Here is a 110908-nt window from a genome sequence, read left to right as displayed (position 1 = left end):
CTTTGACCACTGCTCACTGTCAATACCCTATTGTTGTCGTTGGTCCTTAAATTACCTCCTTCCAGCCCAAACCCCCAACATGTACGTAAGCCCCTCTGCCCGTCAAGAAGAAGAAAAGAAGAGAAGGCCCTCCGTAGGTAATACTAACCTGCTTAGTCGCAACTACTAATCTAATCGCAAGTACTTTAGGCACAGTAAGGAACAAAAACTTACGGGTATCGAAGAGGGTCACATAGCTCGATGATTAGCTGCCTGCATCCATGAACCGTCTTTCAGGCCATGGGGAGAACTTACGAACAACCTACTCACTACGATCACCTCTTCTCTACCTTCCGTTTGTGGGTCGATCTTTAACGTGTAGTGAACGGTACTACAGATCGATGTGAAACGTCTGTATATGTGTCGTGTAAGTGTATGTGTGTGTTTTTTAAGTGTGGTGCCATTTAGCCCCTTTATAGTAGGCATGGCTCTTCTTTCTTCTCTCTTCTTTCTTGAATGCTTTTCTAGCGTTGTCATTTGTGTGTAGATGATGTCCGAAGCGATGAAGATGTAGAATCTTGCGTAATCCGATGAGGTGAAGAATCTTGCGAATCCGTTGAGATGAATCTTGAATGATGAGGTGGAGGGTGGGAGGGAGGGTGGTGGGAGGCGGGCATGGAGGGAAGGGAGGGCTTGGAAGTTGTCGGTTGCGGGACTTGAACCCGGGACTACAGAATACAAAGCGTGGGTGATAACCACTGTGCCAGGACCGCACATCTCAACCGAATTTTGTTGCCGGTGTCATTCAGACTATGTAATGACAGTATGACGCAGTAGTAAGTGTAATGACAGCATGACGCTGTGGCATAGTTCGCGTCTATCACGTATATTTCACGGGTTCGAATCTATGGTGTTGGATATATTTAAATATTTATTTAAATGTACATTATTATTTTATTAATTCTTATTTATTATTTTTTTATTATTATGGTATTTTATTTGACTTATTATTATATATATATTATTTTTTGCGTTTAGCAACCTAATAGTAAATTTGCGCTCGTCCGGGGCCGGAGGAATAAATGGCGCTAGCTTATTTTATTGCTTTAATTTAGCAAGTCGAACCGCAAAATATGCAAAATAGGCTTTCTTCGTTAAGTTAAATTTATTTCAAAACTGGTGCGAGGCAACATTTACAATGCGGATGTTATTAGCACTTAGCTGTTTATTGGTATACGAATTCAGTATTACAAATCACTTATTGCAATGGTTCGCCCGCGCAGAAGGAACTTGAAAAAATTGAAAACAGCTGAAAAACCCAGGATAGAAGCTGCAAAAAAGACCATATGTACGCAGTTCCGTAGTAAATACAACCTAAAAGTATATTCAGAATTAAGATTCACATCAAACGCTTAAAAAATTGAACTCGTAAATATACTTTGTCACATTTTTCTTTGCTTCTGGTAGAGTACTGATGTCATCTTTGAGAATAAATCGACGAGTTCCCAAAATGTAGGTTTCGAAGTACGCAAGCCAGTTAATTTCACGAACATTAAAATAAAATATTTTGCGATCTTTCGCCGACAATGTTGACCAAATTCCATCCGAGTTCTTACTTATGAATTTCCACTGTTTACTAAAGAAAAAATCGAAGGCGGATAGTGCGCGAAAAGCTTTTTTGTACAAGCGAACCTATTTAAAGAAAGTAAAGCTCATTTTAAGAAACATGTCTAAGGAATTGTGCGTTGCTTACCCTGTTTGCACGCTGGCCCATAAATCTGGCATAACAGTCAACTAAAACGGCAGGCATAATATGATAGAGCAGAACATTGAGCTGATAATACCAGTTCTTATTTGTGATCTCCGATGTCTAGATGTCAAAGATTTAGAAGAATTCACGTAGTACAAGTACACGAAACATAATTAGACGTACCGGATACCAGAGCATATCTTTAGTTGGATATTTTCTCCAGGCGAACGTAGTAAAGGTCTCAAACTGGCCAAAAGTAATAGGATTGTCGTAACTGGTTGAACTAAAGTAGACTGATGAATTCGCTGGTCTTTTAGATACAAGGTAAAGAGTTCAGTCAAATTGTGTCGAACCTTCTTAACACTAAACTCTCGGATTCTTACCGATGCGTGGCTGTATGCCATGCTACTGCAATCATAAGGTTGATTGACAAATCGACGGGAATGAGGTCAGTTATAAGGTCAGGGCTCTCAGCTTTAAATACTCGAATAAATCCCTTTCCTCCACCAGCAATCAATCCTGTTGGACCATTTAAGTTATCTATCCAACCAGGAAACGGCTCTCTAAGAGCTGCAGTGACGATGGACGGTCGAACTATTGCCAGTGGAACGGTACCACATTCTTTTTCCAAAATTTGTTCGGCTAACTTTTTGGTGTAGGTATAGGTGTTTGGATATGGGCCAACAAGTCTGTTTGATAAATTTTATCGTAATCTCTTGCATGTGAGAAAAATTTTAACCTGAGGTGTCATACGTACTCTTTGGTAATGCCATTAAGAAGTGAAGCATCGGCCTCGTCGATGAATTCGGCTAATTTGACGGGATCCATCGTAGATGGATAAATTACTTCGTCAATTTCTGGTCGGTCGACGACGCTGAAGGCCGTCGAGACGTGGACAAAAGCCTAGGGGGCAATCATCAAGTATGACGGTTTTAGAAAATTGTGAATCAAGCCACAGAATGACCATTTGATATGGAAATAATAAGGCAGTCAGGTGTTGTAGATTATGTACCTCTAGGTGTTTCATCTTGCGGCAAATATTGAGAAGGTACCTGGGGCCTTTGACGTTCATTTGAAGGGCATCCTTGAGCTCTTCGTCAAACCTTACTGTTGCGGCCAAATTAAAGACTATGGAAACATTTTCAATGAGCAAATTCAAATCAGATGGCGATAATCCAAAGCCTTCTCGAGTCACGTCTCCTGTTACGGCCACGATTTTTTCGAGCATATTGGATTGCTCTCTTCGAAGTGAATCAAACACCTACAAATTAAAATGTGTTATTACTGTGTTTAAAACTTCTGTTTGTTAGCTTCATCAAGACTACGAATGCAAGTAAGCTTGCGTAACTTATTTACGGAAATCGTAATGAAATTAACGTTTTCATTTAACCGCCTACGGGACTACATCACAATGAAAGCAAAAATGTAGAATCCTTCTTTATAAACGACAATTCGTTAACAGATAAAGAAAAGTTAGATAGATCGTTTTCGTTACCTGGTTGCTTATGAGCTCCTTTAGGCGAACGGTAACTTCTTTGCCCTTGGATGGCCTCATCAAAATATAGAGTCGGTTGATACCTGGACATGATCGAAGTAGTTTTTCCACAAGAACTTTTCCCATAAACCCTGTTGCACCCGTGATAAAAATTGAGCGATCTTCGTAAAACTTGACGATGTTAGATTCGGCCATTCCAATGTTTTTGTTTTGGCTGGAACACTTGGATATTCGCGCACGTACGTTGCGTACCTCCAAAGGGCAAAAAGGTACTGCAACTAGAATCTGGTAAAACCTAGAGAATAAAAACAATATAAACCATCTACGAAAACGGCCAGCTGTGCACGTATCAACGATAAGCACACACTTCACCGCTCAATTACGTATTCGGACGTAAAACGTGCGTCAAAGGGCGCACGTTAAATTCACGAGGTTCTGGACGTGCGTGGAATCGTTAGTATGCATCTGAAAGACTACGTGTAAAATTCGTTTACAAAATGGTAGTGGTAAAGTCAGAGACGGGATGAAAGCAGTTTACTTTCAATTGAATTCGGTATGCATACATATGTGTTTGATGTTCCACCTTTTTTTGGTACTTCTTGCCAAACTTTATTGGAGATAACTGTGAACTAAAGCCGGAAAATCCCTGTCTTCTAAATGTAACGCACCAGTTGTATCCTGGTTTTCTAAGAGGCAGGTATGGTATTTGTATTTCCAACATTTCATAAGCTGGTAACATACACTAAAATGATTGGAGTGGGAAAAAACGCCCTTTCATAAATTTTTTTTAGGTAATATTGTGAAAGAATAGGGGACTTTTTTCCCCCAGGTACAACATGCCTGGAATATACGGATGTGGTCTTGCCGGTAAGGCGCTTTACGGGGTTTTAAAGGGAGTTACCCTTCCTTACACGAACGTAATCATGCAAGATGACGCCAGAACTGCGACGTTACACTCAATGCTTTTCAACGTTTTAGTGATTCAAAATGATTACAAAAACATCGCCGTGACTTGCACTGAACACAATGGCTCTTTTCCGTAAATGCTACGCCCATTGAAATTTCCACAAATTTTTGCTTTCTCCGTACTTGATCCCGAAGTACCTGTTCTACGCAAAACTGTTCGGGCCCGTGTTTACGCCTTCTCACAGTTGAATGATCGCTTTCTTCTCAACGTTATGACCTTAACTATATTTAGTTTCGCCTAACCAACTGGCTTTCCATGGCTTTTCTAAAAATAAATACTAGAAAACTATTGATTTGTAAGCCATCCATTTTTTCGGCTACTAACCAAAATTTTTCCTCAAAAAGAAGTTATCAATAAAACGCCTGCAATTTCCACAATAAGGTACGAAACCATTAAATCTCAACAGAAATTTAGTGCAAAAAACGTGTAAAAGAAAAGGCAAAGGGAAATATTCCTTTATCGAACGACTACATGGCGGAAACAAACCGTTGGTTGTCCTGTCAAGCGGCAAATACAAAACTTTGATACCACGCACGCGATGAAGCACAGAAAAGTTTAGAAATCTACCTGCGTATAAAAATAATCCTTTCCTTTTTCCAGCACCGAATGTATTGTAGACACAACGGTAGATCACGAACACATTGTAGTCGTGTAGGAACAGAGAGATAACAGCCGTACCGCTGAATGAATTGCACTGAATTGAAAAAGTCGAGCACAGCGAAGGAATCGGTGGAGACGACGAGGGGGGCGGTGTCAGGTAGCCGTCGGCATTCAACCAATTCTATCCTAGCCAATTAAGTTCCAAGACGTTTTCTAGACGAAGTTTGAAGGGCACGTAACACCCTACTAGGATTACACGCCTTCTGTTATATATATACTGTATAGTACACATGTGTATTTTTATTAGTTGTTAGTAGAAGTTTCCGTTACCGCATCAGAGCAACTAGATATAACCAGAAAAAGGGCATTATGGACGAACCACAATGGTAAAATTTCACTTCTAATGTAACTTGGAAAAATGCTGGAATAAGCAATACGAACCCTGCGGTGTCATATGCGAGGGAAGAGTGACCATTTTCTTATGCACCACCGTCAAAACAGAAGAAAAGGGAAAGAAAGGAAAAAAAGATATACAACTACACAGGTAAAAGATATTGGAGGTTGGGGACGAACGACAGCCCTTTTCTATGGCTTGTATTTGGCATTTGCATAGAAATAAAATGCGCAAGCTAAAACGTGCAATTTCCATCCCAGTTTAAGGATCTGATTTCTTAACGCTTGATGCACAAGCTCTTTAACTGTGTTTCGCTAGAGCTATGAGCTCATAGAACCCACAGAAGTACTAAATCATGAGAACGACGTTAAACAATTGGACGGTTGCAACTTTGGTGCGGATTCCACGGCGACACTTTGTGGCCTTCAAGCCTTCCGATTCCTAGACTCACGTGATGTCTATGTATGTTCCTGTGAAAACGATATGATGTTGGGCCGTCTTTCTAGATGAGGTGAAAATTTTAACTGAAAATCTGGTCAGCCTAAGGCTCATGGTTAATCTAAGGGTTGATCTACCGTTTATTGACCTTCGTGGAACTTCTTTTTTTGTGAAAAAAAAAGTCTCAAGGACCCACGATGGTCAGGTTATGTTAAACCACCAGGTATTCCTTCTTAGGATACAAAATCTCTAGAGAAAACATAAAAGCTGAAGTTTTTCTCCAAGTCTTTAGTCGCATCGTTTGTCGCACTAGCGCACTAGCGCTTGTAACGGCAGTTCGATTGACATTTGGCGTATGTCTGGAGAATGGAATATGCCACGGCGGAAGCGAATCCAGAACCATACGCTCACGGTTTCGGCTCTATGGTTCATTTCCCAATATAGTGTTTCGATAGGAATTCTATGAAAACTCTATACCTTTGTGCCAATGGCCAACCGGATTTCGACTAACTTTTTTTCGAAACTTTTCCCCATAGAAAGCGCCACATTCACGGGAATATCGACACAATTTTCTTTTCTTTTAGAGGAATTATTGACCGCTAGATGGCTTAGACCCAAAACATTACCCAATTAAATGACGACATGACTGACAACACGTAGAAGCACATTAATAGTTAAGTTGTCGCTCTCTGTTACTGTAGCGTGTAGCCATTTTGCGCAAGTTTATTGGTCCTGGCAATCAAGATTGGTAAACAGATTCGTGATCGGGTGTAGTGATCCATGTCCGAATACACAACAAAGATATGGCTCGTTGGAAATTGTTTTGGTTCGTTTCGTTCATTGTTTACCACCATTACCAAGTGGGTTGTGAGAACCAAAGTGCACGGCTCTTAGATGAAGATCCCATAGATACATCACGAGAAGTTTTAGGATCAAAGTTTATACGAGACGATCTTTTGGTGTTAGTGTCAACATTGGAAGGGAACCTAATAGCCATTAACAAACGAACTGGAATTGTGAAGTGGATGTTGGAAGATGAACCTGTCATCAAGCTCTCTAAAGAACTCTCGAAAACATTTAATCTGTTACCTGATCCAAAAGATGGCTCCCTTTATATGTTGGGAAATAGTGGCACTGAAGCCTTAACAAAGTTACCATTTACCATTCCAGAACTTGTTTCAGCTAGTCCATCTCAAAGTAGTGATGGAATGTTGTATATGGGGAAAAAGTTAGACACATGGTTTGTGATTGATCCACTTACTGGAGAAAAACAGGAAGTTTTAAGTTTTCAGGGCTTAGAAGCTGCTTGTCCTCGCAATAAACCCTTGGGGCCTTCCATTTTTATAGGAAGAACAGAGTATTCTTTGATTTTATTAGACAGTAGGACTAGGGAAAGACACTGGAATGTAACATACTTTGATTACACATCATCAACTCTTGGACAACAAGATCCCCAGGAATATGATTTGGCTCATTTTACCACCAGCTCAACAGGAAAAATTCTTACTCTAGACAGACACTCTGGGGACTTGCTTTGGCAAAACGACTTTAATAGCCCAATAGTAGGAATGTATAGCTTAATTCATGACATTTCAAACCCGTATGATAGTATTGGGCTCATGCCGATACCTTTTACCAGTCTCTCGACCGACACCTTAAAAAACCTTGCATCGAAGCTCAGAGAAACGTCAGAACAGGATCGAAGAATTACCGGGGACACCAAACTTTTGTAAGATTTAAAAAAAAATGAAGGTTTCTTGAAGGATTATATTGCATTTAGCATAATTTTTTTTTTAATTTTTAACAGCCAGGCCTTATATATTGGGCAATATAAACATGGCTTGTATGCCTTTCCATCACTAGTAGACGACCGCACCACGTTTGTCGCTTCACAAACTGGACGACTTCTCCTAGAGGGACCAGATCGGTCCACCGACGCGACCGAAACATCAACCTCATCTACAGTCAAGAGTCCTATAAGTGTCAATCTCCGATTGCCATCTGAAATGAAAATCGGTTGGGCAGATCACGACAACACATTCAACAACGCCAAACCACCCTTAACGCTTTTCGGTACAATGCCTTCTGACACACACGCAAAGAGCCTGAAATTTAGGCTTACATGTTGCCATTTTTTTAAAAATAGGACATTACAAAGTTCCAGAATCTGGACGTTTGAATGCTGCACTGCAGATAGCGGAAGAAGACCACGCGAAAGGTGATCCAGATCCTACTGATGAGAAGCGCCTTGACGGAGAAACAGTTGACAATATGGCGTTCTCCAGTCTATTTGGATTTAGTGTTCTATACGGACTTGCAGCATTTGCTCCTATCCTTGTCGTATTTGCATTTTCTCTTGGCGTGTTTAAAGGAAGCGTCTGGAAATCCTTTGAAAAAGAAAATCAACGAGACGCCTCATTCAGCCCAAAACAGGAGAACATTCAATTTTCTACAGCAGTGGAACTGAAAAATGGCTTTGTTCAGGTGTGGTGAAATCGATTGTATTTTCTCAAATAGTTGAATTGGATATTAACCCTTTTATTTCTGCAGGTTGGAAAGATGTTATTCAACCCGGTCGAGATCTTAGGAAAGGGCTGCGATGGAACTTTCGTGTACAAAGGGCTCTACGACAGTCGTGATGTAGCAGTCAAGCGATTGTTACCTGAATGTTTCATGGTAGCGGATCGTGAGGTTGCTCTTCTTCGTGAGTCAGACGCCCATCCCAACGTTATCCGTTATTTTTGTACTGAACAAGATAGGCAATTCAAGTAAGAGTGTCTTTGTGGAAAGTATTTATTTGTAGACTTTCATTTCACACTGTACTGCGAACGCGTTATAGGTACATAGCGCTGGAATTGTGCGAAGCCACGTTGCAAGACTACGTAGAAGGACGCTATGCTTCTATACCAATTGATGGGGTTACTATCCTCCGACATGCGACGGCCGGATTGGCACACTTGCATTCTCTTGATATCGTTCATAGAGACATCAAGGTTGTAATCTTCACATGTGCCACCTTAGTGTTATGATTAGCCAACTTCCTCCGTTTTCTAGCCCCCAAACGTTCTGATATCTACCCCCAACGCCAAAGGAGAAATCAGGGCCATGATTTCCGATTTTGGTTTGTGCAAAAAACTGAAAATCGGCAGAATGTCTTTCTCAAGACGTTCTGGTGTGGCCGGCACGGAAGGATGGATCGCGCCAGAAATGATGCTAGATGAAAATGCTAAACGAACTACCTGTGCTGTCGACATTTTCTCCTTGGGTTTAGTCTATTTCTACGTTTTGTCCAAAGGTTTGTGCCCTGCCGCTGTAGTTCAACTCGATTTACCTAACGATATAGTCTTTAATTCTTTTGACAGGTCAACATCCTTTTGGCGACGTACTTCGAAGGCAAGCAAACATCCTTGCTGGCGAGTATGATCTTAGTGTTCTGCTATATAACGTCTCCGCACATACCCTTATTGAAAAAATGCTGAGCATTGACCCGTTAGAGCGCCCTCCGGCTCGCGCAATTTTAAAGCACCCGATCTTCTGGGCAAAAGAGAAAGTTTTGGCATTTTTCCAAGATGTTTCAGATAGGGTAGAGAAAGACTCAACCGAGAGTGCCGTTCTGCAAAGTTTAGAACGAGCAGCCCATGACGTAGTACGCGGTAGCTGGAGAACCCATTTAGAAGATGTTGTCATGGAAGATCTGCGGAGGCATCGTACCTATCAAGGGAGGTCAGTCAGAGACCTGTTGCGAGCTTTGCGAAATAAGGTAGTTAAAATACTTTGTAAGAGAGTAGAATTACATAGTTATGCCATGACTTTCGAAATTCTTATAGAAAAACCATTACCGCGAAGTATCCGAAGAAGTCCGAAGAGTTATGGGTCGAAATCCAGAAGAATATTGTGACTATTGGACCAGTCGTTTTCCAAAACTCCTGATGCATTCTTGGTACGCAATGCACTGCGTGAAAAACGAACATATTTTCTCCCGCTATTACGACAAACAGTATGATTTCATTCAGGTAATTTGTCTTTCGTGTAAAACTTAAAAAAAAAAACAGCAGATCAGCGAGACGCGGGATTCACATTTTTACATAGAAATACATCGTCTGGCCAACTCCAAAACCGAAAACCGACTTCCACCGGGCATTGGAGACCGCTTTCCCCGTATACGATCCATTGTTTCCTAAAGCGAAATTGCTATCTGAGCCAGCCGTCGCTACAAAAGTGGATGACGATGACAATGTCCCTGAAAGCTGGGATATGGAGATAGAGGAGCCAGGAAACGCAGGCACTCCATGCAAAGAAACAGAAAGTGCTGACAAGGCTGATACCGAGGAAGTTAAAGAAGCTCAATTAGCGCATGCTAACCAAGAGACGCACATGTCTACGAATTTGATAGCAACCGACGAGGTTCCTTTACATGAAAAGGATACCGATGATAATATTGTGTTAAGTCCTGGTGGACAATGGGGCTTGTTAAACGATCGCACAAGTAACGTTTTGCGGGCTCAAGGTAGAGAGGCCGCAGACTTTGCCCCTCGAGTCGCTGCATGGAGCTTACCTACACGTAGCCAGCAATGGGAGTTTAGTGAAATTACTCATCACGGCAGGAAAAAGCAAAAGTCACTACAACGGAAGAAGAAAAAGAAAGTAGGTGAATAAACCATTTGACCAATAAAATTTATTACTTCGCGAAGTTATGATGGACGTTTCAACGTTCTATTGTGCAGCCTTATCTTTTATTTGATTTTCATTTGGGAGATTATTTTGTTATGGAGCTATGGGGTAAAATGTTGGGGAATGTCGCTTTCATCACTGTCTCTCTTACAATCGTTATGGTTAATTCTCAAAAAGTGCTGAATAGAGCGATGCCAAACCTTTTTTAAATAATAAATGATTACGTTCTTATCAATCAAGTTTTGCCTGGCGTACTGTTTGTTTATTTTTCTATTGATATTGTGTTGGTATTAATAACCAGAGTAGACAAACATACTGGATGCAATAATAAGCATAGAAAATATTTAGTCAACCCTTGATTGATTGAATTAAGGTGTGGGAAGTTTTGGCTAGCAATGCACCAGAGCTGTTGGCGCACGCGCACTTCCATAGCGCTTTAGAACTGTAGAAAACTTCAGTTCAGTTTGTCTAGTTTGTCTCTAGAATGTTGACGACGACTTCGAGCTTTTCAAATATTAGACCTACTATCCAATCTTGCCTACGGTTCACTTTGTTGGTCAAACACGGGTTCACTTCAAGACTTGCAGCTGTTTGTTAATGGATTTCGGAAAGTAGGACCTATTCACGGAGTACTTGTCAAAGTAAGAAAGAAAGCTTGTTATCGTCAAACGAGGATTCGGGTCAATAATAGGCTTGTGTGACTTTCTTATCGAGACCGATAGCTGTTCAGGTAGAGTCGTTGAACTTTTTGAAGGAGGGGTCGCTAACACTCAAATATTTGGAAACCCTCCTAGCAACTTCAACCGAAATAAAGCAGGATTATATAACGTATAACAGGCCTCTTTTGTGACAGGCATCGACCTTTTTTTTGGGGGGGGGGGGAGGGGGTAATAACAGGGAAATCCCGAATAAGCCATAAGCAGCTGAATTTAGTAGAACATCCTGTATGTATTACCTTTCACTGCTATCAAAGAAAATCTTAACGTTGACTTTCACCGTACCTATCGTGAAGTGTTTTCCTATGATGTCATCTCAGGGCTTTAGTGCGTCATTTTTGGGTATGCGGGAGAATGTTTTACACCTAGACGTTTACTACGGAAACTTGCTGACGAAGAGTTACATTAGAATTCGTTTAGAAATCCTCTTCCCGAGGTGCAAACTTTCTCTCCCCTTATTCCCCGACGACGTAATAAATCACATTGAAAGTTTTGTTGCGAATAATATGAGGCCGCGAAGACAAATCAGAGACATGACTAGTTGCTGCAACGTTCGTAACCGGACGACACTTACAGAATTTAATAACACAGCAACAAGTCTCCACCACAGATTGCTTTGTCGTCGTCGTAAAGGAAAACTTTGAAAGAGAGATTCTTGCCCGTGGGCCACGTTTTTAGAAGCCTCATCCGCCCATTTTGGCCACAGTATAGGCTATTACATGTGCCATGCATTATTTATTTACCGTTTTTTCCCACACATTTAGGGAATTGGGGCTGTTGGGTCATTTAAAAAAAAAAAAACAGAAACAGAAGCCTTTTTTGCTGTTGGTTCGTTGTCCTGTCATAGAATCAAAAAGATCGATTGGCATTACGTAATTCTTCTACAGCTTGATGTTCGTGCAACGCACTGACCGGCACTGACGTGACTGAACTTTTACTGAGTGAATGATTGTTTTCTGCGTCGACCGCGGCTGTTTTGATTCACGCCTCGTAGCTTAATAACGGCTGAGGAAAAATGATTTTCATATATAACCAGTTTGTATATATTACAAAAAAAATTTGTTGATGATTCGGCGGTTTAGCGAGTAGGTGGCCAAAGAAAGAAAAACTTACCTTGAGCCTTGACACCAACACCTTGGCCGTGTCTACAAACAACGAGAGAGAAAAAAAAGATACTTTCACTTCGGCTGCGTACTCCGCCCCGATTTCCAGCCGTACCCCTCGAGGTTTTTATTTGATTTTTCTAGAAAGAAAAAAAAAAGGGGAAACACCAATAGATATCACCGTCATAAAACCAACATGCGCCAGACATGCGTGCCCCCTAAAATACTGTACAGAGATTTAGTCGGACTAGGACTGCCTCTATTCGGGGCATGCATGGACATTGAGCAACAGGTTAGAAAACATGAAGAAATATATAAGGCGAAAGGCGAAAGCTGTAGTCTTCAATTCACGGCAGCTTACTTAGGGAAGCGGTCCTGTTTCTCGCCCTCTGTCCTTACCCATCCATACATCGGCCTCATTTCTGTGGATAAGTCAGTTGCTTTGTCGCTCCGTGCAGTTACATTTTTACGTTAAACATTGCAGAGTCAGTTTTAAAAGACCAAAAACTCAAATGTCTTATTGACAGGGGGAAAAAATCGTGTCGTTTAAGTTCGAATTCATCAAGAAAAGAACACAACATTAAGTTAAAAAAATGGAGCATTCCAGTATCGTAGAATTCTACAAAGGTCGCTCTGTTTTCATTACTGGTGCAACTGGTTTCATGGGGAAAGTGCTAGTGGAGAAGCTTTTAAGATCGTGTCCTGGTATTGAGCGTATTTACCTGTTGATGAGACCATCGAAAGGCCAAAGTGTTGAGTACCGCCTACAAGAACTGATTAATAACCAGGTATCACTGATTTTTTACAACCAAATAGCAAATTCACAATTAAACGAACGATCCATTTTTTAATTGTAGATATTTGATGAAGTCAGGAGGCAGCAGCCAAATGTTATGACCAAAGTTACTGCCGTGAAAGGTGACGTTACCTTTACTGGGTACGGACTCTCGCCATCAGATTTGCGACTATTGACGGAAAACGTGTCTGTTGTTTTCAATTCGGCCGCCACCATCAAATTCGACGAAGAACTCAAAGCAGCACTTGAAATGAACGTTAAAGGACCGATGCAGTTACTTGAAATCTGCCGACAAATGAAACGCCTTGAGGTTGGCTTATTTTGTAGCTTGCCAATTCATCCTTTATATGCCACTAACTAGTAAAACTTGATTACATTACAGGCTTTCGTGCATGTATCGACTGCTTTCAACAATCTTGATCGAGAAGAAATGAGGGAAGAGGTTTATCATTCCAAAATTAATCCAGTAAAACTGATTGAACTATTAGACTGTCTCGAAGAGAGTGTGGTGAAAAACATTGCGAAAGAGTAAGAGCTTGTTGCAGCTGGGATTTGTTTAGAGAAGAAATTAGTTAACATAACAACAATTTACTTCAGATTGCTCGGAAAATGTCCAAACACATATACATACACAAAAGCGTTAGCCGAGCAACTGCTCGAACAGCAATGCGGAAGCGTTCCTTTGACAATAGTGCGGCCATCAATCGTGACAGCAGCGTTGAAAGAACCCATTCCCGGTTGGGTTGACAATATGAATGGAGCTACAGGTAAAAAAAAGATTTACTGACACGTGCTTTGTAAATAATCTATTAGACTGACAAACGAGTTGTATGTAGGAACGATCGCTGCCGTTGGAAAAGGATTCTTTCGCGTCATGAAAATTAACGCGGACTTGGTCAGCGACATAATTCCAGTTGACTACCCAATCAATCTTATGATTGCCGCCGCTTGGCACACAGCCACACGAAGGTAAACATCATTCCCACGTCTAGATCAAACATTAATTGACATGTTCATCGCAAAACAGGCCAAACAACGTCACCGTCTACAGCTGTACCACTGGGCATCAAAACCCACTCACTTGGGGTCTTCTTCAGCGTTGGTCTTTGGATTCGTGGTTGAAGTTTCCTACGAAGGATATGATGTGGTATCCTAGCGCTTATTTCACAATAAACGACCTGTGGCTCAAAGTAAACGAAGCTGTGTTCCACACGATACCCGCCCACCTATTCGATTTATACAGCTCCATGACTGGCAAACGCGCTCGATGGGTATACAATCAACAACTGTGTCTTTTCAGAAATAGAAATTTCACCTTTTTCTTTCGTTTTCTGTTTGATTTGCCGCCGTGCAGGTACGGCTTTATGCCAAAGCAAACAAGGCTTTCTCGTGTTTGGAATTCTTTACAACACATCAATGGCGATTCATCAGCAACAACCCCATTCGCTTGCTTAACGAGATGTCGGCGGAGGACAGAAAAACTTTCTACATCGATGTCCGCGAGATAGAATGGCAAAGCTATTTTGAAACTTTCATTCTTGGAGCCCGTCGTTTTGTTCTTAAAGACGATCCTAGCACCTTACCCCTTGCCAGAAGCAATCTGCAGAGGTATTTGACGAGTTGTGATAATGAACAATTGAAACAATAATCGCTCACACTTTTTTATTAAATTCATTTTTAGATTGTACACCATCCGACTGCTATTGCGTCTGATTTTCTTTTCGTGTTCCTTACTCGCCGTTAGGAGCTTGAGAAATTTCGGTCGCTCTGCATTTTTGAAGTCCTAAAAACGTTTGACTTTAAAGCGATAGAGACGCATATGATAACCGCAGTTTGACAAAGTAAAAAAAAAAACGAATCAAATATCTGTGACCTTATTCATATTTGTGTTGGAGCCTTTGTTATTTTCTAATTAGAAAAAACTATATGGAGGAGATCTATATAGAGCTATATTTAGAAGAAACCTGCTGGCTGCGCCGTTCGTCGAATACTCAGCACTGTTCCCTACCAGTTTCGGAAGGCTCGTAGATTTGCTCTACTGTTACGCTTACACTTTCGTTTGTGTCTTTGCATGTTGTTTGCCGGGAAATAGAAAAAGGGAAAGGTTTAAACTTTGGCTCAATTAATAAATTCGTTAAGAATCCCTATATTCCGTAGGCCATTAAAAACAAAAGTTTTCTTATGAATTAGAGTTTTTTTAAGGTTTTATTTCCATAAAAAGTCGTGTGTTCATGCGTGCTTGTGGAAAAATAGAACAACGTTAGAAAACCTGCGCATTAAACTTTCTACACCGGTCTTGTAAGAGAAAGCGCTGAGACAGTTATTCTCAACATGCTTTCTGCGTTTGTCTGGATCGATAACCAGGGCCGTATATATATTCTAGCACAGTGTTTCGAATCACATTTCAGACACAAAAATTTACATGAATGCGCCTAAGTTTTGTAGCGTCCACCAACGTCAATAAAAAAAAAATTATCATCCAATACGAAGCCCACCACCTTCTGGAAATGTTTCTACTAGGGACTCGTATGAAGCTGTTCAAACCCGACCGTGTGTTCTCTCCAGTCGCTAGACGTATGTTTACATAAATCCCGTGTTTTATCAGGTCAAGGTAATTCTCGCAAAGAAGAAGGGAAATGCTTATTCTTCTTATCAATGGTCATCTTGTTTTCGTGATCCGCCATTCCATAAAAGGTTTGGCCACAACAAATTTTTACTATTTAGAATATGACTATACCTTTTTTTAAAATCTGTGTCTATTTGTTTTTCTGAAGAAAGGAAATGTTCTTAGAAGACGCAATACGTAATTCATTTGTGCTTAAACTGCAGTAAAGAAGTTGTGGGGCCTATAAAAGATGTGTTGAGAGAAACGAGATTATTAAAAGTTAATTAGCGGAGACAATAAACATTTTGAATAGCCTTCCATTTTTGCTTGAGCGTCATGAGTTGCAGACATATGTAGTTATTTTATACAGTGGTACGTAGAGATAGTCAGCAAAATGCCTTCCAGCCTAATCAAAACGAAGGTCTTCTTCAATCCTGGAGCCAACCGTAGAAGAATTCCATCTGAAAACCGGTTTTCTTCGTTTCTTTGTTTATTCTCTATAGTATTTTATGATAGGGCACCTTTTCCTAGTAAAGTGCTTGGAGTGAAAGCAGTGAAAAGCGTGTCAAGGGCGGGGATTTCCCTAAACTTATACAAATTTACATTTTACCATTGAGATGCTCAAAAGCTTACAGAAATAAGGATACGCGTCAGATTTCCGTTTGCCTTGGAATGGATTGTTGTATTCTTTCCTAATCGGAAAAACCACGGTTTGGTCATACCGAATTCCAACGTAGCGTTCGGATATTTTGGTAAGCAATTTGATCCACTCCGTCGAATTCCAAGGAGAGAAAATGAAAATCAATTCGATTACAAACGAAAAGGGAAACTAATTTGGGTAGTTCTCAAAAAAAAATGGGGAGAAGATTTTCCTCTCAATAGAATTATTTTAACATTGCACATGAATATGTGCATCAAAGAACAAAGGCTTTTGTGCGTACACGTCCTTTAGACACCATGTACGCATGCATTTTATTTGAATAGCTGAGACCACTCGGTGAAAGTGGTTGCCGATGAGTCTTTTAAACGTTTAAATTTAGTTATGACGATAACATGACACTCATTTTCACATCGACATAAAGGCTAATGACAGTACTCTTCGTTTTATCTTATTATCGTTTTACCTTCGATGACGACCGCAAGCATTGAATTGCATGATGCACTTTATTTCGTCTCTTTCTTTCGAAGAAAATGGGACATTGGAATTACAAAAGGACAAGAACATTCAATTCTGATGACGCGACAGAAAAACTAAAGATATCGTGCCCATTTAAAGGAAGATAAGGCCTTTGTATACTCTTCAACTATTCAAGGATGAAGATGTATTCAGAAAAAAAAGCTAAGCCGACAAAATTAACGCATTAAAAAACAAACTAGGTTACTAGGACAAATGTGTTAGGGATGGATGCTTGATGTAAGCTATTTCACCCCGTAGTTTTTTTTTTCACGTAACCGCCGGGGTTGGCTGGGGAGGAATTGGGTTTCGTGTGGGCCACCAGAAGTTGTAGCCAACACACGAAAACCATTTTAAAATGATGCGCGCTCTCCAAATAAGCTAAAGTGGTGGAAGTAAGTTATTTATGAGAAGAATATGTTAAAATTGACTGCTGGCATTGTCTTCTCCATGTCTGTCCAAACTCAAGGAGTACTGGCTATTTAAATGAGGTAGGACTGTTTGTTCTGATTCTACTGACCAGGAGCTTCATATCCCACCAAAAAAATGTAATTATTTATTTTTTTGGGGTCGATTATGGGAGAGTTCTTGCGCGTCTTGGGCTACATTTTAACATCTACACCACAGCAACAGAACACAGCTGAACGAAATGGAAAAAAAAATGGGGCGATAGGAGAGAACTAAATTTCTAACGTAACATGAAGAGGAAACAGCTGTAGCTTTCCCACAGAAAACGGGAACTGAAAACACTAATCGATTTCTGTCTAACCACTACATGTTCCACACTGCTGCCCAGTACTGTTACTCGGCTGTTACCGCATCGAGAGCTTGTATTTTTATTCTGAAACTCGTAGCAGGCTTTTTTTTCCCCGTTCTTGCCTCCACTTCCACTGGCGTCTTCATCACGCAAAAGTCAATACTAGCATTTGAATAAATACTTCAATAGTTGTCAAAATAAGTACAAATCCAATTTCACATTTCACTAAGAGTATGCCAACAATACACGCGTATGTTTGAAAAAGAAAAATATATTCATTAAATTTCTCCCGTTGGACTACAGCAAATTAAAGCTTTCATTGATACAGTTAAAAATACAAGCAATTGTCAGTGGTTGGCAGAACAGGAACGTTGCGGGAGAAAGTGTGGATAGTGACGTCGGCTTTTATGTTGCGACAAAAGTTTCTGAGTTTAAAAAAAATGTATATATCTTACAGGCCGAGCCAAGGATAAAAGCCCAACACGTGTTCTCATCACGCATTTGAAGATGTTGGATCCAGCCTTTCTCCGACCTACATTTTCCATGGTTCTCTGAACTGCCTAAAAGATGATGATGCTTTGTATCCGAACGAAGAAAGTCGTACCCAACGTATTGGGTAGAGGCGTTGTACATAACAAACTTAAAAGAAGCGAATATCGAAACCAAAAACTGTGAAGAAAGAGAAATGATGAAATAGGTTACAAATATGAAAAAAGAAAGAAAAATACGCAATGTATTGAGAAAGAAAATGACAAGTATTTACTTGCACAACTAACGTTTTTACCCCACTGGCCTACTTGGTGCTAGGTTTTCCTCTAAAAGCAGAAGGGATAAAAGCTAGATCGCCATTCTATGAGCAGATGCCAACCCGCAATTGTAACGCGAAAAGTATCTGTCTCTAAAGCTTGTCTTACCCTGTTATTCCATTTCTTAAATTTTTTAGTAGTTCCATAACGCGAGAAGAACAAAACAAAAAAATGAAAGAATCGAAAATTGCTGAATTTTACCAAGACAAAAGCATTTTCATTACTGGTGCAACAGGATTTATGGGAAAAGTGCTTGTGGAAAAACTATTGAGATCCTGTCCCGGAATAGAACGCGTTTATCTCTTGTTGAGACCTTCAAAGGGAAAGGATGTCACTTGTCGTCTTGAAGAGCTCATCAACAATGAAGTACAAATTTAATCAGCTTCCTGGATTTGATTAACTTAAGCGCGGAAGTGACTGAAGATGAAACATTTTTTTGTAGGTGTTTCACGCCTTGCGACAAAATCAACCGGAGATTGTTAAGAAACTGATTCCCGTGGCTGGTGACATTTCTTTAACATCTCTTGGCCTCTCGGCTGCTGATCAAGAGCTTCTAAATTCATCCGTTTCCGTCGTTTTTCACACTGCGGCACGCATTAATTTTGACGACAATCTTCGTGAGGCGATTGACGCGAACATTAAAGGCCCACAAAAAGTCATCGCATTTTGCAGTCAATTAAAAAATTTGCAGGTATGCCAGTTTTGCATATTAATGGTGGACGAATACATTGTTTGATTGTTTTACAGGCTTTCGTCCACGTATCTACCGTATTCAATAATTTGGATAAAGGGGAGATAGACGAAATCGTTTATCCGTCACACCTGGATCCTCTGAAGTTAACGGAATTTGTAGACAGCATGGATGACCAACTTCTTGCCAGCATAACTAAACAGTATTGCTAGTTCCGTTAACATCCAAATCCTTCTATGCAATTCTTAATTGGTCCAATATTCAAATGCAGGCTAGTGGGAAATTGCCCAAACGTTTACGCGTTCACGAAGGCATTGTTTCCGTTTATCAATTAACTTTTTTTTTCGTTGCTGGAATAGCTTTATTTTTTTTTTAACAATTCGTTAAATTTAGGCATTGGGAGAACAAGTGCTTCAAAAATATTGCAGTGAAAACAAAATCCCCTTGGCTATTGTGAGACCTTCGATTGTTACGTGTTCGTTACAAGAGCCCATTCCGGGATGGATTGACAACCTTAATGGACCTAGTGGTAAATAAAAATCGTATTAAATAACAAGGTTATCAAACTTTACAATGGGAAAAATTATGACTTCAATTTTCAGGCTTCATCGTTGGCGTTGGAAAGGGATTGTTACGAACTGCTATAACAGACTGTAATCTAGTTGGAGACATGATTCCCGTTGATACTGCCATCAATTTGATGATCGCCGCGGGTTGGAAGAGCGCAATTGGCGGAATGCAGTAAGCCTCATCTTGTTAGAGATTATCACTTAGTAATGTGTTGAACTAACAATACCATTTTATTGAAATCATTAAGACAAGACAACGAAGCGAAAGTGTACAATTGCGTAACAGGATCGCATAATCCTGTCACTTGGCGTATGTTTAATCAATACGGCATGGCTGGCTGGATGGAATATCCAACAAAAGACATGGCATGGTATCCCAGCATCAATTACCACACTCGCCAAATACCTTATAAAATTGAGCAAGCAATTTACCATTATCTGCCGGCTTATTTCTTTGATTTTGTTGCTCGAGTTATCGGGAAGAAACCTATTATGGTAAGTATGTCATTTCAATTTTGTTGACGTTATGTAAGCGAATATTTTAAGGTCACCCTGTACAATAAAATCCATCGAGCATTAACATGCCTGGATTTTTACGTGGTACGTGAATGGAAATTTGTCAGCAACAATCCCATTCAGCTGTTGGAAGAAATGACTCCCGACGATCGGCGCATGTTTAATTTTGATGTCCGTGACATCAATTGGGAAAGCTACATTACCAACTACATCCTAGGATGCAGGAGGTTCCTGCTTAAAGACAACATACAGACGTTACCAATCGCCAAGAGAAATTTGAACAGGTACCCCATTGCCATCTCACCTATAGCGTTGCATTCCAGCTGTACTTGTATTGGTTAATTATCCACATATTTCGTTTACCATAGGTTATACTGGTTGAGGATTCTACTGCGCTTCATTCTACTCCTTGTGTTGGGATTTATTTTCTACAAATTTTTCTTTTAACATTCTTCAATCAAATGCGATTTATCAAGTTACCAAGAAAAGTATTATACGGCATGGTAGAACCATTCTGCGTTATTCCTATATCACAAACAGAAAGAAAATCACACAATGTTCATCAGCCTTTGCGGGTTTGCAGGTTTGTTCAACTTTTCGCAATACACATGAAATGCAAAACATTCACGTAAAAACTTAAACGTTTGTTTTGGCAATACAATTGTATAAAGTTTCAAGTTCCATATTGACGTCCAATTAACTGAATCGGTTGGATACCAGCCATACTTTCTAGTAGCCTAATCCTCGAATAGAATTGCTTCCGCACGCGAGAGTAAGTGAAGAACAGGAAACCGTCACTTAAAGCAAGTGAAGGCTTTCCACACACACACACACACACACACACACACACACACTAAAACATTACGTTATTCGAAACCGGTGCTGAGCATCCCGACTGCGTAGGAATGGAGTCTAGGAACGAGCGCGAAAATTCCTACAGCGAGTTACACGTTCAGTATTTACGACTGACAGACACAAAATTTATTAATGGATATTGTAAATCAACCCTAAAAGGCCCTGGTTACTGTGTTGTCGAAGGTCGTGATGTTAACAGTGACCCATTGACCCGCTTTTCTAGAAAACAAAAATCTCTAAAAAACGCGAAACAAGACTTGCTTTCACGCTGACGTCACGATTGCGTGCTAGCCATTGATACTCCCCTCACTTGGCGACAAGACTGACATTGTATTCTTGCCAAAGACTTTCCGTTAAATTTTCACAGATGCTTCTTTACATAATAATCAATTGTTAAAAGAAAAAAAAATGGGACAATCAAATGTTCAGTAAAGTAAGGCAGAACAGAAACTGGATATCAGGAAAGCTACACGCAGAGGAATGCTAAGCGAATAACGTAAGCTGACGTTAATCAATGTGTACCAGCCGGCCACTGGGGCGCGATTGACAAGGAACTCTTTTTCTTGATATGGCTATTTGCTATGAAGTAGGACGGTTTTGCCAAAATGGGAGCCGCAACTTGTTTACGTTCTTGAGGAAATTGCAGACATTCTCTGCTGGTGCCCTTATTTCTTGCATGAACGACATCGAAACGGCAAGTTAGCTGTAATAGGGAATTCTTAACGTCCTCCATTCGAAAGTTGAGGTTTTCGAGCTGTAAATTCAAATCTTCAAGGAATTCGTCGACATGCTTTTCGTTTTTCTTATTCCTTGTCTCCGCAAAGATCCAGATGGTAAATAAAGCGCTCACAATACTAAGCGTCCTCATCATCAACTGACCGGATTTCTCGCCTAAGAAGCGTAGGTCGCGATGGCTGATGGTCTTTGGAATCAAACTATTGCCATCCTCTTGTCTGGTCTTCCCTGAAAAACATAAACAATCAAAGTAGTAAAATGTGTGTTGTTAAATTCATACGTTGCATAAATTCGTACCTCGTTCGTTAGCTATAAGGACGAATGGAAGGATTGGTTCCAGGTAGATCAAAATGATAATGAGCCAAAGCAAGTTTCTTATGCTTAAATGTAGCGTCATGCCGAAGACGTTTCACAATCACGCACACAAATCAAGTTGTGCGAAAGATGATCGCTACTGACACGCATATATAGCTCGGGATTCGTTTCTTTGCACAACGGGAGTGTCACGCATAACGGAAAAAGCTAACATGAAGGAGTGGACTATTGACGTTGACCAAGGCGTGAGCGGTCAATGATCAGTAGTCAGTAAAGACATTGTATACGATCGGCAACTTTTGTTTTTACAGCACTCGAACTAACCTGGTAGGACATGACATGGAAATAAAAAGTAAATGAACTTCTCGTTCGAAACAAAGCTCATCTTCCGGCTTTCTTACCTGATGGTTTCTTCACCATGCCTGTGGGTTGTGATACAAATTAGAAGCATCAAAATTTTGGGACGGTGAAGTATTGAACTAAATTTGAGAATAAAAATAGTAGTAATGCTAATGGTTTAACTTACTGCTGTAAAATACGAAGGGTGCGTTTCATTCTGAGAACACGTAGAGTGAGGTCAGGGATGTTTGAGCCTCTCCAGTGAAGTAGTACTCGGCAAAAGAAGCCCCCACCCGAAGTCAGTTCTTTTCATAGTAATAACGAGTGGGTAGCCTCTTTTTTTTCTTTTCAAGATGCTTTCCTCAGAAATTCTTCTCTGATTGTTCACGCAAGCATGGTTAGAAAAGTATTGAATGTCAACTTTAGTTTTAGATCCGTCCTGATCTTATATCTACTCAGATTGTCATTGTTTGCATGTCAACACGACATGAATAAGAACTATAGCCAATCGTGTAATTCGAGCTGCGAAACAGTACAAGAATGGTAGAAAACGATAAGGAATTTTCAGAGTTTCTACCTGTAATGTTGCTAACCAATTACCAGGGCCGGTCCTTTTGATTTAGGGGGATGGCAGAGTTCTTGCTTCATTACAGTCTTTATACAAGTCGAGTCCATAAAATTTGCTTATAGTTGTGGTAAAAACCGGTAATCGCGACGTTTATGATTACCTTATATCAGGCATTAATTCTTAAAGGTAAAGTCTTGTTCTTGGTAGATTCCACTTTCTTCTTGGGTATGACCTTTCAGCGTTCTCATTTGAATTTGATAGCCAGCTTGGCCATGGATTACGGGCATCCTGTTATGTGGAACACTTTTACTCGCTATTGCGCAACAGCCAGTATTCAACTATTTTCTTTTCTTAATTCATTTTTCTGCGCCAGTGGGACTGACGTAATGTCCCACCGCAGGAAGAGGATTTTAGGCATTTTTCGTTAGTTTGGCAGTATAGAAACGACTGGAGAAAAAAAATAGACAATGTGAGGAAGAGGCAGAAAAGATCGTTTTAAGCGCCAGACTTTTCTTTTTGTGTGAAAAACTTAGACCCATCCTCACACCTTTTGAAAGACAGGTGATTTTCTGACCATTCCTCTTGGTTACGAAAATACAAAAAAAAAATTTAAATTTTGCTTGCAGTCGTATTCGCAGACAAACATAAAACAAAAATATCTTTTTTCCCCTACTGTGCTGTAAAAACTTGTTTACAAGTGTTTAATTGCAACTCAAAGTAGGGGAATAAGTTACCCGAGGCATAGTAAAAAGCACGAAACACTAAAACCACGCCTAGGTGGCTTCCATCTAAAAGTGTATTTCAACGGTAACAAATATTCAATGAATAAAATTCACCAAAATTCCGCTTCATTGTATATCATTGTCGATTGACAACATATTAGATTCGTCAAGAGAATTAGTTTTGTGGCGGGAATGTTTCACGGATAGCTTTGCGGAAACTTGATTGGACGACCGAATGAATTGCAAGCAATCTTGATGGATGCCTTTACTTTCGGCGTGAACGGCGTCAAATCTGCAGGTTAATTGTTTAAGAGAATGTCGGACACTGGCCAATTCTTGTGCAAATCCGGAGTGGAGGCCATCCAGTTTCTGAACAATTTCCTCGAGCAATTCAATTTTCTCAGATTCATTTGTTTGTGTGAAATCTTCCATCTTTTTCGCCTGTTTTACGACTTCTCTTGTTTCTATAAAACCCCAGATTGTAAAAATACTGGAGACAACCGATAATCCATTAATGAATTTTGCGCCGGGGGTGTCGCCTAAGAAACTAAGTTTGCGACGAACGCTGATGTGTTCTTTCGTTGCCGAATCCGACTCGTTTTCCATAGAAAGGTGATGGACTTTATCTGAGAAACCTGAAAAAATGAATTCAAAACGTACTCCATTTTCATTTTTCTAAGGACACGTATATGGAAAGTGTGGATCCTACCTTCGTCCATAAATCTATGGGTGTTTGAATGCTGAACACAAAAGACCATCAAGATCAACACGTTAACATATCGAAAAATGACATTGGTCATTATGAAATCCTTGTATTAATTCGTACTGTTTAATCCAGCTACGTATAGTTAGGTAAAGTGATTGTTACCAGTAAGCGGAGGTTACTTATTAGACCAAAGGTAGTTATTAAGCTTCACTGGTTGCTTAGTCAAATGATTACTGAACTCTGTACTCAACTTTTTCGCATATATATAGTAAACGCCCTATGAACTTCCGTTTCGTGCGCTTGTTAAAGAAGAGTACGACATCCCCAAGTTCAAGAATGAAGAAGAGGTGGGCTGAACACCCTGTTAACGGCTCGACACGTCGAATTATTCAGGAGAAGAAATAAAACACAATAATCATGAAATGACAAGTTTTTTGGGTTCATGAGCCAAAAGCTTCGAACTTGAGATAGTAACAAAAGAAAACAACCGGAGGTGACATCACAAAAATTATTTTCTGCTCTGCGAAGAGGGCCAGGCTGAACTTATTCGGGAAGGTGTTCATTCAAAATTAGCCATGTCAAAACAAACAAACAAGCGCTGGGTGCATGTTTGCATAATATAAACTGCTCAATTCATCTGGACCTGGTTTCTGTACAAAATATAGTGTGACACACGTTGTGGAGTAGGTGAAGTATGACACAATGCTGTTTACAACGGCCCAGTAATACAAACGGCTAGGGTTCACGGCACTTGTAACACAGAAGGAAATAAGGGACTCCTCAAATCCTACAGGCACCTGATTGGTAGCTGGTTGTTTGTGATGCAAATCATCAGTCGTGCTTCGTAATGTACATCCGTGAATTGCTTTTTTTACATAATTCAGGTGCAGTACATTAGGAAATATGTGGCTTCTTTAACAGCATATCGCATTTGGTGAATGAGTAGCCAGTTACGTAGTCGGCACACCTTCCAATTACTTAGATTTTCAGTTACGTTTTATTGCTTTTGTTTTTTTTTCTACTTATGCCGCTATCACGCGGTACAAAACGGAACGTGCGCTCATGCCTCACCACTTCAGTCATACCTTGTAGCGCTAGATGTCTATTATTCTGCGCCGTTGGGACTTTACACCGCAAAATAAGAAATTTCAGAGGCAGAACACGAAACCTGAAGCCTTCAGAAACGGTAGAAACTACTGCAAAATCATGTTCCGCTGATCGCGACGCTTTTTCTAACCTGTGACATGCTCACTGCAAATCCTACGTAACTTAAAAGGGGGAGTATGATGAATTATAATGATACCAGACGGACCTTGGCAGGTACGTCCAGGGGAAAATATGCCTCATTATGAAATTTGGGAAAGCCGAAGCCATTATCGGATTAAGAAAAAACGAAGATTGCCCCAAGAGAACGATATCGCTCGTGCTTTTACTATCGATGTTGAATACTAAATCAACGATATCACCGACGAAGAAACTGTTCCAATGCAGAAAAAAATTCGAAGTAGGTTTACACGATAATTTCTTTAAGCCGTATTATTCAGTTATATACAATGGCAAAAGAAATAAATGTCACCAAGTTTATTGAAATTTACTTATTTTGGCCGAGCTTCTGCATTTAGGTTGGCGAGAGAACTCTTTTTTTTTATTTGTCTGTCCGTCACACTGTGTGACGGTTGCACTAAAAGAGAGGCATAAATAGCATCTCTGCGATATCGTTGAATAAACTGTAAACAATTTCTAATCACGGCTTTACTCTCCGATTGCACTTGGACGCCATCGTATAGGCAAGACAGATGTAGTAAAGACTTTTTAATTTCTTCTACACGAAAATTTAAGTTTTCCAGCTGCAAGTTGAATTCTTCCAGCAACTCATCTGTGTTTTGTTTCTCGTATTGCCTGTCCCTCGTCTCCATAAAAATCCAGATTGTAAAAATGGCACTGATGACACCAAGCGTCCTGCGAACGATGTCAAAGTGTTTTCCAAAATTTAATTCTTTTGGTTTGTTCACGATCCATTTCCATTCGGGAACCAAATCCTTGCCACTCTCCTTATGGATCTTCCCAGAAAAATCTGCGTGATGAAATACAAGCTTTAGTTTGATTTCGTGCGTTTATCTATTAACGTTCTCCCCAATCGAATGAGAACAGTTTTACTGATTAATTTCATAAAAAATTCTTTAGATCCTACCTTCTTCGGTGGCTGCGTGGGCGACCTCGCGCTCTAGGTAAGTCAAAATTGTTATTAACAATAATAGTTGAGGAAGATTTGCACATGCGGCTCTGTTGGCCATTTTTCGGGTCTCGCTGTCAAACGCCTTTGTTCACAGTTGCGGCGTGCGAAAAACTAAGATCGGGATTCTGGAATTCGTGTGAGCTTAGTGTTTTGTGTAAAAAGCTTATAAAAAGCTTGCAAAGGGAAAGGTAATGTAAAGAAAAGCCCTATTTACAGTGAAAAGCGCGGATCGTAAACAATTAGTGTTTGGTTGCATACGAAATATACGCAATTTATGGCATGGTAGTTTCCTCAGCAGTAGTCAGCATGGCACGAGAATACGAGGCCTGAAAGAACATTAAACACAAAGGAACCAGTTCACTTAAATTATCCGGTTTTTACGGTGAATCACGTTTCACTTATTTGGCGCGATGACAACTTTTTACAGCTTATGATTTACTCGTAATTTTGTGTTACACACCTCCGTATTTGACAGCGTACTCAACTCGAGATGACACTCAGCACCGCCAGATGTATGATTTTGTATTGGCTATCTCCACGTGACCAAAAGCTAGTTCAACTATTGGCTCTTTTGATGTGAGTATCGATATTCAATCGATTTCTTTTGCTTAATAGTATAGTCAGTACACATAGTTTTCAAGTGTGGGCTGCTTTGAGGAACCCCTTCTCTCAAAATAGATCGATTGACTGTAGTGCTTCTTTAAAGTATGAATTGTCATCTGAAATGTCACAAAATTGTTTTTGTTGCAGTATTTCGGGTGTCTTGGACGTTCTACGTATTCTATGCAAAGTAAGCAGTATGTTACGGTAAGCAAAGCAGGTAGCTAGTTGAAAGAAGCTGTATTGAAGGAAGAACTGTCAGTTATTATCATTTCATTATTACATCGCATTTCTATTCAAAACTTCTTTGTTTTCCTGTTGATAGATTGAAGCAGTTTCCATTCAGCCTACATAACCTTGTACCCTATGATAAAACTTAGTAAGGTTCTCTCTTCTTCAGCTAGTCTCATACTTCAAAACGGCTGATGTCAAAAAGGCAAGTTATGAAAGCATGATCTACTTTTATTTTATTTATGATTCCAGAACTATAGGGAAGCATGTTGATAAAAAGAGTGCTCCCTGTTAGGTAAGACACATCTTCAACATCTTAACTTCCATACAGAAAACCAACAGCTAATAAGATGCTGCTAGAAATCCATTTTCGAGTTTTGATTGCAATTGACTACTTGTGCCATTCACGCTTATGGTGTTACATTTACTTTCTTTAATATATTTTGTACTAAAAAGCTGACATTGATGTGATTACCCATAGCTTATACACTTCCAAATTTTTGCTGGAGTGAAAATTTATTACATCACATATTATAGAAAGTGTATCTTGTGTTAGTCAATCCCGAAACGTGCGGTTATAAGAGAACGAAAACAACAGTTTTAGCTGGCAATCAAATGCTGTAGCGCTAGATGTCTCTTAATTCTACGACAGTAAAAATATGCCGCTACCAATGTTATTATTTAGTTTACCCCATATACTGTACATATTATGTCGGTTTAAGAGATGATAAAATATCTCTTTTCACAAAAACATGAAAAAAAAAAAAATAAAACACTTTAAAATCTTCAAACCTCTTTAGTTTGATTCTGGTGGTGTATTTCTTGTCATCTCGCATTTGTTTGACAAACGTAGATACGTGTATACCGTACCTTATTTCACTTTCTTTACCGGCGTATTAACATAGTGCAATCTTTGTTGGCCAAAGCTCGATTTACAGTTCATATTCATTTGTAAGTGATGTCATAACTTACAATTTTTTTCCTTTTTCTTCTCTCTCATCTATACTAAAAAAAAGCTCAAAATTGGATCGCAGTATAGTCACAAGAGAATAGAAGAATGGATTGTATAGGTCATTCGTTATAGACAACCGTAAAGCCGGACATTCAACCGTTTCCATGTAGTCTCGCCATTGTATGCTTTGCTGTCAATCGACTTGTGCCTGCCCACTCATTAGCTCCAGCTTTGGTTAACACACAGCGTCGGTGTCAAATTCAACCTCGTTTGTTTCTAGGACGACGGGCTATATAGTTCATCTGCTTTCCTACAATCACAGTACTCTGGTACGTGGCATGATTGGAGCGGGCCCTTTTGTGTACGGTAATCAGAGTCATCCCCTTTTCTTCACGGATGATAGACGTAACTAGAGGGAAGGAAAAGAGCCAGTTGAACCGCACGCTGGAGGGGTCTCGTAGATGGAAACTGAAAGCCTAATGAGATCGTCATAACATATAGCGTCCTCTGTCGGTTTCAGCGCATGTGTTGTACTAAATAATGAAAACGAGCACGACGTTCGTGCTTCATTTTCAGTGCGTGGCAAATCCGAGCCGAATGCTCTTGACGTTATGGTGCTTTGAATTCCCGTCTCAAAATGACTGTTCTGCAGTTTGTTACAAATAATGGGCCTTGTCTAACTTTTGAAAATTTGCCTTTCGTGAATGTCAAAATAAAATGCATGCGTTAGTTTTATGCTATACAGCTCGTTTCGTATAATACAGGCCAATTGGCATGATGTGGCGGAATGATTGCCATCCCTTTTATTTTTGCAGCGTACGTGACTATAGTGGTCCCGCTTCCGTGCCTGCAACAGCGCGTTCCTGCATACGTTAATTAAATAGTCTATTTATCTCATTCTTATTTTTGCTGCGTTTTTGCGGCGTGCTGTTGTAACGTGAAATTGCAGCGACAAAAAACTTGAAAATGTTGTTTTGCCTTTGTACCTTTGAACTCCAAGTGAGAAAAAAGGTGAGAGAGAGAATAGACGATATCATCCGTTATGAACTGTTATTGCTATCGCTGCACCTGGTGCGAACTCTGCGCTCCCTGGAAACCCCCCGCCGGTCAACCGTGTCGCTTTGTCGTGAACGGGGAAGGTGCTCGCGGTTTACACCGCAAATGAATTGCGTGAAACACATGCCGAGTTGCTGGAAAAACTTGCCGAGACTTAAAAGAATATTAAAAAAGCTGTACGATTCTTATTAATCTAAGGTATGGGAGTCTTCGGGGTATTCTTTGTAAATATAAGCAATAGAATTCGTTTGGAGCCAATTATTCGCTGCGAGTTCATTTACACCGACAGGTAAAAGTGGAACAGGCTGTGATTTTTTAATGTTGAAATTACTAAATGTCGGTTAATGTATCCTCCCCCTTTTTTTTAGTGGCTGGTGCGTTGCGTGCAACGAAACAGAAAGAGGCTCTGCTCGGCGGAGCTCGTATGCCTTGTAGACCATGGGTCCGATGGTGTGGCATTCGATCGGCCGTGTAACGACTGCATTGTTTTCTCAATTTGTAAAGGTCCACGTCATTCCCATGTCGTCATGATCGCTATATTTTAAGTTGTATACAGATGTTACTCCCCAGTTGGCGTTTTCGTAACCACTTAAAAAAAAAAGTGTCTTATACCTATTCATTCTGCATTGTTATGACTACCTCTTGTTCTGCATATGGTGGCCGTATTTGAGCAGGCGCGTTTGTAATAACGGCATTTCATATACTCTCGAGAAACGTCTGCCATCGCCTCCTTTTTTGTTTTCTTTTTTTTTTTTTGCTCCGCCATTTGTTTCAATTTGGTATAGAGAATTCATCTTCGTCAGCGAACCAGAAAGAGAGAGTGATTGCGTTTACTGGGGCTCAGCCTTTCCTTTTTTTGTTTGCCTTCGTTTATTACTGGCCGGTTTATGTTCTTGTATAGACAATAAAATAAGATAGACCGCATCATAGCTCACGTCAGCTTTTGAAAAGCAAGTAGACAGGTAACGAGGGGCGAAAGTCGGCCATACGTGTGCATACCTGCTTTTGTTCAATTGGCTCAACCGAACGACCGTTTCTTGAACTACGAAGAATTGCCCCCCCCCCCCCCCTAACAATGCAACTATGATTTCCGTTACGTCCAGGGTAGAACACGATTTGATTTAGAAATCCTCCAACAATGACAAATGGCAATTCTTCGACAGGAAAAGTGTTGCCAGCATGATAAGTTGGCCAGGTAACATTGAAATTACGAACAGCTGGTTGAACAAAGTCAGGATCGAGAATGTATTTGATTTAATTGCTTTAGAAAACGGCATTTTGCTAAATTTTGCTGCCGAGCCAGTTCTTGTATCGTAATTGATCGTTGAAGGCCAGCTCACGTTCTTGCGGCCCATTCGTTAACCGATAAAACTATAGAAACAAGATCAAGAATCGGCACACAAGAATGCGAAGAGAGTGAGAGTGAGGGCGAGCAATCAAAGAACATGAAGCACGGCATCGTCAAATAGCGTAACCACCACCCTTTGCCCATGCAATCAAGAAGAAGAACTTGATTAGAACAAAGCAGGATTTACCTGAGTAGAGTATAGACGCGCTCGTTGATTATACCTGCTGAGAGCGGCGCTATCAATCACGGACGAACAAGACTTGAGAACTCTCTATTCTCCCTATAATACAGATGGGGCTAGTGAATTAGCATCTTCGTGCTCGGCATATATTAAATTAAAAAATCACAAAACAGAAATTTGTTTTTCTTTCGAACGGAACCGAAAAAACAAAACAAAAGGGAGTAGGAGGCAATACGATTGTGTAGCGTGCGTCCGTTGACGGATGTTGGCGGTGAAACTGGGTGGGGTCGAAGACACGTTTGAAAAAAACGACGAATAATTAGGGCGTGCTGTGGGTAGGACCAAAGCCAGTGAGTTCAAAAAGGTCAGAGACGATATAACGAACTGTTGGAGGTTTTTTGGTTTTCTCTAGTCCCACTCTCTCTCTTTTATTTCTGTGCATTTGTCGGTAATAGCCTACTGGCATATTACGTAAATGCTTACAGCCCTTAAATAGTGCGTCCCGCCAATATTCTAGACTAACTCTGCCTAATTTTCCCTTTTGCTTTCTTTTTCCTTCTTTTTTTTTGCAACCATCTCTACGGTCATCTTCTTTAATTTACGATTATGTCTTTTCAAGATCTTCATATCGTTGCCTATGTATATCTATAGACGTACACGCTGTGCACAGATGACGCAACTAGGCAATACCAATCACGACGGGAGGTTGCCCATCCGGTGCGGTGTAGGCTGTGGCTGCTTTTGCTCTAGTCATTATACATTTTTAATTTGTGTTTTTTTTTAATGCGCATGTGAATATCGAGCTAATGATGCGGTAATATATATTTTTTTTACCTCTTGTATTGGAATGATGAAAGTGAAAGGATATTGTGAGCACGGCCTCTTCGAAACCAAACGTCAACGCCACCGCATTCAGGCACCGGCTATTATTGCCACAAAGTTTCCCGACAATCGTCGAAGAAAAATCCCCCTCTTCAGAAAAAAAAGGAAAAGTTAAGAATGAAAAAGAAATCATAGTAAATAGAGGACACGAGAAGCAGCGAAAAAAAAAATAGGAAAGTGAAATCAATAAACGACGTCGCTTGTTGAATATTATTTTGCTACTCGCTTCTCTGTTTCCATTCAGTTAGCAGGCGAATCAAAGATTTCCATACGCATACCGCTGGGTGAGATGATTGAACACGCGAGGTTTGCATAGCAGAATATCGTATGCACATGCCTTGCGGGCCAAATAAAAAACTAAAATCTACATGGAAAAATTCTCGCACTAGGATTCGCTATCCTTCGCGTACGTACTGTACGTTGACGTGCGTGCCTGTATTTGGGTTACATCATGCATGAGCCATATCAAACCGGTACGTGACTGCTGCTAGGCGGATGAAGAAGATGGACCGCAGCATGATTTTTTAAAGAAGCGAAAACAATTTTTGAATATACAGTTGAAATTGTTAGTTGCATAGATTCTCAAATATTTCGGCTAAATGTCCAGATTGAAGGTGATTCAGCTCGCCACACAGGCATAATAAATGAATAAATACGTTGTTCAAAGATAATAAAGAAAAAAAAAAGCTGCTGTGCTATAGTCATCATCAGTCCTTGAAGAACGGATGGGCCTCCGGCGAGGGAGAGAGTGCAATATTTATCCTGCTACCTCCTCCTCCACTGATGGAAGTGGAGGAGTTTAATTGGTCCTTCTTCTTCTTCTTCTTTTTGTCTTTAAGAAAAGAACCGGCAACTCTTGGGTGGAGGTTCGCTAACTCCATCTAAAGTTTCGCAACGTACATGTTATCCATTCATTTGGCCAGAGAGGTTTTTCAAAAAGAATTTGATTTTTACCTTTTTTTCTCTTTCGAAAAAAAAAAATGATCTTCTCAAGTGTCTCTGCCGGCAAGGTTATCTACATCACGACCGAACACAGCTCGATCGGTCCCCCCCCTCCCCGCGATCGTCATCGCTTGCGTGCGTGTGTCCGTCCGTGCAGAATGGCATCAGCAGCATAGAAAAAGGCAGGATAGTAACAGAGACGGCGGCACTTGAATGTAAAAAAAAAAAAATTAGCGGAAATCCGAAAAATACTTGACATGGGCGACGTGCGCGAATTGTTTCTGCCGCATAATTCGTTACGTAATAAAAACGAGCCAGGTAATAATACAGAAGAACTTTGAAAAATCCTTGAAAAAGGCGATCCAAAACAACGCCAGAAAAGACTGACTTTCATGTTTTCAAGAGACACTTCCCAACGTTTTCAAATTGCAGTTGAATATGAGATTACAATGGGGATTCGAAGGACTTGTTTCTGACATGCGAGTGGGCAAACGGGTCCTTTTATCCGCCAACACTGCCTTTACTTCATCACACAAGGACGATCAAGATAACCCGATGAAGATGAGAATACCCTATTTTCGTAATTAGGTAAAAACAGAACACGTTAGGCTTTGACGGACGAAATGATGGGAACCGAAAGATGCTGCAAGCACAAACTGGGGTAACATTCTCGAAGAGTAATCTATTGCCGACGTGATACGCCTATGACGTGAGAGGCAGGTCGGCTAATGATTCTTCTCTCGACATCACATGTAAAAAAAAATCCCGCGTCCGCTTTCTATTTCTTCAAATGCTTTGGCCGTCGAAAGCGTTTGATCCCGAAAGGTTGAAAGAAGAGTGCCACCACGAAAAACGAATCGACTTTTTTTTTTGCTCTTTGGTGTTTTTACTTTTGTCCGTTCACGCGTGTCTACGTACTCCTACATGACTGTGTTGCAAGAATAAGTGAGGAAGCGAAAAGGGAAAAGCGTTTCTCATTTTGATGGTCGGAGAGACACGACATCGAGTCACACAAGGAGGGCAGATGGGCACAGAAGGAAACAAACAACTGAATATCATTTTTCACAAAAAAAAGCCGCTTTGCCTTTGCTTACCAGCACAAGTGATGACGGATGAGAACGCTCGGAAGAAACAAAGAGTGAGGAGAGAAAGTTCACAGTCTCACGTCTCGTTTGCTGCTGAAAGATGACGGAAACCAACACTGATTTCATCAAACATTATGGTGGAGAAAAAATTGTCGTTTGCTATAAACGGGTATTGAATGATCAACATCATTCTGTGTATCACGCTAACAAAAAGCAGCTTAAAAAACGTTTTTCCTTTTTCCTGGAATATTCTTAAGTATAGGGGCTCTGATGTCTTGGTACAAAAGCGACCGACTTGTAATACATTTTTTTTTATCTCCTTCTATTGCCTTTTTAATATGCTGACGTTTATGCAGGATAATTGAATGATGTACCCTGGGAATTATATCAGAAAAAAAAAAAGAAACCCGAAGCTGGTTGGCTTCGAGATTTGACAGCGGCAGACGGATCGAAATGGATGAGAATTGCAGTTTGCACACGGCAATCCAAAAGTTTTGAAAATCGATTAGTTCACTTTCCCGTTACTCTTGTTCCAGATAGCTAAAGCTAGCAATCATCACTGTGTCGTGCGTGAACTTTTTTTTGACAAATGACTGGTCGCGAAAATGTCGTCGTTCCCTTTCTCCGTTTTATTTTCACTTTTTTTGCGTCTCCTTCCAGCTAATTGTTATCCTTTTTTTTTTAACAAGGGACTACTCTTAGAAGATGTCAGACTCATCGAGAACGACCTGAGTGTAATGCAGAGAGAAAGTCAGTGAAGTTCACTGACGAATGATGATGGAACAGATTTCATCACGAGAAAAGCCACACACACCAAAAACTAATTAGTTCCAGGCTACGTACATATACTAAAGTAATAGCAAATATGCATGCGAAAACATAGCGATTAAAATGTACACGTAAAAATGGGTGGCATATGTGTAAAAAAAAAGTTTGAGAAAAAGAAACATATTTTACCACATTCTCCCACGTCACGAATACATCAGAAACGAAATGAAACAATCGCTGCCATAGGCCTCATTGTTAGCCTACATAGAGAGGGAACGTTACAGAAAACGACGAAGAATACTTCACATGTTCCCACTCTCTTTTCTGTTTGTTTTCTTGCCTTCTATAAATAAAAGTATATAGACGTCAGCACTTACCGTAACACACAATGCATAGGCAATGATATAATAACAACAGATTGAAGCAGTGCTATAGTAGTACTAGTAATAATGTGCTAAATAACGAATTCTGGCTATGTGCGTGATTATAGACGTTGGGCCATCATCAGTTTTTGGCCAGTTGGTAATCACTGGCGGTGATGGTGCGCGGGCGTGCTGTTGAGCTGTGTAACACACAGTGCATATCATCCGAACGAAAGTGGGCCGAGGTAAAGGTGGTGCTATGGTGTACGGTATCCTTCCGTTTTCTTATTCGCATCGAAACGAAAAGGCGCACAGAAAACAACATGAACAACCATCTCCGGTTTCACCTACGGGAATGTGTTTTTTATTTTTTACCTGTGCAGCGGTGAAACCGTGAATGCTAAGAGACCAATCAAAAGTGAAAATGGGCATCTGTTACAAGTCGTTTTTCATCTGTTTTCCTCTGCTCTTGTCCTCATTCCCCGTTTCTTTTTCATCAGATGAGGCCTGCGTTATCGTTGGCTATTAAAGAGGTGGTCATGGCCAACGAGGAAGATGTTATGCATATACGGTGCATAATGCGGATTGTGTTTACGAGTTCGTTGAGTTTTCGAAACTGAAAGAGAATTCATTTTTACAGCTTGAATTCCATCTCCCGGCATGTTGTCCGTTTTCTTTTGATCTGTCTGTTGTGTTTTGTTTTTCCTCTATTCTTTCGACATGCAATAAAACAAGGGAACGTCGTGATCAAACGGACCAGATTTCATGCCTCCCTTTTGTTTTCTGAAGAAAAGAAACATGCAAGAGATTGAGACTTGTCTTATTGCTATCCAATCAAGCATGTTTATTGAACGCATTTGCACGACATTTTCTCTCGGCGACTCTGCGGCTGCCGGCTATCACGCTCCCGCAAACTAGTGTTTTCACTGCCCGGCAAAATCGGCCATTGTGACGAATGATTACTACCTTGAAATTTTGTCGTACAAATGTATCGTACTCCTTCTTTTTTGCCCACATGCTATACAAAACGGGCCAAGTTTCACAGACGCTTATACCACTGTAATGACCACACCGCGGTGGTCATTCCGAAGCCATTGTCACACGATCAAAATCTGAGCGTTGTGAGAAACACTTATTATTTGTCTGTGTTTTTTTTGTTTTTTTTACGACGTGTCGGTTTATAGGCCTCTATACAGGTGCATGTTACAATGTATTGCATCATCACCCGTAATACCGTAGGAATAAAGAAAGTGAAATGTATTCAGATGGGCAGAGATTTATTAGCTGTTAGGCCAATTTTACGGGCTGCTTCAATGCGGATTCGTTCAACACGCACGCCACTGAGATTGCACATGTAGTAAAAAAGTCGAGGATCAACGAGGCTACAGCAGTGCCTTTATAATCGGCAATTTTTTTCAGTGCCATTTTTTTTGTTTTCAAAGAACAAAAATTTTCAGCGAAGGCTCAACGGCAATAAGCACTCGTAAAATACGGCCCATATTTTAGCAACAGTCTCTTGTTTTTCATCGCCACATAGCTTTGAAATTCCGCACAAAAAGTATGCCTGGCAAGAGGAGACGTTATGACATCGGGAAAGGCAAATATACATCGTATAGGGTCGGCAAGGATGAGGAGGGGCGAGGGCTTGCCAGAGAGAGAGAGAGAGCTATCGGGACTTCCTGAAGCCTTGGCTCTGCACTGACACACCAACCAAACTCTACACACTGCGACCGGTTTTTTTTTTCTTTCTTTTCTGCTGGGCGTAAAAAGAGGAGGCGCGACTGACGGCCCCTCTTCAGTTACGAACCAGCCGGCTAGCCGTCACCATCAGTCCGAGACTCGCTCTCTCTCTTTCTCTCTTTTATCCCTATACAACTATTCCCGGCTATTGCTACACCTTCTCCACCTCACGTTTCTATCTTTTGATCCCGTTCCTTGTTTTTGTTTTCTCTCCCTCAACTTTTCGTGATTGGAACTCAATTTCTGGCCTCGCCGCTTGTTAGTTAACTTTTTGGTTCGTATATGTTGCCCAGTGACTTGGGAAGTTGGTCTATCGCTGCGCCATTCTGTATCATCAACCGGCAAAGAAGTCAAAAGGTTTTGACATTGACATTTTTCAGTGATGTGTCTGCTGCTGGCGTTAACACTTCGTTCATTTCACGTTTAACATTTGGATTCACCCGGACACCTGCTTTACATACCACTCGTTTCTGATTATAGACCTCGCTCTTATGCTCTGCGCGCGTGTGTGTGTGTGTGCCTATCTTTAAGAAACGACTGTCACCGTTTCTAGCTCTTTCGTCGCTGCGAGTTTCTACACGCCCCTGCCATCAAATCAGCTGAAAATGGAGCCGGAAGAGATGGCCAAGAACGTCGACGCGTGTTACAAGGTAGGAAAACAACTAACGACAGAGGGTCAATGGTGAAAACGAGAAAAAAAAAAGGGTGCACCAGACAACCACCGTCACGGCAAACGCCTGTCCAATTTCTGTTTTCACGTGATACCCAACGTTGAGAATGGGCCTTCCCTGACGGTAGTCCTCTTATTAAACAATTAGGGAGTGCGACGTTGCGTGAGCGTGCATACAACGCCTCGGTGTGTTCATATACACAGGGGTAGTACTTAGAAACATAAAAACAGCAGGTGTATGCGCCACATCACCTCGTCGCTTAGGAAATCATTTATTTTTATACATTTCCGAGCTAAATTCCAAACGGTCGTCGTGTTTCCCAAGAGTTTGTTCTTAAGGCTACTGCAAGACCCGAATGCACTTATCCTACTTTCTGAGGTGATGGAGTGGATGGTAGACTGGAGTGCTGGCGCCCTTGTCCTTCCTGAGTTTAATTCCAAAAGATTAATTATTGTCGCTTATATTCCCAAATGACGCTGCGATTTATAAATAACGAGAATTCCCAAGAACCTTTGAATAGCAAAATACGAAACTTTAAAAAAGGGGGGAGATAAGATCAACGACAGAACAAATCGGATATTACACCAGAGAGTTAGGAGAGGAAAAAGGTTTTCAAACGGACCGCAAACACCTGGCGAAGGTGACGAAGTTCACAATCTTAAAGAAAACATTACTTATTGCGCGCTAATGATCCACGGGAGATTTTGTGTGCAGGTTCCAAATCTTTCGATCTTTTCGCTTTATGGTTTTTGCAGTTCTATTCTTCTTGTTCTCCCGTGCCACTTTATTAATCGCCAACAGTTTTTACAGTTACATTGTGTGTCTCTTTTTTTTTTTCTCCCTCTCTAAACCCTTCGCTTGTTGTTCTTTGTTTCACGTCCTTTGATTGGTAACAAGCCTCGATGTGCTCGCGACGAAGGAAAAAAAGGAAAGTTTGACCCGCTCTTCACATCTCTCTCAACTTCTCAATGAAAAGAATTGAGCAAGTGGAAGAAGATGGAAAAAGCCATTTTCATTTTTCTTTCACTCTCTCTTTACCTTTTTACCTCTCTCTCTCTCTCTTTTTCACACACCGAAGAGGGTACTCTCTCTGGTTTACCTCTGTACACATACTTTCGCTCTCATCTGTGTGTATAGCGCTTTTTTTTAATGCAAAATGGCAACCGGAGACGACACTTGATGGAAAAAGAAACATCAGAACGACTGGGGAGTGATGAAAGCCACCTCGATTAGAGAACATCAAAATGCAGCATTAATCTGATTACATACCTAGAGATAACCTACTGATCTTTGCATCCCCGATTTCTCTGAGAAAATGGAATCCATCGTATAAAATGCGAACGCCGTCGTATTGAATGTAGGCAGGCTCCTCCCATTGTTCTAACGTGCACAAATATCGTTTTCACCGTCTCGGCAGAAGAAGACGGGCAAGTGTCGTTCACTCGAGTTTAAGATCATCGTCAAAGGTGATATCCGTGAATAATGAGCTTCACGTTGCTGCTGGAAAAAAACGAGGGGAGGGTGATGACGAGGGGGAAGGCAAAGTTAGGGAGAAGCCGGCTGACTTCAATAAACAACTACCGCTAAATAAAAATGTTCTTCCAAACATTTTGAGAAAGAACCAACAAGGTGCGTTCAACTTTTCTCCACTACCAATTTTTTTTTTTAGTAGAGAAAAACACCAGTTAAAGACAACAATATGATTTGCAAGTTTCACGGTTATGATTCTTCATTATTTAGTTAAAAGCTAAAAACGCAGGAGCGCTGTACTCTCGATGGATGACTGAAGGTATTTAATGAAACAGACACAAAGTTTTTCGGATAGAATTGTTAGTATTTCGGCCCACCCCACGAGAAACCAATAAACAACGGGACCAACTAAGACCAACTAAAAAAAAACTCGAATTTTTGGTCAACGGCCACTAATCACCGAATGTTAAAACAGCGAGTAAACAAGAATAATTGCCGCCTTGCACGATGATGACGGTGTGCAAACAAGTTAAGTACATGACAGGGTCTGTACTTGAGTGGAATTTCAAATAAAACCGTGTTTTTGTGTGCACAACGGTGAAAAAGTAAAAAAATAGAAAGAGGTATTCTTCAATTGTCTCGACGATGCAGAAAGAGAAATGAGGAAATGCGCCGCCAATAAATTCTCGGTGCTCGAAGACAAAACATTCATAATGTCCGTTGCTTCACCGCATCACTTTTCTCCTTGTTAACAAGCCCCTCTCACGGTCCTCGATGTATTTCTTCCCATCACAAAACAACAAAGCAAAGCGATAAAAAGAAACAAAAAAAAAAAAAAAAAAAATGAAGAAACGGGGTCTCGTGTCCCGCTTTAAGTTCCTGTCGCTCATTGTCTACAATCAGCTGACTTCGTAAATTCCAACCTCCGAATGAAAGAAGGGGAGAGAACACTTTGCCTTGTTTTCGATTGCAAACATCAGAGAGAGTTGACGGGAATGCAAGCGGTTAGACAAGTGAATTGAGTGAAAGAACAATCGTGCAATCTTTTCTCCGACATTTTTGCTCTTTTTTGATTGTTACGGCGGTGAAACATTAGCACATATCCGTCCCCGTTTTGTGTTCAATAGCGCAATGTGAGAGACGGTTGATGTGTTCCAGGAGAGAAAGCGATTGACATACAGTGCCGCACGATAAAAATAATAGGAAAACAGCGTATGTATATGTATATATAAAGATAGACGATAGACGACAAGATGATGAAGACTCTCCGACCCGAACAAGCCCACGACCTCTCAGCTTTTATTCTACTTGTAACTGTTGTGTACGGGCTACCGCTATAGCGACGCCCTCGCTCCAGTGCTCATCTGCGCACCAACCGAATTTTTTGCTAGCGGGGAACGATCATCAGGCGAACTCGCAGCGTGTGAAAGAGAAAGTCTAATACTTAAAAATAATAACGAAACGTCTTTTTTTTCTGACTTCTTTCACGTCTTCATCCGTTTACCAGCCATCTCTACATTTCTTTTTTAGATTGTGGTGCAAAATGGCTCTCTGTCTTTCGGCAGAACAATTCGTTCTTGTTCCCATTGAAAAAAAAAAAAAAAAAAAAAAAAGGAAACAAGGCGTCGTCATCGGGTTATTGTCGCCGGTTGAGCGCATTATTACGGGCCCAAAAATAAACGCCCGCGCCGTCACCGCTAATTTCTGTTTCACAGATATCCAGGCCAAGCTCTTTGCAACTTGTGACCTGCATTTAATGACAATTAAATTGGAAAAAGATAACGATCGATGGTGCAACTCGAACGAAATAACAACAGAAAAATGAAAGAGAGAGAGGAAGGAAAAAAAAATTAGGAGAACGTCGTCGTTCCAATGATCTTCGGCACTGACAAGACGTCTGGCAGACCTAACGCATTCCACCTGGAACAGTAATAATAAAGAAGGAAAAAAAAACATGGCAGGAAGATTTCAGCGTTACGGATTTTTTTGTCTCGTCGACGTAAAGGAAAGACATAAGGAAAAGGAAAAAAAAAAATTGAAAATAAAATAAAAGTCGACGGATCTTAATGAGCCGAAGTAGAGCATTTGCCTCCAGGGAGGAGGACACGGAACACAACACACAAAAAAAATGTTTGAAATGCGAACTTTTTCTTTGGGCGCTTCCCCTCCATTTGAAATAATAAAAGAGAGAAGAAAAAAAATATATATATTTATTGCTTAGCCTGTTCTAATTTTAGTCAAGTCCCCGCCTTTATTGTGTAACAGTCAAGACTGGAGCAGACGTCCAAAGTGCGAAGCAAATTCGATTTGCTGCTGTCGACGTCAACGTCCATTGGTGAAGTCGGCACTTGTCGAATTGCGACGCACAGAGAAATTGTTTGGTACGGTTTTGTTTTTTTCGGTTGTGAATTTGTAACACTACGTCTTGTTTTCTTTAGAAGAGCATTGTTCTTTAACTTAACGACTAAGTCGAAAACTTTCTCTCCTATCTAAAGCCAAAAACTTGTTCATCAGAAGAAACACGACGTTCTTTTCAATTCGACGTCTATAGCTCACTGTTATTCATTCTTTATTATTTTGTCGTTAATGTTAAAAGAAAAAAAAAAACCTAAAAAGCGACCGTGCTAAACGGGGTTGATCCGAGTTCGTTACCTGCCCATTGTTATGCGCATATATAGGCTATGTCTTATGGTGGCGCCGGTTTTATAGGGCGCGCTTAACAAGCGTAAAAAACAACTTTAAAAATAAATTAAACTTCTCGAGGCGATAGTTATAAGCTAGTTCTACATTCGCACTGATGCTGGAAAGCATAGATACGCATTTTTTCCCTTGAAATCGTAATTTTAAAGAATATAATAGGTAAATAACTGGCTGTTAGAAGGTCGGTGGAGGACGGAATCGATGTCTGTCTTTTCTTACGGATTTACGTAGACAGCCGATCGACCTCTAGGCGAACTCGTAAATTTACTTTTCATTTGTTTGGGTGGTTTTCTTCCAGAAAAGGTTGGAGGATCATTATCATCATGAAGAGTGACTTGCGTATAATGGCCTCTTTCGTTGGTCTGTGTGTGTGTATCATGTGAGCAAAGGTCGTTTTATTTATTTTTATAAATGCTCTCTTATTGTCTTATTCGAAGTCAGTGTTTCTTTATTTTTTTTAAACGATTGTACAGCAAAACGGTCTTGTTATAGTTTCGTTCATTAATATTTTGTTGTTGTTTCTATTTCTCTCTCCCCCGCTCTAATGCGCGCGATGACGACACACAACGCGCGAGCAGAACATTTTGGACAAATTTAACCCAGGAGCCAGGCAACTGATCAACGCTGGGAAATCGTATCTCAAGGCCTTACACGGTAAGTTTATTACATTACACTCTTCTTTTTTTTTTTTAGCCGCAAAGCTATGAAAAAAAAAATGCGGGTTTGTGTTTAAAACTTTAGACCAAAAAAAGAAACGAATCATGTAATTGCATTCCTGATAGTTTATTTTCACGAGTTTTTTCGTTCGTGTTGTTGTTTGTTCCGCAATGTGATATTCTTGCCAGAGGCAGTGTAGTATGACGATTTACTATTTTTTCGTTGCGTGTAATTGCACCGACACCGAATACCTTACGACTGGTGGTATAGCCACCAAGGCTGGAGCTTTATAACTTTATATATTGCAGTCAGTTCGTAATTAAAATCTGGAAAACAAAAAGTAGAAAACAACAAAAAAATTGGAAACGTTTTTTTCTTTTTACGATTGGAGACAAAAAACGATCAGTTTAAATCCCTCCACTCTTTAAAGAAAGACATTGATTACGCAATGTGTGGTAACCTTAGTAAATACTCTTGTTTGCATTCGATATATAGAGCCATTTTTTTGTTCTTCGTCCTTCGCAAGAATGCGCTTAGCCATACAGCCTTGCGTTTGCCATTCCATTTACTTGTTTTACCCAATCAGAGGCGTCCTGTGAACACATCACGCTCCAACACTTAGCAGACGTAGTGAACGCTAGTGTACGGTAAAGGAAGGGACATGTGAAACGAAACAAAATGTTTTTTGTCTTGTCTCAGGTATGGCATAGCACAGGGACACGCGTTGTATAAATACAGCAGACCAAACAATAGCCAAACGAAGCCAAATTGGCTTTAATTTTTGCTGGGTCGTGAGTAGCGTAGCCTTGAAAAAAAAAATGACAATGAAAATGCAGCGAATAATAGAGATCATGTTGTTTTTCTTGCGTTATCTTCCGTGAAGCAGATATCAGCAGAAACACGATTCAGCCTTTATGTAGGCTGAAATACATCCGTATAGCTTTAACCTTCTTTTCAGGTGTGGTCCCCGACGCATGGGAAAATGTATCAATGTCTACTGCAAATGCTAGACACATAAACAAGAAACGAAACAAGGAAAAGCATTAAATAAGCAGCCGAGGTTAAACTTGACTATCGACTCCATTCGTCCCCCACCACCAGTTTCTGTTCGCATTTTTTTTTTTTTTTTTCTCTTCCTGCTCGGATGTTTTATGATGGCAAAAGGGCTGTAAGAACACACACGCGTGGCCTTAAAATTGTTCGCACATTTATAGACGGCAAATAAATACGACTGCGAAAAACATAAACGAAAATAGGAACAATTTTTTGTTTTCAGATGTCGAACGATGACTTTATTTATACACGAATTCTTGCATTTATTATGGCCGACTTTCCTGTTTAGAAAAAAAAAAAAAAAGAAGGGAGGGAAAATAATATTACATATTTCCGCTAGTATAGCAACAGTGGCCCTCTAACACGGTCGGAGCAGTGTCATAAAAATAGACAGTTCCCCTGTGTGTAACAAGCTTTTCGATCTCCCCCACTCCGTACAGGTTCAGGGAGATCAAAAGAAGCACCTGAAGCGTCGTACAGAGAAAAGGGAAAAGACACGTAGATGGGGAATCAGTTTTATTATTATTTTTTTCCCCTCGCCCTCGTTGGAGTGGACGTTAGAGCTGAGCGCTTCATCGGATCGATATCACTTCCAAACTTGAAAAAAAGGAGGAAGGATTTATTTGGATAGAGTTATGGACACTCTTTGTTCTTTCTAGAATTTTTTTTTCTTTTTTTGCTTGACGAAATGTGTAGCGTTTAATATTCAGTATGAGGCCCACACACAGACAAACAAGAAGAAAAAAAAAATGTTTTTATGATTTTTTGGACCTTTTCAATCAATGAAAGATTGAAGTAATTATCCCGTCCGGGTGTTTATTAATTACCTATTGAACAAGCACGTAGAAATAAAAAAGAATGAGGTAACGTACAAAACCCCTTCCATACCTGCGGCCTTCCCTAGTACGTTTTTCTTCTTGTGATTGTGATTGATGTCGATGTAACGCCAAAACAAAACAACAACAACAAAAAAAATGCTGAATAAAAAATGAGTAGCAAATGCAAAAAGAAAAAGGAACTTGATGCTATTACTACGCTCTTCGTTATGTAGAAAGTGTAGTACAGAACGTATTTATAATACGCCTAAACATTCCAGACAGGAGCAGTCAGCTGCTTACCCTGGATTATCCAAAATGCCAAAGCAAAATTTTCAAAAAAGGGAAAATGGATTAACTGACGTTAGCGTTGATGGCCTCGAGGCCATCGTGCGGCTGAAGGCGGTTACCGGTAAAAATGAATCTTAACCCCTCACTGTTCAAAACAAATGGACAGCCTCAACCTATTCTGTTATTGCGGTTATGACGCCTAAAAATAAAAAATAAAAATACTATTATTCGAAAATGATGATGAGGATGCTGTTATATGCATGTAAACGCGCTGGGCTGGGCAGTGGCTGGTTGTTTCACACACACACACAAAAACGGCACACACGTGAATTCATTCCACCGTCTTAATGTGATTCCACACGTTTTGCGCCGGCGCCTGTAAGAAAAAGAAAGCGTGAAGCATCATCTGTCCGACAGCGAAAAACATCAAAAGAGAGAGAGAGAGAGAGAGACGGCCAGCCCAATGCGCTTTCACGAAGTCCAATGTTATACAATACGTGTTTGGAACGTCTATAGAAATTCCTATTTCTTTTTTTTTTCTAAGAGAAGCAATTATTTACGCACACACTAACGCACACATGGGCGATACAGTAAAAAAAATATATTAAAACTCCCACTCTTATTTCTAATTTTTGAACTCATCTCATTCGCAATGTTGATGGAGTTGCGCTGTCCCTTTTTTTTTTTTATTCTGCACACGAAAGTGGCCTTTAACGAAAACTAGCAAGCAGTCGTTCACTTTCGTTTGCCAATGAATTTAGGACCTTTTTTTTTTTATATACAGGCAAAATAAATAAAAAAAACGCATTTGGTTGGTAGTTTTTGATGAATGGTGTCCTACAAATGACGGTCGGAGGGAACATTCTAAGCGTGACTTTCGTGTTTAACTCTCGTGACTTTCGAAATCGGTCGTCTATGGTCTCAGTTCATAGTATAGCCCAGTATATTCATAGGTTTGGCAAACATAACGACCCAACGTCATTGGGGCGAAAAGGATTTTGATGGCACTATTTAGCATGGCCCTGCCATAATAATAAGAAATTTCGTTTTTATAGCACAGTTTCGAATGGTACTATAAACAGACCGATGCCAGGTGGTGGTGGACCACGAACCCGTTCAAAACTATCTCTAAAAAAAAAAAAGAAATGATGACAGGAATAGCTTCTTTTCGTTTGTGGCGTAAACCGAAAAAAAAAATGGGCCATAATAACCCTGGCATTGATTCTTCATTTTTCACTTTCTCTCTTGCATTCCTTTTTGATGTGCATACAATTGTATTTCGTGCCTAGCTCCTTGAATACATAATTTTACTGTTTTTCTTTTTTTTCTTTTCAGGAGCGGCAGCCGCGGCCAAAATCTATTTGGAATCTCTGTCGCGGGTGGCCAAGCAAGCTCAACAGGGAACCTGCGGCGGAACGGCCGACATTGGTAAGGAAAAAAGAATAAAAGTTCATCTTTTGCGCAGGCTGATTGTTGCGTATATGCCACACACCGAGTCCGAATGTTACGGTCGATTTAATGGCTCGGCATTCAATGGAATGATGCAATCAATGGGTGCGCATGATTTTTTTAAATGAGAATCTTTATGTCAACAGGGTGGGATGAAAAACGAAATACATTTGAAAAGAAATTGTAAAGTTGATGACCCACCCATCGCTCTGTTTGGCACCTCATCGTCCGTATTGTGGCTCTCTTTTCGTACCTAATCCAATAAAAGACAACGACCGCCGACGGTGACGAAGCAGTACACAATCAAGAGCGGAAAGGTTCGGCACGGCGGATAGACAGTAGTCAACTAACGAGGGTTCTATTCGAGATTTATGGTAATGCCAACTTGAAAGGAGAAGGCGGAAATAAAAAAGGACGACGCTCGACGCAAAAGGAGATACCCCAAAAACGTCGAAGAAAAGCCAATATATAAAATAAAAATGTCAACTTCACTCGGATTCAACCCCACCCCAAAAAAGGGAGGAGGGGAATAAGAAAACTAAACTTTGAGTTTTTTGCTGATTTCGCATGAAAAGCTACGCAACAAAAACAGAGTACGTTTGTGCAGTCCGCATTTTTTTGTTTCTCTAAGTACCACACCCGAATTGCGGAAACAAGTTTTCGTTCACAGTGAAGTGAAGAGGAGCAAAGCGTCTGCGTCCGTGAATCACTAAGAAAGTCCCTGTCAGTCGTGTATGAGTAACTTTGTTATCATCCAACAAACGGGCCGGCCAACCGCAACTCTATAACAAAGAGGATCGGCTCCGTCGCCTCAACGGAATATATCAACGAAGGGTGAAGAAGAGAATCAACTATACACTTTTTGCCGTGTGTGTGTGTGTGTGTGTCTATACATGGTGCATTTCTAATTCAAGCAAACGGGCATTGGATGGCACATGACAGACACATACGCAACTGCTGTGGTGAGGCGTGAGCTTATATAGACCAAGAGAGGAGTAGAGGGGGAGTTTAGTTTGCTGTGTAATCAATCCAACCCAAAGTGGGGGATTTTGTCTCGTGGGCATTTTGACGTGACGACACGAGTCCAGTCGAGGGGGGAGAAAGCGGAGGCCAATGAAGAAGAATCGTGCCCCAACGTTTAGGTCAACAGCTCTAGATATACGTGTAGTAGACACACTTTGAGTGTAGTATTTTCTCTAGCCCTCTGAAACTGCAATATAACATGTATTTTCTATCCCTCCGTCAACCTACTTCTTTTTTTTTTTATTTTTTTGTTCTTTGATCCTCTTCAAAATCATCGGCTCACTTTCTTTCTACCCTCTCCAGAGTCTTTTTTTTTTCTCTGACTTTTACACGGCTAGTCGTTCAATAAAAGATGAAGCCGACGACGGAATCAGATGTTTTTAGAGAGCTCCCCCTTTTTTTTCGTGTCGTCGATGATGTCGTTGCAACAAGCCTATTTTCTCCTCTCTCGCCGGCCTGTCATTGCGTTCTCTTTTGTCGGTGCGCAATCATCGGTGAATATCGTGTTTTTTTTTTGTTTGCCTTTCATTTTGATCAGAGTATCTGGTGGTGACAACGACCGTACGGCACATCGTAGGACGTTTATTGTCTCGTTGATTGTCCAATATGTTGAGCCTTGTCCTCGTTTCTCCTTTCATCGAAATAATCCAATAGTTTTGTTTTGATGTGTTTGCTTAAAACCGAACTTTAAAGTCCGTCGTGAAAAGAAGAAGAGGAATGGTAATACAGAACGACGTCAAACATGTGGAAGAGAAAAATTTTAAAAACAGAATGTGACATTCCGTGTTCAGTCGCACTTTTGATTTGATTTTCCCGCACTTCGTGAGATCGGCGGAATGCCGACGTGTCGGCTGTTTGGCACAGACGGACTAGTCGGTTGAAAAAACAAAAAAAAACAAAAGGCTTGGCGAGAAAAAAAAAAAAAAATTTGAAATTCAAATACGCAAGCCGCTAGTAGAAAATCTATAAGAGTTTTGGATGAGATCGGAACGCAGCCGTCCGTCGAAGCAAATATATCTGAGGATCAAACTTGTGCACGTAAGCTGCGTACGTTTAGGTAGTAAAAAGCTTCAATAGCAGCCGCTTGTTGCCTCAAATTGAACGGGTCCCCACACCCATTTTTTTCTTTCCCTTATAAAAGGATAAAAGGACTGGCATCAGCCACGGAATATTACAAGAATAAAGATTTTTTTCGTCGTCGTGGAACGAATGGCTGTTGTCTCGGCAACGTGTCACGGTGGAAAGGGTAAGGAACATTATTGCTCCAGAAACATTTTAAGAGCCGCGCATCGAAGAGGAAGAAAAAGAAAGGACTTTTTTTTTTTTACTTTTTTAGAGTAAAATAAAATAACAAAAGAGGGAAGCGAAACATACAAATTCATCCTTTTTTTTTTCTTCCATGAAACAAAATCAATTCAAACGGTATATGAGATGGTTGGGTTTCACGCGCGAAATAGATTTCCACAGATTTCGGTTTTACACAGCATCGCGTAATTTTCATTCTTGTACCCTGAAAACTATACCGCTTTTTGCTTTTTATAGAGACTGTCTTTTTAAAAAACCTACCATTTACATGACCTGTTTTTTTTCCTCCCCTACTATTGCCGGGTCGCAAAGTCATTATGCACGATAACATCAAACTTGACTGCGATCCGATATTCGCATTAAATGCGATGAAGCGGAGAAGAAAGCTCGCTGCAAAACATAAAAACCGTTACGAGAGCCAAACTTTCACCCCTTACAATTCCGTAACGCCGTTACGTACATCGGTGTCTTGTGTTGGCATCAACCCCGATGGATTTCCTGATCTTTCCTACCGTCGGACGGAAGAAGGGGAAGCTTTAAGCCATTGCAAGACATTTTTTTGTGTGTATACATTCAACATCTAAATTGGAACTTGACGATCGAGGCTCTCGCTTTTGTACATCAGAGGAAGTCTGTCCGCTTTTTTTTTCTTTCCCTTTGCTCACTCCCCCCAGTGGAATGCCTTATCCTGGAGTATGTGTACACACTCAGCTTGAGAGGAGGAAAGAAGGAAAGCAAACATAGGCACAAGAGACTTGCTACATTTAATACTGGGAATAGGAATAGTCAAATGAAGCAAGTTGATTATTAAAAGGCACAGCCGTTTTTATAGAGACATAAAAAAAAACGTATCATCCCAAAGCGCAGAAGCCCCGCTATTCTGATTATCTTTTTTTTTAGTAAATGAAACGTTACGTTTCGGGATAGAAATAGGGAGGGGAAAAAAAAATGCAAGACTAGGTACTTCAGGGCAGCAAAGTGTTATTCAGAAAAAGGGCACGCCCTTCGATTATACCCCAACTAATAGGTATTTTCTCAAACATAATATACTCTCCCCTTTACTTTCAGGCTCAAAATGATTGTTATACAGGAGGGGGACATGCAGCCTCAATGTCCTAATAACAGCGACAGGCTATCCCCATCATCTAATCATACATTATAGATGACTCGATATGTTAAGATAGTATTGCCTTACGTACAACGTACACATTCCCGCTGGCTAACGATTTTGGTTTTCCCACTGTTGTCGAGACATTTGTAATAACGCGCCCGTTGGCATCACCCCCCCCCCCCCCCCATTCGTTGTGTCACTCGCAACACATCCCCGTCTAGCGCAATAAAATAAATACCAAAATATTACGCTATCCTCAGAGGGTTCTACTTTTTTTTTTCTAGAACAAGTGATATATTAGATTCCAGGAGATGAGAAAAAAAAATCATGGCAGGAGTGAGCGTATGATTGTAGGCTCAAGCGCCCTTTTGTCAAGCCCTTAAAAGCGAAAAATGTTAAGCTTTCATACGACACCAAAGCCAAAAAAAAAAAAAAGGGAAGTAGATGTATGTGTGGTATATATAGTGAAGCGTTGCGATCTCCGTGATGTCTATGCCAGTTGAAGCAATAATAATAATAGAGCGAGGCATCAGCGCATGATCTGATGGATGACTCTTTAGCTGCAGGGGAGCGCGTGCCGCTCACGACATATCCGTTGCAACGGCAACGAGAAATTGGGAGGAAAAAAAGAAAGACCTATACCGGAAAGAGAAATGTTCAGTGACAAAGTCTGTGTTTTATAGTTAATATCATCAGGCCAAGCCAATTGATGACGAACCTTTTTCTTTTTCTTCATCCTTTATTTTATAACTAATTGATCATCTCGTTCACGAGTGCGTCGTTTCCTTTCATCGTGAAATTTGCTTTTTCTTTTTTACTGATGAAAAAGCTGAATAATAACGAGACGTACGAAAAAGAAGAACCCATTTATTCTTAGAGGCAACGTGTTTTGATTGATGTCATACACGGATAACTAACGCACGGAGCGGCAAAACTGATAGACGGTACCTCATCGAAGCGAAAAAAGGAAATGGAGGGTAGCGTAGGAAATGCAGGCAGAAGTCATAATAAAAGAATAATTCCGTTGACGCAAACTTTTCTCGTATTATTTTAGATGGGCTGGGCCGTCGGTACTGCGGAAGAATGACTATTATATACTTACAACGGTAAGGGAGAGCGAGAGCACAGAAGCCGAAAGAATAACAAGAGAATAGAAATAGGGTGGAAAGAGACTTAGACACTGCGGCTAAAGATAATCAATATTTATTTTTAACCCCTCTTTCCGTCTTCTCGTTTTTCTCCTTCATGCGAAGCTCTTGCAACGTTTTATCTTCAGACAGTTAAGAACAAGTTATACAAAGGGGAGAAGGAAAGAAATGGACTCGAGGTATATAACCCAACAGCTTCGATATAGAGCTGTCCCTCTTTTCCATATCGTTTTTATATTTTTCCTTTATGCCATGGACGAACATCCCCCCCCCCCCCCCTGCTCACTGCGCTTTTAGTTTCCGCGGATAGCATTACTATTTGTTATAAAAAGTGGGGCCATTTCGATTGAGAGGTACAAACACTTTTCGGGGGGATAGTGAGTCAGCAAACGCAATGTGTACCAGCATAAAAATGGCTATTCATCTACATAACATAGCGGTAGATGTGCAGAATAAGTATATGGAGTGGCCAATATATATATATATATATAAAGGGAAAACATAGCGCTGCTATTAAAAAACGTACGCATTAAACACTATTACTGCTTTCTTTTTTTTTAATGCTTTTATTTCTAAACATTTCCTTTTGGAGGGGAGTACACATTTATTCTTCTATCGAATGCAACTTCACTTTGAAGATGAACAGGCAGCCCGGAATCTCCTCCCATAGCGTTATAGTCTATAAATCGTATGCATGGCACTCGGAGCATGTAATAACGATAATAAAGCAGTTGAGAAAAATATTTATCGATTTTTTTGTTTTGTTTTAATATTATCAACGCCCGTGTGAGAGAGTACTAGTGCGATGGTGAGTCAATGGACAGCGAACGTAGGCTTAGACTATATTACATAGGCAAATGTATGGGCAAGCTATTACATACTAGGGCATACTCACGGGAATAAATGATCTCATGAATAAGCCGAGAAATTGACGGACTGGATAATACATTTTCACAGCAAGTAGCAGCAAGTGATCTCAATATTATTCATTTTACGCTCCTATAAACCTGTGCGGAATGCGCAATATCGGCAAGGTCGTGTCCAGCAGTCATGTGGCGTCACATAAGACTTGAACACAACACGTCAGCATATTCAACGTATTTTTTTGTGTGTGAAAATGGAATGTGAAATTTTCTTTCAGCCATGGCAGCTGGAGGGGTAGAACAGGTTCCATGAAAAACTCTATTTACCAAAAACATTTCAGAACGAAATGAGAAAAAAAAAAGTGTCGAGCGTGAAAAATGCAAAGAAGCCAAGCAATTGCAGTCTGGTGAACGCGCTTGCGCCTCTCCCGCTGTGAATACCGGCCTCATAACTTTTTTTTTCTGAACGGCTCAAAGTCAGAAAGGAAAACCCGCGGGATACGAATTGAAAAAAATGAAAATAAAAATGGCTTTTTTACCTCTGCATGGTGAGACGAGGTATCATAGGAACTAGGACAGAATAGAGAGATTATATCCGTTGACTCTTTTCGGAGCATTATCGTTCAACATGTCAGAGTCATTACCAACAGAGGGAAGCCACACAAAAAAGAGATGTAGCTACAGAACCACAGCGAGGAATAGTTAGGGGAGTTGACTCTATGCATCGTCTGGGCGGATGATTGAAACGTGTATCTCGTGAAACCCGCGCTGATCAAAACTTTCCCTCCTACCGATGTCGATATAATTTCGGTTATCATCTTCTTTTTTTTAAAGTAAAAAAACTCCTCCCCATCTATAGGTAATCGGAAAGGTTCCAGCCTCTTTCATGTGCTGCCCATCTGAATTTTAGATCAGAAAGTATGTATAGTTAACAGGAACTCTAAGGGAAGAAGATTGAACGGAGAATGTGACGTGAATGATTTTTGAAATATGTTGAATTATTGGACAAGTTCATTGAGCTCTTAATCACGTTACGCATTTTCTTATTTACGCTGCATCAGCTGTTGTTGTTTTCTCCATTCGCTTCTTTTTTTTTTGTTTTCCTGCACACAGCCACGCCGTCATCTTCTAGATGTGTATAAATATATTGTCCTCCCTCCCCTGCTTCATTTCGTGACAAAATTGTCGTCATCCATCCTCCGTTGTGAAACGAAGGGGATGCCATACACTGGCCCAGTACGAAGCAACGAAATAACTGCGACCTCACTCAGCACAAACACCCCTATGAAAATGAAATTTCTCCGGCAGTGAAGGTATACATCAGGGTAGAAAAAAAAAAGATCTCGAAACGTTCAACTTCACTTCGTGTCACACAGAAACCTAACCTCTTAGTTTTCCTTAGCTTATTTACATCAACGTCTTTTTTCTATCCAATCTCTAACGTCCCCCTCACCATCTTTTTTTTTTTCAATGTTGGTGACGCAGGCGGACGCGGGACTCAGCTGTTGTTCGTGTCGTTGAACGACAGGAAAGAAAAAAAAAAGTGGGAACGGTTTTTTTTTTTCTATTTTGAATGAAAAGTAACTGTCCGAAAAGTATAGCGTGCGTCTTCAAATAGCTAACGCGTACGCCACGGGGGAAAAAAAAGCACACAATGTATCTAAGTTTGTTCTTGCACAAGTTAGGATTGTCCATAAACTATATTAGGGCGCGCTACTACAATCTGTGTAGTGGTGCTCGATGGGAATGTCAAAGTCAATCTTTTTCCCCTAGCTCTTTAGCTCTTTCACTTTTTTTTTTGAAACCTCCCCAGCCATCCCGCCGCACCATTCCTCACTGATGTGTTCCTCTCTTCAGTTGGTCCATTAATCTAACGTCGGGTTTATTTTTCTTTCATTTTTTTTTTTCTTTTTCGTTTCTTGAAGAGGGTCCGTGTGCGTTCCCCACATACCACCCTAGTTTATATTTACACAAAGGATGTGTCTGCGTATCTATCTCTGTCTAAGAGGGAGAGGGTGTAGTAGAGCACAACATCCAAGAACTATAGTTTGGTCGTGAAACTCGGCAGCCAATGGTTTACGAGTCGTTCATGTAGAAAGAAAGAAAGGCGGACCTGATGGTAATCAGTAAAAAAAAAAACGAGTAAATTGAGAACCAGTAAATCAAAAGCGGATGTAATCATGTTTGCCTTGATGTTGAAATTGCCTTTCGGCTACATTGGTCGTTTGTTTTAGCATATCTGTTTAATTATCAGAATAAATCAAGTATTTTTGCATGAAACGAAAAATTATAGAGCCATCTGTTGATTTCTTATTTTCTTTTTTCTTTTTTCATGGACATAACAGGTATTGCCATGCAGCAGATGATCGACGTCCAGCGGGAAATTCAAAGCCAACAGCTCAATACGGTGAGTACAAACAACGTCGTTAAACGAACAGACGTTTATTGATTTCAATTGGCTTTCTTTTTTTAAATGGAAAACTAGTATAATTGAATGATGCATTGCATATATTCGACATTTATTTGGTTCATCAGTATCCAAAAACATTACAAATTGGCCGGAGGAGTTAGGTTAGGGTGCACAGACGTTGGAACAAAAACTAACTGGCCAAATCAGTATTGATTAGACAGCACCTTAGGTCTTCGTCTGATAGAGAAGGGGGATATGTATGTGTGTTAAGTAAGCGCTATAATGGGATTATGAGGGTATAATATCATTTCCTTGTTGTGGCCTTTGCTTTGCCGATGAACGAGGTCGTTCGTCTGGAACATCGAATAACGTTAGCGAAATAGAATTTGAATTTCCTCCTGTCCAAGCAGAAAAAAAGGGATGCACCTGTCATTTGTTTTCTTATTTTGTTTTCGTTTTTCTTTTTTACAGCTAAAGGCCTTTTACGTTGACCTGATTGTGCCCTTAGAATCCAATATTGAAAAGGACACCAAAGTTGTACAGGTAAGTCTCCGTTACGCATTGTCTCTTTTGAAGTTCATTTGTCATACAAAAATGAGTAGCAACTGTAAGGACTCTTCAAACAGCAGCGAACAAAAGCTAAACGGAAATGTTTCTATTACGGTTTTCTTTTTTCACCCTCTGCAAATGTCCTACGTTTACCGAAGCCCACAGTTATTGCAAATTTTTGCAGTTAACTTGAAGAACAAAAGCTTCATGTTCAGTTAATACGGTTTGCTTACTGTTATGAAGGACAAAGCAGAGCATGGCTCAACAGTTATTAACGTTATTAGAGAAGCCCACGTAGATTTTATTGAGCTAATAGAGTCCGCTCGAATTGGCTGTTGTCTTTTTAATAATTGATTTTTCCTTTTGTTTTCTTCAAACGATTGAAAGGCGGATCACAAGAAGTTCAATCAACAGTATCGCAGCCAATATGACGTCTACAGCAAGGCCATGTCCCTGGTGAAGAAACACAGCAAAAAGAGCTCGTCGAAATCGAATCGTTCGTCAGCTTCGTACGACAAAGAGATCAAGGTAAATAGCTGCATAGCAATCAGCTAGTTCGATGGGGAAAAATCAATTAGTCTTAACGGTAAGTAGTCCCAAATCCTCTTCCCGTCCCGCGTTCGCACGATTACACGAGAGCGGCTCGTGCAGATAGCTACAGCCATCTATTATGTGAACGGTGAATTGAACACTGCAGATGAACGACACGAAATTTAAAGCAAACATTTTAAATTGTGGAACGTGTTTCGCTGACGCTCTAAGTCGCTTTCACGGTCGACAAATGATTCAATTAAACTTGCGATTCAAAGAATTCGCTATTTTTTACAATCACATTTATCTCAGCATTTACAGTCAATGGACGAAGAGAAAGCTAAGCTGGACGCATTTTGCGAGCAAAGTCTAAAAGAGGTAGAGATAAACTAAATAACTGAATATTAAAAGCATAAATTACATGTATCCGTTTGGACAGGCCATCGCCCAAGAAAGGAAACGCTACGGTTTCGTGTTGGAACGCCAGACATCGTTGTCGAAACACTTTTTAGCTCACTACGGCAAAGGAGCCGCGTTATTGGAAAAACACCTGGACGGCTGGCAGGAAACGTCCAAAGCACGAGAAGAACTGCCACCTTGCGTAGAGTTCCTTTTGGGTCAACAAAGCGGGGTAATCACTCACTTTGTTTTCAAACTGAAATTAAATCTAATTAGGACAACTTCACAAAAACGAAATCAAAAACAATCTCAGACGAACAACGAAAACCTTTACGCCCTGCCGCGGACGCCCGTTTTAACGCTAGAGGACGAAGTGGATTTTTGTTCGGCTTCGCAGATGCGTAAGTCTCACTCGATAGATACTTCCTACCTGTACGAGGAAGCTCAATCGACGTTTGCTGAGGCCGTCAATCCAAAAATAAGCGCCAACCAAGGCCTGGCTTCTGCAGCCGCAGATAGCCACGGCCGTCTCGCGGGAGGATCTACTAATCTTTGCAAATCGAAATCTGAATTCAATTTGGCTTTCGCTTCACCTTCCCGTTCAGGTAACATTTTTTGCTTTCCCGCGTTCAGGAAAAAGCAAACCATCAATTTTTCCGTAGTCTTTTTTCTTTTAATGATTTGTTTTATGTGTTTGACGAAACGAAATTTGCGTTGCAGTAAGGAGCGGCTTTGGAACGACATCGCGACCCAAATCTCTGGCGCTGCCTGGCAGCACCAAAGGAACCGTCCGGGCCTTGTACGCCTATCTTTCCAGCGGCGAGCATCAAATCAATTTCCTTGAAGGCGATTTGATTCTGTTGCTCGGCGACGAGCCCGTCTCCTTTCACTCAAACGCAAACGGTACTATCAGAATTTACCTTTTTTTTTTATTACATAAATAACCAGACTCTAGGACGTGATTCTGTTTCCACACAAAACTCGGAATGAGGCACATCCGTTATCTGGTTGGCTCGAACAACATCTGACTTGCTATTAGCATTTTTATTACGATTGCGATTCATTTTCAGTCTTCGCGTGTTACGCGCTACATAGTGACGTAGTCTAGGTGCAGAAGGCGCTGTTAGCTATCTCAATTTCTTCGTTTTATTTTTGTGAACACACAGGGGATCGCAATAAAGGTTGGTACTACGGCGAGAATGTCCGAACGGGGAAACGCGGATGGTTCCCGCTGGCCTACACGGAACAGGTGAAAGACGCTGACGTCGATTCCGGGTACGATCATTCGATATCATCGTCTTCTGAAATTAGCTTTTATAAGGCCGTAGAGTTCCTTTTTCCTTTTACCATCAGTCAGCTTATTTAGTAACTCACTGTAGATATGACATTAAGATGACCTCAAATTGTTTTCGCAGAATTATGATTCCAATCTAGTAGCCTTTATGATTTCTTCTCATTTCCTGGCGCATTTTAGCCTTGGCTTGCGCTCGCAGTTTGACACGAGTCTTGCCAGCCCCAGCCCCGTCGTGCTAGCGGCTAATAATGTAGACGCTGAATCGACCACGTCCGGCAATTCTTCCGCCTCCAATTCCAGCGGTGGTGGTATGCCGCACCTTATCACGCCAATAACATCGTCCATCGGCGGACTGCAAAGCTCTTGCGCCCGTAACGCGCAAGCCATCAACAAACAACAGCAGCAGAATAACAATGCGACCACCATCAGGCCCAATAGTCTTTTACTAGGAGGCGATCGTGCGTTGTTCAATAAGGTGCCTGGTTTCAGTAAGGTACAGTAGCGCTTGAACCATCTCTCTCCACCCGATAACCATCCCTAGTACAATTAGCATAGTTTGCTTAATTTTGAATTGGAAATGAACAGTGGACATGTTGATTTTATTACTGTATACATTTTAATTGAATTAATCTCTTTTTGCAATTGATCTTGCGTCCGGTCAGCTTCGTAAGTCGCGTTCAGCGTTCGCCGAGCGGCTTCTGTGCCCAGCAGCAACGCCCTCCGCACCCAGTTGTCCAGCAACGACACCGTCCGCCGCACCAGTTGCCTCCGCCGAGCACGACAGGCGGCCCTCCACCAGCGCCACCCCTGCCTCGCCGTCTACTATGATGACGATGTTACCACTTTCCCATTCCGCTTCAACACCTAAAATGTTTAGCTCCTCCACAATGAATAACATCTCCGCGTCCAGCAGCAATTCACCTTTCATCACCACCACTACTAGCACCGCCGTCTTTTCTCCGACCAAGAAAGCACCCGCCCCTCCGCCACGCATCCAAACGACTCCGGCATCCACTTCAATCCAGCAGCACTCGCTCCTGTTAGGAATGACCAACACAGCTGATCTTAGCCTGCGGAGCAGCAGCGATAGCGGCTTTGCCAATGAGCCATCAGTTTCACTCGTCCATCAACAACCTCCGTCGACTCTGCTGGAACAGCCATCGCCTCCTCCGGCACCCGAAGTCGACTACTCGGACGAGGAGAGCCTCAAGTAAGTTCATTACAGTCAATACTAATAGAAGATAAGGCAAGTTGTAAATCACAGCGTATTGGAAAAAGGGAAAACTCGAAAAACATAAGCCACTATCTTCTACTTTTGGAGTTGATGATTAGATGTAATTATAGATCACCTCATCTTCTAATGTGGCGGTTCTCTAAACTGCTCCAGGATATATGTGGTTATTATATCGAGGATTATTAGGGCTCACCGGCCGTTATTCCACTTTCTTTTGTTAGGTTCTCGTTTATTTGTAGTATTTTCGTTCGCTGAACTGGATCCGTTTCCCCTTTTACATCCCCCCCCCCCGCCCCAATTATTAAACTGTACGTCCTATCTTTATTTTAGTTTTTTTTTTGCCCTGGTTTTACGGTAAGTTTTTCTTTTTTTTTTTTGAAATGATGATCCAATTACGTTAGGACGGTTAAGGTGTAGGCAGGGCCCACTCGGGTGTGGACACACATGTGAAAAGAAAATAGACCTTTGCGATATAATGGGACTTTATCCGGTGCGTGAAAGACCGCGTTCTGATTTCCATGCACGCGTGTTGTCAATATGTAGGTATAGTCAATATGCGAGTTGACGTGAAGCGTGCTGGGGTTCTGCACAGAAAATAGAAGGATGGGGATCGATCGTCGTACGCCATCACCACAATGCCTACCATCTGCCCGTGCTGGCCGCATTTTCTTTTTCTGATTAGATTTATCGGATTTTTATCGGGCTAGCGGCGCTGTCTATAGAACCACCGATACGTGCAGTACGTTAGACGCCAATTCTTCTCCGTGAAAGCATATGGTGCCCTTCTTGGTGTATAGAGTGGTGGTAATATAGGCCACGCCTCCGTATGTATACAGACTAAGTCATATTTATCGATTCGTCTTCATTCTCTTTCCTTTCTTTTTACATCATTCTTTCTAGAAGTTTATAGATAGTGTAGCCTTTGCCTGTACGGGCCGCTTTCCATCTCGTAATTCCATCCAATGTGCATCCATTTTCTCCCTCAACACTCTATTGCCAATAACATTTTCTTTTCTTCTCAAAAATCTCCTTTTTTTTTCCTTCTCGCAAACTATACTTGATAGATTGTCATAGTCTCGACAATCATGTCAATGTTGATAGACCGTTGAGAAGAGACGGCACTTCGTTCCACAACGGGATTTTATTTAATTTTTTTCGATCGAAAAAGAGTATTCCCTGATTTCATTTCTTCCCATTTTCAATAATCGCGTTTTTAATTCGAAAGAGGAAAAGCAAAAATGGTAACCCAATCAGGCTCATTCGCTAAACGCAATTGACGCGTCAATCAGATCTGCGAACGCTCGTAATCTATACTAGCCGTGGCGTTACAATGTAGTCTCGGTTCTTCCGGAATCGGTCAAAGAAGAATGCTGAATCTCTGGTTTCCTTTAAGCGAAAAAGAAGAACAGCAATAGAGTTAGACGCTTGATGAAGTAGAAAGCTCTTGGTGCACTCCGAAATAAGAGAACGAGGTAGTCTAGCAGGTCAGTCCATATTATAGTAAGACAGGAGTAGTAGTAGTAGTAGTGCTATAGTAGCAGCAGTCAATTGGAAAAACGACGAATGATGATGGATGGGGCTGAATAAGCGGGTCTTTCGGAAACGTCACGTTGGTCGGGGGTGCTGCGCGGCTTTATTGATTTCCTCCTACTCTCCGTTTCACTCGTTCTTCTCTTATCGCAACCTCTTGGATCTTTTTTTTCCGGGGGGGGAAGCTCGTTCTCGTCTGAATCCTCCCTCCACTTTTCTTTCACAACATATTCTCTCTTACTTGACGGGCTCCCTTCTACTTCACGTCGCGTTTCCGTCCTTTTTTTTCTTCCGATTTCTCATAACTCTTAAGTCACAAAGAAATTTTGAAAAAGAATCTGTTGGTTTCTGCTTGACTGGTGCTTGACTTGGCTTTTACAAGACTGAAATCAACCTGTTGTTGTCGTTTTTGGCTTTCTTTTCTTTTCTCCATGTGACGACAGTATACCCAGAATGGCAACGCTTCTTCGGTGATGGTGCTTTTGATTCGAAGTGGAAAAGACATTTTTTAAAAAAACCTTTCAAAAAAAAAAAAAAAGAAAAAGACAAAAGAAAATTTCAATTGTGTTGACGTCTTTGCAAAAAAACCTTCCCTTTTTTTCATCCGCTTGGAGTAGTCGACTGTGCGGAAGATCGATTCGACGTGCTCCAATGGCCGGTATGCGGAGGGCAACTGGAAAAAAAAACCTATTTAGACATTATGTTGTTTTCTCCTTTTTTTTCGTATGTCTGTTTTCTTGTTGTGTCACATCTCCATTTGTATATGATTCTTGCTTTAGTGCTGGCTCATGTAGAGAGATGATCTCGTTATCATTTCCCCCCTTCTCACTCCCATCATTTTTTTCCCGTTTCGCCATCGTGTCTTGGACGCCTTTGACCTGTGATTACATACACGATCTTCGGTTGCCTATTACGAGTGGGTTGTTCGGTATATATGTCTGCCCTTTCTACTTCTTTTTCCTGCTTCTACCACGCTCTGATAATAACAACAATGATCATAAAGCTTTACAGACAACGAATGGGTGTATTAACTAAACAAAATGGAGGGAAAAGAAGACGGGCTATATTCCTACAGATTCTTTCATGTGACTCTATTCGAAAACGTATGTCGTAGCGTATCTCTTCATCACGTTTTTCATTTGTTCTTCTTGTCTTCTTCGGTACGTATGTGCGTCAGCTACCTTTCAGCTATATGTAGTGTACACACGTTTTTATTCGTTTTCTTTCTTCCTTATGGGCTCTTCTCCTTTGCTTCTTACTTTCATCCACGATGAAAGCTCAACTATTGGCATCTTCTTTTTCTTTCGTAATACTCGTTTATCCGCTCTTACTATCTTTTTTCACAGCAATATGTTTACTCCTTTTATTATTCGGTGCACGCCATCCACGACGACGCAGAGCTTACATTTTTAGATGACAATGTTTTTCGTGTATATCTAGAGATATTGTTTACATGACTCTTGGAAAATCAACAGATTTCCACCCAACCTGTCGCGTCATTGGCTCTTGTACAGCTCAGCTGTGGACGTGAGCCAAAACAGCATATGTAGCGCATCGGAGGCAGCCGACTGGAGGCCGCGCAAAAGCAGCACCAAGCGATCGAATGATGGCCGAAAAAAAGGAGAAGAAACTCCATTTTACTACAACGAAGGCCTTTCGATGACACTCGATCGACCGACCAAGACACGCCCTAACGTGGACAACATCATCGCGACGAACGGGGGCAAACAGCAACCGAGCGCTAATAATTCTTCTGCTTGTTCTCCGTCTATCGTTCAGACTAATAACAAACTTTCGAGTTACCCTCCCGTGTTGGGCTATTTGGCAACGCTGACGCGCTCTAAAGCATCAAAACAATTGCGGCGACATTGCAACGCCCAGAAAAGCGAGGAGACTGCAATTAATAAATTTGAAAATGAGAAAAATCAAGGTGCAGGACAGCAGAATGAACATCAACAAACGACAGATCGTTCAGGAGCTGTTCGACGTCTGTCGGGACTGTTCACGAAGAATACACCATCGAACGGATCGGTGGGATCACGTGATCCGGTGTCGACGGCGGCAACAACTAGCAGCATGGCGACTGCAGCCAAGATCAAAAACAAATTATCCGCAGCGCCAGGTCTACTGAAAACAGCGCTGTTTCGCACCCGTTCAAAGGATTCCTTCCTGGATACGGCGCTGTTCTTCCAGGACGTTCATCAACAACAGCCGTCAGTTGCTGCTGAGGTGACACCATGGCAGCACAAGTCGTCCGTGCCCTGTTACGTCGGTTGGCGTCCTCCGATGCCTTTACCCAAAAGTTGCCCAGCAACAGATCCCCGCCCACCATCTCGATTGAACTGTACTACTGCCCGACGTCGAGTGACTCGATCGGAGAGCCGTCGCTCTAATTTAGGCTGGCGCAAATATGGAAGCGAGTCAGATCTACTAGATCCTGGATCCAGCGAGTCTGGCTATATGGCCATCGACCGCTTTTTGCCACCGAATTTGCCGTCTTGGCCGCCGACGTTAGCCCTATTGCATCCATTTTATCCTGGACGTTTAGACAGAGGTACCGACCAAGGTACTGAAGCGTCACCTTATTCTCGAGCTGACTACGATCGATCGGGCATCATGCCGCACACCTTGCCTCGCAAATTTCAGCCGGATTGCTGGCTGCATGCCTCTTCGCCGTCGCTACGAGTTCAGTTCAATCTAGACCAATTAGACGGGACATCATCGCCGCTGGAGATGGCCAGAAGGACTACAATCGTGGCAGGGGAAGAACAGCGTCAAATGAAGGCCGAATTCGAGGAATACAGCTTGCGTTTGAAAAAGCGTTTGCAATCGGCTAAATCGGGCAGTTCGCGCAGTTTGGATCAACTATCAGACGATGCCAGCGATGACCAGCGTTGCGGGCCGTGGTACGATTTGTGGACTCCCGACCCTTCCGTCCGGCTCTGTGAAATTGCTCAATTGTAGTGGCCGGTTATCAAATAGGATCGAGCGAGATAGATAAAAAAAAATGGAGGGGAAACGGATAAATAGTTTTGCCTTTTTGGGGATGGCATTTATTATTTGATCACTTCGTTTTTGGTACGATACATATTTACTTACGCGTCATACACATATGGTAAACACAATTGTGAGCGGCGAAGATAGTCGAGCAGTCGGAAAATGTGCGGTGTAGATACATTTTAGTTTAGAGTTAGCGAGGATGTAGCAGTGTAAATAATTAAAGCTTTTCGCTGGGAAGTGGCTATATACTTTAATTTTTTTTCTTGTCTCGCGGTTTTTCTCCATCAAATTTTCATCAACTTTGTTTCCGTAAACATCAGCGAAAAAGTTTCTTTCGCGGAGATTTTGTTTAGCACTTATACGCATTTATTCTGTGACATACACACACAGAATCAATTTTATTTTTCATTCTTCTTTTCTTTTAAAAAACAAAATGTATCCCAATTGGAGACAATGATGCACTGATGTTTGTTTTTCCTGTTGCCATCTCCATCATAGAACAACTATTACAAGAAACAGCTAAACAATTTTAACGTGTGTGTGTTTTCGCAATGCTGAACGAAGAGGAAAAGTAATGTCTTGTGGCACGACTGTCTGGCCTGCTGTGAATATGTTTTACTTGTCATACATCAACTATAAATATGTACACCAGCAAAAGAGTGTATAGCAACCCATTATTCATCTAACACATTTTGTAATACAAGAAGGCAATTTATTTCTATTTGCCCAAATTCAGCCGAAGCCGAAACATTCTATAGGAAAATCGTTGCTGACCTTTGCAATCTTGAACCAATTATATCTCCACTTGCAGTCTGGAAATACGTATTCTGTATAACAATATTGCGAAGATACGACAATTAAAAGAATAATTCGAAAAGAAATTGTATGTGATCTTGCTGAAATGCTTTCTTCGTGAAACAATTTATATGGTTTTTGAGATTTGGGAAATTTTGAGACGAAAATGAACAACATGATTTCCCGGTTCGCCCTTGCCGTTTGTCATCACCGAACATCGTGTAATAATATATGATATAATAAAGGTATAGTACCGTTTATAAAATGGAAGGAACAAGGGAGCAGATACAGAATGAGGGACATTTGGTGTAAGATCAACTAATTGCACTACATAGCAAACAATCACACATTCATACGCACGGACAAGGAAAAGTTGGGACAAGGAAAATGTTTTTTTTTTTTGCCAACAGAAACTGACATAAATGACGTACATTAATCATCAGCCGTAGATCAATAATAGTTTTCCGAAACTACCGAACAAAATTGATGTTTTATCAAGACGTAAATCACTCGTCATTTCCACACAACCCCGCCATTCTCACCGATACATTTTCCTTGATTTTTATTTCACTTCTCAACAACAACGAAAAACAATTTCAGAAGTTTTCAAACGACCAAGGGGATATGCAAATTATTCAGTGTGCATGTGGGGCAAAGTGGCTTCGATCGGCTGGCAAAAAATCGAAAGAGGGAAAGTGGATTTAGGACATACTGATTGTCCATTTCGCAATATACTTGTTGGTGTGTGTCTTTTTAAAAGTGAATAAAAAGATATATGTATATTAAAGAAAGTTGAATCATGATGGATGTTCACGGAATGGGGTTGACGATTAAAGATCGACACGGTTGAAGAAGAAAAAGTAGATGAAAGAGGGGAGGGAAAAAAAGAGAGAAAGACTTTGATGTTCCGTGGGTACGCACACGCCTAACACGTACGGTATCGATCATATTGAGAATACAACAGTTTGACAGGTGGGCGTACGTGGGTGACTGTAGAGGTGACACGCAGATAATACAACACACAATCTCAGGCCTGGGGAAGGTTATTAAAAAGAGAAACACCAAGTTTGTTTTCTTTTCTTTTTGGCAAGTATGTTATACGATGGTATGATGGCTAGATGGGAATTGAAAAAAAAACAAAAAACGATGGATTGCTTTGGCCTTGGAGACGTGACGCATCGTGTGTCTATGTGTGCCCTATATAACAGTTAAGATCCATTTTCACCATAAGAATTCGCTCCGGTAGAAACGGGCACGTTCATCTCCGTATTTTTGTTTTTGTTTTAACGACAGTGTGGGACAGTAGAAGATTGGGATGACACGGTAGATGGAAATAGAGTTCGATCTTTACAAAAAGTAAATGTGAACAAGACGATGAAAAGACACACCGGGAAGAAGCAGTAAATAGCAATAAGAAATGTGAAGTGAGTGAGCGAGCAAGAATGACAAGAGAAAATTGAGGAGGGTCGCATCGTATATTTATCGAAGAGAGAGAGAGAGAGAGAGAGAAAAGAGAGGCAAAAAAAAAAAAAAGGAAATATTGATTGAGCACTTGGAGACGAAGCACGCAGGGAAACGGTGAAGGGAAGTATAATAATATATACAATGCACACGCACACACACACACACACACACAAACATAGACACAAACACAGAGGAATTGAGCTCCAAGGGAGCAAATGAGTTAATGTCGCTTTGAAAAACAGAAACAGGAGCAAGAACCCAAAACCACAAATGAGAAAGACCAGGGTATATATTTAAAGGAAAAGAGAGAGAGAGAGATCCAAAAATTCCATGATGCCACACCTACCCAAATCAAAGTGTTCATATTCTTCAGATGATGGAAGTACAGTGGGGAGGAAAAAGGAAGTAGGAAGAAAAAGATGCTGAGCGTTTGGGCACGTGACTTGCGTAACTTACGATACGGCCTTCCTCTTAAAAAAAAAAAAATACTACGCTACATATAAGTGTATATCTAGGACGTCTCTCTCTTTTATGGAAGAAAAGGAAGACAACGAAAAAATGTGTTGCTGTAAGAGCCAAGAAAACAAAGAGAAGGAACGATAGTATTATATGTACAGTATACATCCTTGAACGAGCTGATTTTCGTTGTTGTTGTTGATTGTGCTGGTTAGCGATGGTTTGCCCTGTTTCCTTTCTTCTCAATCTGTCCGTCCAGGCTCTAACGATCTCGGATCGTTTTGTTTTCTCTCTGTAAGTCGAAACACATCATGAAATGTGAGATATGCCCTGCCCAATCTTCAACTGCTTGACATACTTCGTTTATTCTATCCTTTTGTTTTTAATGTATTTCTTTTTTCCGCCCGACATCCAACTCCCTCATCATCGCATTGGTTTGGCGTTCGTGTTTCTTTTACTTCACTCTCCCGCCACTTGGGTTTATTTCTCGCAGGACTATTATAAAACGCTTTTAATGTCCGTCACATTCGCCTGTCGTATATATATATATATATAAAACCTAGTCTAGGCCGTTACTATACGCAGCAACATACACACACATGCATTACACGCAGCATACCATAGAAATACATTTATCAAAAGAGCAGGTCCATGTCGGTGGGGGCAGGAACCCACCTATACATTTTTTTGGAGTTTTTTTTTTTTTGGTTACGCAATTTTTGTCTTTTTCTGGCAGTCGTGTCGACGGTTGTCGCGCGGTAAGTAAAAGTTCCTTATTCGTTTTTCTTTTTATCATTTCTCTAAACTTTTTTTTTTCCTTTTAGCAAGTCGGTAGCGGCGGCAGCAGGATCGCACGTGACTCTACGCCAACATATGAAGATCGATATACAGCCCTGTATACTGTACACATATAAACCGTGTTTATACACTTGCGTATGTGTGTGTGTGTGTGCGTGTGCGGGAGCGGAATGGAGACACCGGATCGGCTGAAAAAAAAAAGGAGAAGACGACGGGGATCCCACGCTCCACAACAAGTTTCCCGTGCGCATCCCGATGACGCAAAAACACTCTGATGGCAAGGGGGAGATCGAGTCTATCTAATCTTCAATGTTTTTTCTCTTCGTTTATGTTCCCTTTTTCTTTTTGCTTTATTGCACAATGATGTGCGGAGCGGAGAAGAGCACGGCCAGCGTGGCGATAATGGTGAACATGGTGAAGATGAAGAGGCAGATGCGATCGACCACCATGGCGGCGAATTTCCAGTCGGCAATCAAATCGTTTTCGTCCTCTTTCTTCTTCAGTTTTGAAGTGATGAAGCGCAGTTCCCGAATGATCGCCTGCAGGTCCCGTTGAGCCTATACAACCAATGAACGAAAAAGATCCGAGTTTATTTTTTATATTACGTGGTTTGTCGAGATTTCAAAAGATAATTTACGACCAATTTCATCGATCTCTTATTATTCTGAATTGACCAACGTGAACGTGTTAAACTTGCATACAAAGATAAGAAAGCACAACAAATAGCTTAAAAAAAAATTCGCAAAGTTCGAAATCGAAAGGCATGACACAAGCACCACACAGGGGTCAGATTCTACCCTGGCAAAAATCAGTCGATCGATATACACGTTCGCATACTGAGTACTGCATATCTACAGCTCTTATTGCTACTTATGTAAGCCTATAACGGTATGGGTTTATAGGTTTACATACGCTTCCATTCTTGTTTTCTCCATATCACAAGTTGAGGCAACAAGTATCAGAGCATCCGGGCGACGCTCATCGTTTATGCAAGAAGCTGCAGGGCCCTTTTTTCATTTTAGAAACACACTATTCTAAGTAGCCTGCTTAAGATTGGGATTGTGGCGTGAACTGGCGCTACTGCACCATGTGCACAGCGTCTGCTGTTTGCAATTTAGCTGCTGTCATTGTCTCTGCGTATCAGCGTCGTATTCATGCGCTCCCCTCAAGATACTGACGTTATATCACGGTGAAAAGAAAACGAAAAAAATGTATTGAAGGATTTGTTCTAATTTCGGGACCGCTTTTAATCCCGTAGTCGTTAAACCTAATAACGAAAAAAATTTAAACGCATTTTTACGTCTGTCTTAAAAAAAAAACAATGTTACTGTTGGCCAACATTGAACTAATGCGTTGTGCAGATACCAATTAAACAATGAAATGAGGAATTGAGCAGTTGGTAGGAGTCGTGTGAGAGGCAGTCCATAGCCCCGAGTCGCTCTTGTGCTGCGGGTAGCGCGTTCGTTGATTATATATGTAATAAAGCTATACCACAGGCTTCTTCACGCATCCTTAATGGTTAGGATAAGGGCACTAGATGGTGAAGACGAGTGAAAACTCAAACTTTTCGAAGGAGAGTTCCAGATAGAGAGGCAAAAGAGAAATGGACAGCGTTGTGTTGTCGCAGCTCCCTACACTCACATGGGCCGAGTGACGACCGAGTTCCTCAGTGATGGACCTTTTCTTTCTATATTTGTGTGTGTCAGTTGCGAGTGCAGTACACACACACAAACATACACACAGAAAGAAAGAAAAGGAACCGTCCGAGTGTCCGAGAAAAGGCTAGCAGCTGATTCACTGAAGCAGTCGATGCGTGTATATACAAAGAGTTATAATATAATGTAGATAGCAGAAAACAACTTTGGTGTTGTCCAACTTTGTGATTTCCCTTTTCACTATTGTGAGACATGGCTATTGTATAGCCCAGCACAGTTACGTAAAACAGCGTTAGGAACGTGCAACGTGCTAGATGTGCGGCTGCCAACGTCTCACAATGGAGAAGAAAAAAAAGTTGTATCGTGTTGATTTATTTATTGCACTTTTTTTTTCTATATATATGGCGGTCGTCTAACGTAACTGTTTAGAAGTCCCCTGTGCTTCTCCGAACGCCGCCTGTTGTTCCTGACAGGTTCCCACTAACTTCCCCGTGTACATATAAATAGGCGGATATTGCAAAATGAAAACCTGACTTCATGATCTCTAACACAGATTCAGGTTCGTGCCATTTGAAAGCCCTTTAAAAAGAAGACACTGGTATGAAGCAGTCTCCTTGTCGTATACCTCTAGGCGGAGTACAAGAGAAGAGAGTCATTGTCAATAGGAGTCTAAAGTCAACTAACGAGTTTGCAGTGCGGAGGCTTGTCGTCCGTGTTCTCATCTCAACGTAATGAAACCCGCACAAGCGTGAATTTCATGAGATGCGCAAGTATATAGCACGGAAATGAAGTTTGACGACTGCCTCTTTTATGACCCTGAAGCAAATTTCTTCTTTTGCCTTTAGACATGCACCGTCAGGCGACTCCGTCTTTGACAGGAATTAAAATCGATAATGTTAGATTTGGGCCTAGTGGCATTGTTTTGTTCTAAGGGATGCAATATACAATAAGCATAAGTCATACACGTAGACAGACCCTATGGCGTGTCCTATTCAATGACTATAGAGCACAAATATGCTGCCTATGTTTTTCTACGTTGGGAAATCTATTGAATTGTTGAACTAACTGCTGAAGCACTTTTAGTTCACCGAAACACGATTTAGGTGTTACCATTGGTGACGATCAAACGACGCGTCAACACCATAAGCTTCATCCTAGCCTCATTCCTCGTTAAGTTCTTTTTTTTTTTTCACTCGGTGAATTCAACACTTGGGAAATAGCAAAAAAGAAAAGAAGAATGAAAGCGCCTTTTTTTCACTCCCATTTCATTTCTTTCGACATCACTAATGGATTCCATTCCCAACGCTACGAAAAACTTTTCAAAACCCATTTAAGAAGGAAACGTCGTTAAATAGGACAATAATGGCAAGGGGCCTACCTTCAACAGTCTCACAACTAAGGAGTCTGCATATGAGCTTCATCTTTGAACACCCACACGTAAGCTGTCGATCGTTTTTAAACAAGAAAAACGGTAGAATAAAAGGAGGAACAAGATGGGACGCATACAAAGAAGGATTTGAATCTCCCACAGGTTATTGCTTGAGTAATAATCAACGGACAAATCGGTTGGAGGGGCACGTAAATCGTGACGATTTGGATGAGAAAGCGAGGCAGTGGACGTAAGAAACGTAGACCCGTTAATAGCGATGGTTTGATACGTGGGACCGATACAACGTGTTAGATTTCCCTTGAGCATATACCATCAGCCTATAAATAGATTGAAGATACTATTTAAAATTTTTTTAATACTGTGCAGCTTTTTTTCCCGATTGCATCCGAGATTTTCATTTCCTTTTTTTCTCTCTGATTATTCGACGAGGAGTTGGTAGGGAATGGTGAGCTTTAAAACGAAACTTTTAATTTGTTGGTGGTAACGAGATACGTTATACCAAAAGTTTGTAGGACGTGTAATCAAACAAAATTCAATTGGGAAAAAAGCAATAAATTCAGTTGTGTAAAGACGAGAGGGTGAGGCATTGAGCGAAATATATGATCATAATAAATTAAAGGGAACGAGCTCCTTTCTGTGTAATGCAAAGAATCGATTTCCACTTAAGAGAGTTGCGTCGCGACAGCCTTTTTTACAGCAATTTTTTATGCTGGCCAGAAAATTCTTGAGAGAGCTGCGCATCAGGTCTGTGCACTTGCCAATTTTTCATTGAATCTGAGGAGTGTCAATTTTGAAGAGAAAAGGAAGAAATGTTTCACGGAAATAATGTGTTTTCTCCTTGATTATTTCCACCACTTTGCTCTCCTTCTTCTTGGAAGTACCTATACTTTACTTTGACTGACGTACGTGTTGCACGGAAATGGAAAGAATCAACGCATTTTCGTCACCAATTGGTGAATGGATCTCATGTTAGCTATACTAACTGAGCTGCAGCATACAAAGTTCAGTAATCTGCATGCAATAGAGATCCTGAGTAAAGTACTATATCACTCAACGTGCAGTAACGTGTAGCTATAACACCGCGCATTTACATTTTCCTCGGTACTAAAGCCTTATCAACCGATAAACCACGCTATAAAGGCTATTTCCATTGTAAGCTTCCAACCGTCCACGACTCTCTGTGGCATTGATAATAATGTTAAATTCTAGCAATGTGCAACGCCGTTATTTCATCCGGATAGTGCTGTTCTATATGCGCGTATAAACACGGGGTCGTGTAGGATCTCGATCGATTTTCCCTTTTTTTTTTTTTTAGTGAGACGGGTTTTTTCATTCTTTTTCCTTTCCGAAGAAGTAAAAATAGCAACAAAAGAAAAAAGGAGGAAAAGGAATGCCGTCTATCTGTCCTACACCCTTAAGTATGCCTTATATTAAACAAGGCGGTGAAATGACTGAAGGGCCGGAACAAGAACGATATCGATTGTCGGTTCCTTTGTTTTGTTATTGTTTTGTTTGTTTATGCGCTGCAATCAAGCGTGAATAATAGTTTACCCAAGATTGCTCGTTTCATTTTTCGAATTTTTCTCATGTCTTCCAAACGAAAGTGGTGATAAACGATCGTCTTCTTTCTTTTAGGTCAAGGCTTGCGGGGGAAAGAATAAGCGTTTTACCTGTATGCAGTAGGGAGTCGACGGACTGTCCTCGTCGATGGCGAACCCTCCTGCCCGACTTCCGAACGTTGAAGATTGCGCGTTGGCCGAGATCATGTTGCCGTGAATGAGCGACGACTCGACGAGATGCACCGATGACTGTTGCTGGCCGACGGACGCCTGCTGCTGGTGATAGGAGCCCGAAGTCGGGAAATGGGGTAATGTTGAGCTATTTCCTGGACCAACTCCTCCGCCAGCAGGGCCACCGATGATGACGCCTCTACCGCCATTTCCTCCTACGCCTCCTAATCCCGATCCTACGCCACCGCCGCTGCTGTAACGGTTCGTCAGATTGCTGTTGTACGTGGGCGCGTAAGAGATGCCCGACGCGCTGCGAAAGTCGTCGTCCATGTCCAGGACGTTGGCCAGCAGACTGCGCGACGATCGCTCCTTTAATTCCATTTCTTTAATTCGGCTGTTCATCAGGATCGTTTTGCGCGTCACTTTCTTGCCCGGCCGGCTCATTCGTAGTATCCAAGGCAGCCACAGCAAGAACAATGTTCGTACCTAACCATCAATCATAAGTTCTATTAGAGGAAATTGATTTTATTCGGAACGTTTTTGTTATTGTTTTAAGTAAAGAGACCGTTGCAATCGTGATGTAATTGTAGTATGGATGAAAAACACATAAAGGGCTAACTTACCCATGGAGGCATTTCGTGCATTTCCGCCCGCCTATGGTGATAGTTGAGGACGACGACGGTCAGGACGACGGAAGATGCCACCATGAACATGATGCAATTGAAATAAGTGCCTAAACAAATCAATTTGGTCATATCAGTTTTCACGATCATGGAAGGACGTCGACTGATTGGATAGAGACGCTTCGCTTTCGTATATTGACATTGAAACATTGAATTGGCAACAAGCATTGAAACACGATGTCATGCATATTCAATTGCACAGCATTCAAATTAGTTTCCGCTGCCCTCTTCTTTTCTTTCTCGGAATGGCAAAAAATTTGGTCGTCAACATATCACCATCGCTCTTCGTTCGTGCTGGACGTTGGCTAACTGGGTTAGACAAGTGAGCAGATGTTTGACGAAAAAAGCCTTGTCTTCTTTTGTAATGATTAAACAATCTACTTGTTCTATAACAGACTGGTCTTTTTATCATTGGGCAGAAAATAAAACCATTTATCCGCCGGCTATGTGGTCGTTCTATCGCCATTCTTTCTGCTGCTGGACATACCCACACGAAACCTACTTGTAGAACGGAGTCTCTTTTGTCATTCGAGGCTAGACATGACTTTTACAGAACCGTTTCCAATTATTCTGAGCTGAAGAGCCATTCGTATATCATCCCTAGGCTCCGGTTCCCGTATTTTGATTATGGGGGGACTTCGTTTCAAAACCCTCGTTAATCATTATTGCTATGAATAAAATTACAGCCATCTTTGGCAAAATCTACGACACCAGCCTGCGGTAAAAAGATGGCTGGGAAAACTAAGCAGAAAATATGATAGAAAATGAAAATATGAATTTACAGTTTTATGTGCCAGTTGTTCTGCGATTTTCATCCGGTAAATTAACCTTTTCACTTGCAATAAGAAAAATGGGCCAAACGCCTCCTCTTTTGGTGAAAGGAAAACATTAGGGCGAGTATGTTTTTGTATTCACTGCCTCACGCTCCCGTTATTTATAGCTATGATGTGTGCTTCATTCTGTAAACACATCATAAAACGCACTCAGGATTTTTCGTTTACCCGTTGAAATGAATAAGGTACATAATTCCGGCTAGGTTGAGTCTCTGTGCAAACTTTCGAAATTGTTTCGGTATATTCAAAGAACTGAAACGAGACGGCGAAAGCCCGCGCCAGTTCAGTGCGAACCAGTACTCAAATGTTCATTAAGCATTCATGCTCTATGTCTAGGCTAACAGAAGAAACGTGATTGTTTGAATAAATAGTTCATGCGCTTCAGTTACACCGTGTGCAGCTGGTTGCCGATGCGAGAGGTGTAACATGGGTGAATTCCGACACTTGCCAGACGTGTAATACAACATGCACAATAAGTAATTGAAACAGAGCAAGAAGGAATGGCATTCATCGCACCACATAACCCATGCTTTTCTTATTTGGCATTTCAGCCCTGCTCTGTGGTAATATGCAACAGTTTATCTAGTGCCAAGTTTGAGCGACAAACGACATAGAATGAAAGGAAAAGTAAAGGCAGAACTAGGCAAAATTCCACACGGAAAGGGATTTAAAATTTGATTTAAATTTAGTGTTACCTAGAAGCGGAATGGCGTCGGAAACTTGGGGCAGCGTTTCGGCAACCAGGTTGAGAAATACCGTCAAAGACAGCAAAATGGTAACTCCTACGATTTGCGAATAAACGCAAAAAATAAACAATTGACAATCAGCAGGGTAGTGAAAAAGGAGACAACGAAAAAGAATAAAGTTTGTTGTCAATTGTGTACAGTTTGAAGTATGCAACAAGGATGCAACAACAGCTGCTGGTAATCGCCCACGCTGTAAAAATGTACCAAAGAGGCGTCTAGTGGAAAGCAATGGTAGACACCTAACCCCGAAGGTACAGACAATTGTATATAGGCGAAAGCTCCCGGCCATGTCGGAAACATGGCAATATATACGTGAAATATTGTGCCACTAAACTGCCCTAGCGGCTCGGACGGAAACAATGGCTCCGACAATAGCCGTCAGACTCACGCTGGAAGAAAAACAACATTTTACATACCCTAAAACTCACGAACTTGTATATAAACTTTCAATTGTCTAACCAGAGCATCTACCGATTAAAGTATCTTTAACAACTTTTAAAACTGGCAATAATCCGTCTAATATGAAGAGCTCTTCAAATATTACATTTCAATGTGCGGATGTTTGGTTATGCGCTGGCAATCATAAAACTTGAAAGTACGGCATAAAGTGCTACACTGTGTTTACGGATGATATGTAGATGGAAAAAGTCATTAGGTACGTATCACGCATTGTGTGGTATAGATTTTACAATTCTAGACTAAATATGTGTCCAGCGTTGGACGGCCGGAGTCTTGCTGTCGGTTGGTGCTCGCTGCCTGAATAATAGATTCCTTCCTGTGCGTCATGTATTGTGTTTGATGCCTGCATCCTTTGCGCCAGCTAAGGCGCTTGTGCGCTCAACACAACTGACGAAAAGAGAACGGCTGAGCGCCAGAGAGGCCTATTGTCAGTCAGAAATCACGTGTTCTTTTTCCCACCCCAGGAGTGTACATATAGCCAATGCCCAGTGTAGAATGTATGATATGCGATATAGAGTCCGTCCAGTGGGAATAATGCCTTTGCAAGGTGGAAAGCAGACTCTTTTGATCGACGGACATTTCTTACGTTTCCCGTTTGTTTTCCTCCATGTTCGTGAAACTCCGATTGATACAACAAGATAAACCTTGACAGACCGACATTCCCATATGGTTATTATTTTTGTTTGTTTTTTTTGGCTTCGAAAAGATTCATCGACAACATATAAGAAGACGGCAGCAATCATGAATTTGACGAACAGAACAAGTGACATTGTCGTTCGCCCCGAATCATCTTCCCCCATAGGGCTTTTGTTAAAGCAATGCAGTGACCGGAGCGCTCCGTTAATATTGCTTGCAACTCACCAATTAGAACTATTGTGCAGCTCATTAGTTGATTAAACCTGTCGTGTAATTATGGCGATTTTCGAGATTACAACTAAATTGTTAATTTAGGAAAATTACGGTTGTTACAGGTCGAGGTCACGCAGGTTTTCTATATCGTATGCGTAAAGCCTACGCACGCGTATCATCATATTGAAATTTCTACAGTTCTGTAGGTTCATTGGAACGTATTTGAACGACGATGATTATTCACGGTCGATATCTTTTCTAAAGAACATGAGAACAGATGAGCATCTCGGCAGTGTTACAAAATCGCGATTGGACACTGCCATAATCCTACGCTTTCCTTCCCCTGTCTCTCAGCTGTGCGAAGACTAGGAGTAGGTGATCGATTCTTAGATTTTCCAAGTTCAAAGTAAATAACGATAATCAAGACACGATTGAGGGGGGAGCAGGGACGACGAGCGATGGACCGTAACGATAAAAACGAGAGTCGCAGATTTGGAGAGCTGCTACCGTTTTCCATTTGATGTTGTGTTCTCTTCCCTTTTTTTTTATCGGTTTCCTCCCTATTTCCTCACGCAACACATACTTTACGTTTAACGTGATGTAATAGATTGAATTTTTTATTTTATTTTAAGTGCAAGCCTGCACGGTGCTGTCTGTCTTTACAAAATCGATAGGTGCGCCCCTATGTTGTCGTCTCTTATTCGTAGAGGATATCCTAATACATCATGGGTACGTGCTTTTAGTTTTATCCTATGCATAGTCCTATAAATTGGGAATGCAATTGTCTGTAGTGATCCGCCATACTTAACACCTAATTGGCTACCACAAATCGATAACGAAAAGGTATCTTAACGAATGTTGATCGTTTTCCTGTTGCAGTACTTGGGACCCCGTGACGTATTTATTTTATTTTGGAATTTATCAAAGTAATGACATACCTAAAGTGAGCTTCTCTCCCGAATCCGGGGGAAGGGTGAAGCCGAGAAGCGCCATGGAAGAAATGAGCACGGAGGGAACGATAAGGTTGAAAAAGTAGTAAAGTGTCCGCCGCCTGATGTGTATGGTGAATGTGATGTCTACGTAAGGCTCCGGGCAGCATGTGTAGTATTCAACTGTGCGGTTGCTAGGTACGCCGATCAAGTCCCATTCGCCGTTGGTGATGAAACCACTAATATCACCGCCGTCCGTCGACTTCTCCACCAGATCCAACTGCGTTTGCAAATTGCAGATTGTCAATGCCGTAAAATAAACGAGATGAAATAGGAGAAACTGACCATGAAACCGTCGTAAGTCCAGCTACCGAATTTCATTTTACACTGTTGGTCATCGAAGGGAAACCAGGTGATATCGATTTTACAAGTGCTTTTGAAGATGCCCGGCGGGATGTAGTTGCAGCTGCCATTGTGCCGCACAACAACGTTGGTTTGAAATGTGTTGTCGAAACCCTCGTGAGCGCTACATTTCGCACCAATAAACAAAAGAAATTTGAATTTCAAGAGAGGAGTGCCAAGAAGCCAACGAAAAGAAAAAGTTTAATCACAACTAGCAGGGTAAAAGACGGCAAATATTATTTTAAGAGGAAGCACAGCTAACAAGAAAAACTGGAGAAGGCTCGACAATATTATACAGGGCCCACTCCATTCGACACCGAAAGGCGAAATGAAATCATTGCCACTTCCTTCTACGCCAATGATTTGTTTAGGAACTAGATTGGGTTCGCTAGGAGAACAACTGTTCTAAGTCTGTAGCATTTCACTGGTTTAAGAAAAAGAAAGAAAGGAAGTAGTGGGAGTTATGAAAGAAACGGAGGAAGAAAAAGAAACTCATATACAGCCAAACTTTACAGTCATTGGTTCTCATTTTGTTTCCGAGTGGATTCCTTTTCTCCATCGCTGTAATATAGAATGAGCAAAAACATGGCACCGAATGGGAGAACGAAGTTGGAGAAACCGAAAATTGATGGTCCTCCATGGCGCGTTGTTTTCTCATTTTGGATAGAAGGCATCCAAGTAATTGGAGCGCCAGTCAGTTGGACCGGTGGAAATAGATGAGTGCGCATGAGGCGACACACACACTGTTTCTCTTACAGCTATGTCGGCCTGCTGGTCCTGGGTCGCCCTCCAACTCTTTACAGTTTTCCTTCACTATGCCGATCGATAGGTCTCGGGTTTATTATAACTCTCACGAGGCAAAGAAGTAACTGTTCAGCGGCCAGGCATCTTCCTTCATTTTCCCTCGTGTACAATGATTTATTTCTGTCGAAAGAGGTTGTCAGTTGCAGCAATTGCTTGAACACACAAGTTCTGCGTCAGCTCCAGTGTTAATGGAAACATGACAAGTTGGCAACCGAGGGTGGATGCTTCATTTCGCCTTGTGTTTGGTTGCACGAATGTTCCACTTGTTGATTCGGAACTGAAATTGGCTGGATTTGTCGAAACCCTTTCTTTAAATAGTTTATTTCAAGTTTCACGTTTGCGTGAGGCTATGAAAACTGATAGGCAAGGCAAAGTAGGACGAAGTCAAAAACATTCCGACGAGTCAGTTGAACTGCGTGTACGACAGAGGAATATCTTTGATTATATTTTTTCAGGCACGTTATTTGAAATGTTTTTGAAATTAAAGTTACATAGACGTGCGCTGCGTGAGCTTTGTCAAAGGAATATAATCGTTTCATTTGCATGCCTTTTGTACGCCCACTGGGTGTACGTGCAAGAATCAGTGAGCCCTTATTTACATTCTCGAGCTCGTAATCTCTTATACGCATTGCCACCGAATCGCAGAAAAGAGGCACCAGGAATGGCGGGTAAAATGTAAAGAGATATTATTGAAATCTTGAAATCCAATGTAACTTGAACTCAGGCCTCTTAGTTGAACGTCGGCGCACTCGACACTCGAGGGGTCTTTCAGTGCACGCAAACCTCCCCTACAGATTTCGATCTATCTGATCTACAGTACATACCTCACCGTTGCGTTACCTATATTGCCTACCTAAATTCGAAACATCCCGATTCAATCTTTCATGACTCTTCTAACTCCTGTGACACAATTTAGTCTTATATCTTTCAATGTTCGTTTTTATAGTTAAACATTCTATATTGAAATTGAAAGGACCGAACATATCCGGCCTGCCAACAGAATATGTTTTTATAGATTAAATTAATGCATATAGCAATCAATCGAATAACCTGTTGTAGAGAAGGATGTCGGGCTTCCAGATGCGGTTGGGTGGGATGCGGACGTCCTTTACGCCACTGTAGTTCGCCGGGTTCCATATCAGATTTTGATCCCTCCAATCCTGTAGTGGTCACAACAAAACGTAAGACAAAGGGAAAGAAAAGGAACAGGCTTATGTGAGAGAGCACTAATTAATTTTCTAGATATGTATGCTCTAAAAGCAAAAAAAAAAAAAAAAAACAAAAGAAGAACGAGTTCTCGGATTTCTCTACATGCCGATTGAGGACAGGCTTCACTCGGATAAATCTGACGCAGGACTATTCAATATTTAAGTGCATGGTGCTTTTTGCTGCTATGCTCTTTGCCCAACTAGAAAGCGGCACGCAGAGTTTAGGAAACGAGAGCAAGGAAAGAAAAACATAAAAACGGCGATGTCGCCGAAAAAAAATAGGGAAATATTCTTACCAAATTAAGCCAGGCGTTCGTCGTTAGAATTTGATTTTTTTCATCCTAGCAGATAAAACAGAATAAGTAGATCGTTAATCTTTTGCTACCGCAGTGGATTTCAAAATAAAACTACTGAAACAACAACCCCCCAAAATTGCGTAATCAAGTTTTACTAGTTACTTTTTCCCCTTATTTAAAAAAATATACGAATGTCTCATGATTTTTGCATAGAAGTCAAATTGCCTTTTGCCTACGTTACAGTCTCTCTGGACAAAGGGCAACTCAATTAATAAGGTAACAGTCATGCATTTTAAACCCACTTTCACCGACTTGCCGTGTTATGGGTTCCACATCCTCATCTGAATTTAATAGGTAGTTACTGTTTAACATTTTGATTCACTTATATTTTACCATGACCGTTGTGGTAAATCATCAAGAATTGAATTCTAAAGCTCGTACCACACGGAATTGATGATGAAAGCTCAAAACAGATTAATTAGATACCGGAAAAAAGCGCTGCGTTTATATGCTACAGTAATCTAATGTACTCATTTTAGTACGGTGGATTCTTACCACGTCAATAATCTGCATTAGGGTTAGTCCAAAACTGACGACGACTGGCTCCGACTCATTAGAAACGGGTCGTTCCAGTGTGTTGTACTTGTCTAGCAGGTTACTGAGCAATCTCTTCTCATTGGGGCCACCGTGACAACCTGTGGAAAATACGGAACAAGAATGATTAATTCTAAAATGATTGAATTTCAAAAAAATCATTTGTTGAACATAACTTTGTCCTCCTTGCTACTTTCAATTGGCCTTCAAAATGTTTTATATCCTATTCGCATTTGATGTTGAGATGGACTCGCCAAATGGAACTTACAACTTTGGAACCTTATAGTGAACCAAGTTTGCTTACGTGGGAGTCAAAATAATTGAGGGCACCGACGAAAAGTAATAGCACATAAAGCATGCAAACTCCTCTAGGGAATGATAACTTGCCAAAATGAATTTTCAACAAGTTACATAAGAATATGCGCTCATGGCAACAAATCCCTTTCAAATCCTTTCGGGTCTTTCGGACATTTTACTAAAATTTCTATGACAGACACTTCTTTATACATCCCGAAACTGGTATATAAGCCATTATAGTGAGACGAAAGTGGTGAATGTACGTGTGTCAATGGTGCGGTGGATGCAACAGAGAACTTGTGCTAAGATGCGACTTGTTCGATTCATACTCGAGATGGATTTCATTTTCATTACATGAGGGTAGCGTTTCGTCACGATCAATTAGACAGTATCCTATAAGGCCTCACGTCAAATATGAACGCTATCTATTGCACAAGGTGTATTGAGGAGTTCGATCCGATGTTTGTCAAACGGTCCGTAGTCCAAGCTTAACATCCTACCATCGAAAACTATGCGTGAATATCAATTTTGAGTCCTTCAACCTCCTTAAAAAAGCAGATGATCGACTTATGCAAGATTTGTTTGAAAAGGAAAACTTTAATCATTTTAGACGTTGCGCCATCAAAACGCGGATGGCATAATGCCGTCAGTATCAACTTTCTATCGGGATTCATCGCGTTCATATTCGAATCGAAAGGTTAACAAAGCAAACGTTTTTATTTTTCGTGCGTAGGATGGAGATTACAGCGCATGTTTATTAAAGATAAGAAACGGTTAGAGGGAACACGATAAAAACAAAACGTATTTACTAGGTAATATGTTGAAGGAAGAAAAACGCAATGTTAAACGTCAACTATAATTTTGTCGCTATGGATGACATTTTTTCAGTTTCAATCTCCATCGATGTCATCTTTTCTTTCTTCTTTTTTGGCATTAGATTGCAACGATGCTACAGTGTGGGCTTAGAAATCACGGTGCATATAACCGTATGGCACTGTAAGTCTGTTGGTTGTGGATTTTGACGGAAATTGATTTAGGACTGGAGCTGAGCTTCATACATAGCAGACCGTATAAGTGTGTCTGTATGTATATCGATCAAGAGTTCCATTCGCACGGTAAAGATGACGGTTCTTGAAGACCCTGTCATCCGACCGGAACTCATCCAACGCTCTCCGATAACAGTGTCAACTTGACACCCCACCCAAATAAGAGACGAATATTTTCTTTGAAAAAAAAATGGAATTATATCTCAGAAAGTGTGACAAAGGTGCAATTACGGAGAGCAATGGAAAACGAAGAATTTTCCCATTAGAGGCAATTTAACCATAGTCGTCACCGATGAGTTCGGCAGCTCAACAGCAGCACAGTAACGGCCTATAATACACAAACGCCATTCCATCTCCCTCCAGAACTAATTTCCGGTAGAGATAAACGAATAGTTTCGATTTGCTGGTCCCAACAACAAAAGTAATTTAGGATAGCTACTTATTGATACCCAAGAAAACATTCAAAAAGGAAGAATTCACGGTTGGTTATGAAACATTTAAAAATCGCGTCCGACGTCTCATTTCCGTCCAACTCTAGGAATTTTGGAAAGAAAAAGCCTGTAATAAAGCAGTTGCGTAGGCCGACCTGAATTGATAACACGGATGTTTCGATGCGTCGTTGTAAAATGAAAACCGATGCGAGTGAATTTGATAACAAAATTAAGTGTTGCCTCCATCCATGAAAAGTGAATTCGATAGATAAAAGCTTCAAATAATTTTGTTGCATTCCCAAGTAATCAAAAACGCATGTGCGTTTTTTTACTGCTGCCGTAATTCTCTCTCATATTCTTCTAATATGATTGCTTCTGCCGCAGTTATACATTCATACAGAATCTTTCCCTTCGTCGTGCAATTACGTCCTAAGTTGCAAAGTGTTCCAGTAAAGTAAAACTGGTGACCCAGTGCAAGGCAGCACCGTGTTAAAGACTAATGTGTCACTGAAAGTACGTACTGCATTTGAACTGCACCTGGGTGCTGCGTAAAGCGAAACTATTACGCATGCCCCTCACTCCATCGATTTCAAAACGTCATCCGATACCAAGGCACATTTGGGCCTAGATGTCTACCCTATCATGTGAAGCACTCAAAAATCTTTTCGTGCTATTTTTGAAAAAACCTTTTGCTTGCCAACCCTTTCAGCCCCATAAAATCGTAAAGCGCCAGAGATTGAATTCATTCGAACTAAGGTACAACCTAAGTATCCGATAACAAATGTAATTGTTTGTTACTGGCCATCTTTGATTGACATGACTATAGGCTACTACGTGACGTGATCCGCTGACCCACGAAGACACACCCAAGAATCCGGGAAGAGGAAGAAAGAAAACGGGAACTGGAGATGCTAGAAATAAACATTAGTCTGAGATACATATTTGCTGTATATCAGAGGGTTTCTGATACGCGTTGCACTCTCAAAAAAAAAATAAAAATACATGTTTGCCATATCAACATCTGACATCTACGTTTACCTCTCTGTGATTTCAAGGTGTGGTAGTTGTAAAGGAATTGTTACTGATGGATTTACCCTAGGAACAAATGATTGGTTTATACAATTTTTTCGCTCTTATGGTTACGCTTCGTGTACGCAATTATCAAAGATATCGTATTACGATTCGCCACGGTAACTGCGCACAGGTATAGTTACGCGTTTAATGAAGGTGTCAGTTAAAAAAAAGCTAGTTACGAGTTTTTCCCAAATAGGTTCCAACTTTACCGAAGCATATAAGCAGATATGTAGTTTTAAACAAACTATTGACAAACATAATAACTTTCAGTATACATAGAAAACTTTTTTTGCCGTCTCTGGTTGTTGACAGAAGCTGCCGTTGTATGTTCTTATCAAGAATTTTCGTAACTTATTCTATTCGTTTAATTAGAATTGAATGTCTTACTTTTTTCTACGCTAACAGCCATTTTGATGCGTGTATATACAAGTGCTCATGAAATTGAGAACATGGAGAAACAATAAGAGTTATTCTAACGGTGTGACAGATCACGATCACGTGATTAGTTTCAATTGCCCTTTAAGGTTGCGGAAGAGTTACGAAGCACTTTTCTCAGTTTTGAATAATACCAAGGGAAAAGTTCTGTTACCACAGCCAAACTTTTTTTTTTTCTTTCGTGTTTTGCTTTTTCAGTGCTCGGTGAACAGCATCGAAACGCTTCGGTTTCGCTGCGTTCAGTGCGATGTCACGTCTGGGTTTTGGTGATGGTGGAAAAAACGGGCCACTCGGGAATTTCCATTCTCAACGGCCATGTTTCCAGCAGCATAGAGAAAAACTGCCGCTGCCGCGCGACAGTCACCGAAGTGAATCGATGAATTTTAAGCACACTTTAGTTGAGCTTCTTTTTGTTTTGTACATACGAAAAAAAGGAACAAAGAAATGGAAAAAAAAGCCTCGAAAAACTAATGTGCAAGACATAAGAAGCGTGATTCAAAATGCGTACCGTGTACTTTCAAAATACGTGTACTTTCAAAATAGGTGTCGAAATGGAAAGTTTCACGCTTCGTTGGATAGAAAGGTTTGAAGTGGTGTCGCATTGTTTACATTTTTATACACGGATGTTTGTGCCCGTTTCTCCTAAAGCAGGAAACTTGAAGGAGATAAAAATATTGTTTGTTCTTTTAAACGTCTACTTAAAAAATGCAAGGCCAAAATCCTTTCACAGGAATTAAGATCAACGTGAACGCCGGACACGTTCGGGAGCCACCCAGGCGAAAACGAACTTAGCAAAGGTTAAGGAAGCGCTCAATAAAGTCACGGTGATGCTGAGGGATATTAAAAATGTTTCCGCCAACGAAAGAGAAAACGAGTAGCCTCAGTTGAAAGAAAAAGTTCGTACCTGACGGAAAGCAGGACACTCTGACAGGAAAATTTTTCTTTTCCCTTATTGCTTTGAGCAAAGCAATAATAAAATGCCTGTAGCCATCAGCTCTAGGTCGGATATTAATCGAATCAATGGACACAGAACAGAGATTCTTCCATATTGGATTCATTCTGGCATGTGTCACTGTCATTCTGTCGTTTTTCTTTCCCTTTTTCCGAGAAACCACCTTGGTCTGGATCGATTGAATGGCATGCGACGAACAAATAACATCGACGAAAGATAGAAGAAGAAAACAAATATAAACCTTTTTTCCTTCTAATTCCGATCTTTAGATACAGGCAGGTTACGTAAAGCCATTTATTTTGTTTTCACCGCCAAACACGAAAAGAAACAAGACTAACAGGCTAACCGCCTCGCTAAGTTTCACATCAAAGTTCTTGGGCCTTGCAAAATTTATCGGGATTGCTGACAATCAGCTACCATAGCAGTGGGAACTATTATTAGATGTTAGGTTTTTCAATCAGCTGCTCGTCAAAGGTTTTCTCCGTTTAGCATACCGTTCTGTTTGTTATTGGCATTCACTAACTTCCTAAGGACTTTTATAAAATTATAGCTAAGAACGTGATGATTCGCCCTTACGAGTTTCTTTCGCGAATGAAACGACAAAGAAGATCAAAGAGTTGTGTTTGAAATAAGAAAAGGTTCAAGACCTTTTCATGCCCCCGCAGGGACAACTTGGTTCGGCAGAACAACTAACAAATTTTCTTTCAACGTATTTTTTTCAAACGATCTAGTACATCAGGCTCTAGCTGTGGAAGGGCCCAACTTTGTAGACGCGAGTTATATGCTGCGGGAATAATTTTCTTTGCCCATCATTACAATACGCGTTTGGAAAATAAATGTGTTTGCGTATTCCTCATTGTCAACGAGATCAAAGACGTTGAGGTACAATTGGGTTCACCAAAATTTAGGGGTGTTAGTTTACTAATATGTCTGTATATATTTAAAAAAAATTCTTTTACGAGCTTTCGGTTTGCAGAGACAGAATTATTATGCAAACATAAAGTACCTTTGAACCTACGCGGGCAAAAATTTAATTTCTTGGGAAAAGTTAGTCTGGTTGTAAAAGTTGCAGTTGCACTTGGAACTTCTCACGCCTCGCCTTTTCTAGTTGACAGCGTTGTGAATAAATTATGGGTAGGAAGAAAAAAGCAAAAGCAATGGGAGATACTATACTTCGATATTTGTAAACCATATTTCATCACCACGCACTTTTGGCCGCACAAGTTAAAAATGAAAAGCCATAAAGATGACTGTCTATTTGCAAGATATCCTAGTGCTGTAGAGACTTTCAACGGTCTACCGTTTGACTTGTTTGTTTATTTTCAAATCTAAGATACGCTGAGAATGATAATGAGTAGCTGCTATTCTCCGAGCCATTAATTATTCGCGACATCCTGAGGCTATAGAACCCTTGTACAGCATTGAGACATTATCACGCTCCATCGTAAATGATTAATAATTCTCTCGCGAGTCAAGTGTCTCGAGTTGTAAATGTCATCGCCTACCAAGACGGGACCCTTCATTAAGATGCGCATCTTAAAGTTTTTGATGTTGCGCCGTTCATGACTTGTCTCGCGCACGATGACGTGAAGTAAAGGCTGCTTTTGACTTGTCTGCAATGATGACGACTTCATCAACATGTCATTCCAAGTTAAAATTAGTATAACAGGCAGTACCAGTAGCAGGGTAAATCGGCCGAGTTTTTCTGAAGACAGAAAAAGGATAGATGCGATATGACGTAATAGCTTTGGTTAGAAGAACGGAGACGAGATCAAAATAAAACATTTTTAAGCTCAAATAAATCGTGTGTGATGTAACGTCTTACCGGTCCTGTCTGTTGAAAACAAATATATGAAAGGTGGAACTACAGTATAACCAGCTGTGCTTCAATGACACAATGTGTGACAACACTTTACGTTCATTGAAATAACGAACCCGAATCAAGAGCCCTTTGAATCGTCGTTGATAACGAGCGCAATCTAGTACTCTTCCTCTTCATTTGTTCCGTTTTTTAACATTTGCGGGCTTTCCTCTTTTGTGAGAGTCAATGTCGTTTCATGGAGGCGAGCGCAGTAGATGGTATTACAATGAAAGTGCAGCGCTCTCTCTTTTTCGAAAGACTTTCTATCGCATACGTGACTGTTTGAAAATGGAAGCATTTTCATTGAACGTCTTTATGTGTACATATATATACAATGTGTAGATTTTCTTCTTCTTCTTCCTTGGATTCGCTTTGAATCTCGTTGAACTTTCGATACTTGCCAATGCTTAGTGTCGGCTGCGTGGCAATTGTAGCGTTTCGATTCCGGAAAAAAAGACTGTGAAGCAAAGATGGGACATGTGGAAAATGCTCCATGACGGGAAAGAATACCCATCTTATTTAGAACTATTGTGAAACGTGATTCATTGGATAAAAAGAAGATCTATACAAAAAAGAAAAAGGAATATATTGCACTCCTTTTCACCCTGTGCATTCGAGCTGTCTGTATAAACATGTCTTTCTTTTTGCTCCGAGTGAAACATTTTTCTTTCTCCGAATGTTTACTTTATTCAACACGTTGAAAGATTTTTTCCCTGAAGAGAAATGAAAGTGAAAGAAAATGGGCGTAAGACATTTGGATGAAGAGTAAAGGAAAAAAAAAAGTGGAAAGAGATGCGCGCAGTGTTGTGTGTCGGGAAAAATGCAACGGAAGACCCTGGGGCACCGGAAGCATTATGTTGTCACGGTACGAAATTAGAAAGACTGAATAATTCATGCAGTCTGATATAAGGGTAAAGACCTGAACGTCGCACATAAAAGCAGTCTTCGCTGTTCAGCATTCATTTTCTCGGATAAATGTCGAGTCAAGTGAAAATGTGGATGACGGGTCTCTCGCAATAGTCTGTAGCCCTCTCCACGAAAAAACGTGGCGCTACCATAAGTTATATCCCAGCATTTCATATACGTGAACCGTGCTAGGCGAGATACATTGTCACGAGGAGAAGGCCGGAAGGATTGTGGGGAACTGTCACAGACGCCCATCAGATCGCCTATCTATGTATTTGTCCAGTAAGGCAGGCTCCAAACGTTGGTAAAAGTTTTCTTGACGTCTAAGTGGTTCCTTACAAAGTGAAGCTGTCGCTTTCCAAACGTCTTAATGTAAAATGGAATTTTCACGAGCTCTGTTATATATACATGCTCATGCATAGCCGACACTTTCTTTCCTTTTTTCCTTTCTTTTTTGTCAATGCCATACTGGCTCAACACTTACAATTGAAAAATGAGCGGCGTTAAATTAACGTCCTTTTAACCCAGCGCACAATACGTCAAATTGTCCGGAAAATTGAAAACGCAAAAAAATAAAATGAAATGAAATAGAGAGAATTGTATCTATAGACTCTGCAACACAAAGTAAATCGTTCATACTTTATCTTTTGTGTATATTGACTTTGACAATGTAATGATGTCCGGAACACTTTACTATAGCCTAACTGTCTGGGGCACTTTACTTGCCTGACAATCTTGAGCACAGTACCGAAGAAAGGGAATAAACATTTCGGTGTCAAAGAATCATCACCGGAAAGATTAAAATCAAATCAGTTTGGAAGAATAGTTTTCCATGTTGAAGGGTAAAAAAGAAGGCGTTTCGTAGTACCAAAGTATGTGACAATTACTGCTGCTTAAAAGTCGTTACGCATGTATTACGGCTATCGCTTATCTCATCTAAATAAAAGGAAGATGAAAAATAAAAAGATAAAGTGAGCTCAAGATTTAATTTCAAATAGTTCTGCCGTGATCCATCTACTGGAAAATCAACGGGCAAACGATGGGCAACGAGTTCAACAGGGCAAAAGAAGAACACGAGATTCCCCATACCCGAATTTCACTCCATTGTAAATCAAATTTTAGCTTTGTTGCCAACGGCTTTTTAAATACATTCTTCACAACAACAAAGTAAAGAGACATGTATTTTTTTTTTCTTTTCTTCACTTGTAACTCAGTATGATGCTCTTTGATGTAACACACTGAAAGAAAACTAGTCAAAAAGCTACAGCAAAAACGCAACAAAAAATCAAGAGTTTTAGTTGGATGCTCGTGACAAAATGCTTGTGTTCGAACAATGAAAATGGAAGTACACGTGCGCGAGTCAAAGACGAAATGTCATGGGTGACAGCTTAGAAAAATGTGTGTCAAGGGCTGGACAGTGCCGGTCATTCTGTCGACATTTTACGTGATAAAAAGCGTTCTCTTTACCTTTTCAACTATATGATGATACAACTTTTTCAATGCATGAGTTATTGCAGCAAGCTCGTCACGTTTTGTGAAGTAGAGACACAACCATGTGGCACAGAGGATGGGCAAAATTTTTAAGGGAGGCACGGGATACAGCGTTCAAAGGCACGCGACCATCCGTCCGGGGAACTGATGTTGAAAAGTTTATTCTATGGGGAGAATAGCGAACATCACAATGATGTGATTTTTCATGTAGCCGTGCGGAGATAAAGAAAACAGCTGCATTCTGGCTGATATGCGACTGTTGTGTGCCTCGCTGAGCAAAGATTACAAAAATAACGAAGACGGAGAGGGTTTGTTTGAGTCTCCGTCTAAACATATTGGCGCTTCCAGGAGTGTGTGCTTGCCACTATACTTTGGCGGTACACACAGGGGGGGGGGGGGGGGGGTGCGAAGAAGACAAATGATAGCTCTAACCAAAGCCTACTATACATAGAGAGTGTGTGTGTGTGGCATTCGACCCAGGGCTTTTGATCCGTTTCTCTTGCATACATTGACGATTCCGCTTATATACGTGAAGCTCCTTCTTTAAGCTCCACATAGATCCTCTATCGTCAATTGGCCACGCGTAGGAGCTTCTCCTTCATTAGAGACTACGCAAGCTATTTCTTTCGTGTCCTCGATTATCGTTCATCCTTTTTGTATGAATAATCTATTATACCATTTAAAGAAAATTCGGGATTAAATGCGCAGATTTGTGTAACAACAATTTTCGAAAAGGTTTGAATCCTATTACAATTTCAACTTTGAAATTCTTAAGCTGAGATTATTGGTGAAAAGGGATGAGAAGAATAGCAGAATAGCTACGTGAGGGCACGTATCCTACGCTTAAGGAAAGCAGGAGATAAAGGAGGGGCCTATTGGTGGATTTTTTCAAATTTGGGAATGTACCCGAGCTATACGTAAACCTTTCGGATGATATCAAGCATTCTTTTCTTTAGGGAAAAATTCTATTATTATAACCCTGCAAAAGCTCATGCGAATTTCGTGTTTCATGCTTCACTTGACATGGATCTTTCCATTTTCATTTCGTTCGATTGGCGTGAAGAAACAAAAAAAAAACGAAGATCTGGAACAAACTAATTCTTTTTCTAAAACTTTTTCGTCAGTTTCTCCTTAGCTGAACTTTGCGTGCCCACAAAGTTTAGAAAACCGTCTCAGTTCGTCTCTGACAAGATCGCCTAACGAAGTGTGCACGGTAGTTGAAATATCGGGCCCCGATTCCGACCACTTCTGATTGGAGTGAGTGGGTGGAGTCAAGCACTTCAATATCCAAAGTTTCATCTTGAGTCTATCTTATAACCCACGAAAATCCTCTTTTGTTTATTTGACTAATGAAGGTATCATCAGTCTCTGAAGAGGAAGTCAATTAGGGCGAACTAATGAGAACTGCGTTCTCCGGAATGCATGGCGCCGTTCAGAAGACGCGTCCTCTGGACTTTTTCTATGTATTCCCTTTCATTGACCATCGAGAGGACATCAACTACCGTCATAACTCATTAATGCTTCAACGATTTATTTTTTGTTATTTTATTTTTAATTTAACGGCATTGTCTGCTGCGACTCAGCAATAGAATAAAATAAGCGTCTGGCGGTTTGATGACGAATAAAAGCCAACCGAAATAACCCAGCCTAAAATACGTTGGGGGGACACCTGCCTCGAATATTTTCTAGCTTTAATGCCTGCATGAACTGTGGCTTTTCAGTAAAACAGCCAACGGGAAATGGAATACGTTGTTTTGAAATTTCCTCTTTCAACATTGGTACTCTTGTTGCCGCACGGTAAGATTTCGTTGCGAATGAATTAAAACACATAAAAGAAAATTCGAAATGATGAGATCGTAAAAAGTTTGAGTCTGTACAGCCCGTGAAACATGGATAAAGGCTTTTGCGCATTGTTATTTTGCCGAGAGCTGTTCTTTTAAGCGTGCATGCCATGTTAAGCTATACGTTAGTCGAAGAGCATTGAAATTTTTATTCGCAGCAATATCATTACCGCAAGAGTATTGCGTGAGTCTGTGCTATAGCACATTCCGCGTATAATATGGATGCATGTCTTTCGCAATAAAGCTGATAGCATGTTATTGCTGATTGACCATCAGCATTCCACTAGGCACAATGAGTCTATGAAGGCAGTCGTATTTACAAAAGGAAACTGGTTATCTAACATTATGTACTACATAATCTTTTTGACTTTTAATGTTACAATTATGTCGAAATCATAAATTACAGCAGTCAATCTTGAGGGTTCTTGTAGCCAAGAAAGGGAAACACTAGCAGAGGTAATCAGCGTGTAATGTAACCGGTGACTGATTATCGATTTGCTATTGTCTAAACTAGCCCGCTCCCATCCAATTAGAGCTCGGAATGGCACCATTCCAATGCTGAAACTATCACTCACTTCAAGTCCCAATTCAGCCACTTTGAAAGAAATTGATAATTGTGCTTCTTTGTTTAACGTCTCAAATTTTTCACCAACACTTAACGGTAGAAGAATGTGGCTGGAGATTATCAAAGATATCAGACAAGATGGGGATCGTTAATCAAGCAGCTTAATCATTACGCCGTAAATCCCTCCGAAAAAGCCCAGCAGTGTTCTTGACTTGTGGCACTATAAATCATCGTTCCGCTATGTCTGAAACCGATAGCCAAAGTGGAAGGTTCGGATTACAGTATATCTATATATATTATACGTATATCAGATGCAGCAAGCATGTTGAAGCAGCTACACGAAAGAACGCTGCAATCAATTCTCATGCAACCTTGTATGGACTATTACAAGGAAACTGGTAAGCGGGTTGGTTGCTGCAGGAATAGATTTCAAAGAGCGTAAAGCGAGGTTATCAGCAGGGCGTCTCTACTTGGAAATGAATAGCCTATTTGAGTATGTGCAAAAAGAGTACTAAGGATATTGCCTCATTTTCGGGAAAGGGTTGAAGAGTTTGCCGACTGGACTCTTTCCCCGCTTTGCTGAGGCCATTCAGCTGTTTGACGTGGGTGGTTTGCGTCCACCACTGAGAGTAAACGGACTATTTGAATGTATGAAGCGGCGACGTCGAAGAAAAGCCATCCGGCTGCGACGTAGCGTGACTACATCGGGAGCGATGGCAGTCATGCGATAGGCCCTTTGGCCTTTCCTGCCGCGCTCTTGTCTCCATCTCCTCTTACCCTCTTTTTTTTTATCATTGAGCTTCTGATCCTTTGAGTTTATTTGCATATTGTCACCAGGACTTTCCTTGTCAGATTTTTCCTATATTTTTTATTTTTCTCAATAGCAGATTTCCGCGTTTGGAATGTTTGTTTTTTTTTGCCCTCCCACGACTACCGTTTTTCCTCTTTTTGGTAGATGCAATACAAAGCAATGGAACAAACAACCAAGAGAACGTACAGCCGCGGAAAAAAAGACTAAAAAAAACGATCTGAATGTCATTCAGTCAACACCAGCGCTCCTTATTATCACATCAATAAGCAATTTTCCATTTTCAAATGCCTAATAGCTCACCTAAATTTATTCAACCTCAAGTTTAAAGTCATGCTGTTGTCGAAATCAATACCTAGTGCCCATTGTTTGATCAGGAAAACTCTGTTTGAAGTAACTTTCGTGGCCTTTTAAGGGATCACCTGTCAGATTTTCATTTAAGGTAGTGGGTGTTTCCTTTGTCAATGAATGCGACAGTATATGGGGATCTGTTTGAGCAGTCGCAAAACGTGTGTGTGTGTCTGTGTGTGTACGACCTAAGCCTTTTTCGATGTATCTTTTTGTGAAATATTGACAAAGGAGCATTTTGCCTGCGTGCACGCCCAAGAAAATGTGATATGCAACACAGTGTACAGAACTCAATTACCACGTCACGTCCCTGTAACAATCCGTTATAATTCAAGGTGCCAACCGTCAAAGTGACATGAATTCTAAAAAAAAAATTAAGTGACTCGCATGTAGCTAATACAACGTAAGTCTTCAATGACACACTTCATCTTGCCAGCTCACAAATAGCTTCAATCTTTTGCCAACCATCACGTCAGTTCTTATGCTGGACGAGTCGTGAGGTAACGATAAAAACTTTCTATTATTCAGCCCCGTCAGTAGTCATTATTACACATCAAACGAATACTCAAGGATTCCTGAGTACCCAACAGACCCAGCGAAAAGAAAAACATGAAACAGATCACTTACTGAACATTTGAGAGGCTCATATTAGATGTTACGTCTATAGGGAAATGGACTCCTCAATGACGGAAATCAGTTACGGGCGTGCCAAAAAAGATTTTTGATTTGATTTCATCGACAATAGTCTGAGAAAATCATCTTTTTTCACCATGAGTTCTTCGCGTAGATCTCGCATTGCTTGAGAAGCTCCAAAACCTATTCAGCTTTTCAATTCGCTTACACAGATAACATTCACGAACTTTAGCCAAGCTATTGACAAGAGTGCATCAAGTTTTGAGCAAACAATCCACACGTAAACACACAAACGGAAGAAAAAGAAGAAAAAAAAAGAAGCTCAAAGGAAAGGCGAGGACTAGTAGAATCTGAAAAGAAGAAGAGCAAGGCTTCAAGTAGCGCGGAAGAGGAGCCTGAAAAGGGTCGCATTCGAGCTCAAAACCGCTTAAGAGACACTATTGAAACATTGATGCCTACAGGCTAGGCAACAGAGTTATCGAGCAAGGCCAGATTAGACTAGTGTAACTACTGTTCTAAAGAGTCAGCTGAGTCCGTTTGCGAGGGTATACTGTATATGTACGTTTTAATGATCTACCCGAGAGCCTTTCGCTGGTGTAGAGTTCGGACCGGAGAAACTCTATTGGCCGGTTGAAACGTTTGCAGCCAACAAAAAAAAAACGGTCAACTTTTGCAAGAAAAAACTTGGCCGAAGTAGAACTCACCGTGAATGGTAGCTAGTAAGAGGATGACGACGATAGAGGCTTCCATCGTCATCACAAAATTGAAAGCACCAAGTACACAACAGTAAAAAACATGCTCAGTCAACGTTCAAGTTTCAAGGTAGACACCGTCAACTTCGTGTCGATGACAAACAGAACGACCAGCTGCTGCCTCCGACGACCAGCAGTGGGGCTCAACATGTTGTTCCGGATCGTTTGAAAATATGTGGACGTCTCCTTGCGAATCTTAGTCCTTTTTAGTTTTTCTTTCACTGTACGAAATAAAGGAGGAAGCAAGAAAATGTTGTCGTTGAGAATAAATAGAAACCAATAGCACACTCTCGTTCTGTTTTAATTAAAGTTTTGAAGAGCCACGACCACTAGCTGAGCGTTAAAAACCAAACAAAATAATCACACGAGTCTTTTTTGTTTTGCTGCCACGAGCCGCCACCCCCCAAATATTGCAATTTAAAAAAAGAGGCTAATGAGGACGGTGGGATGACGTCGCAGCCAGTCTTTCGAACTGAAACTGATTGGCAAAAAGAGATCCAACAAACACAGAAAACGGAGAGGAAAGACGATGAAAAGACAACAGGGGATGAGTGCGTCGAGCTCGCACATACGACCACGGCCCCGTCTGGGCAGTGACTGAAGCACCCGAGTGTAGACACTCTCAAGCACACCGCTATCCAGGGAGCTGACAGCAGCAGAGGCGGCAACAGCAGCCTCCTGCGCTGCCTTCTTCAAATCGATGCATCTCACCTCAGCCGGAAGGAAGCGGCAGGAAAGCAGCAATGGCATCAAATAAACGGTAAACGCATGCGCCGTGTCTCGTTCATTGATGCCAATAACGTGGAATTTCCAGAAAAGAAATTTTAAAGAAAAGTATTTCAAAAATATTGACTCACCATACTCCATTTGAAATGTTGTTGATACATTAGCTATTAGGACTATTGATTCACTTTATCGTTGGATATATGGGGATTTTAAACGAATAATGATGATACACTAAGTAAATAGATCTTTTTAACCAAGCGCACAGGGCTTTAACCTGTATACGTTCAAAAACAAAAGGATGCGAAAAAGCCTGGGTTGAAGAAGATGAGCTGTCGTTATACAGGCAGAGAGAAGACTATGTCTAGAGCTGTAGAGGTCTTTTCGGAGCGATGCAGGCAGATATACTGCACTGCCGTTGCATAATGATGTTGTCTCAAGAATGGCTCATACGTTTGTCAACCGGCGCATATAGCCAAAATTTTTATCAGAGTGACAGACGGAACGAAGAGCTATAATATGTTGAAACCAAATGAGAGAAGAATACAAAGTTTCCATTGTACCAGAGCGTGAAGAAAAGCTTCACAATCCTTCTCGGCTGGGGTTCGGTCGCCAAATTTCGATTTTTGCTGGATGTTGGTATTTATGGGATTTTTGACACACATTGGTAAAACGGTGATACAGGGCTGTCAATCATACTAATTAGAATTTGAGGTGAACTATCAAAGATGCAGAAGGATAAAGAGACAGGTAAGCTGGATATACTATATTAGTCTTTCATAATTCTAATCTCAATAAACGGTGGAATGATGAAAAGCCTTCTGCTCTAGACCATAGCAGGATGGCTCAGCTCTTCATGATTAGACGTAAACTCACGCGGAACGGGTAATACGTTTACGTGAATAACCGATGGACATTATCGCACCATTATGGCACCACCATCGCATTTGCATTCGTTAAAACGTCAAGTAAATGCTCAACTCTATAAGATAAATCATGAATGAGATGTGTTGAGGCTGTTATATTACGGAGCTACCAACCACTTGCAACTTAAGCGGAACATATTCACAGAACCACGGTTAATGACGGAAACGTTTATGATTTTCTTTTTCTTATCCGACATCAAACATTTCATAGTTTACCAACTCAACTTGACAAGCTTCATCGTTTTCTGGTAAACACCACGTCTGACATGTCGGTCTTTCAAATGTTTCTTACGATGGTTTTGACAACCAACATACAGCCCATCGTACTTCAAGCTTAAAGATGGAACATATATGGTGCCCTTGTTTTTGTCCTTATTTATAGCAATGTGCGACCTACATGACACCACCGTGTAAATCCCACTGGAATATATGGCACACATATCACCATAAGGTTCCGATCGACAACTGTGCTATTACGCTAACACGATGTACTGAATCTTCGCCATACATACAGTTAACCACCATTCTTCTTCTTATTGTGATCTGGAAAAATGATAGCATCAATCAAGACTGAAGACCATTGCTTTCTGTTGTATATAAACGCCTTAACGATAGATGGTTGACGTACACAACATTTTAAGAAGTATAGGCTACGCAGTCAACAATGTGGGAGCCTCCGCGTTCAGGGCTACTGTCGTTATCCACCAGGCATCATCACCTTTATCCGGCCATGTCGCCTTATGTTGGAGTATACGCATTTTCTCATGTACTGACAAAAGCGCGGAGCTTTATAGTAACTGCAGCAATAATACATCGGACTCACGATATACATTTCTCCCTTTATTGCCTTCCTATTAATTTTGGGAAATATAGCTTTTACCCGGAGCAATTCCATCAGACCAAAAAAAAAAGGTTCGGTTGAACCCCAATGTAATAAGCCTTAGGTGATCTATATACTAATCTGGCTTGCGACCATCTTCTTTTTTGGCCACATAACCGTATGGTACAATGATTTCACCATCTTTGCTATCGTATCCACTTGAAAGCACAATCGATCATTCGGTTTTTTAAGGATGACGAAGAACTTGCCGGAGATATGATGTCTCAAATTTATCTTCGCATATACGACTCTACACGGAATAGGGGGGGGGGGGGGGGGGGGGGGGGGGATGTACGTTCACTAGAAATAGACCTCCCCTAAAATTATTACACGGAGCATTGAGGCGCGACAGTAAAACATAAAATGAGTGTTACGGTACAGTCTGCAAAGCTATAACTCTTGGTTCATCTCAAAGATGATGATCGATTCTCACTATATCACACTGAATTTTCCAGCATATACGTCTTGTGTCTACAGGAAGTCGTCTATATATAAATGTACTAAATAAAGATGTCGCTGTCGTTTTGTTTTGTACGTTCCAAAGCATTTTGTTTTGTTTTGTTTCGTAACAAATGGCTACAGAAGGGGAAAGAAAGCGAACTATATTTTTAAGATTTCTTCACGGGTAGAAGGTTTTCTATACAGTTATAATATTGAACCAAACGACATTCTCCCTAATGTCTAGTCTTTCATATATAGAGCGAATTTTTCTTATTTCCAGTAACTTTTTGCTTGACAAATTTCAGCCACCCATCACGTTCGGGACTAACTTTTTCGACTGCCATCTTCAATGCTACAAATCAAATGATGTACATCCAGCTAGGAAAGTTCTTAGCTTTCACCCACTTTTCATCAGGCACACAATGCTGTATCTATAGGCACGAGAAGAAAAGGAAGAGAGCTGTATGTTTTGCTTATGGAGTTCTATGTACCCCATCACATAAAACTCCTAAAGGGCATTTGAGGAAAGAAAGAAAAACAGGTCAAACAAAACATTTTTTTTCTTGTTCCTACTTTGCGAATGGCGACAGAGATTTTTCTTTTTTTTTTTTGCCTTTTAAGCTATCCTTTGTCTTCTTTGTTGTATTACACATATATAGGCTACGCAATACAGAAAATAATAAAGATGCATTTCCTTTTCTTTCTTACGTAAGCGAGCGTTGACCTTTGTAAGGTGCATAGCCCGCAGTCGTTTATTACAAATATTATGCAGAATACATGCACTCGTTGGTATCAGGATTTCATATGCACAGCAGACCAAGCAAAAGAAACAACGAGGCAGAATGGGCTCAGGGAGAAAAAAGGCTGAAAAGGATTTTTTCATGCATACATCAAAGAATAAAAAAAGGCCGCCTGTCCTGGCCAAAGAATAAAAGTCCAAACGGCAGGTAAAATCGTGAATGCCGAGCAGGAGAGAAAAACGAGCTCAAACCAATCCAACGTAGGTACCACAGCATGCGGTGGCGGGTTAGCGGTAAACCTGGGCGTCACAACGACAGCTCGTTCATTCTTTTTTAGTTTCGTTCTTTTTCCCGTCTACAGAGCCGGCCAGCAATATTTGCTGTCAAAAACATGTGGCATGTGGATGCTGAGCGTGCGACAAAAGACTATCAACGCATTTAGACGAGATCAAAGGCTTCTTTCCTTCCTCTTTTTTATTCGGTCGTTTTCTTGTGTTTTGCCCGCATCTCTTTCCTTCATAGTTTGCGATATGTAGAGTACATCCGTTGTACCCGTATCACGTTCATTTCCACGTCTACTTGCTCTCGAAGTCCACCGTTGCGTATGTGCCGTTTAATTCCCTCGGCATTTTTTTATATTATCAAAGTGACAGGGAATCGGCGGGACTCCTGCACAATTATACGCTACCCACTCGGTGCTCTGCGCATGTTTTTTTCTTCTTCTATCTTTCGGCTTTGATGCTTAATGTAACATAGGCTGAAAACCAAGAGGGAAAGGGTGAAAAAATGAAGCTGGGGAATCCATGCTGTTGAAGGGAACGGAGAAGAAGAAAGTGGAGCAGCTTCAAGGGTACAAAAAAAAATAGTCAAAAGTGGAATAGAAGAAATGAAAAAGAGCGTAGACGTAGGGAAAAAAGATGCTGGAAATAAATGAGAAAGCCAGGAGAGAAGCATGGGTAGGCGGAATTGCAAAAGCTGTTTCAGGCGGACTACGCATCGGTCCAGGACCGTTACTGTCGCATGGGGGATGAGATCATGCATTTCTTCATCCAAACGCATCCTACTTCTGGATAAAAAAAACGGAGCCAGATGAGTTTATTTGTTGCAATATCCTTTTGAGTTTCACTCGACGATATAAAAGGACGGTGGTAGTGGGCATTAGAATAAACCAGACTATCTAAATCCTAAAGATAATAAGAATAATACATGTATTGATCATTAAATGGTAAATAAATTCTGAAATTCCCTGCCCAATTTGTGAAACTTAATTCTTTTATGTCAGGCGCTATAAACTTAGATTGTCCGTAATGTTCAAATAATTGCAAAGATTAAACAACAAATCCGAGAGTTAGGCTAGTGAAATAAAATTTTTCTCTATCCAGAAACCCCTTAGTTAGTTTATACGTATTGCCATAGAAGACAACGAATGAGAAAAGAAAACTTATAACTGGTGAAGCTCTTCTTCCATCCAGTGTTTCCCATTTGAAAGCAACGCGCTCACTATTCTTTCCGCATATAAGACTTGAGGAGTGCACCGCCAGGATAGGTCTGAAAATGTTGCGCTTTCAAAGCAAAGGGTTTTTTTGGCTGATGGGATCGAAGGTTATAATCACGGAGCCATTACTTCCATATGACTGACATCAAAACCGCTGTAACCTCCAAAACGGGTTTTGCTCCGTCGGCCAACTATTTCTTAGTACACAGCACTGGCCAGTCTACATGACGACGTCATTTATTCGTCCAAAAGTTATTGCTGGTCAAGCGGCCTGAAGGGAATGACATGAGAGGAACATGATTCGTTTCCGTATTATTATGGAGGTTCTGTGTATACGACCGTTCTACCGTTGCGATAAAACATTTTATTTAGGAGAGTGTAGAAGCTACAGGCTTATACAATCATCTTCTAGCGAAAGAATGAACCATTTCCTAAAACTGCTTGGGCAAACGGTTTTACCACGTATATTTGATTAGTATTAGAAACCAAGAAATTGTGTCAGATGCTCGTATTGTTCGCACAATGTGAGACAAGTAACAAGACGAGGACTTTCAATAAAAATTTTTCTGACGCATTGACTACAATCATTTTCTTTCCTTGGCTTATTAAAAGACAACGTCCAAAGGCCTTTTTACAGAACGAGGAAAAGAATGATAAAAAAAGTGTTAAGACACACTGTAAATTTCGTTTTCGTTGTATGGATCACTCTTTCGTGTTCAAAATAAGCTAAAAATCTACTGGTATGAAAGCGATGCAACAATTCAAGATCATGCTTTCGCGCCTTGATTCGCCTGAGAAAAGGTCAATCCCATTTTCGCAATCTAACCCACATCTCGAAGCGTTTCAAACCCCATCAAAATCGTTAGACGTACTGTACGTGTGAAAAATAGAAATTTCCTGATAGGGATTTCATCAAAATGAAAAAAAAAAATTATTTAACGATATCTGTGCCAATAGATGGGGTAGGTATTAACAATCTTTTGGCAATAGATGGTATCTCACGTAATTATACTGATATTTTTGCCAGCAGATGGCGAAAGTTGACACAACGAGAGAATATCAATATTTTTCTTTTGTTATTTAAAAAACAGCTGCTTTGACAACATGCTAGCGCGCCAGCACGCTACAGCGCTAGAGCGATGCAGCAGAAATATTCGGTTATTTCCAAAATGGTTGACTTAATGAAAAAAATAACAGTTTTGTCGGAATCAACATTCAATTTTGAGTATATCACGTAATATTCAACCAATTCCGATGAGTGCCGGTTTTTGCAGAAAATATTTTTAAGCCCGACCAAATAAGCCCGACTCTTCTTATTTTTTGCAGGACTATTCAGTGTAATAAAAAAACTGCTAACTTTAAAAGAAAGCGAATGGCTTTTTCCTAATCAGCGTGAAGTTTTTATTATACTGTGTGATTTCCAATAAATTCCAAGAGATGACATTTTTGGCCGATTTTGACAAAAGTGGTAAGGCTATTGCACTTTTTCATTTTTGGCTAAATTTTAAATTTCGTACAAAATACATGATTTTCATTCAGAATTGAATGCTTATCACGGAAATCAAATTTATTTTCCAATTGGTCTTATGGTTTTTTAATTATTTGTAAAAAATAGAAAAATAAGAAAAGTCGGGCTTATTTCATCGGGCTTAAAAAAATTTTCTGCAAAAACTGACACTCATCGGAATAGATTAAATATCACGGGATATACTTAAAATTGAATGCTGATTCCCATAAAACTGTTATATTTTTCATTAAGTTAACCGTTTTTGAAATGCATCGCATATTTGACACAATGGTAGCGCGCCAGTACGCTACAGCGCTAATGCGATGCAGCAGAAATATTTGGTAAGTAAAAAGTTTTATAACTGTTAATGAAACTATGATGAAAACCGAAAATGCATTTGGATAAATGCCCTGTAGGTCGGGCTTGGCCCTATTTCCATACAGTATTCGCAGTTCTAGTTCATTGCATTACAAACTTGTGCATATTTGCCTTAAACAAATGTGGATTACAGCTAAAAACGAAACCCTACTCGACTGGAATTGGTTGGCTGGCGAATCTATTTGACTGATCAGTAAGATTTTCAGAACAGTTTTCACTTGTTTCAGAAGGAATTTTCTCTAGTCAATGTACATGACTGAAGAGGCAGTCTTCCCATGAAATTCTCATTCTTTTACTCATTTCGGTTGAACCAAAACCCAAAATTTTTCATTTCTATTAGTAGCGCAATAAAACAATTAAGGAAAAGTAGATCTGCTATCCTTGGATCTCCATTCGCATTAGGACGGTGGTTTACTATTGGTTAAGCAAAATTAAGGGCAAGGACTTGGTCAACCAGACCAGTGTCAAGGATCCCTTGGCCCTTGGCGCTACGTTAACCTTCGGTAAAATTTGCTTCTTTCCTTGGTAAAATTACGAAGCTTAAGTTGCCAAAGTACAGAGTGCAATTTTTTTAAATGGACACCTTTCGCTGGCGAGCTTTGATTGCTGTGATGAGATATGCTAATTCGACGAAAATTTGAACATACATTGTTACTCGTTATCCAATACGATGGACCGCATCCCGAAAATAATTTATGTTAATTGCTTAATTAAATAGAATGGAATATACCGGTGAGGCTCCATCGCCTAATTCTATTCTGCCTCTATTCTGCCTTCATTAGCGTTCCTTTCTGTTTTACCATTTTCTTATTTTGTTAAGTCTACCAATATCTTCACGTTCGTATTTCGAAAAAAAAAAAAAAAGCTGCGTCTCACCTACGCACCAGCCTCTTCTAATGCCTGAAGTATGCAACAAATCAAGATAGTTGTTAATTGCTATCACTATACAAAGTTTCCTAAATTCTTTTTCTGTCGAAAAACTCGTTGGAGTGCAGCCAACGCGAGACTTCCACATGTTAATTTATTCACGATGGCGATGGCTGCCGCTTGTCCCTTCTGTTTTCCACTCGCATTATAAATACATGTTGTTTCGTTTGGAGTAGAAGGCTATAGTTATATCTCCCTGGCAATGCCTCTTTGACCTATTCACTTATACCTTATACTTTGCACTAAAAGGCGGCCAATGCAGGAGCAGCCATGGAAACAAGTAGATGCAGACAAAGAAATTGCAGTGTTGACAACTATAAACGAACATCACGTTCATTCATACATCAGAGCCTTAAAAATGGGGAAGAGGGTAAAACATTAAAGGAAAGCAGGACAAGTCTTTGACCAGTAACAGACCGAAAGCTCATCTTTATTGTTGCTCGCCGAATAGAAATTTTTGAAAAGGATAAATCTAACAAAAAAACTGTTCGTACATAAAAGCTGTATTCAGTCAAAGCTGCTTTGTCCTTCCTTTTTGAATCTGGGCGCGCTTTTCGTATAGCAACACTTTGGAAGATGACCAATTAAATAGAAAGCACGAAATTCAACAAATTTCCTAAGAAAATCACGCTCTGGCGTAAGTCTCGGAATGGCAGTATAAAAAAGCGTGGTGGAAGAAAAAAATCTTGCAATAACGGGCAAGATTGCAGTGAGACTCATACGGCCATAGAACGAGACACGGATCAATCCCGCCGTATCAGAGTGCAAAGATCGATCAATAGATGTCTATAAGGACATGGAAAAGTCCCAGGCTATTCCCTTTTCACATTTTTTTTATGTATTAGGTATAGGTGAACGGCATCTACGTCAGAGATATACATGTCTTATTACCGCCTTACGTTTCCCGTCTACTGACGTCATTTGCGGGCTGCACACGCACGAATGTGGTGGATGCAGATGGGGGAAATGAGATCCGGATGGTGCGGAAAATGCTTCAGAGTGTACAACGTACAGTAAGTGCCGAAATAGCATCTGACTGGAAAGATCGATTATCTAAAGTGGGTGAGCGCAATGTTGAGTTGTTGACGCTTCTTTCCTTTATTCTTTTTTTTTTTACAAAGTTATAGTGCGGGCTACCTAACAACAAAAAATTATAATAAAAAAAAATGGATAGAGAGAAAGATGATGTGAAATGAAATCGTGCGGCTCTTGGATCTATAAAGCATGCGTGTATAAAAGCGGAAGGGTGTAGAAATTTTCGCTATCATCGGGACAACAGACGATACATATATCAAGTTCGAGCTTCAGTTGAACAACAAACAGGGTTAAAAACATAAATAAAAAGTTTAAAAAATATTTCAATGTTAAAATATAAAAAATTGCGTTCCTAGTGGACCAGCAAACAAACCCCTTCACTATCTATACTCTTGTGCACGTATAAATGCCGACAAAAACATTAAAACCGGCTAAAAGTTCGTTTACTGTATACATCAGAGGATAACATGAGAAAATTTCTTGAGGCGTGTTTCAAACTGTTTCAATTACTTTTACTGAACTGTGAGTTACAAACGGAACTTATTATGAATCTATTTTTTCTTTGAACAGGGGTAGTACGTACGGGTCAAAGAGTACAAGTACGCACAGGTTACTCAGTACGAAGCGTTGATATTTCGCAAAGCTGTTGGGATAAACAAACATGTGTTGGAAGCCAAGAAAATTACAAACAAATAAGTAAACCATTTTGATTTCAATACGTAATGACAGTTTGTTAATTTCCCTGCTCGAAAGAAAAAAAAACGTGCATCGTCCAATTCAATTCAAGCGGAAAAGCCTTTTTACACAAACAGAATTTTTGAAAAAGTACTCACTAATCAGTGCGTACGCAAGTAGCCTAATAGAGAAGTCCACCGATATGTGTTTCATCGCCTTAATTTTGTACTACTTTAATATGAAAACTTGTATCGTTCCACACAAGTTCAGTTCTCTGTTTATATTTCGAACATGCAAATCAGCTATACTCTTGTATTCTCCTTCCGCAGTTCGTCCGTCGAAATGTTGGTAGACTGTGCAGTACACGTGTGGGTAAACATCGGTTGAAACATCGTGTCTTAAATATCCCAAAAGAAAAAGCTGACCAAAAAAGAAAATCGTTATGACAGTTGAATTGAATTTGGCGGTATCCAGTCTGTTTGGGTTGGGCCCGGATGTAACTTTCGGGATCAGCACATCTATAAGGATGCGAACCACACACACGGACAGACACACACAAGGAGGACACACACCTCATCCTATAGTGTTAGGACAGCTCAGGGCTATAAGGAGATGGAAAAGGAAGGCGAAGAGACAGGACCGTTGGTGTTGTCGGCAAAGCGAAATTAAAAAGGCGCCGCAGCGTGACTGGCTGCAGCAAAAGATCTTGGGCATCAGGAGAGGGAAAGAGACGACACTCCTTGTGTAGCAAAATCCACATTGGTGTGTTTTCTGTCCTCTATATCTGCTTGCTTGTATAACTGCCGCTGGCCCCAAGAGCAAAGCGTCAGCAGGACATTAAAAGCGGAACTAGCGTCCCGTGTGTATTGCATCGTGAGGAGGGAGGAGGACGGGGTTTTGACGTGACCGCGTTCGCCAATCAGCTCAGCCGCGCTTCCGTCTACCCTCGTCCCTGTTTACTCCATCGAATTTCCTCGTACATGTCTTTTTACATGAAAAATGTAATCATAAAAATGTGAAACATAAAACAAAAGAAATAAGCGATGGAAATAAAGTAGCAGGTACTATTATATTTACTAGCGAGAGACAATAGCGGCAAAAAAGACATCAAAAATTGGACGTGAGAGGGCGAAATTTATTTTCACGCATGGTCGGATTTCTTTCTTCAGGGTAACAAGCCACCATCTCCTCTTCCTTCGATTTCATCAATTTTTTTTTTGCTGCTTACCATCCCTCTGCCCTGGATGGTACTCTGTATATACTTTTCTCTGTCTACCATTCTTCTTTTTTATTGGTTTTACGGCCCTTTAGCAAAAAAGCGCACGACGAGTCGACACGTCCGCAAGCGTATAGACATGCATGTAACAGACCTTATAGACACATACAACTGGATGCGTACAGTATTTATATAATGAAAGTACATACGCATGATGCTATTATACAGATCGTCCCTATGTAGGCGTACCAGCAAAAGAGGAACATAGCTGAAACAAAAGACAAAAAAAGCGATAAGGAAAAGTTGGCAGGAAACGATTCTTTTTTCTCCTTGTTTCTTCATCTGTCTCCTCTGCGTATAAAAGCTCCTCTTTCACGTACCAGCACACACAAGATCTATGCTATGTACATTCACACACATGCGCACACAGCATCCATATATCTAAATAACCGGACTCAGTCAAGCTGCGACAACAAAGAGAAAGCCATTTACCATAGCCCTCCTTCTGTGTTTAGTTTATCCCTTATCAAAGAAGAAAAGGGAAAAGCAAAAACAAAATGGCTTGTTATTTATATGCATTTTTTTTTGTTTAGTTGTCGAGGGATGAAAAACAGCAAGAACATGAAAGCATGAAGCTGACCTGCAGTAATTCACTATCACCAACAATAGACCTAAAGCGAGAAATGTAGATATCTAATCTAACAATATTTGCGTGCAAAACACGACATTGAATTTTTCTTTTGCTCCCCATTGTATTTCCTCTTCTGACGTAATACATTGCATGCATCGTAAACATGGTACATTCCCTTTATGGGACTGCTTTGTGATATCAAGGCAACTATTAAAGACGTTAGCTTTTCGCGATCAAATAGGAAAATGAATGAAAAAAAAAAATACTTGATAAAAAGAGTTTTCCTTTAGCGAAAAATGTAGTCTTGCTATGAAATAGAAAACGAAATCATATTAACAAGGCAAAGAAAAATTCACGGGGTTTCTTTAGCTCCGTGTAACGTTCAATCATATCACTGCATAGCTCTTGAGAATTGGGCAGGCCAACTCTATGTCGTATTATCGAGGGGATGAGCCTGGCGTATTGCATGGATTACAAGTTGACTGATGTCTCCACGCAAACCCGGAATATGGAACGAACTTTTACCAATCAATTCCGATAATATGTCACCAGAATAACACAGGGGAAGAAATTATTAATCAAATAATGCTGTACTGTTAGCACCCAACGTTACACATATTACAGGATATGATGTGTAATAACGTTGCTTGATATATTAATTCCTGTCGTGTCCCTCATCCATCATGCAAAAGGAATTTCTACTGTCGTATTTATTCAAAATAGTTTTTCACGCGGAGCAAAGTGTTCCCATATGTGGACGACATGGAAACAGCGAAAGTGATGGCATGCACACACACACACACACACACACACACACACACACACACACACACAACAAATGTCCCTTTTTTTCTTCCCTCCTCTAGTGGTAACCAAAAAGAAAAAGCTAAAAAAAAGGAGAGAATTTCTTTATTACAGTCACTATAAGCGACAGGCGCGGGGAACTGAACAAAAAAAAATGATATTTTATTCGCCAACAGGAAATGAGATTCGATTCAGTCTAGAATTCCCCAAGTTTTGCGTCCTGTTTTTCAATACACGGCCTGCCTTTTTTTTTATAGACACACACACACACATGTAGTGTATAGCTTATATTTTTATAAACCCAACTATCTTTTATTTGTGCTTTTATTGCCGTTGGCACGTGGGAAATATCCGCGCAAAAGAGGGAAGCCCTGCTGTCAAGGCGGACGTAAAAAGAAAGAGAGTCCTTTGGTATACATGCACAGTTCTTCTTTTAGTTCTACGTACAAGGCATGCAGAGTAGACTTAAAGTTGGTTCACTTTAACGTCGATATAATGCGAAACGTATTCTCCGTCGGTGCGCAAAGACGAATCTGCGAAAAGCCGGGCACTTTCCCCTCCAAAATCCAATCAAAATTCAAATGCTCTTGGACAGCACTCCCCTATTGATATAGGCCTTTTATAAGGGCCCCTCGCCAATACGTATTTGGATAATGTGTGTTGTATATACATATATATATAGACTTGGTAATATTGATTCTTTTTTTTTCTACACTTCTTTCGTGCTGCGGTATTTTCCGTGGATATATTTGATTCAATTTACATCTTTGCCTTCATCCCACTACAGCGTTTGATGTTTCGCAGCGATATCCCTTTCTTTTTTATTACTTCCATTTTATAACTGTTTATTGATTGCAGAAGTCCCGATTCGTATAGAACGGGTAAACACAAACGGAAAATGAAAATGATTCTTTTGTTTTGAAAGTGTTCGCTAAAGGAAAGCCACAGGCGAAATAATAATGAAAGAAAAAAAAAAAAGAGAAGTTTTGAGTAGGGCGTGTTTGTACGCCTATAAGACAGATGATCAATTGGAGAGCGAACTTTTAAAATGCCTTTAAAAAATTTTCACGCAATATATCGCCGCACGACTGCGTTGTCTATTGATTGGCTATAGGCCTTTAGATCTTTTAGAAAATTCAAAATGAAAAAGCAAACGAAAAACAAATTGGGGAACAGCGAATGCTTGTTGGTAAACTTCTATGGTTTGTATAAGGAAACGAATTCATTTTAGTTACCATTTCAAAGTCATTGGAGGCAAACATAAAGCTGCGGTAAAAACAAACATTCGCCGTGGAATTGCTGAGCTCATCTTCATCAATCAGCATCAATTTCTTTTGCTGTGCGGTGAGATGCTGCTCTTTCTTTCTATTCGCGCAGTTCGAAATCGAAGCTCAGCGGGAATCAGTACACAAGTCTGTTAGCATGCCGCTATTTTTTAAACCGCGGAAACTACACATTTCCCAGTCCTTTTAACTATATAGACACTAAATCCCTGCGTCAACCCCACAAAAACCTAATAGAAAAAGAGAGCACGTATAACTCTGCTAAGAGCCAACACTTTGTTTTTAGGTAATCAACTCTACATGCAGTATTGTATGAATGTACGTACAAAGTAAGGCACGTGTGCCGGTTAGACGAGACAGAATAAAAGAGTACATCACGTCTACTCAGCTTCGTCTGGAAACAAGCCGAAAACGAAAATAAAGAAATGCATGATACAAAAAAAAAAAAAAAAGAAAAGAGGTAGACTTGCGCTGTAACCGGAAAGAATTTCGAGCATAACAAAACATTGCTAACGCAGACAGACCGACCTACATATACAATATTTACGTGGGCTATAGCCGGAAATCTTATTATTGTGCTGATGCTTTCTCCGACTGTCTCTTTTCACTGTTGGTTCCCTGCGGACGAGGAGGCCAACGACGGGCGGTAACATCAAAAGGTTGGACCCGCCACTCGCCATCAGCAAAAAGGCAGCACGGCACGTCAGTCAAGAGCCATTTCCAGCATTCCAATTCGCCACCTTGGTAATAAACTTTCCATACACCAAGCTAAAAAAAAAATCACATAAATCTTTAAAAACAAAACACGGAAATAAATATGAATGAGAAACACACACACACACACACACACACACACACACAAATACAATTGAATTTTGCACTATGCATACGTAATCCCGGAATTGAAACGTTTTGGGAGGACTCAACTAACATGAAAAAAGAAAAGACTAATTCCTGATGTTGGCCATAAGAAGAAATCAATGGCAGCGAATTAAAATGTTACAAACGAGAAATAATGCGCTTAAGCTTCTCGTCGCACTGCGGTTTCTTTCTGTCGACTTTTGGCTTTTGCCTTGAAAAAAATTCATTTAGCCTATCTTTCGTAACACATAACTCGTTTGCTACTACGGTAGCTCCGACCGGGATCATTGCTTCCTAATACTTAAATGGAAGAAAAACTTGAGTGAGTAAAGAAAAAGGATGAGGATTCAGTGGACCTATGAAAGGTTGAGGCGAATCGATGAAAGGAACACACATAAAAAAGGACAGAAATCAAGACGTCAGCATCAAAGCAACTGTAACCAAGGCATCAGCTTTATCGTCTCAGTGTTTTATCATATGCAATTACATCATCATTACCTCAACATCGACGTTACATCCATTAGCAACCGACAAACCGCGGCGTATATCCACAGCGTCCGTTCATCCATATTCTACTTAGATCTAATAAAATATATATTTATCTTTGGCCACAGTCACCGCTTAGGTATATCTTTTCAAATCCTGCTTTATGGCAATTCTCTTTCAGCACTCACTTAGCTAGATAGATATAGATAGATTTAGCTTCACAAACGTCTTGGTTGGTAGCCTATCGGAGCGGATATCAACCCGTTGCCCTTAGATTCTTAACCAAGCGTCATGCATAACAAGGTTCTAAATTGGATCACAAATGATGTAGACGATCATTTTGCATCAAGATATACGCAAGAAACTCAAGCGCGTCCCTTTAATCAAACGTCATTCAACATAAATGTCATGAACATTTCCAATAAGAATGAGTCCGCTTCAACTATTTTAATAAAGAACTGCACGCAATCAATGTTTTTGCGGTCCACACGCCCGTTTCCCAATATTTCGCTATTATGGAACCTGCCGTTGTGCATAGGCACGTACGGCAATCGTCTCCACTCTGGCGAATTGAAGCGTAGGCGTGCAAGATGTATTATCTTTCTGTTTCGTGTGTCTCAGTATATATCTATGCCTGTGCCAGAAGACCATTGCCAAGGATATATCTATACGGGCTTTCTTCTTTGCTCTTCCGAGACCGGAGCATCGGAGCGGTGAAACCGAGGGTTCCACCAGGCTTGAAACAACAACAACAACGAAACAAACAAACAAAAAAAATAAAATAAAATAAAGAAGTTGCAGCGAGGAATGATGGAGAGAAGAAAATACGTCACCCGTGTAACAAGACAGACGTCTAAATTTATCGCAGATATGTCTACCACACACGGGCTTTTATGCATTTGGAGGGGCTATGAAATTATAGATATTCTATAGGATGTGTAGTATATGTACATACCCCGCAGTCGTTGCTTTGCATTTCGTACCAACAAATGCAAGAGCAAAGCTATTGTTTGTTTGTTTGTTTTTTTTTCCCTTTTCTAGATACACACTATCTACTGCTTCCTTTGTTGTCGTTTCCTCGTAGGAAAGTCTCTTATTGATACGGGATAAAGCGACGAAAAAATGCTGAACAATGAGTTAAGAAAGAAAAAAGGATGGAAAATAATGAACGCTGGTGAGCTTTTGTATAGGTCAGGGGAATTGTAGGATCGCGGTATGATTCAGTCTATATCTTAAAGAACTTTCCTTTCTCAAGATCTGGCTAGCCAGTAGTTTTAGAGCATTCATTGACGGAAAGACGACAAGCAGGGCTTATGGTATAGTCTCAAATTGACGATAGGCATATTTTTCTCCACAAATAAATCAACGAAGGCCCACCTCTTTGAAACCTTTATTAGATTCTGAACCGCAAGTGATATGCATGGTCTGCCACCAACAAAAACCCTGATTATGGACTCTTTGATTACGCAACATTTCGAACGTAGGGGTATGATACTATGCATGAAACGTTTGTCGAAAAGGTGGAAGCAAATTTTAAGTTTGAGCCTCAAGCTGGAAAAGGCAAGGAAAGCGATACGAAAATATCTGACAAGTCTCCTGAAAGGACGATGGAATAAAATTTGTGCAACTACATGGTCGCGCTGGATTCAGTTATTTACCTCTAGATTAATACATGGAAACAAGGGCGTCCATGCTGAAAGCAAATTCTTTTCGTCATTTGGAAACGTCGTCGTTTATTACTCCAGACAATTCCCGAAGACGCTTAATGGCCGTATAAGACGAGGGACGAACGTTATTTCCAATAGTTGAAATTCAGGGTATTAGAGTTGATGAGGCGGCAGTATCCGGCGGGACAGCAGCAGCAACTCTTTGGTTAGCTTCAATATGGATGACCATAATATTTGAAGTCAACGGTCGTCATTCTTCTTTGCAAGCTCTTCCATTCGTTCGTGTCAAAATCTCTAGCAAACACTATAGATCACAAGATTTGACTAGAGAGCGGATCATAAGCGCAACCTAAGAACTTGAAAAAGACAGAAAAAAAGGGGATAAAAAAAATTTTGAAAAATATATCAAACCAAGGGAAGATTTTTGGGTGTAGTGAAAACTTTCTAGCTCAGAGAAAAATAACCATTTGTCATGTGACCAAACAGCGCGTGGCGCTATCGTTACATAACACCCCCCCCCCCTAGCCTATGCGATGCTTAAATAGGAGGCCCTCCCTGGGCAACAATGGATACTGCTTCAAGAAGTCTGTAGATTATGTTTTGAAAGGCTTGTCATTAAAGTGATGAAAAACAGCCGCTCCGGATATTTTGCAATCTTTTGTAATTGCCGCCGATATTAAGCAAACCCCCCATTTGCATAGACGGGCAGTGATTGACTGCGACCAGCAATCACGTTCTTCCCCATATGATCAAGAACTTTGAAATTTTCTCAACATGATTAGAAAATCAAAAAGAGAGAAAAAAAAAAGAGGAAAAGAAATTGCAAGTCGATTTGGAGACGGTCGGTTGGAACGAAACGGTTCATTTCCATTGAGTTCATCAAACGAACGAACGCCACGTAGTAGTCAGTACATTTAGGGTCAAGCGAAACGAATTGGAGAATTAGGTAGTGCACAGACCAGAGGGCCAGAGAGTCAGCAAGGGGGGGGGGGGGGGGGGGGAGCAGATTGACGTTAGTCCCTCTATGCTCATCCCCCATTTCAGCCCCATGTCACAGTTATATGGCTGCACGGTGCACGCGAGCAGAATGCCAATCACGAAAAAAAAGGGAGCACACGGCGACGTTCCTTTCTTTCCAATTTTTTCTTCCTTTTCTTCGTATTTATTTGATTTTTCTTCTTCCAGGTGAAGTAGGGCCAGCGGCAGCTAGCGCTCTCTATGTACACATACTACCCTTAGATACAGTAACGTAGCGTAACATAAGAGGCAAGACAGGCGGGCAGGGCGAAGGGCGTAACTTGTAATCAAGGGAAAGTGAGAGAGGAGGGCACGAAAGAGAGAGTCAGTGACAAGGGCAAAGGGGTTTCGGTGTAAGGAACTGCGACTTTCACTTGCCTTTTGCTTCGTGCAAAAGAACACTGAGCGTATACACTAACAAAAAAAAAAATAGTCTGAATAAAGTCAGCGGTCCGTGTTGGTTCGCCATTACGATTCCCGACGTCGGTCCTTATTTCCGTTTTTCTTTTCTTTTTCTTGGGATTCGTGACTTTGAGTCCAAGTTTTTTTTTTTTCGCGGACTTTCTTCAACCGAACACTCGATAACAACAGGAAACATATGCATTTCATCCGACTTGTCTGTAGTAGCCAGCAGAAAAACAAAAGGGGTAATCCAAGTATTACCGCGAATTTTATCGAATGGAAATAAGAGAAGTAAGGAATAAAGAAGCGAAATAAGAGTAAGAACCATCAGGTTTTATGGTCTCACAATTTTGGAGGACAGTAAACAATCGCTAGGTTTTTTTTTTTTGCATATACAGCTTTTCCCAGTTCTGTATGGCGCATCCAAAATATGAGCATAAAACGCAAAGAAAAGACGACCAATATTTATACACGAGAAAAACAAAAATAATAACACCGAAACTTCGACAGGGTAAATAAAGAATCGGAGGGGAAAGAATAAAAAATCGTCAACTGTTTCTTTATTCCTAAACAATCTCTCGCTTTTCTCCCAAGATGGCTATATATAATATATATTTCTACCAGGCATGCATGTACATGTGTGTGTGTTCAGTATATTGACGGATCAAGAGCACCATAGTAAGAGGGGAAAAAAAGCAATATAAGACTCTTTTGCTTTCCTCTTTTTGCCCGTTCTTTTGTTCTGCACAAGCTGAACTGGTATATAGAACAGAAAGGAATAAAAAATCAAAACACTTGAAAACGGATGCAAATAGAAATGGGAACGTTCAATTGTTCTATCTCTTATCTCCGGGTCTACGCACAAACAATATTACACAAAAGCCGGTAACGTGCCATATGTATATGTATATATACATATATATGTACTAGCATTTGTATTGGGTGTGCGTGCCACTAAACTATCCGGATGCATCCAGGCGTACACACTTGAAAACATATTTTCTTTTTGTCTATTTTATTATACATGATATTTCATTACCATTATTCTCGTTTAGCTGCTCTGATATAAAACTCTCGGTTTCCACGCAATATTTCGCTAACGCCTAGTGAGGCCGAGCGAGAACGTCCTG

General features: G+C 40.7%; 8 protein-coding genes across 10 annotated transcripts; 4 read left to right on the top strand and 4 right to left on the bottom strand.

The window, feature by feature from the left end:
• Positions 1-1183: 1183 nt before the first annotated feature.
• On the bottom strand, positions 1184-5013 carry LOC130692049 (putative fatty acyl-CoA reductase CG5065). Of its 2 annotated transcripts, none has more exons than XM_057515117.2 (9): positions 4759-5013; positions 3225-3519; positions 2742-2990; positions 2487-2632; positions 2113-2418; positions 1913-2039; positions 1733-1849; positions 1418-1671; positions 1184-1353 (listed from the first exon to the last, which is right to left on the bottom strand). In XM_057515117.2, the coding sequence occupies exons 2-9, from the start codon at positions 3417-3419 to the stop codon at positions 1227-1229; spliced, it is 1521 nt and encodes a 506-aa protein (XP_057371100.1). In that variant the 5' UTR covers positions 3420-3519; positions 4759-5013; the 3' UTR covers positions 1184-1226. The 2 variants fall into 2 exon arrangements, with proteins under 2 accessions (XP_057371100.1, XP_057371101.1); XM_057515118.2 differs by having other exon boundaries at positions 3225-3476.
• A 1250-nt stretch (positions 5014-6263) lies between these two features.
• On the top strand, positions 6264-10533 carry LOC130692044 (serine/threonine-protein kinase/endoribonuclease IRE1-like). Its single transcript, XM_057515107.2, has 9 exons — positions 6264-7352; positions 7431-7696; positions 7770-8107; positions 8174-8391; positions 8463-8616; positions 8678-8918; positions 8986-9383; positions 9451-9636; positions 9713-10533. Exons 1-9 carry the CDS (start codon positions 6427-6429, stop codon positions 10277-10279), a joined length of 3294 nt encoding a protein of 1097 aa, XP_057371090.1. The 5' UTR covers positions 6264-6426; the 3' UTR covers positions 10280-10533.
• Positions 10534-12449: 1916 nt separating this feature from the next.
• LOC130692050 (putative fatty acyl-CoA reductase CG5065) lies at positions 12450-15056 on the top strand. Its single transcript, XM_057515119.2, has 8 exons — positions 12450-12901; positions 12971-13219; positions 13292-13437; positions 13507-13676; positions 13746-13878; positions 13937-14180; positions 14264-14517; positions 14591-15056. Exons 1-8 carry the CDS (start codon positions 12707-12709, stop codon positions 14694-14696), a joined length of 1497 nt encoding a protein of 498 aa, XP_057371102.1. The 5' UTR covers positions 12450-12706; the 3' UTR covers positions 14697-15056.
• A 3252-nt stretch (positions 15057-18308) lies between these two features.
• On the top strand, positions 18309-20704 carry LOC130692051 (putative fatty acyl-CoA reductase CG5065). The gene is made up of 9 exons (XM_057515120.1): positions 18309-18617; positions 18694-18942; positions 18999-19144; positions 19214-19253; positions 19336-19471; positions 19545-19683; positions 19760-20006; positions 20058-20311; positions 20396-20704. The coding sequence occupies exons 1-9, from the start codon at positions 18423-18425 to the stop codon at positions 20472-20474; spliced, it is 1485 nt and encodes a 494-aa protein (XP_057371103.1). The 5' UTR covers positions 18309-18422; the 3' UTR covers positions 20475-20704.
• Positions 20705-21221: 517 nt separating this feature from the next.
• LOC130692057 (uncharacterized) lies at positions 21222-22263 on the bottom strand. Its single transcript, XM_057515128.2, has 2 exons — positions 21915-22263; positions 21222-21845 (listed from the first exon to the last, which is right to left on the bottom strand). The coding sequence occupies exons 1-2, from the start codon at positions 22012-22014 to the stop codon at positions 21394-21396; spliced, it is 552 nt and encodes a 183-aa protein (XP_057371111.1). The 5' UTR covers positions 22015-22263; the 3' UTR covers positions 21222-21393.
• A 3525-nt stretch (positions 22264-25788) lies between these two features.
• On the bottom strand, positions 25789-27063 carry LOC130692056 (uncharacterized). 2 transcript variants are annotated; one of them, XR_009001337.1, is made up of 3 exons: positions 26964-27063; positions 26459-26829; positions 25789-26341 (listed from the first exon to the last, which is right to left on the bottom strand). XR_009001337.1 is itself a non-coding variant. In XM_057515127.1 (2 exons), the coding sequence occupies exons 1-2, from the start codon at positions 26559-26561 to the stop codon at positions 25863-25865; spliced, it is 582 nt and encodes a 193-aa protein (XP_057371110.1). In that variant the 5' UTR covers positions 26562-26953; the 3' UTR covers positions 25789-25862. The 2 variants fall into 2 exon arrangements, 1 of the variants encoding a protein (XP_057371110.1); XM_057515127.1 differs by lacking the exon at positions 26964-27063 and having other exon boundaries at positions 26459-26953.
• Positions 27064-36723: 9660 nt separating this feature from the next.
• Positions 36724-63034, top strand: LOC130692043 (serine-rich adhesin for platelets-like). Its single transcript, XM_057515106.2, has 14 exons — positions 36724-37300; positions 42070-42145; positions 45643-45735; positions 53552-53613; positions 54088-54159; positions 54553-54693; positions 55009-55074; positions 55136-55327; positions 55409-55700; positions 55816-55998; positions 56262-56370; positions 56570-56882; positions 57052-57599; positions 60629-63034. Exons 1-14 carry the CDS (start codon positions 37256-37258, stop codon positions 62115-62117), a joined length of 3681 nt encoding a protein of 1226 aa, XP_057371089.1. The 5' UTR covers positions 36724-37255; the 3' UTR covers positions 62118-63034.
• A 2023-nt stretch (positions 63035-65057) lies between these two features.
• Positions 65058-92242, bottom strand: LOC130692186 (acetylcholine receptor subunit alpha-type acr-16-like). The gene is made up of 10 exons (XM_057515262.2): positions 91637-92242; positions 78206-78345; positions 77651-77695; positions 77197-77306; positions 75286-75466; positions 74950-75220; positions 72653-72739; positions 71065-71174; positions 70382-70927; positions 65058-66223 (listed from the first exon to the last, which is right to left on the bottom strand). Exons 1-10 carry the CDS (start codon positions 91686-91688, stop codon positions 66017-66019), a joined length of 1749 nt encoding a protein of 582 aa, XP_057371245.1. The 5' UTR covers positions 91689-92242; the 3' UTR covers positions 65058-66016.
• Between the last annotated feature and the right edge of the window lie 18666 nt (positions 92243-110908).

The sequence above is a fragment of the Daphnia carinata genome, chromosome 1, assembly GCF_022539665.2.
Source record: "Daphnia carinata strain CSIRO-1 chromosome 1, CSIRO_AGI_Dcar_HiC_V3, whole genome shotgun sequence".
NCBI lineage: Eukaryota > Metazoa > Arthropoda > Branchiopoda > Diplostraca > Daphniidae > Daphnia > Daphnia carinata.
The sequence above is the reverse complement of the archived record's forward strand: the minus strand, read 5'-3'. Positions and strand labels throughout refer to the sequence as shown.

What these genes read in the sequence shown, in the direction of transcription:
- LOC130692051 (XM_057515120.1), top strand. Translation starts at nt 18,423, where the DNA reads ATGAAAGAATCGAAAATTGCTGAATTTTACCAAGACAAAAGCATTTTC. An exon ending in AAGAGCTCATCAACAATGAA is followed by an intron (nt 18,618 to 18,693) that starts GTACAAATTTAA and finishes ATTTTTTTGTAG; the next exon opens with GTGTTTCACGCCTTGCGACA. An exon ending in CAACCTTAATGGACCTAGTG is followed by an intron (nt 19,472 to 19,544) that starts GTAAATAAAAAT and finishes TTCAATTTTCAG; the next exon opens with GCTTCATCGTTGGCGTTGGA.
- LOC130692057 (XM_057515128.2), bottom strand. Translation starts at nt 22,014, where the DNA reads ATGACGCTACATTTAAGCATAAGAAACTTGCTTTGGCTCATTATCATT. An exon ending in CCTTATAGCTAACGAACGAG is followed by an intron (nt 21,846 to 21,914) that starts GTACGAATTTAT and finishes TATGTTTTTCAG; the next exon opens with GGAAGACCAGACAAGAGGAT.
- LOC130692050 (XM_057515119.2), top strand. Translation starts at nt 12,707, where the DNA reads ATGGAGCATTCCAGTATCGTAGAATTCTACAAAGGTCGCTCTGTTTTC. An exon ending in TGGCACACAGCCACACGAAG is followed by an intron (nt 13,879 to 13,936) that starts GTAAACATCATT and finishes ATCGCAAAACAG; the next exon opens with GCCAAACAACGTCACCGTCT. An exon ending in CTGGCAAACGCGCTCGATGG is followed by an intron (nt 14,181 to 14,263) that starts GTATACAATCAA and finishes GCCGCCGTGCAG; the next exon opens with GTACGGCTTTATGCCAAAGC.
- LOC130692056 (XM_057515127.1), bottom strand. Translation starts at nt 26,561, where the DNA reads ATGGCCAACAGAGCCGCATGTGCAAATCTTCCTCAACTATTATTGTTA. An exon ending in CCACGCAGCCACCGAAGAAG is followed by an intron (nt 26,342 to 26,458) that starts GTAGGATCTAAA and finishes TTCATCACGCAG; the next exon opens with ATTTTTCTGGGAAGATCCAT.
- LOC130692186 (XM_057515262.2), bottom strand. Translation starts at nt 91,688, where the DNA reads ATGACGATGGAAGCCTCTATCGTCGTCATCCTCTTACTAGCTACCATT. An exon ending in TAATGCAGATTATTGACGTG is followed by an intron (nt 77,696 to 78,205) that starts GTAAGAATCCAC and finishes TTTATCTGCTAG; the next exon opens with GATGAAAAAAATCAAATTCT. An exon ending in GGGAGAGAAGCTCACTTTAG is followed by an intron (nt 72,740 to 74,949) that starts GTATGTCATTAC and finishes CGCAAATCGTAG; the next exon opens with GAGTTACCATTTTGCTGTCT.
- LOC130692049 (XM_057515117.2), bottom strand. Translation starts at nt 3,419, where the DNA reads ATGGCCGAATCTAACATCGTCAAGTTTTACGAAGATCGCTCAATTTTT. An exon ending in AGGAGCTCATAAGCAACCAG is followed by an intron (nt 2,991 to 3,224) that starts GTAACGAAAACG and finishes TTTAATTTGTAG; the next exon opens with GTGTTTGATTCACTTCGAAG. An exon ending in AAGATATGCTCTGGTATCCG is followed by an intron (nt 1,850 to 1,912) that starts GTACGTCTAATT and finishes TTTGACATCTAG; the next exon opens with ACATCGGAGATCACAAATAA.
- LOC130692044 (XM_057515107.2), top strand. Translation starts at nt 6,427, where the DNA reads ATGGCTCGTTGGAAATTGTTTTGGTTCGTTTCGTTCATTGTTTACCAC. An exon ending in TGAAAAATGGCTTTGTTCAG is followed by an intron (nt 8,108 to 8,173) that starts GTGTGGTGAAAT and finishes TTATTTCTGCAG; the next exon opens with GTTGGAAAGATGTTATTCAA. An exon ending in AACAGTATGATTTCATTCAG is followed by an intron (nt 9,637 to 9,712) that starts GTAATTTGTCTT and finishes ATTTTTACATAG; the next exon opens with AAATACATCGTCTGGCCAAC.
- LOC130692043 (XM_057515106.2), top strand. Translation starts at nt 37,256, where the DNA reads ATGGAGCCGGAAGAGATGGCCAAGAACGTCGACGCGTGTTACAAG. An exon ending in GTATCTCAAGGCCTTACACG is followed by an intron (nt 42,146 to 45,642) that starts GTAAGTTTATTA and finishes TTTTCTTTTCAG; the next exon opens with GAGCGGCAGCCGCGGCCAAA. An exon ending in GCGAGCAAAGTCTAAAAGAG is followed by an intron (nt 55,075 to 55,135) that starts GTAGAGATAAAC and finishes CCGTTTGGACAG; the next exon opens with GCCATCGCCCAAGAAAGGAA.